Raw genomic sequence first — 144,179 nt, 5'->3', positions numbered from 1 at the left:
CTACTTATTAAACGGACCGTCGGAAACAATAACATCTAGTATACAACTCACTGATACTAATCAAAATAGCCAGACGTTTAAAAACATAAGAGACAAACAAAAATACAAATATGATATCTACATGAAACTAGCGTCTCTCTTCACCACTGAAAATGGTGAAGCATGGTTTATGTGTGAGCACAGCAGCTACAACCAACGACAATATTATCTCCCTCACGCACTGCTAATTATAAACTGCTTTTAAACAAAGATTATATGAAAATGAATCATTTTTATTGAGATTGCCGTGGTTGATACCGATGGAAGAGACACCAGTGCCGAATGCATTGATGGCCCCAGAGCGACACTTTACCACACGTGGTATTGTGCTAGTTGTAGTTTATCCATTTTGTTTACGTTATTTATTTCACAATCAATACATTGACGCCATTGTTGCAACGTTCTGTTTTAGATATTTATTCTTTAAAAAAAAAATAACAAAAAACTAATATTTTACTGCGACGCTAGCATACAGGGCTTATTGAACGTTTTCAATGAACGATTTAACTAGATCTATTTAGGAAACCCAATCGATCCCTTGACACAATCACCAACTCATTCATTGTTTGAAATATTAAACAAAATTTCATATTTAAAAGCCCTTCCTGTTCGTTTCAGGTTACAGAAATTGTATTATATTTTTTCATTCATTGAAGTCAATATATCAGTGACAAATGTAGTATAAATCTATGTCCATTGCTCATTTTTTAAAATCACGTGTTTTTTTTGTTTTTTTTTTCTCTCTCTCTCTCTTTCTAAATCTGATTGTTTTACGAACATGCAAACACTACAAACCGTGACAAGCTAGAAAAATTCACAAGAATTTGACACAATGATTTTCATTCCACTTTGTATTTGACCTTACATGGATATAAAAAACAAGAAGTCCATAATGGTACAATATATATCTATTGTCTATGTCACGAGGAAGCTGTTTAATAAAACATCGACCAAAGCTGCATTCAGAATATCTCTCGATGATTGGATCATGGTTATCGCAAATTTTTATCTTTTATGTTTTCCGTGATTCAGGCTTTATTTCATTTGAAAACACATGAATGTTAAGTTTTCATATCTTTTCAAAACGTTATCTTATTTTGACTGGATGAAATCCATAAGAGAACATATTTCAAAGATACTCAAAAATTGATTTCATATATGAAATATAGAATTTGATGGCAAATTTAGAAAAATATTGATGACATATTTGAAAGGTATACAGGAAATGATTACACAATTAGAATGAGGACAAGAATCGATTACGCTATGAAAACATGTACAATAATTGATCATACAATTTAAAGCTGTACATAAATTGATAACACATTGAAAAAGTATACAAAATTTATGACAAACATTAAAAGGGACTTCCGATAATTTGTTGACCGGTGCAATTGTAATGATTGATTGAAACTAATGACAGTATAAAATAGATTTAGTATTCTTTATATAGTTACATGTATTTGAAATGCATGTTTTTTTGGCAAGTGACACCTCAGATGGATCGTTCTTGATTAGCTTCCAAAACAACATTAATTTTCCTCTTTTGAAATAAACCGATTTTGCAGAATTGTCCGCTATGAACCTGATGACGATCAGCTTGGTATAGAGTGCCATAGTGCTAGAAGACTTTATGGACAAAGAAAAATATATGACTAGGCATTCAAGAATGTTTAAACTGATTGCCTGTTGAAAATAACTGTTTCCATATATCAGGGAAATTGTCGAATCACTTAAAAAGCCTCTGGCTAAAAGTTAGTGTTTACAAATTCTACTGGTTCATTTCTCCTACATATAAAGGTAGGCAATCATACCAATGTATTTCTATTAGCTTTTAAAGTCAATTTTCCTTTCAGTGTTACATAGAGGTGTTTTATGCTTTGCACTGTAAAAGCTAATAACACCATTAGGACGACCAAAGGTTAACGAAATCCGGGTATCTCAAAAGTCGGCTAAAAAGAAACCTCACATCAATTCTAATCACAAACCTTTACAACCAAGACTGATTAAGAGAATTCTAAACTGTTTTGCATGGAAAAAATATAATGAATTTAAAAAAAAAAAATTTTTTTGTAAAGTAGGTTTTTTTTTTAATAAAATGTTGTTATTACTTTATGCATTTGATATCGTTAGACTAACAAGTCTTTGAGTTTAACATCTTGATACGTCATACTTATAGAGAGCGAATGGAAATCATGATAAACCACATTAGTTTTTCTTTCAGTGCATGGGTAATCAGATCCAATTATATGTTTATCAAAACATTCGATATAGTGCATTAAGATTCTCCAAGTCCTATTCGTTTGAAGTCCTTCAACGATATGTTAAAAAGTTTGCTAGAGTCGTAGAAGCGTCATTCGTGACCACGGGGTACTAGTGTTATAGACTGAAGAGGCTGCAGAAGGGGAGCTGGTGGAAAGAGCATTATACCATCTAATTATAACTATTTTTCTCTATTTTCAATCAAAAGTTTCAAACAATGATATGGAGAGAATATAAGAAAATGATTTTCTATTGAAAGTTATAGAATTCATTTTAATCTGTTTTAATCAAGCATTTTCATTCAAGGTCCAGTGAGGGATCTCGCTCTTACAATTGTTTAAAGAGTTCAGTAGAAAACGCGCAATATCAAATTCTTCTCCTCCTGTCTTTATCCATCTCGCTTCGCGTCTTCAGTACTGGGAGGACTGTTCTCATCACATGACTCGGTATTCTGGCCCCTTCATATATCTGTCAAGATTATTGCAAACCTCCTTGTATAAACATCCGATGTAGGGTAAGGGTTCGTGTCATCTACATTCTCCCATATCTGACTGCGGCTTTCTTGTCCATTATTCCCAAAGTATTTCCATTCTTTATCTTTTCTTCCTCCAATATCTCCTGTCTATTGTCCAGCCCACATGTAGTCCTCATCTCCCAATACATTGCCCAGTTCCTCCTTCTTCATGACCAGGAGTACGTTCTCCCAAGTTGTTTGAAGCGTACATCTCTTCCTCATAAATATCCAATGTCCATTTCCGTCCAGACGCCGCTCCAACCAACTCTCGCCAAATAACAACCCACCTACCCTTCAGTCGCTTTTCCCCTCCCGTCCTGCTACCCTCAAAAGAAGTCGCTGCTGGCCACCTATTATCTGTAGTACCCATCCTCAACCTCAGTATATGTGCGATTCTCTCCTCGACTTGTCCAGTATAATCCCTCCCTCCCGCTCAGTCGGCCTTCATCACCCTTTGAAAGGGATTTCCGGCTGACCACCCAATGTCCGGAGTACCCCTTTCCCTCCCCTATATGTGTGGGGTCCTCCGCCTCACACCTCGCCGCGTCACTCGCTCAACTCCTCTAGAACACATCAGACCTGTTGCTGATGCTAATCTCTTTTCTTCTTGATACACTTTAAATGATAGACATAAATAAGACCTACCGACGTTAACTACTAATTAAATGTATATTAAGTATATCCTCTACACAGATCTACGTCACATCCCTTTGTAGGAGACAAAACACATGATAAGCATATTACAGGTTCAATGAAAAAAGAAACAAACCGCTTTTATATCAAATGATGATGTTGCCAGACGAAAGTTAGCATTTATGCGCCATTTTTTCCCCATTCTTATCATAAAAATGTCTTTGATCTTGTTCGTGCTTTCTTAACATTATCATTAAATACTGTTTTACTTAAAAACATCAGATTTGCTCTCGTCATTTGATCATTTTATTTCAAGGTATGTGATAACGTCTGTCTATGGTACACTAATTGTAAAAACAAAGTCACCTGCATTCAATTATATCTATTGTTAAATATTAAGTACTCACATAACTTATTGTTTAATTGCTATCCTTAAAAAGTTTATTTGACGAAAAGATAAGATTTGTAGACGTAAGAATTTATGTTTAAAATTTAAATATTCGAAAGAATTTATCAATATTGTTGTACAAATGAGCGGTTGAATACCAATGTACCATTTAGTTTTACGACAAATTCATTTTTATGTTCTGTATCATTCTTTAAAAAATTGTTTTCTCAAATGCAAATATAGCATTTTATTGAATCTATCCAGACATGTTAGCAAGAATAAACCAGACTTTTTACCAACGTTCGTCTGTACATGGTTGATTTAGTTTTGACCCTTCTCGACATTTTATTTTAGTTTTCGCAGGTCTTCTGGTTCAGTAAAAGCATGGGAAATCTGCCTACATTCATATATGAACAATATCAATATTCATTAAAATATATATCAAATACTTACCTATTCAAAATAGTGCAGAATTGATGATGTGTATAATGTTATGCCTGAAAACACAATCAAAAAATGTAATAATTACTTTGAAAAAAAGTATGAAAATAAATATTGCTGATGAAAATATAGAAAGGTATAGTTTGAATTTCTCTCAATTTAACCCAAGGAGCAGGTGCTCGTTTCACCTGTGACCTTCCTGAGCGTTATATGTGTTAGCTAGGGACGTTTACTTTCACCACCCCTGTTTTCAACAAAGCCGTTTTATAATACCAATCCACGTCTGTATTATGCAATATTGTTTAATGCAAGTATACTCGTGGCAAAGTGTCACCGATTTGAAGAATTTTAGTTACGTTCCCAAGGGTCTTAAGTTTATACTGCACTCTGTCAACGGTCCGGATATATTTCAAATAGAAACGTGGTATTTTTTACATACTGTTATGACCTTTTACTCTGCCTTTCTTCCTTCATTATGTGCTCTACTAGTTGTAAATTGAGTTGCCACTTAACACTGTGTACAATTTAAAGGGAAGTATAGTTGATAGTTGAACAATAAAAAAAGAACGGCGATGTACCCTCACTAGTCAGTTTAGTGTCTTTAAAAAGGCATCCGTCAAGCAGTCGGTATTGCTAGTTGGTACTTTCAATTAAAATTTTGTTTATAGATAGGACTTTGATAACCATTTATAGATTTCTGGAGATTGAATGTAAGTGTAGCTATCATTGTAATGCAAGGTAATAACAATAAGTAATATATCATCACAAGTTTAATATGTTATTTTCATTCATGAGTATGCACTTTGCTTGCCGAACACTTGAGATCGTTAAGTTAACTATACATGACATCTCGCTATATGCCTAGTATATATTACATGTCAAGGTTTTACATACAAACTTCATGTATGCTGATAATACTTTTCACTAATTCTCGCCTATGTCGTAATCGGTGCATTATGTCTTGTAATGTAAGTAAACAAAAGTGAAGACAGATCTGCTTTTGACGGCAATTTAAGTATGTCCAAGATCATATTGCGATATCTTAGGTAGTATATCAAATGGAGTTAAGACGAGAATATTTCGGATACAGCATTTTGTTGTCAGATGTTAAAAAATCAATTAGTTTTGTTAATTTGTTTATGTTTAGGTGAATTATTCTCTTAATATATAACTGTAATCAGCATTTTTATGAATTTCCACAGTTTTTAATTTCTCCTAAATATATACAGTTTTCAATGTCATCCTTTTGCCCTTCAGAAACTGTTTCATCGCAAAATGTCCAGTCATGATATGCGGTGATTCCATTTTCAACAAATGAATTAACATAATTAACGGAAGCTGCACTGAAAAATACTTGATCCATAACATTGCTTTTAAAAAATATTTCATATATTTCATATTTTCTAAGCAAAATTGACATATCAGTGTATTTGATGTAAAAAAAAGATTACACCAAAAAGGACAGTATGAACTTCTATATAATTACATTGCACAACGAACAAACTCTACTTCCTTTATCGTAAAGATACCATCCAGATATTTCAATTTTTATGATTATTGACTGATCTGAAAACATTGATCCATGCATGTTTTATTGTCTGTTTAATGTAAATGAAATAGTGACTAGATTCAATCAATCACGTGACAAATCAGTTACAGATCGTCATTATGTAATTAATTATTAATTACTGATTATAACAAAAATTATGGCATTCTGTGTTTCCGGTAACAAACTGTGACCATTCTACAATGATCCGACCACGTCTACCATTTGGCCTTCTTACTAATCCATAACGCCTTCCAAAAGGCTGTAGACTTTGAAATGACAATACTTACACAATGCTTTTAATTTGAAATCTTACAGACCGCTGTTTTTTCCTCGAATTTTAACCATATAATTAGGGTAGCAACTACTGTGAAGGTATTCTATGTTCATGTCGACAAGAAAATATATGTAAGAGAATATGATTGAGAAAAACCAAATAAAAGTCCTGATTCCGTAATAACACAACTGACATGTATCGGCCTAACCGTTCGCTTTGTAGCTTTGTTAAAATAATCCGATTGTGTAATATAAAACAACAACAACAACAACAACGTGGGGCTCACGATGGAATGATTCTTAGTTTTACAATTTGCTTACAGGTAAGAGGATGTGTTTACTAGCCTATTCGCCATTTTGACAGCACAAATCAGCTATATCACATTAAGTCTGTTTAAGTTTTTTGCTCTATGACGTCATAGTTTGTTTCTTGTATTGTGATATTTACATCTAAACACTTGGCGATTGAGTCAATGAAAATATTATAGTTACTTTCAAATTAAGAGTTGATTTTCATAATTGCTTATTTGTTTATGTGTTTATTTACTAATTATTATCTTTCATTTAAGTAACAAACATTGTTTTCGAAGTATTTAATTTATCTCTATTCACTTGCTGCTTTTTATTCTTCCTAGAATTCAAATAATTACGTTATCATTTTCATCGTCACTCTTTTCATTGACTTTCTCGCAGTGAACCTTTATCTCATTCCTTTGTTTCGGCTGCTAAGATCTCTGTTGACATCACATTTATACATATTTCGTTTTGTTCTCGTTTTATCAAAGACGATCAACGGCCTGCGATCCTTGTCACTAATTCAACTTCCCTGTCACTTGTATTAGACAAAATTCAACATCGATCCCAACGAGAGCCTCGCTTCCATCAACACCTGTCGTGAAACCAAATCTGATTAAGTCGATGTTTAAACATTCAGGACGAGAAAGTATCTAACATTAGTCGCAACGATCAACACGGCGGTTCAAGCAGCTTTGTTACAATATGGAACTCCTTGAGATTATACTTTCAACAAGCAGTGTTTTCTTTTGTTGTTCTGATCTCTCTTTTTTCAACAATACATGCTCCTATGATTAATATTACATTATGTTAAAGTCGTTTTTCATTTGTAAATGGCGCAGAAAAGTCGAGTGTTATCCCTGTGCTGTTGATTGTAAGTGTATTACTTGCACACTGTTGTACTATTTCTCTCTAACCCAATGTCTGAATGTGACATTTTGACAGGACATACAGACTTCGATTGATCAGAATATCAATTTGATTTCAATGCCAAGTGTAACTGGTAATAATCCCAAACCTAACCTTTAAACGGTCAAGACTGCTTAAACAATTGTTTGATAAATTTCCTTAAATTGATCCTGCCGTGCACAACTATTACAACACAAAGAAACAAATAGAACAAACATTTTTATTTCTATATTTCATTTTTTTGTTTGTTTTGCATTTGGGAAGACAATATCTAACAATGACTAGTACTAAATCATTGTTAAGAAAGTTTGCATAAGAAATGCAACAGAAATTTCAATTTTTTAATTTTCTAGCAATCGCCACTGTGTTTTACTTGTTCATAAATGTTCATAATTCCTACTCAAAGTTTGTTTCTATCGTGTTTTCTCATTAGAGTTAGCAATCAATCAGTCTTCTGAGGATGATTTATAATAGAATTTTAACATTCTTGAATATAGTTGTTAAATGATGATTTTAGAAATGTGTCTACATAAAAAAAGAACCTGTTTTTATCACCAGTAGGGCAAGTATCCGAAGATAATGTCATTTAATATATTACATAGTAGTATCAACCACCCACAGTGCATACTCACGATAATGATCCCTGTTTATTCATCGTTGACTCATACCGTTCATTAATGCAACATTTGCATTAAATCAAATACCAGCACTTTTTCAGATAATTCCATTAATTGTTTACTAAACAATTATCTCTTAATTAGTTACTTAATGTATACATTTTCATAAATAACATAGTTCTTTTGTGTGAGAAAATAATCAAATAATTAACTAAGTGATAAGCAAAAGGATTCGATCGATTGTCAGGCTAGATATATTTAGTTATCAGATGATTTAACAAAGGACATGTTAGAATGAAAGAATACTCGATTCATTGTGTCTGTCATTATGATTAATGTAAAACATTAATTTGTAGTAACTATCGTTGTAGCATAATACTACTCACTGACAGTAAATACTTTTATAATGTCCCTTGTTTATACATTGTGATGACACCTTTAAAGTATCAATATCGATATAATGTCATGTCTGTTTATAAGATGATGTCGCGTCTTAAGATAATATCTCGGTATAATGTCCGTTTTAACACTTGATGACGACTCTCAAGGAAAAGTCTTGGTATAATATCTCTTGTTTATACAATCTGATACTGTCATTAAAGTAAAAAAAATCGATAATTGTTTCATGTTTTATTCTGGATAACATTTCTTAAGGAAAACAAATCGAAATAAGCCTCATATTTTTGCAATCTGATCTTGCCATATAAAAACTTCAGAATAATCTTTTCTTTTAGCATTTCCTTAATGGTTTCCTTCAATGAATAGTCTGAATTTCTTTATAACGCCAAAATTTCAGAAAACAAATATAAAGAGAATTGTTACGGTAGCATATTGTAGCGGAACTGTCCTACATTACAAGCTTCTTTTCATTCTTAACCGTATGTGCATGTTGTGTTGACATTGGGCTGGTAAAACATCCTCATTTCCCTTATATCTAATTTCCGTCTTTAAAAGGTCATATTTCTTAGTTCTTTATTCAAATAAAAATTAACATTGCAAATCACGATTTTTCCAAATACATGAAGGTCACGTTTCTTAATTTATTTATGATCTTGAGTTTACGTAAATCTGATATGTTGCTTTTCCAGACGAGCAAGTGGAGTCGTCTCTATACTCGGTATTACCTGTATATCAATCTCTTGATCCTGGTGAAAAAGAGTAATAAAAGGGTAACCAGCTAAGGAAACACCAACTGACATATTTTTTTCACAAAATGTAAATGTAAGTCTAATTTTGAAATATATAACAAGCGTGATTTTTAACAAAGGAAAAATAAACATTTAAAATGGGTGTAACAGTGTGTGAAAAAAATCTTAAACAGATAGAAAAAAATATGGTGTCACTGCACATATCCAAAGTCAATATATCGAGGTGTCAATGTGTATAAACAAAGTCAATATATCGAGGTGTCACTGTGTATAAAAAGACAATATATCGAGGTGTCACTGTGTATAAACAAAGACAATATATCGGGATATCACTGTGTATAAAAAAGTCAATATATCGGGATGTCACTGTGTATGAAAACAGTCAATATATCGAGGGGCCACTGTGTGTCAACAAAGTCAACATATCAAGGTGTCACTGTGTATAAAAAAGACAATATATCGAGGTGTCACTGTGTATAAACAAAGACAATATATCGAGGGGCCACTGTGTGTCAACAAAGTCAACATATCGAGGTGTCACAGGTGTATCGAGGTGTCACTGTGTATAAACAAGTCAATGTATCTAGGTGTCACTGTGTATGAAAAAGACAATATATCGAGGTGTCACTGTGTATAAACAAAGACAATATATCGAGGGGCCACTGTGTATAAACAAAGTCAATGTATCGATGTGTCACTGTGTATGAAAACAGTCAATATATCGTGATGTCACTGTGTATAAACAAAGTCAATGTATCTAGGTGTCACTGTGTATAAAAAGTCAATATATCGAGGTGTCACTGTGTATAAACAAAGTCAATGTATCGATGTGTCACTGTGTATCAACAAAGTTAATATAGTGAGGTGTCACTGTGTATAAACAATGTCAATATATCGAGGTGTCACTGTGTATAAACAAAGACAATATATCGAGGGGCCACTGTGTACAAACAAAGTCAATGTATCGATGTGTCACTGTGTATGAAAACAGTCAATATATCGTGATGTCACTGTGTATAAACAAAGTCAATATATCGAGGTGTCACTATGTTTAAAAAAGTCAATGTATCGAGGTGTCACTGTGTATGAAAACAGTCAATATATCGGGATGTCACTGTGTATAAACAAAGTCAATATATCGAGGTGTCACTGTGTATAAAAAGTCAATATATCGAGGTGTCACTGTGTATAAACAAAGTCAATGTATCGATGTGTCACTGTGTATCAACAAAGTTAATATATTGAGGTATCACTGTGTATAAACAATGTCAATATATCGAGGTGTCACTGTGTATAAAAAAGTCAACATATCGATAATATATCAATGTGTTAAGAAATAAGCGTATTATATAAAGGTGTTTTACCAAGGACGTGTACATGTAAATAATTAATTTAACGAGACCTAACTTTGGTTCTGTTTATAAACAATTTGTAAAAAATACTTAATTTCTTTGTAAAGCATCAGCTTTAATCAAGGTGGTATGGATTTTGTAGGAATCGCAACCTTGCAATTCTGAAGCCATTACTTCATTTATTGTCGAACAGTCTCCATCTGGTGTTAAGTCATCCGTGCACGATTAACACACCTCCACCATACAACCTAGCCCGCCGGAGATGTGCTTGGAATTCATGCGCGTCTCAAGTTCTTCATAATACTTTTGTAACACGATCTACAGTCCCTTTTGTCGTGGATATAAGGGGCTTAGTCGGTATTGTCACGTCGCACTGTAGGCCCACTCGCTAAATTGCTTCCTTTTTTATTAAAGGTCGCCTACAATTCAAAAGGGTTGAAAAGATTTTTTGTGCTTTTATTATTGCTTGCGTTTCATACCTTTGAGTTCCCTTTCATGGTAATTAATAGATGTGACAATAGAGGACAACAGGGTTTACTGAAAACCAGTGTGACTTCCATTGTCCATTTAAACAGTATTACACCAATTATCCAGAAAGTTGTATTGAGTTTGTGATAGAGTTCAGCTTATGTCCACTTAAAAATGCCGAGATTCTGTTCCAATAAGATTTATGAGTGTCAGAAAGAACTTCAATCTTTTAAAAACTATGATCGCATACTGTGCGTAATACTATTGTGATAAAGAATTACACGGTGATTCGACACATTGGGTCTTTTGTCTCACTATTGACAAAAGATATTTATCAAGATGTTAAAAGTGGCCGGTTATTGATAAAAAGGGTGAAAAGGGAGAAAGACAAACAACCACGATAATGTTTTACTTGTTACGTTCATTGTTTAAATACAATTAACATATTACAGAGAACCTATTGTGAAATCGACACCATTGATTTACCTTGACAGCAGTTACCTATTGATAACATATTGTTTGTCTACAATACAGGGCATGTCACGAGAAACTAAAGGCCATGGGGCTGAATGACTACATATAACGGTGGGTTAAAGCAAGTCACGAACCTGTCACGGTTTATTTTCTTCTTAAAGACTTGACAAGTACCTAATTAAGATTAAACGAGCTTTAATATTCTTTTCATATTCTGATGAGATAACAGCATACAAAAAGAGTAAACAAAATAAGGAATACGTGAAATAAAAGCCAAATACAAAAGAGAAAACCATTTCAGTTTTTAACAAAAATATAACCACATTTTTATCGCAACACTGATTTATATCAATGTAGAATTTCCGACAGCCTCTACCAATTTATTCGATATGGGAGATGTATTATGTTGGTGCCATAATTTGTGACGCGTGTGTTTGCCCAAACTTTCACCACAAAATTCAAATGAACAACATGTTGGTTGAGCCATGGACATAGCTCGGCAAACAAACATATAGCCACGGATTCTTAATTGCTTCACGTGTTTTCTTAGGTTAGGTCAGTTTTTCAATTTGTTTAAAAATAACTTTCACCACATCTAATTTTGAAAAAAACTCTCGTAAGTAATGGAAAAACCGTCCCTAGAATGACCAAAGTCTGGAGAAAATAAAAGCTTGGTGATAAGAAAGAACCATTGCTGATAACGTCTCGCCGAGCTGTTTATTATATAACAGACTCGTCCTGATTGAAGATCGAAGTACATTATTCGTAATACTGCCTTCATGAATAGCGCAAATGAGGAGCCTTCTTTATCGCCGTACAAAATGATGATTATGACAAGACGCGACAAGACATTGGTCAATGTTTACATCTGTTCTGTTGCTGGAGTTAGTTGTATTACCCAATGTTTACTAGAATTATTTGTCCATACAATTTGGGATGCGACCTTGTTAAAAGGACAATTGACCATTGATCAAATGACATTCTCTGTAGGAAATTAATGACGTAACTTCAAGATCGACAATGATGCTTTCGTTAAAGGGTTGTGTTGAATATACATAAAATACAGCGGGTTGTTACAATTTGAAGATGCTCATCGTGAAATTACAGGATTGAATTTCAGTTCTTTCATCATCACATCATGTCAGCATCCAAACCCGAAGTCGACCCATCTTCAAATCCCACAGGAAAAGCATCATGTGGTGCTCCATCCCGTCCCCCACCCGCTCACCAAACCCAAATGGGAAGAAAAAAAAAGAAAACAAAAAAACAAAAAAAACAAACAAACAAAAACAAAAACAAAAACAACCCCCAAATCATGGAAGCACCAAACCCGATCCCTAACCGCCCACCAAACCCAAAGGGGCGGTACAATAGACTTGCATTATGGTAGTACCTAAAACCCGTCATCCTCTCGCCCTCAAAACACAAAAAGGAATTAGAGTAGCATAGCACCCCAACTCGACCCCAACACTGACTCGTCCTTCAAACCCACCCACCCCAAACCGACCCACCCGCCTACCAAATCTACAGATGTAACAAAGGAGACATACATCAACCGGTAAGGGGCACAAACGAGACACACAACATTACAGCACCCCATCCCGACCCTCATTGGTCATCGAAACCTTCAGCTGGAACAAACGAGACACACAACATTGCAGTACCCCGTCCCGACCCCCACTGGTACTCGAAACTGGCATTCCGTCTTCCGAACCCACAGGGTTACCGATGGGGATCATCATCGTTGTAGTACCCCTCTTTTGTGGACCCCCACCTCACCTCCTACCATTTAAGTCCACATAGGCACCATAGGAGACAATGTAAATCTTTCAAATAAGAATATCGTTTTATGACTTGTGTGAACATACTTCTCAATGACGTACAAAGATGTTTTCATATAATTTTAAAGTAAACATTTATGAATCATAACATTTAAATGATTTATTACTACTAGATATTTTATCTTTAGTTAAAGGTGCTTTTTTCTATTTTTGTTCAAATAAACACAAAGTTGATATTAAATACAGTACATTTCAATTAGATGGTTTATATCTATAGTAAACACACACTGACAATCAATAAACAGAACTCATATATCATTTCTTTATCACAATGCTTTAGACTTGTTCAACTATAGCTACGCAAATGCTCGCCCTCCAAACATTTCTGTTTGAAAATATTAATCTTTGTTCTGCCAATTAACTTTTCCAATTCATTTTTCAACTGCAGGATAACAGTTACATTTCACACAATAAAATAATTACACCATCAACAATTATGTGAATAAGATATGCCGGTTCTGATAATGAATTAGAAATGGCATTCAGACACAAGAATAGGACGCAATTAAGTGTTTTTTTTAGACCTATTGTAATATTATACAATAACTTCTATGGAAATATTGCTGAAAGGCTGCAAACCACCTACCTGGGGTTATATAGTACACTCCCTTGTCAAAACGGCTATAATGCATTTCTAGAATTTTGATATTTTCCAAATTGACTTCCGAAATAATGAGGATTCCGAAACGTCGTTTTAAGGCAATGGTTTCGTAAGGGGCATTATCCTCAATTTCCTTTGTTTTGAAATGTTCTGAACATCGGGACTCCAACGATGACTGAATGTCATTTGAAGACGGAAAAATCAGCACTGTCATATTTACAGAATACGACGATCCAAATCTTCACATAACACAGCGGACTTTGGGCTGTATGGTTTCCATAGTTAACGAAGACATAGACATATCAGAAGAACACAAATAAAACTGAACAGGTAGCCTTGTTGTCTAATTTACAGAATATAGCAAATCTACTCATATCTACAGAACAGACCGAAATTATCGGGTAATAATGCTTGTCATCTAGGAGAACACATTCAATTTTATAGAACATGCCGAACTTAATAGGTGGCCATGTTGTTCAACCCACTACAACACATTGTTCAAACGCGTAGCCGGGTAATTGGACTTTATATAACACACAGAACTAAACAAGTGGCCATGTTGTTCAACCCTCAGAACACATTGTTCTAACAGGTAACCGGGTTAGTGGGCTTTACAGAACACACCAAACTTAACGGGTGGCCATATTGTTCAATCCTCAGAACACATTGTTCTAACAGGTAGCCTGGCTATTAATCTTTACAGAACACACCAACCTTAACGGGTGGCCATGTTGTTCAACCCTCAGAACACATTGTTCTAACAGGTAGCCGGGCTATTGGGCTTTAAAGAACACACCTAGCTTAACGGGTGGCCATGTTGTTCAACCCTCAGAACACATTGTTCTAACAAGAAGCCGGGCTATTGGGCTTTAAAGAACACACCAAGCTTAACGGATGGCCATGTTGTTCAACCCCCAGAACACATTGTTCTAACAGGTAGCAGGGCTAGTGGGCTTTACAGAACACACCAAACTTAACGGGTGGCCATGTTGTTCAACCCTCAGAACACATTGTTCTAACAGGTAGCCGGGCTAGTGGGCTTTAAAGAACACACCAAACTTAACGGATGGCCATGTTGTTCAACCCTCAGAACACATTGTTCTGACAGGAAGCCGGGCTACTGGGCTTTAAAGAATACACCAAGCTTAACGGATGGCCATGTTGTTCAACCCTCAGAACACATTGTTCTAACAGGTAACCGGGCTATTGGTCTTTAAAGAACACACCAAACTTAACAAGTGGCCATGTTGTTCAACCCTCAGAACACATTGTTCTAACAGGTAGCCGGGCTATTGGTCTTTACAGAACACACCAAACTTAACGGGTGGCCATGTTGTTCAACCCTCAGAACACATTGTTCTAACAGGTAGCCGGGCTAGTGGGCTTTAAAGAACACACCAAACTTAACGGATGGCCATGTTGTTCAACCCTCAGAACACATTGTTCTAACAGGTAGCCGGGCTATTGGGCTTTAAAGAACACACCAAACTTAACGGATGGCCATGATGTTCAACCCTCAGAACACATTGTTCTAACAGGTAACCGGGCTAGTGGGCTTTACAGAACACACCAAACTTAACGGGTGGCCATGTTGTTCAACCCTCAGAACACATTGTTCTAACAGGTAGCCGGGCTATTGGGCTTTAAAGAACACACCAAACTTAACGGATGGCCATGATGTTCAACCCTCAGAACACATTGTTCTAACAGGTAACCGGGCTAGTGGGCTTTACAGAACACACCAAACGTAACGGGTGGCCATGTTGTTCAACCCTCAGAACACATTGTTCTAACAGGTAGCCGGGCTAGCCGGGCTATTGGGCTTTAAAGAACACACCAAGCTTAACGGATGGCCATGTTGTTCAACCCTCAGAACACATTGTTCTAACAGGTAACCGGGCTAGTGGGCTTTACAGAACACACCAATTGGGCTTTAAAGAACACACCAAGCTTAACGGATGGCCATGTTGTTCAACCCTCAGAACACATTGTTCTAACAGGTAGCCGGGCTATTGGTCTTTACAGAACACACCAAACTTAACGGGTGGCCATGTTGTTCAACCCTCAGAACACATTGTTCTAACAGGTAGCCGGGCTATTGGGCTTTAAAGAACACACCAAACTTAACGGAGTGGCCATGTTGTTCAACCCTCAGAACACATTGTTCTAACAGGTAGCCGGGCTATTGGGCTTTAAAGAACACACCAAGCTTAACGGATGGCCATGTTGTTCAACCCTCAGAACACATTGTTCTAACAGGTAACCGGGCTAGTGGGCTTTACAGAACACACCAAACTTAACGGGTGGCCATGTTGTTCAACCCTCAGAACACATTGTTCTAACAGGAAGCCGGGCTACTGGGCTTTAAAGAACACACCAAACTTAACGGATGGCCATGTTGTTCAACCCTCAGAACACATTGTTCTAACAGGTGACCGGGCTAGTGGGCTTTACAGAACACACCAAACTTAACATTGTTCTAACAGGTAGCCGGGCTAATGGGCTTTACAGAACACACCAAACTTAACGGGTGGTCATGTTGTTCAACCCTCAGAACACATTGTTCTAACAGGTAGCCGGGCTATTGGTCTTTACAGAACACACCAACCTTAACTGGTGGCCATGTTGTTCAACCCTCAGAACACATTGTTCTAACAGGTAGCCGGGCTATTGGGCTTTAAAGAACACACCAAGCTTAACGGATGGCCATGTTGTTCAACCCCTTAGAACACATTGTTCTAACAGGTAACCGGGCTAGTGGGCTTTACAGAACACACCAAACTTAACATTGTTCTAACAGGTAGCCGGGCTATTGGGCTTTAAAGAACACACCAAGCTTAACGGATGGCCATGTTGTTCAACCCTCAGAACACATTGTTCTAACAGGTGTAATGGGCTTTACAGAACACACCAAACTTAACCCGTGGCCATGTTGTTCAACCCTCAGAACACATTGTTCTAACAGGTAGCCGGGCTATCGGTCTTTACAGAACACACCAAACTTAACGGGTGGCCATGTTGTTCAACCCTCAGAACACATTGTTCTAACAGGTAGCCGGGCTATTGGTCTTTACAGAACACACCAAACTTAACGGGTGGCCATGTTGTTCAACCCTCAGAACACATTGTTCTAACAGGTAGCCGGGCTATTGGGCTTTAAAGAACACACCAAGCTTAACGGATGGCCATGTTGTTCAACCCTCAGAACACATTGTTCTGACAGGAAGCCGGGCTACTGGGCTTTAAAGAATACACCAAGCTTAACGGATGGCCATGTTGTTCAACCCTCAGAACACATTGTTCTAACAGGTAACCGGGCTAGTGGGCTTTACAGAACACACCAAACTTAACGGGTGGCCATGTTGTTCAACCCTCAGAACACATTGTTCTAACAGGTAGCCGGGCTAATGGGCTTTACAGAACACACCAAACTTAACGGATGGCCATGTTGTTCAACCCTCAGAACACATTGTTCTAACAGGTGACCGGGCTAGTGGGCTTTACAGAACACACCAAACTTAACATTGTTCTAACAGGTAGCCGGGCTAATGGGCTTTACAGAACACACCAAACTTAACGGGTGGTCATGTTGTTCAACCCTCAGAACACATTGTTCTAACAGGTAACCGGGTTAGTGGGCTTTACAGAACACACCAAACTTAACGGGTGGCCATGTTGTTCCTCAGAAAACATTGTTCTAACAGGTAGCCGGGCTATTGGGCTTTAAAGAACACACCAAACTTAACGGATGGCCATGATGTTCAACCCTCAGAACACATTGTTCTAACAGGTAACCGGGCTAGTGGGCTTTACAGAACACACCAAACTTAACGGGTGGCCATGTTGTTCAACCCTCAGAACACATTGTTCTAACAGGTAGCCGGGCTATTGGGCTTTAAAGAACACACCAAGCTTAACGGATGGCCATGTTGTTCAACCCTCAGAACACATTGTTCTAACAGGTAACCGGGCTATTGGGCTTTACAGAACACACCAAGCTTAACGGATGGCCATGTTGTTCAACCCCTTAGAACACATTGTTCTAACAGGTAACCGGGCTAGTGGGCTTTACAGAACACACCAAACTTAACGGGTGGCCATGTTGTTCAACCCTCAGAACACATTGTTCTAACAGGTAGCCGGGCTATTGGTCTTTGTTCTAACAGGTAGCCGGGCTATTGGGCTTTAAAGAACACACCAAGCTTAACGGATGGCCATGTTGTTCAACCCTCAGAACACATTGTTCTAACAGGTAACCGGGCTAGTGGGCTTTACAGAATACACCAAACTTAACATTGTTCTAACAGGTAGCCGGGCTATTGGGCTTTAAAGAACACACCAAGCTTAACGGGTGGCCATGTTGTTCAACCCTCAGAACACATTGTTCTAACAGGTAGCCGGGCTAATGGGCTTTACAGAACACACCAAACTTAACGGGTGGTCATGTTGTTCAACCCTCAGAACACATTGTTCTAACAGGTAACCGGGTTAGTGGGCTTTACGGAACACACCAAACTTAACGGGTGGTCATGTTGTTCAACCCTCAGAACACATTGTTCTAACAGGTAGCCGGGCTATTGGTCTTTACAGAACACACCAAACTTAACGGGTGGCCATGTTGTTCAACCCTCGGAACACATTGTTCTAACAGGTAGCCGGGCTATTGTTCTTTACAGAACACACCAAACTTAACGGGTGGCCATGTTGTTCAACCCTCAGAACACATTGTTCTAACAGGTAGCCGGGCTATTGGGCTTTACAGAACACACCAAACTTAACGGGTGGCCATGTTGTTCCTCAGAACACATTGTTCTAACAGGTAGCCGGGCTATTGTTCTTTACAGAACACACCAAACTTAACGGGTGGCCATGTTGTTCAACCCTCAGAACACATTGTTCTAACAGGTAGCCGGGCTCGTGGGCTTTAAAGAACACACCAAACTTAACGGAACCATGTTGTTCAACCCTCAGAACACATTGTTCTAACAGGTAACCGGGCTAGTGGGCTTTACAGAACACACCAAACTTAAGTGGCCATGTTGTTCAACCCTCAGAACACATTGTTCTAACAGGTCACCGGGCTTGTGTGCCTTTCAGTTGAGTACATACTTTAGATTGTTCTAACAGGTAGCCGGGCTATTGTTCTTTACAGAACACACCAAACTTAACGGGTGGCCATGTTGTTCAACCCTCAGAACACATTGTTCTAACAGGTAGCCGGGCTATTGGTCTTTACAGAACACACCAAACTTAACAAGTGGCCATGTTGTTCAACCCTCAGAACACATTGTTCTAACAGGTAGCCGGGCTATTGGTCTTTAAAGAACACACCAAACTTAACGGATGGCCATGTTGTTCAACCCTCAGAACACATTGTTCTAACAGGTAGCCGGGCTATTGGTCTTTACAGAACACACCAAACTTAACGGGTGGCCATGTTGTTCAACCCTCAGAACACATTGTTCTAACAGGTAGCCGGGCTATTGGTCTTTACAGAACACACCAAACTTAACGGGTGGCCATGTTGTTCAACCCTCAGAACACATTGTTCTAACAGGTAGCCGGGCTATTGGTCTTTACAGAACACACCAAACTTAACAAGTGGCCTTTAACTAATGACAGGCGGATTATCCTATGAGTATGTCTTTTTCAGTCCGTAAAAGTACATATGATCTACTTAATGAGTTATAGAAAATACAACACTCAGTCATTTATGTCGTTCTCGTATGTTCGGTCACGGCCGAGTGGATTTCTTTATAATTTAAGTTTTCTCGTGATGTATCCATGCTGAGATGTATTTGTTTAATAAACTTCTTAAAAGTTATTTTCTCAAGATTTCTAGGTGACGCTGAGTCACATCAGTAATTGGCTTTCAGTTCCGACTGGATGACTTTATATTATTGTTTAAAAAGACGCTAAGCAGTATAAGTTCTCACATAAAATATACACCATTTTCTTTAAGCTTTTGTATGAACTTAAAATGGGAATAGAAAATTGTCTTTGTTATTTTACAATCAGATAACATAGAATTCTTGTCTATATGTTTGATGGGTTTCAAATGAGCCTATTTGGGACCTTTTAACGCTTAGATACAATCCATCATATTCGCTTTAAAATGTCCATTTTCTCAAACACAAATATCTTTATTGATGTAGTTCCAATAATTACTGGCTTTTACGAATCTGGTAATAGTATATTTTTTTATTTAAACACTTTAGTAATAAAAGAGTTGATAGTTATTTTCGTGTTTTTTTCTATGACGTGATCTAGCTTGAATTCAAGATATTTAAAGAAAATTAACATGTTTTTCAATAACACCTTTGTTGGAGAAATAGGATACAACAAATTACATATCTTTTTAAACTCTTGTTTGTCACTATCATCACCACACATTAGAATTAATTTAACATTTATATCTTTATATATATTAGTGAATCAATACATTAACAAATTATACAAACTATTTACCTCATAACTTAACATGTCAATTAAATAGCCCTTTAGATTAATATCCGACAAACATCTATAACCATCTGAAAAGTACTGATTCTTAACAAGATATTCTACAAAATCTTGTTCCGTCTTTGAATATTTAAACAGCAATAAAACTTAATATCGTTCAGCGAGTTTGAAGTTTTTTTTATCTTAATTTTCCAATTTACATATCTGTAATGATTCGTCATTTTAATTATTTCCCCCTTAAAATGACGTAAAAGTCTTTTCATGTCATTGAGATTTAATATGGTTTCAGTGAAGAAGTAATGACATTAGTTAAGATGTAATTGATTCTTACAAAGAGCAATGTTGTTGCTTAAAACACGACATACAACAGACGTTGATTTATTTTTTCTATACGTTATTTAAATAGAAAGAACTCAGATAAAGTAAATATAGCGGGAAATTTGTTTCTTTTTTCTGACTTATAGAAATCAGTTTATTAGAGCCTTTGTGATCTTCGGAAGTCTCAGAGATGTCATTGTAGAATTAAAAAAATCGTTATCGTATCATTGGATTAACGGGACGTGCACGCAAAACCATGGAAACCGAATCATTTCTGATTCTCAAGGTCCCTCTACGACAAAGCATGCAAACTAGGTAATTGTTGATTATCTTGGAAACAGCGGTGATTCTCTTGAGCCCTCGTTGATAAAGTATGGAAACCAAACTAATGATTACTATCTGGGGCATTCTAAAGAAAAGTTTTAAAACCAATCCATTGACCGTTTTCTGCACCTCGACGACCGAGTTTGGAAATCAAACCATTGTGATTCTCCGGGGGCTCTAAGAAAAGACTGTAAACCATATTATAAATGTTTTCTGTCCTAAGAAAAAATATCTCAAAAAATTTAGATAACAAATCATTGGTGACTCTGTGGAACTCCCTAATGATGTAGAATTGAAACCATCCCATGGAGTCCCTCGGAGTCCACAGCGGGAAATATCTACCATCCAATATAAACATACAAAGCTTATTTATGGCTTTAATGGGTTGTCTTTATTTGTGCTGACTAAAACCTAAATACTGTAGTGTTAATATCACCTGTTGATATTGGAAAAAAATATCGTTACTTGCAAATACGGAACAGATTTATTCCTAACGTAAAAATTGTACTCATTTAGAAGTGACGACATGGTGAATTTATGACGTCATAATGACCTATGTGTCACCAATGGCGACAGAAAATCTACACACTCGAGTGCTCCCCCTCCGCTGACACTCGACTGTCGGTATTTTGCCCGTTTAGTGTGAATTATAACAGTAATTCATTGCCGGAGACTATAGGAACAATACCACGGCCTCCTTAAGCTGTTATTACTGGGCTGGCCCGAGTTTTGTTCCTATTAACTGCATCACAAGTGTTTTCTGTCGACTCAAACACAATTATTTATTGATTGTGTAATACATTAAACACTTATGTCCACACAGACATGTTTGCCTCTTTTCTTGTTCTGTCTTAATCGTTTTTATTGTGTTTTACTGCTTTTTTATTTGTCTTAAACAAACACAATGTCCTTCCGATCGGAACATCTCTTTCATTATCTTAGATTCAAGTATACTTCTCGAGGCTTCCGTTTATTTCATAAGCGTCATCTCTCTTCAACAGTTAACAAAGTGAATGTGCCATTTTTCATAAATTGTGTATGAAATATTGCACGATTATGTAAATGTGTTTAGACAGACATGGATAATAAGTCCAATAGGAAATAAAAATCCGTGTTGTCTTCCGGAATTCCCTGATTATTTTATCAATAATTTCCGTTGATCGAAGGAATTTCAATAATTCATCCATCGGTCACGTGATCTTTTAGTCCACTGTCTGTCTGACTTACCATGGCGACGGCATGTCGGGGTAGTGATGGAGACGGGTTACTGTGTAATTTTAAACCGTAATTTTTGTGGAGTGTTTATTTCTGTTGATATGGGGACATTCTTAATCCACGAATTTATATTTTCATGGGTCAATATATTGTTAAAATAAATATTCATTTTTGCAGGACTTGCAAGAGAATAAAAACGTTTATGATTTTTATTCATTCTCTAACTCGTTTGTCTTATTGATCTCTTTTCCAGTATTTATCAATAGGCTCCTTTTGTCACATCTCAGAATACAGCGGCTCGAGTTTCGAATTTTGACATTTTCGATTAATTTCACTGCATTGTGGTCATTTATTGTCCACGTCTTAAGTGTGAATCTTCTTCTTTCGAACTAAATCTCAGCATACAGAATGTATGTTTTTTTTCTTTTCTTTCATTACTTTTCTGATCCCTTTTCTTTGTCTAAGATTCCAGTCCAACAGATTGTCTGATTAGGCATTGTATCTGTCCAACAATATGACAGACAAGACGGGTAAACTGTTAAAGATTTTGTCAGGTTAACCGTTTTTATGAGATGAGTGTTGCTTCAACAGGGAAAGAAGATTCTGCATATGGGTACTAGAATATGGAAGGAAATTCTTATTCAGAAACGAAAGAGAAAATCTGCTGCCAGAACCAATTTTCCATACATTTGAAACTATGCCCTTAATCATTTGATCGCGATGAAATCAGAGTCATTTTGACACTTCTCTTTTCCTTCGCTTGTTCATGTTAAAAGCAAACATTTAGATGAATTTGTCCTGTTTCGTTTTCAGATGGTGTAAATCTTTTGTGTGTCATTTGCAATGAATATAAAAGTGACCTTCTGACATTCATACGAGCATGAACATAGAAATATGCAGTTCGATACATGCTCAATATTTGCCGTATAGAGATATAAATATTACATGAATACATGTTGCAAACCTGCCTTCGATGTTGTCCGTGCTACCACACCTACACAGCATCGGATTACCTGTAGATGACGTAATACATAGAAACTATCTCTGTGATGAGTCTCGATATCTTTGTTGTGATACAAAATAGAAACTGAAACAAAGTATATAAAAGAATACTGTATAAGGCGAGTATTAAGACCTTCGGTTCATCGGGAATAGGTCACAACCCCTTCTACTGGCTAATATACTGCGGTATATATTTTAAAGTATGAGTCATAGCCCCTCCTATTGACTACATCAAGGGGTATGATGTCTATAGAGTGGGGGTTACAACCCTTTGTACTCATTAGTCACTACATACTGCGGTATATATTCTAAAGTGTGAGTCAGAGCCCCTCCTATTGACTAACTCTCGGGGTATGATGTCTATAGAGTGGGGGTTACAACCCTTTGTACTCATTAGTCACTACATACTGCGGTATATATTCTAAAGTGTGAGTCAGAGCCCCTCCTATTGACTAACTCTCGGGGTATGATGTCTATAGAGTGGGGGTTACAACCCTTTGTACTCATTAGTCACTACATACTGCGGTATATATTCTAAAGTGTGAGTCAGAGCCCCTCCTATTGACTAACTCTCGGGGTATGATGTCTATAGAGTGGGGGTTACAACCCTTTGTACTCATTAGTCACTACATACTGTGGTATATATTCTAAAGTGTGAGTCAGAGCCCCTCCTATTGACTAACTCTCGGGGTATGATGTCTATAGGGTAGGGGTTACAACCCTTTGTACTCACTAGTCACTACATACTGTGGTATATATTCTAAAGTGTGAGTCAGAGCCCCTCCTATTGACTAACTCTCGGGGTATGATGTCTATAGGGTAGGGGTTACAACCCTTTGTACTCACTAGTCACTACATAATGTGGTATATATTCTAAAGTGTGAGTCAGAGCCCCTCCTATTGACTACATCAAGGGGTATGGTGTCTCTAGGGTGGGGGTTACAACCCTTTGTACTCACTAGTAACTGCATACTGCGGTATATATTCTAAAGTGTGGGCAACAATCCCTCCTATTGACTCCATCCCGGGGTATGATGTCAATGTTGTGAGTCACAAAACCTCCTTTTGACTCCTTCCCGAGGTATGATGTCGATCTTGTGAGACACAATCCCTCCTTTTGACTCCCTCCCGTGGTATGATGTCGATGTTGTGAGTCACAATACCTCCTATTGACTCCATCCCGGGGTATGATGTCGATGTTGTGAGTCACAAAACCTCCTATTGACTCTCTCCCGGGGTATGATGTCGATGTTGTGAGTCACAATACCTCCTTTTGACTCCATCCCGGGGTATGATGTCGATGTTGTGAGTCACAATCCCTCCTTGGGTGTGAGGTCGATGTTGTGAGTCACAATTCCTTCTTTTGACTACCTCCTGGGGTATGATGTCGATGTTGTGAGTCACAATCCCTCCTTGGGTGTGAGGTCGATGTTGTGAGTCAAAATTCCTTCTTTTGACTACCTCCTGGGGTATGATGTCGATGTTGTGAGTCTCAATGCCCTCTATTGACTCCATCCCGTGGTATGATGTCGATGTTGTGAGTCACAATCCCTCATATTGACTCTTTCCGAGGTATGATGTCGATGTTGTGAGTAACAATACCTCCTATTGTCTACATCACGAGGTATGATGTCGATCTTGTGAGTCACAATCACTCTTATTGACTTCCTCCCGGGGAATGATGTCGATGTTGTGAGTCACAATCCCTCCTATTGACTTCCTCTCGATGTCGATGTTGTGAGTCACAATCCCTCCTATTGACTCCCTCCCGGGGTATGACTCCCTCTCGGGGTATAGTGTCGATGATGGTGGTCACAGCCCCTTCTATTACCTATATTTCGTTATTTGTGACTTAGGATGCGATAAACAGATTAATAAATGGATAAATAAATAAAGATTATTGTCAATCTCATTCGATTGTTGAGAAGTAAAGACGCTTGGACAAAGGTTTCACAGTGTTAAGTTTTTTTTTTGTCTTCCAATTGAGAAAAAAGTTCGACCACACACTTATAATTTATCTCTAGCTGCATGCTTTGTACGATGTCACTTATGTGAGTTTTAGTTTATGTCAGCACAATATGTTTATTCAATACAGGTTTAGATACAATATCTTCATTAATTACATGTTTACATGTAATTGTTTACTCATATTACATGTGTAAAATACATTAAACCCATTGATACAAATCATTAATTCTTATCGAATAGGCATCTCTATATATCCGCTGGAAGATATTAACCAGAATATCACCGCTATAGTATAATCAATGACGGGAACAGATTTACTGTTGCTGCTGCTGCTGCTGAGAAAGGCTGATGAAGCGGCCTGTCGGAGATCCATCTGTGATCAGCTCGGTGTGAGGCTGTATCCAACTGGAAAGGAACCCGTGATAAGGACCGTGGTGTAAAAGTACGGATCATCGGATGCTAGGTCCCGCGAGACTCGTGAAGAGAGACAGCACAGTGATAGCCATGTATCAGAAGGGCTGGTTCTCCGTCTTAATTAAACACCGTACTCTTTTATAGAAACCACGAGTAAAACACGTGTTTACTGCATTCTCGTCTTATTTTATCGTTACAATTATTATAACCAGAATTTTTAAACATTTATTTCATTTCTAAGTCTTTATTTCCGAGATAATGCCAACAGTAGCTTTTATTTCAAAACTCATGTAATAACATGAAGCAATTTCATGACACAATTAACTTTACAATATATGAAATTATCGAATGACAAAATATTAGTATCTTCAGTGTAAAAATGATAACGCTTCTGCTTAACACATACTAGTTTTTTTTCCTTTTAAGATATTATTTATGATATTATATTAATACAAACAATCGATTACTTACTAATTTCTTAGTATTATATCCACGAATACAAACGTAACATAAGCATGAATTTTGAAAATTAAAATCTAGGATATTTTTTCGCAATAACATATTTCTAAATCCAAAATGGTTTCATAATCTGCAATCATTCGTTATGATAAATAGATGAAAACTGAAATGTATTTCTGAAATATTATCAAGGAAATGTTCAAATAAATAAATGTAAAGAGAGCAGTTATATATATAATATTAAGTGCTCTTAAAACAACTGTAAATCGTAAATTTCGTTTTATTTTGGTTAATTTTGGGTGTAAACTTTATCCACGAATACGTATAATAGTACAATTAAGTGAAGATAAATGATGTAAAAAAAAATGGAATGAAATTTAGTTAGTAAATACGTAAATTTCATCTGTAGTAATAAAATGAGACCCTTCCTTTCCCGAACACCTAAAAAGAGGTGATTTTTGCAGGAATCAATGAGCGAATCATTTCGATATAAACGTCAGATAACTGCATTTTTTAAAAGAAAGAATCTTATACAAAGAACACGTCTTAAATCTGAAACCTTCATAAAATGTATCTTTGAAACCTCAGTTCTATGTAAGACGGAATCCAGACATATACTTAACTATTCCGATGTCGAGAAGATTCGATCATAGGGATTTTCTATACACAAATAAACGACTCGATATTCCGTATATTTCGTGTAATCCGGACATATCCGGACAGCATTGATAGGATAAACGATAATCCGTTAGTGATCGGTGTGAATAATTAACAATAACATTAACTCTTTGTTACACTCAATATATTATTTTCCAACAAAACATACTGTTTTGATGAAGGAAGTTTAAACTGTCTAATTTAAGTGCAATTTTAATTTAGCATAAAAATGACAGAACAGACAAAAATGTCATATCGATGATTAGGTAGGTTATGAAATGAAACTCCCCTTCGTGTTTCATTATACTGTCTGTTCGACAATTCACTAATTCGTCATCTATTCTATGACCTATGATAAGAAATCATAAAAATTCGGCGTACATAGATAATCTTCTCTAATCACATGCTTTGCCATAAAGTGTCGGATAGGACAGGTTAATATAGGATATATCTTAGGACCACGAGGTGTCGGATAGGACAGGTCAATATAAGATATATCTTAGGACCACGAGGTGTCGGATAGCACAGGTCAATATAAGATATATCTTAGGACCACGAGGTGTCGGATAGCACAGGTCAATATAAGATATATCTTAGGACCACGAGGTGTCGGATAGGACAGGTCAATATAAGATATATCTTAGGACCACGAGGTGTCGGATAGCACAGGTCAATATAAGATATATCTTAGGACCACGAGGTATCGGATAGGACAGGTCAATATAAGATATATCTTAGGACCACGGGGTGTCGGATAGGACAGGTCAATATAAGATATATATATATATATATATATATAAGATATATCTTAGACCACGAGGTGTCGGATAGCACAGGTCAATGATATATCTTAGGACCACGAGGTGTCGGAAGGACAGGTATATATATATATATATATATATATATATACCGTAAGGTGTCGGATAGCACAGGTCAATATAAGATATATCTTAGGACCACGGGGTGTCCACGATATATCTTAGGTGTCGGATAGCACAGGTCAATATAAGATATATATAAGGACCACGGGGTGTCGGATAGGACAGGTCAATATAAGATATATCTTAGGACCACGAGGTGTCGGATAGCACAGGTCAATATAAGATATATATAAGGACCGTAAGGTGTCGAATAGCACAGGTCAATATAAGATATATATATATATATATAAGGACCACAAGGTGTCGAATAGCACAGGTCAATAAAAGATATATATATATATATAAGGACCACGAGGTGTCGGATAGGACAGACAGATATACGATAAAGCTTAGTCCAACAAGGTCCTGGAGGGGACAGGTAAATATAAGAAATATCTTAAGTTAGGGTCACAAGTTAACGGATAGGACAGCTAGATGTGAGCTTTCTGTACGCTACAAAGCTTAGGAAAATACAGATGAATATAAGAAATGTGTTAGGACAACAAGGTGCCAGTTAGGACGGATAGACTTCCGATAGATCTAAGGACCACGAGGTGTCGAATAGGACAGATCAATATAAGATATATATAAGGATCATAAGGTGTCGGATAGGACAGGTGAATTTAAGATATATCTAAAGTGTTGGAGAGGGCAGGAAAATATAAAAAATACCATAGGACCACAAGGTCTCTGAAAAGATAGATAAATAAAGAAATAGCTTAGCCCACAAGATAAATAAATATAAGAACTACATGTATGTTATATCAACAAAGTTGTGGATCGGACAGGTAAGTAAAAACTTTATTCCCGCTTAAGAAGGTGTCGAAGAGGACAGATAAGTACTAACTATATTTTAGGACGACAAGGTGTCAGATAGGACAATTTCTGTAGAGAATATTCGCGCTCTACAAGGCGTCGAGTAAGAAAGTCCACAAGGTGTTAAACTGAACAGGTAAATATGATGTATTTCAGAGTACACAGGATCCACTCTAGTTTGTTAAATGCTGGGATGTTTTTTTTTTCATTGATTTAGTTTTATCAGAAGATGATCAAACGGTTCCATAGTTGCTAATGGTTTATTGATGATTGTACTTCTACCGGGTCAAACATACTCCAATAAACATAGCCATACATTTCACGGAATTAAAAATTCATAAATCTTTACATTTTATCATCAGCCTAGCATTGTAATCCAAATCTTTATCTCTATTTCACGAGTCTTGTCTTTCTACACCGATAATGGAATATTAATTATTCATGAATCCTTTTCTATTTCTGTAGATGCATATGAAAGAGAGAATTCCAGAAATACATTACCTATTCTTCTCTTGAAAATATTACACAACAAGGAAACAGTGTTTTTTTTTTCATTTTTATTAAGATGATAACCATATATTTCCATTATCAAAATGAAAAGGGATGTAAAATCGCTTAAAAGTTAACTGAAAAGAAACATAGATACAAATTTTAACATATGCAAACTACATAGGAACATTTTAACAACATATAAAATTAGCATAGAGAAATACTTTTTCAGTCTTTGATGCTACCGGCATCTTCGAGTCTCTCCTTTACAACAGTGTGTCATCTGTCTGATGAAGTACTATTATCTTAAACAAAGGTCTCTATTTAACAAATACTCTCATACATAATTATTTGATTTGAAACAAAAATGTTTTTCTTCCGCCAAAATTCCAATCCTAAATATTCTGAAAAAATGCAACTTATATTTAAGTGTCTTTATATCTTACAACTATTGCATTTAAGTTTTTGTCTCTATTCTGAAACAATGTCCAGTACTTTTGTAGACTCTTCATGGTTTAAAACTAATTGATCACGTGTTATCAAAAATTGTAGATCTTAGTCTCAATATCATTTCTAGCAAGAACAAACCAACGTACAGTTAAACTTCCCTGCATCACGTGGGAAGTTAAAGATGCAAACCTGATTAGAAAATTATCCACTTGTAAATTTCATGATTTTTTTTTCGTGTATCAGTTGGTAAGTTTAAAAAAGTCATCTGGTCTTACATAGTTTTCTTTTCTATTATAAGGTTGATATGATATCTGCCTTGGTCACCTCCGTTTGAGTATCAAGAAAATGACATAGTCATTCAATGTCACATGATGTTACTTTTTTATCGATAAATCATCTAACAGAATAGACAATAATGAACAATAAATTGTGTTTATTTATCAGTGAAAATAATCTGAAAGATTAGATATAACATACATATTGTTTTGTAAGGCCTAGCATAAATCTCTAAACGTTGTTGATTTCCTAGGGGGCTTTTTTAAAACAAATACTGTTGACCCCTTTAGTGATCCATTTCAATAGCAATACAAAACGACAAAACGTGTGATTGTAATCTGTGACAGAAATTGATCCCTATTATTTTCCCAGCTGTCCTGCCAGTGAAATCAACAACATGTCGATTGCCGCCAGTCATTTCACCCCTAGACGTGTTTTCGGGAACACCTATATAATTTTTGGTCTGTTCTCTCAATGTAAATATCTGTATCATTTTCTCATATTACATGAAGATAATCGAATTAATTACATGGGGCGTTCAAAATCTATTGAAAATTAAAAACACAACTGATATTTCAAAAGCATTTCGTTTTTCATGACAGTAGGTAAATTTGCAAATTTTAAAAATATATATTACATATTTTGAAATGCTCAGATAAAACACCAACTCATTTTACTAAAAGATATTGGTAAACACAGACTACAACAAATTTCTTTACGGAAAGCCGTGTTTTGAAAAATAAAAAAAATTATTTCGCTTTGATAATGTGACGACCCCGATTATTAATTTTCAGAGAAAATATCAGAAGTTTTATTTCAAATCACTACAAGATTGTCTGCTAAAATAATTACATAAGATTGAAACATTCCATAATACACCGATGTGGGATTTTTAGTTGATCTGAATTGAATTTAGTTTATATCTTATAAGTTAGTACAGATTACGAAATTAATAATCTACTTTTCCCTCTGCACTATGTCTATAGAGCCATCAACAAATTCATTTTCATAGGCATGATGATCCTTCATCACGGAAGTTTTTCAGCAACTGGTATATTCAATTTTCTTTCATTTAGCATCTTGTTACACAAAAAACAGATGTTCGCAAATGATTCCTTTTTTTGTTAGATTTAAGACACGTGACATACCGACATAGAGCTCCTATACACAATGACACGACCTAGTGTATCATATTTCTGAATCAGAAAAAAAATCGAGGAAATATTTATCATCAACAGATAAAGACGGGTTGTATCAAATATTTGAGTCACGGCTGAAATTAACATGAACTTATGTACATACTTTTTAACTGTTTGCGGATAACGTATCAAAACCTACCTGTTAGCACTATTGAACACGATAAAATAATTCTATCATTTTTCCATCACATTTTGTCCTTAAATAAGTTTTTATGACACGAATATCATGAAAAATAAATAACATGACAAAATACAATTATGTTTTTCAAAAGAGATCATTAATCAATTCAATAGACTAAGTCTATTCATTTTCTGATCAAAGTAAATATTGATTTTCTAACATAATCAATATTAACTGATCGATATTGATGACTGAACACATATAATTGAATAAAGCAGTCTCTGTTTCTATTTTCATGTGCTGAGTTGTACGTTTTCTTGTATACGTGTTAAAAGAGTCTTGCTGGGTCTTTGAACACAAACGGGCACCGTACAGCAACCCATATTAGCACAGGACCCAATTTTAGCACCATACACAAATCCGGTTCAGGCTTTACTTACGGCAGTCCAGTCGTCCGTTTCCGATCGGAACATTGATGTTTTCCGACCATTTCCTCATATTCCAGCTGAGTGTGGTCCAGGACCGACATTTTTAAAATCAGAGTTTCATGACCACCAAATACAGGTTTCCACTGCACGTGTTTTTGCACGGTCGCGTGCAGAATTGTCCGAACCAACATCGACAGAGAGTATTACTGGTGATAACTTAGCTGAAAGGATCTAAGTTGATACCTCTGATTGTACCGTTCAGAAGGTCACGTGATTGTCCGTCAAACGTCCAGCGGTACGGGCCTGTATCACGTAGACCAGTATTAATTAAGCTTCCTCAGGTTTTCCGGGTGAAATTTACATCACAGCTGGGTGCCGATAGTGATCTTCTGGTTTCACTAATACATAAGCAACTGGTCTATGTACGTCCTGCGAGGGTAAGTAGCCCGGGGGACAACAGGGCACCAGATACTGTCCAGGGTGAGAATGTGCGGCCGGGGGTAGTCCACTCAAGGCTGATGCCGAGGAGTGAGAAGGAAGATAGGGCGAACCATACATACTGGGTAATTCTTGAGAACGAAGTGCACCTATTGAAGAACTGTCCAACTTTCCTGCACTATCAAGATGAGGATAAAATCCATGTGTTGACGAAGGTGGTAGAAATGCTCTCATTTTTTCACTTAAACTAAACGAAGCTGCGCTCCCCATCATTCCCTCTGCTTGGCTTGTCATGGGTCCGAAACCCGGAGGCATGGTCCCTAGAGACGGCCCAAAGCCTCCTAACATCGGAATTGGGAAAGCGTATTTGTCCTTTTTAAGAAGGGATTTTGGTTTCCTTCTGGGTCTATATTTGTATTCTGGATGTTCCTTCATATGAAGAGCCCGTAATCGTTTGGCTTCATCAATAAATGGCCGTTTGTCCTCCTCGGAGAGTAGTTTCCATTCCGCTCCTAACCGCTTACTGATTTCAGAGTTGTGCATTTTGGGATTTTCTTGTGCCATTTTTCGTCTTTGGCCTCTTGACCACACCATAAAAGCATTCATCGGTCTTTTCACGTGGTCATTGTTTAGATGTTTATTATTTTCCATGTTTATGTCAATACTTCCTCCTCCACCTGATGGCGACAGGTCTTGTGGGCTCATTTCACCACTAGTGCTCATTATGTCCGATGCTGTTTAACTCACCTTACGCCGATAAAAATATTTACCTGGATGCGGTTTTTCACCTGTAATCATCCACGTGTTGTTGGTAAATAATGCAGTTTACCACAGAATGTAAACATTCAACACCGACTTTTTCAAGGAGTCCAAGGAAAATGTCACACACAGCAAACGTTCAAACAAGTATTTCACAGTCTGTAATAATGACAGACATCAGTTGTATTCCGGTTTCAATATGAGAATCACCTGCTATAAACGACCTGATCCATACACAAGGACAAGCAAACTACTCGGATTTTTAACTTCAAAAGCTTAAATTACATTCTATCGACCTAAACTCACGCCCTACAGAATCTGTAGTGTAATGATGTCATAAGCAGCGTCAACCGCCAATCATTTCCAGAGACGCATGTAAGCTCCGCCCCCTCTTTTGTAAAAGCGGTTTTAATTGGTGAAGTATTGTAAACGGCGTGATATCTTAACAGCAGTAGGCGTTAAACTCTCTGCTATTGAACACGCCCTTTGGTGTCAGTAACACTTTGACTGGTTAGAAAAGACATAACGCTTTGTACAGCGCTGTTTCAACCCAATAAATGACTACTGACTCGGGTAAATGGACTGATATTTGTTTACGAGATACCGGCACACTATTGACAATCAGTTTGCGGTTTGCCGGCCACGTGCTACCGCCCTGACAGTAATCTCTGACTAAGGCTAATTTACAGACCATAAATTTATCTGAACATATTATTGTCTTAACACCATTTCTTTATCTTTTTGTTGGATTATCTATTTGATTCTGCTCCCTAAGATTCCGTCCAATTTGTTAAGAGACGGTAAACGTCTTCTTAGCAAATCATGGACTTTTCTTCACATTGTGAATTGTAAACGTAAGTAGATATTTTCTATCTTTTAAATGGTGAAAAATTTGTATAGACGGTTGACTGTTAATGCTGTGATTCCGGCGGATTGTGTAACAAAATTATCAATATTTGGATGACGCAATTGTATCCAGGATAATCATGTTGTCCGTAATATATATTCTTGTCTACTCAAAATGTAACTTTTAGATTATTTATTTGAAATGTAGGTTTATGATGTTCCTGAAAATGAAAGTCAATTGATTCATTTGGCTTCCTCCGTCAGGTCAAAACAGAATCTAAGATGCAAATATAACGTACATATATACGCAGTTCTTCTTGCTGTTGAAATCTACAGTCATGCTTGTATAAGCTAAATTCTCTGCTAATTTAAGGATTATAACTTAACTATTTAAATAAAATCTCATGTATACATTTTCATAAGAAGATAACACAAATTAAAATCTCAAAAGCGTTTTTGTAATGAAGCATTCAGTACTAGAATCAAAGCGTTATGATATCGATACATCTAATTTTGTTGTATTTTACTTGTCACCAACCATAATGAACTAATTAATTTGTTTTAATATCTAAATCTTATAAAAAGTGTGTGATTTGTTTTATTGCGTTAAGAGTTAATGACATCAGGGCTTGGACATACGTTATTTCAACTTAGACAAGCTCTTCATTGGACGAATGTCCAACACGATAGGACAGCGTTAATATATCCACTTAATATGTATTGACCTTTAATCGAAATATTTCAGAAAGGGAGCAGAAATTCAAGAAAGAAAGGAAGAAATAAACAAACAAACAAGACAGACAAAAAGATCGATTATATGTTTTGAGATAGTTTTCATGCTGGTATGAATGTTAAATACCGTATAGTTTCATCCAAGTGATCACAGTTCACATATATACTGACAATAAGTTACAGATAAATATCTTTAATCTTAAAGGCTTTTACTATCAAAATGTAATGATTTCGAAGAATGCACGAGTAAATTTAGACATATTAATTTACGAACTATATATAATAAAAAATACAACAGTGTGGCACAGTTGCTAATGAATTTGATTATATCTTTCATTTTTCACAAATCCGGGTCATATAAAAATCACACATAAAACTAAATTGAAATATAAATTCTTAAAAGCGAAAGTAAAAAACACAAAGAACCACTTGTTATTGATTAATAATACACTTATTAACACAGTTAGTGTCGATGACGTTCTCAATACGAGGACAATTATATCATATTGAAATACAAGCATTGATTCCATACATATGTGATGTACAATGAACGCGTGTGATTTCAGGAGAGGTTTTTGTCCTGAATATGTCGGAGACGAATATAACTATTTGTACTAATGTAATAACGAATCGGGTTTAAGGTTACGGCAGATCATCATATAGAATGATTGTGAAATGTGTAATACTGTAATTTGAAGTAAGCAGCAGTAACGACGACGACACCAACATCATACCACAGGCACAAACAATCTTTCCATTTTTCCATATTTTCGAGGTTTTGGTGAAAAGGTCACAAGGATGGCATATTTGAATAGTAGAAGGTTTGCCCGATAATGGTAAGTATCTTTGGTCGTGAGAAAAAGAGAACTGGATATTTAGTTTGAAACAATACTTATCTTTAGTGACTTGAGTACATTTATTCTGAGTTTCCATAATGTAATTGTATATTTCCATGTGAAAATGTTGTATTTGCATCCTTCGTTTTACAAAAATAGTCTAATGTGCGTTAAAAGGAGGTTCGAAAAATGTATAAAAGAATTAACAATTTTCTTTTCTTGCGGAACTTTTAAATACGAGGAATATTGAATGTCTCATCTCTGATGAATTCTTCAAACTTTGTATAGATCAGTAGTGATAAGAATAAAACTTTTTGTAGGAAACATTTTGAGGATTTTGAGTCTCCATGCTGACCCGTAGTATTTTGCGTGTATTTGTTAAAACTTTCTAGTTTGTAATTGCTATGGTGTTTTGTTAGTCCCGAAGTTTATCTTAACCTGCGTGCCACGCTTAATTAAACACTTATGTAACTCTTTTATTTTGTAACAGCATGTGAGGTATTGTATTTTGTAACTGTGTTGATTTTGCAGGTATTGTATTTTGTAACTGCTTCTTGAGGTATTGTATTTTGTAACTGCTTGTTGAGGTATTGTATTTTGTAACTGCTTGTTGAGGTATTGTATTTTGTAACTGCTTGTTGAGGTATTGTATTTTGTAACTGTTTGTTGAGGTATTGTATTTTGTAACTGCTTGTTGAGGTATTGTATTTTGTAACTGCTTGTTGAGGTATTGTATTTTGTAACTGCTTGTTGAGGTATTGTATTTTGTAACTGCTTGTTGAGGTATTGTATTTTGTAACTGCTTGTTGAGGTATTGATTTTGTAACTGTATTTGTATTTTGTAACTGCTTGTTGAGGTATTATATTTTGGACTGCTTGTTGAGGTATTGTATTTTGTAACTGCTTGTTGAGGTATTGTATTTTGTAACCGCTTGTTGAGGTATTGTATTTTGTAACTGTTTGTATTTTGAACTGCTATTGTATTTTTGTGTATTGTATTTTGTAACTGCTTGTTGAGGTATTGTATTTTGTAACTGCTTGTTGAGGTATTTTATTTTGTAACTTGTTCTTGACTCCATTGTATTTTGTAAATGCTTGTTGAGGTATTGTATTTTGTAACTGCTTGTTGAGGTATTGTATTTTGTAACTGCTTGTTGAGGTATTGTATTTTGTAACTGCTTGTTGAGGTATTGTATTTTGTAACTGCTTGTTGAGGTATTGTATTTTGTAACTGCTTGTTGAGGTATTGTATTTTGTAACTGCTTGTTGAGGTATTGTATTTTGTAACCGCTTGTTGAGGTATTGTATTTTGTAACTGCTTGTTGATGGTATTGTATTTTGTAACTGCTTGTTGAAACTGCTTGTTGAGGTATTGTATTTTGTAACTTGTTGAGGTATTGTATTTTGTATTTTTGTAACTGCTTGTTGATTATTGTATTTTGTAACTGCTTGTTGAGGTATTGTATTTTGTAACTGCTTGTTGAGGTATTGTATTTTGTAACTGCTTGTTGAGGTATTGTATTTTGTAACTGCTTGTTGAGGTATTGTATTTTGTAACTGCTTGTTGAGGTATTGTATTTTGTAACTGCTTGTTGAGGTATTGTATTTTGTAACTGCTTGTTGAGGTATTGTATTTTGTAACTGCTTGTTGAGGTATTGTATTTTGTATTTTGTATTGTATTTTGTAACTGCTTGTTGAGGTATTGTATTTTGTAACTGCTTGTTGACGGTATTGTATTTTGTAACTGTTTGTTGATGGTATTGTATTTTGTAACTGCTTGTTGAGGTATTGTATTTTGTAACTGCTTGTTGAGGTGTTGTATTTTGTAACAGGGTGTTGAGGTATTGTATTTTGTAACAGCATGTTGAGGTATTGTATTTTGTAACGGTATGTTGAGGTATTGTATTTTGTAACTGTATGTTGACGGTATTATATTTTGTAACTGCTTGTTGAGGTATTGTATTTTGTAACTGCTTGTTGACTGTATTGTATTTTGTAACTGCTTGTTGAGGTATTGTATTTTGTAACTGCTTGTTGAGGTATTGTATTTTGTAACTGCTTGTTGAGGTATTGTATTTTGTAACCGCTTGTAGAGTTATTGTATTTTGTAACTGTTTGTTGAGGTATTGTATTTTGTAACTGTATGTTGATGTATTGTATTTTGTAACAGCATGTTGAGGTATTGTATTTTGTAACTGCTTGTTGAGGTATTGTATTTTGTAACTGCTTGTTGAGGTATTGTATTTTGTAACTGCTTGTTAAGGTATTGTATTTTGGAACTGTTTGTTGAGGTATTGTATTTTGTAACTTCTTGTTGAAGTATTGTATTTTGTAACTGTATGTTGATGTATTGTATTTTGTAACAGCATGTTGAGGTATTGTATTTTGTAACTGCTTGTTGAGGTATTGTATTTTGGACTGCTTGTTAAGGTATTGTATTTTGTAACTGCTTGTTAAGGTATTGTATTTTGGAACTGTTTGTTGAGGTATTGTATTTTGTAACTGTATGTTGAGGTATTGTATTTTGTAACCGCATGTTGAGGTATTGTATTTTGTAACCGCTTGTCGAGATATTGTATTTTGTAACTGCTTGTTGAGGTATTGTATTTTGTAACGGTATGTTGAGGTATTGTATTTTGTAACTGTATGTTGACGGTATTATATTTTGTAACTGCTTGTTGAGGCATTGTATTTTGTAACTGCTTGTTGACTGTATTGTATTTTGTAACTGCTTGTTGAGGTATTGTATTTTGTAACTGTATGTTGAGGTATTGTATTTTGTAACCGCATGTTGAGGTATTGCATTTTGTAACCGCTTGTCGAGATATTGTATTTTGAGGTAATTTTGTAACTGCTTGTTGATGGTATTGTATTTTGTAACTGCTTGTTGAGGTATTGTATTTTGTAACTGCTTGTTGAGGTATTGTATTTTGTAACTGCTTGTTGAGGTATTGTATTTTGTAACTGTTTGTTGAGGTATTGTATTTTGTAAATGCTTGTTGAGGTATTGTATTTTGTAACTGCTTGTTGAGGTATTGTATTTTGTAACTGCTTGTTGAGGTATTGTATTTTGTAACTGCTTCTTGAGGTATTGTATTTTGTAACTGCTTGTTGAGGTATTGTATTTTGTAACTGCTTGTTGAGGTATTGTATTTTGTAACCTCTGGTTGAGGTATTGTATTTTGTAAATGCTTGTTGACGGTATTGTATTTTGTAACAGCATGCTGAGGTATTGTATTTTGTAACGGTATGTTGAGGTATTGTATTTTGTAACCGCATGTTGAGGTATTGTATTTTGTAACCGCTTGTCGAGATATTGTATTTTGTAACTGCTTGTTGAGGTATTGTATTTTGTAACTGCTTGTTGAGGTATTGTATTTTGTAACTGCTTGTTGAGGTATTGTATTTTGTAACTGCTTGTTGAGGTATTGTATTTTGTAACTGTATGTTGAGGTATTGTATTTTGTAACTGCTTGTTGAGGTATTGTATTTTGTAACTGCTTGTTGACTGTATTGTATTTTGTAAATGCTTGTTGAGGTATTGTATTTTGTAACTGTATGTTGAGGTATTGTATTTTGTAACTGTTTGTTGAGGTATTGTATTTTGTAACTGTAACTGCTTGTTGAGGTATTGTATTTTGTAACTGCTTGTTGAGGTATTGTATTTTGTAACTGCATGTTAAGGTATTGTATTTTGTAACTGCTTGTTGAGGTATTGTATTTTGTAACTGCTTCTTGAGGTATTGTATTTTGTAACTGCTTGTTGAGGTATTGTATTTTGTAACTGCTTGTTGAGGTATTGTATTTTGTAACTGCTTGTTGAGGTATTGTATTTTGTAACTGCTTGTTGAGGTATTGTATTTTGTAACTGCTTGTTGAGGTATTGTATTTTGTAACTGCTTGTTGATGGTATTGTATTTTGTAACTGCTTGTAGAGGTATTGTATTTTGTAACTGCTTGTTGAGGTATTGTATTTTGTAACTGTCTGCTGACGGTTGTATTTTGTAACTGCTTGTTGATGGTATTGTATTTTGTAACTGCTTGTTGATGGTATTGTATTTTGTAACTGCTTGTTGAGGTATTGTATTTTGTAACTGCTTGTTGAAGTATTGTATTTTGTAACAGCATGTTGAGGTATTGTATTTTGTAACTGCTTGTTGAAGTATTGTATTTTGTAACTGCTTGTTGAAGTATTGTATTTTGTAACTGCTTGTTGAGGTTTTGTATTTTGTAACTGCTTGTTGATGGTATTGTATTTTGTAACTGTTATAATATTCTATTATTGTTTACTGAAGCAGTGTTATCATTTCTTTCTTTCAGTCAACACTTTGTATTCGTAAACACTTTGTGACGATAATGTATCTTTTTGTGTTGTGTGTTGTCTTTTAGTGTTTTAAGAGATTTCGCCTTTTTGTGGTTAGAAAACAATTTGGTTTTGATAAAATATTTTTTCTTTGTGTGATAACAAAAGTTTTATTCTTGAGTGTTGACAAAGAGTGTTGTCTTTTTGTGATGTCAGACTTTGTCTGTGTGTTGACAGAATATTTTAATGTTTTAGCAGAATATTTTGTCTTTGCGTTGTGATGTTTACTTTCGTACCCCTGTCCGTAAAGCTTTAGTTACAATGTCTTTTTTTCATCACATCAAAGTCATCTACTTTCTTTCAAACAACTTGAAATGTTTTTGCAAAATTTTACATTACAATCTTATGTATTATTAAGAAAATGAAGTGTCTTATTATTTTTTCTTCCTATCAAATTGTCTACAGAAAATGCTATTCTCACGATACGCAAACATGCGTATTAACTTTACTACAGATTTCCCCATTGTCTGGTTCATTTTTGTATTGGTTATATATTTTATTGCTGCATCCGTAAATATTTCTTTTTTTTCTGATGAAGTACACTTTTAACACATTAGAACTGAACAAGAGATATAATTATCCTGTCTTGCTTTTATAAGCAACAAAAAAATACGGATGTGTCAGTAGAATTCAAACTCAAATTCCTTGAAATTTTGCCTAAATATAAAAAGAGAAAATTTTACTCAGAGACTACTGACAAAAGTACAAACAGACGAATACCAGCTGTTCCGGAAGGGTAAGCTTCTTCTTCTTCATCGGCGACATCCGGCATGTAAATGGTGATCAATCCAAATAAGTAATGTCACGTTCCCAATTAAAAACAAGGTATGTAAACAATAACGGAATCACCAGACATACTAACGAGCAGTAAACATGATCAACGTAATGTCGCACAAATAAATAGATCTTTTCTTCGACATCGACATCGAGTAAAATGTTATATTGGGAACACTCCCTTGAATATCAAATAATCATCAACACGAATATCAGGTTGGATCGTTGCTGTAAAGAAATGGAAAATTCACAATAGAAAAATGGAAACCATCACACTTGTTATACAGCTTGGTGTCCCTGTCGGGTTGTAAGATTTCAGGTGGATATATGCTATGCACATGACCGATAATTCTCTTGTTATTAAAACACAAGACGTCATCAATGTATCTTAAAGTTAAATTGAAAACTTGGTAAGGTCTTTGTGACCTGTTTTGACAAGTTCTATAATTTCAGCCTGGTATAAAAAGTAATACGGCGAGGCTGGGGTAAATAGTCTGTTGGAAGATCTTACCACCAAACTAGAGAAAGATATCTATGATGTCGTCATCCGTAGAATTTAAGGTATTTCCAAGATGAACGCTCAAGAATAGCTAACGATCATTCTTATATACTGCTGTTCAACTCTCTTTTATAGGCAAAGACCATTACGAAGGTGTTTCTTCGGTTGGATGGGGTATGGTACTGTACCGAGGAAAAAAAATCAAAGGTTGGTATAGAAGAAACATTCATAAAAGAGTGGTGTAAATTCTCGAATTGTATATAAACACAGATGTGGGATTAGTTTCTTTGTAATGAAATAAGTTGAGCATTGTTTGAAAAAGTACAGATCAATAAGATTGTACAAAGACACACAAGTGAATAGCACCTTTTCATAATCAAGAGATTAAGAGTAAATTGCAGTAAAGCCAAACAGCAAAGTAAAGTGCATCATACAGATTTTCGTCCTTCTAGGACTCGTAAGTGATGCCAAGGGCCTAAATATGATATGAATCTGAAATCATGATTCGAAATCGACAAGACGACACCAAAATTTGGAGGATGCCTTGATGTAGAGATACTGAACATTGAAAGCGTTCGGTAAGGATACGCGTCTGTTGCTCTATCGACAACAGGCATCAAACAAATACATGGGTAATTAAGACAAGTAACATTCTAAAATGAGAACCTAGATACAACAAGGAAAACATTATGCATACAATAACATGCATCTAATACATCTAAATTATTTAAACTTAATGAAAGCATGTTGGCGACCATACAATGTTCCAATATCATTATGATTCTCTGGAGAAATCTGGGGATTGATAGCGCTCTATTTAAACAAACTTATTACATCATTTGTAAATTCTGTGCAAAGTCATAATCATATATCATTTTGAATGTAGATTTGGGAAAATACAGAAATGCTATTACAGCTTATAATTCAAAATAAAAAAACCAACAGTTAGAACATGTTTGAAACTCTGGTAATTGTTCAAGACATCATACAACATATGTCCAAACAATTTCAACCAACATATCAATGAAACCAACATCGATAGCACTCTCACACGAGGATGTCCAATATGATTTATACACAACGAAGATGAGAGATAAACAGACTGAAGCAATACAACACCGTCAATTTCATGTTCAATAAAGAGAACTTCAGCGACAAACATGTTCCAATCTAAATAAAGAAAGAAAATAAGACAGAAAAAATAAACACATTTTGCTGTTGTGTTGATACATCTTCGAGTACATAAACTAAATTGTAAAATAAACTAATGGATTTGCACTGAATTAATAACCAGTAGTTGTTATTATTTCTGTGAAAGTTATTGTTTACAATCTCTTAGGGTGATAAAAATTCTGAAAAACAAAAGCTCGTAAAATAAACTTTATTATCGTATTTCGAAATTTTGTTTTCTCTCTTTATAATTAGTTCACTGCAGTCTTCGATTCCTCACGAGCTGAAATGTGTGAGAATTTGTAAAAAATAGCAACATCAGTCATCTCTATCTATCTTATGTAAACTGTGTCGTCAGAATAACAAATAATAAAATCCTTTGAATCATGCAGATAACGAGATGAAAGAACTTACAAACCCGACAATTTTTATCATTTCATAATAATCACCCCACGAATATTAATGCTACCTGATAGAATCTTGGTGTGATCGATATTTATTAGTGAATGGCAACGCGTGTAAAATATCTCTGCATACACTGCACATCTCCTATTTAAAATTTAACTCATATGGTGATATAAAAATTCATGCTATTTGTATCATTTGTGTCTATTTCCGTTTAAGATTTTATCATCGTGTTTTGAAGCGCAACATTTTGTTTTCTATTTATATTTTCAGTTAAATGGTTTCTGTATGAACTCATTGAAAATATAATATTCACAATATCGCAAAATGAACCAAAAATAAAAAACAAAAATGAAGACAGAAAAGAGTGGAAATAACCTCGGGAATAATGTGAATTTCGCGAAGGTGATTTGAATATTAATACATGTTTCAAATTAAAGATATGTAACATCAGAAGTCACTGATACTAATGACACATTTCATATACAAATTCATTGAAATGGAGACAACACCTATAATATAATTGTTCCCAATGTAAACAAACTGAATTCATAGTTTTCTGGTAAGACAAATCATCATCATAAACATGATATAAAGTTATTTTGTTAGCACGCCAGCTTGATCAGTGGACAACAACCCAAGGGAAATAATCCCGTCTGAAATTGATTTGTAGAGAAACATCTCTTTCTTAAATCTAAGCACACTTCGATTCAATACCTCACTATGTAACAACTATGCCACTTTTTAATTTACTTGAAACGTGACACAGTTCAGAATATACGTATGTACCTGGTGACCATATCATACAGTATTGAAATTTGATGAATCGTGTGGTAAGTACATCTCCCAATATCTTTAAAAATCTAATTTGATAAGTTTGAATTTTCCTCAGTGGCTTGATTGTTTATTACGAATCCAAGAAGGACGAAACAGCTGTAGGATGCAGTTTATTTCATGGTTTGACTGTGCTGTATCTATTTGTATTTTTAAATCAAATGATGCTATTCGTTTGTGTGTCTTATATAAAATATTCAACTATATAGCTATTTAGAATCACTGACAAATCCAAATAAAAGGACGAAACATATACAGTTATGATGCCGTCTCGTTAATTATCTTACTTTTTATCATATTCTGCTTCTGTGTCTTTTATGCATTTTTTGTTATATTCCATAAAAGTTATCATTGTTTGTAATTTTTCAACAACCAACAAGCGATGTCAGACTTCAATCTAGGAACTTGATGGTTAATTAAAAAGCCATCTATAATTGGTTTCCCTGTTTTTAGAAATCTATGATTAAACATAATATAAAAATTAATTGCATGGGGGGTTGGGGGGGGGGGAGTCTGTTAATAATACGAGCGACTTTTCACTGCAGTTTATAAGATTCAAAAACGGCCATCACACATCTATGATATCATTCAGTACTGAAATTTGGTTATTGCTTTTTTGGTTAACAGTATATTGAACTTTGCAGTATGGTTTTTGAAATGTTATCATTTTCATACCAGTTTCATTACTCACGGTCATCTGTTAGGTTTAAATAGTAAAGAGATATAGCTTCAAGACGGACGAAACAGTTGTATGATGAATTTATTTCATATACATCTAATTTTGAAGATATAGTGGCCCTATTTACTTGTGTATCAGTTATATAATGTCTGAGCCATATCCAGTACTGATTAAGTAAAGCGAAATTTAAAGTTTAAGTGATCATATATGTTTAAGGTAACTTTTTTCGTTTGTCTTCATAACAGAAGCGTTTACATCAAATGATTGATCCCACTTAGCAATATAACGAAACCTCAGATGACATTTAGTAAATTTCTGATAATAACAATTAAACACCTAAGCACTAAAGATTCATCTCGTCGCCGAAACTAGGGATGACCAACCATTTGTATTTTCAAGATTAAGCGTCAGCAATCATGTTTCAAGAAAAGCTTATATCGTGTTTATTTGATAGTCTTCTGATATTAGTACGATTTCTATTTCATTGGTGCAGAATATGTCATCAAACAATGAGAACAGCACATAAATACACCTGTATGCTGATGATAAGTTTTCGTGGGGAAAAAATCGAAGAATACTTTATTTTCATTTTCTCATGAAAAAATACGTTACTGTACCTGACTTTGTCAATATTTTATAACTTACCGACGGAACGTCATATCACAGTTCCTTAATCCAGAACATATCTAAAGATATCGCCATTTTGTAAGGACTATATATGATGTTGAAATAAGAACAAATGGACCAAAATATAACGGGACACTGCATCAACTCAACATCATCACAAATGCCAACATAAACAAAATAAGAGATAGGTGATAACAGATTCAGAAACACAAAAAAGAGCTAATAGAAACCTCCAGGAAACATGAACAAAGAAGGAATATAGTAAAACTTAAAAAAGGACTGCAAAAGAAACGAAGGGAATGAAGAGGAAAGAAGTGGATCAGGGAGAAATCAGCGGAATAAAATAAAATGGAACGAAGAAGCAAAAGTCAAGGGGATTAGAGAAGAAAAAGAAAATGAATTTAAGAAGAATCAAGTAAAAACACAGTACTCACCTCCCGGAAACAAAAATAAATAGCACTGAGGCAAGGGACTGAAGCAGGACAGCACAGCATTTACCGCGAATATTGGCGACTTAATAAATCAGAATGATTAGTGATCTTATTTGTAATTTAGTTTGATAAATGTTTTTATATTTGTATCTAAATGTAACTGTTACACGGTGATTGATTGTTTTCAGTTCTTTAATAATGATAAGTTGAAACAATGAGACTGGAGTAATGATCGCCCAATTTCCATGCACAAAGGCGTCGCGGCAATTTTACCTTAACATACCTGTAGCATTATTGATGTAATGCTTTTCATTATACATCACAGATAGGTATTTATTGTGAATAAAGAAGAGAAAAAACAAACAAGCGACAGATGCACCAGTCATATATATAATTTGTTTATTGTGCCTTTTTGTTATGATTTTGTTTTGATTCATCAGAATATATTCTGTAAGAAGTACATCGCATCGAAATGGAAAAATAAAACAGTGTTAATTCAGATTTATTTTCTATCTTTTATGTACAAATCACTCGAGGGCATACAATTTGTTAGATACTAGGAAAATGCAATATTGTCAAAAATTGAAACCTGAATTAGTGGTTGTTTTGTTTCCTCTTTCTTTTTGTACCTACACATAAGTTTAGGAAATGGGTTTCGTTCTGATAAATAATATTTCGTCACAATCGGTTTTTTGGTATAGGTACAACCACGGAAAACATTAACAACATACGAGGAAAATTTAAAGGAAAAAGAGCTATTTATTCAGGGTCTAGAGAAAAGACTTTGATAATTATGATATACATGCTCGCTACATGGATGTTTGTACCCGAAACATATTGGAAGCAGAAATATAAATGATGTCAGTGATAAAGCAAATAGTTGGAAGCTGTTATTCTGATCTACAGACCGTGTCAGAACATTTATTTTGCTTCCTCGTTTAACATTTCCGATTGGTGACAAGGACCTTTCTTCATTTCGTTTGTTAAAATTTTCGTATATAAAATTTCAAACAGAAATACATAAGTATGTTAAAATACACACTCGTAATGCAATCCAGAAAGAGTTGTTGCATTGTAGAAATACAATATGAAAATTTGCAAACCGAAATTACTCTTGGAATGTTTGTGTGACTTCAGAATGATGTGGCTTAGTTGAAATGAACAAAAATTCCGATCTTGGGAGGAATGGCCACTTAGGGGATATACAGAATGTCATGTTGTTCTCCCTCAGGACACTTCACTTGGTAGTTTTCACACACCATTTATAGCATCAGCTAAATTGCGAAAAGTTTTTATCATTTTTATATCCAGATTAAAAAAAGCTTTGTCACTTAAACGGTGTTTAAAAGTTTTTCAAAAAAAGCGACCATTAAAAACAATTAGCGCCAAAATCTCCAATCCGGTCACATTATCGGTCTTCATAATTGACTTGGTGAACTAATGGAAAAGGTTAAGCGAAACAATCAGAAGAATTATACGCTTTCTGTAAAGTTCTCTTCAAAATATTTGGCACAAAGCTACCATAAAACTTTCGTCTGAAATGAAAACTTGCGTTCAACTGACAGAAGAATTACATTAATTCTCGTTATTCTGTAACTATCCAATTATATAGCGAGAAACGGCAGGGCTATCAAAACTGAAGATTAGTAGAACGAGCGACATAGAAGAGAATTGGTAAATTTAATCACTGTAGGTTTGTTCTTTCTACGGGGAAACTTGAACAAAATTTTGTTTCGTCACAACATTTATTGCCCTGATTTATGAGTACTTAATGTCAAATTTAACTTAACTTAATGATCGAAACTAAATTCGTTGCACTAATGTTCCTGCAAATGAGGATAATATGATCAACAAAGAGACATATTCCAATAAACTTTTCAAAAAACTTTTTAACATAAGGTAAAAGTACATGGATGAATCAAGATGAAGTTATGCCAGTTTTAATGGAAATATATTATACATATTTTCCAAGATACATTGAATTTAAATACGTAAAAATCTTCGCATAATTCAGACAATGTCATGGACAAATTGATATATAAATACTGGAAAAGATTAATGTCTTTTTACATTATTTTATATCCAATATAACGTGTAAAGTTTGTATTTACATACTTGGTAAAATCGATGGTTTTCATTTCACTTAAAAATTCATATAAATTCTGACGTTGAATTAAGTTTCTAGTATTCAATTTTGTAGCTGATCTGCTTGACAGAAAGGACTAATTAAGAACAAATATATATTGAATAGAGATTATGAGATGTATTTTATGTCTTTTCATAACTATAGAAGGAACAAGTGTTTCAAAACTTGAATATCATTCAAATTGAGAGATTGTAAATAGTATCATATCCTTTTGCCGGAATATCGTTTATGTGAGCTGCGCGCTCCACTGTCACAAACACTTTGATCACCCTGATGCTTTCAGGTTGTTGCATGCATGCGTCCTCTAGAGTGCAGCTGGTGCAGCATCGCCATTACTTTCGCTTCCCCGAGTATTTACAGGTTAAAAATAGAACTATGTTATAAATAAATCCAAGCAATATCAATGAACTCAATGAAGCATTTTCAAAATGAGTCTTTTCATTGTAAATTTTATGGTTGAGGGATAAACAATTTCTAATATAAGCTGAATACACTTCATATGAATAACATTATTGATTTCGTTTGCTGCAAATTGGATACAGAATGTAATGGTCCTCAACAAGTATGTTCAAGAATTTGTTTTACCTATTCTGTTCTATACTGTCTCTACGAATTGAATACCAATTAATTGCATGGTAGGAACAAGATACACACACACACACACACACACACACACATACACACACCTATATATATATATGTATGTGTGTGTGTGTGTGTGTGTCAGTGGGTGCAGGTGGGGGCGTGCTTGGTGTGGGGTGGATGGGCTTGGTTTTGGCGTGTGTAAAGGTGTGTATGTATGTGTTTGGAAGGGGGAGCTGAAGGGGAAGAAATCCACCTCATCCATAGACTGCGGATGAGTTTGGACCTAAATTAATGGTATGCAAAGACATTGAGGTATATAATTGACATTCAACTTATCCATCTAAACCAACAACAATGTTTCATTAAGTGCACACTATTACACAGGTCGGTAAGATATATCATTATATAACATTACACGTTTGCAAATTGGTGGAGAACACTGCCAACACAACTCTCCGTACACCAATGACCTGTAGTCGGGTAAGGACTGACATATACAGATATATAGGTGTAAAGATAAGTTAAATTTTGCCTTAGTTTCATTCAGTTTATTTATTTTCATAGACTTCAGATTAATTTTCGTTGAATTCGTGTGTACTCTAATTACAAATTGAAATGTCCACAAAATTATTAACATATAATTGTTGATGTGGTTATAGCAGTTATTTATTTTAACAATACTAATGAAAGAAATCATGTACCATCGAACAAAAATACTTTTGGAAAACCACGAAATTTTAGCTGAAATATATCATTTTATAGTAGTTCACCTCTAATTTAGAATGGTATTTAAGACCGTTTCCCCGCAGTTTGTGAACACTGTATTTCAGTATTATTAATTTTAGTTATGTACATTGTTATTATATACATTACGTTAATATTTGACCTAATAAATTTCGTGTTAAAGCTGGTATGCGACAAACACGGACTACATCAACAGAATAACATATATGATAACTGCTACTTCTTTTGAGTCTGGCAAATGCCGAAAGATCTCAGCATAAAGTATATATTACAATATAAAAACTCTATAACGCAATGCTTTAACATACTTGTAACAGCTTGTACATTTGTTTTCGTAACAAAGGATACATCGTATGTTCTAACTTTATATGATAATTAACCTAATAAAGGAAAAGATAATCGAGCGAAAACCATGTAAACGCCACCTGTGTACTAATGAAAAGGTTTATGACAAAATCGCCTACCGAAGCGATTATACGACAATTTTTCATTCAAATTTAGTTTTTTTTTTACTATCAATGTTTTCCATATTAAAGAATGTTTTTACTTTAGTCACTTGCATGCATTTGTGAACCTTTTCCCTCTGTTATTTTCCCATGTTTCCAATTGTTTTCATTTTTTTCGTGATCTAAATTGTTGAAAACATTCCTACAACAACTATAGACTTATCATCAATAATTGAAACAAAATATAAATTATTACAATAACAACACATCAAAGGTTATTTGATTTTCATATTTAATAATCAGCATTACATTATAAAAGAAGCAACTCCGTTTATAACAAAGATACGATGGGTGTAACAAGTAAAACATTTTAATCAGTGAAAGCGAAAATGAGTAGATATGTACTTATTTTGCTTTTGATATTGATAAATTAAGCAAAGAAAATGCCAACATGATAACAAAATATCAAATATAACTCAAATTTATTGAAAGAAAATAAGTAAAATAGTTAAATGATACACGCAGACTCCTGAAAAGTACAAGGAGAATAAGACCAGGTGTTCCGGAAGAGTAAGCATCTTCGGCTAAATCGAAGATATCTACCATGTAAATATTGGTTAATCTAAGTAAGTAAATGTCTCACTTGAGTAAAGGGTCTACAACAACAGAACCACCAGGCATTGTGACCACCATAACACTTACCTATAATCTTCATCTACCTGATTTTCCCGAAATCCTGAGTTCTGAATTTATCTGTCAGTCGTCGACATCTTTCATTTAGAAAGATATTTTGCGAACAAACCCTTTAATATAGAATCAACTGCGACATGAGAAAGTCACCGGGAAGCATTTATGACAATATCAAAAAAAGGAATTCAAGTTAGGGAAATCGAATCATCACTCCTGTGCTATGCACATAGCTTGTGAGAAAGCTATCCTTGCTGGTTTCGTTGCAGGAAAATATTGAGGAAAGCGGCAGATGTAGAAGAATTGATGTTTTCCAACGAATTAATTAAAAAAAGAGTCCTTTACATCAATGTTGCGCCTCAACAAGAGTTGAAGTTTTGTTAAGGCCAAAATGTGATTGTAAATAAAAAAAATTAAAAGGAAAAATAATCAAAGAAAATTCCGATCCTTCTCCAGTGTCTCTTCAGAAATATGGTCTACATCTCGAGATACCCAATAATTAGCGAAACATGAGAATTTATTGTTTGTTTGTAATGTTTGTGATATCTCTCTCTATGAAACTGTTTTAATGTATAGGTCATGGTACCAACAAAGAATGGCTACAAAAAGTCTTTGCGTTTTCAAAGTCCTGAGAAACACATATAGCCACAGTCAGAGAATGTCGAACAACGCATCTTGGATCTTTACGCGAAACGCGTAAACGAACACTCTACCTAACGACCCCTGGATAAATAGGTAGAATTTGAATATATTATAGAACGTTCAAACTTTCTGGTACATAGAGGACATGCATCATTCTCGTGTTCTTAGTCTTCAGAGCAATGAACATTTAACTGATTCTTCCTTCGTTTTCTTGTGAACATAAAAATCTGTGAAACTGTTGTTTCGATTTGAAAAAGTAACTTCGCTTACGTGGTAACTTCGGCTGGTCAACATCGATATAATGGGAAGCATCGATGAAGAAAGAAATTATTAGCTATCCGGAACAGGTGCCCTCATAGAAAGTTTTCATTTTTTTCCTTTGTTCATGTATTTTCATATATTTTGCATTTAATTTGCATTACAATTTTTTGATATCTCTATATTTCTTGATATTTTTTAAGAACAAAGGGAATGGAGAAACAAATCGACAACATCGTTGACAGGAAGAGACGATAACGTTAGAAAGAGGATAAGATTGATATAATTTCACTGAAGGTTTTTGTCTCTTTTTCTTTCTGTGATGAAAAGAAGATAATGTATTCGTTGCAAAATATAGCAAGTCGTATACTTATACAAAACAAGAAAATACCGACATGTCAACACAATTCTGAAAAGGGAAACAAGAGAAGGTTTCCAATGCAGTGATCTTTTGATGTTGCTAAACTGTTAATTCAAAGAAATATGAACCATTGAAATACTAGGTTTAACGGATTTCTCAGCATTTGCAATAGACACATTTCAATAAATGACCACTTGATTAGTGAGAAAGAATATTGTTTATTGGGCTGGTGGAACATGTCCGAAGGGTCTCGATATTCAGCTTATAATTAACGATGATTCGTGTCAGTTTTATTGTGAGTATGCACTTGATTATTGATAGTGAAGAAAAAGAATCAGAGCGACTTTTAATACTCTGCTGGAGATTTTCCCTTGCGATATAGTTCTGAAGAACCATTTGACACTGTTCAATATTCCCATAACCACTTCTGTAAGAGCTAAGTGTTAATATACAGCACTACATTTAGTTCTCATTACACAGATTTCATATTTACCACGCTGATATATAACTGAGAAACGAGTTATATAACCTTATATCAATTGCACTATTGTCGGCACAGATAGAAGAAAATACGTACCTATTTGCTTGTACATATACACTCCAAATGTGTGTGTACAGCTGGCATCACGAAAACTTCTAAAATCACTGAACATTATATACAAACTTCGATATAACCGACGAAAGTGCACTTTAAAATTTGGTTTGTATGATTTTAATTTTTATGCGTTTACGAAATGCTTGAAGCAAAGAAAGTATAAGTCTTCATGAAAGCCTTGACACAGACTTGGAATGTTTTCCTGTAAGTTTTATTTTCATGTGTCTATTTTGTCACAATTTTTAATTTATATTTCAAAACAAAGTGCCTCAAAATGATTAAGTTTTTCAGAACAATATGAAGGTACTCTATATATGCTAGCGGTAATCATATTCAAGTACTTTCCGCACTAATAATATTTCATTAAAATATGACTGCAGTAATTTTAATATATGTATGTCATTAATAGAACAATAATTGTCATTGCATTAATTCATTATTGCATTTATTATATCAAATTTGATATTGATGACAGAATACAGCAATTTTCAGGAAAATACGTTTACTTCTGTGAAACTGATATGTCTTCTGTTCAGGCCTGCATTTCATAGTTATAAAACAGAGTTGATAGTTGATAAAACAGAGTGGCATGGCAGTGGTATTGGTTTAATTTTTTTTCATTTCATTTCTAAACAATAATGTAACAACGGGTCGAGCGTACTCATTTCAAAGGGTTATTATATTGTCCGTGTTCAGTAACATTATGATATTATTATCCCAGGGAGCAGAATAATTAATATCTGTAAAAGATATAATATCACACTGTTATTACGCGATGCCTATTTAACCCTTTGAAGAGACGCGAAGCATGTCCATATGTTTGTTTACCTCGACATTGTTTTGTTTATCTCTGTAACTTAACTGCTATGAATCCCTTTGTAAAACATCCCTCTATGGCAACTTTCATTTGCATGGCGACAATTTATTACGAGTTTGATGAAATCTCAACATCGGTAAATAATGAAGGCCTTTCAACCTTGGCCATAAAGATAACACAAGGATATTTATGGTATTCTTTTCATTAAGTTGTTCTGCTATTTATCGACTATAAATGGTATCGCAGCGAACACTGTCGTTGAAGCATACTCCTGATAATACAACCAAATGAATTCTGGCAGTTTTAGATATTAAAATCAGTTTCGGTCTCTTATACAGTTATCGTCACCAAGCTCTTTAATGTAGCTAATTTTGAAAGGGATAAATGTTAGTCTAAAATGTGAATTTTATTCTTTTTCCAACACCATTTTTGTATGAAAATGTAACTCATCGAAATTGAGTTAACAATTTATACACGACTTATCTTCATACCATTTATCAATTAACACATTTCAAAGTGTTTGTCAGATAAATATTGTGCGAAATTTTGATGTTTATTACTTTTTCAGTATTAAAATTTAGCAAAGTCTATTAAATCATTATCTAAATTATTTATTTCTGATTTAAATGTCCTCAAAATGTTTTATCTCAAAGCGATGATATATATTCGAGGAGATTTGATTTTCGATGAACAAAAACAGCTAATTTTAGATGCTGTTATTTATAAAAATTGGCAACTATGTAGCGTTTTTAATTTCAAGAAAATTCGTTATTGTGAAATCGAGGTTGCAAAATGATTATAACATTGTTATTGTTTTAAAGAGATCTGTTTTACCAAGCGATCCTTTGATGCTGCCCACATTATATGCGTCGTGAGTATAATGATTGCTTATACTTTGGTAAATGCTGTAGTTGTCACATTTTTTACTACACCTCAAACAGATTCGTAGTGGCTTAAGTGTAATTGTTTAAACAATTATTTTAATGGGGATGAAAGGCGGCATATTATGGAAGAACAATCAGATGTTTAAACAAGCAATCTGGTTAATGTTCATAATAATATTCAGACCTGTAAAATGTTCGCCGTTTAAACAAATTAATTTTACGTTGAGTTAGTTTTAATATAGTCTCCGGCACTTGCTTTTGTCAGTTGTTTGGTACATCGTTATATTCCTGTTATATAATAATAATATGATAAAAAAGTATCAATTGCAACTGTTTCTTCCTTTTGATTTCGATTTTACTTATTTGACTTTTTGATCTCCATATAGTAACCCTATAGACGTTAGTGATGAATCCTGGTAGGACGAGAACAACTATATGCTGTATGATATAAACACCTACTGCATCTCTATCTAATGTTGTCTTGGACAATGTTTTTCACTTCTGTGTTTTTTTGCAATTCTTTATATCGATGATGTTTACTAATATAAGTTTTCAACAACATTTGGTATTAAGAGAAGTTCTCTATTTTTTATTACAATCCCTTTAAAATTTATTTTACATAGCGAAGTGTTTATTCACTAGTTTACCCTCGACTTCCTACATATCAATCTACCTTTGAAAAATATTAGTTTAGTTATTTTACAAAGTTATAGTCAAATCAAATGTACGCAATGAACTCTTAAAATTATCTACATATGTTTAAAAACTGTCTTGTATGTAATTACTATTCCTTTTGATTTATATACATTTATTGATAATAAACAATCTTCATTATCATTTTGCCATCTGTTTATCGATAGAGTAATGTTGTACAGCAAGGCGTAATAATATAATCAGTATAATGAACAGAATGACCTTACATTGACCTTTATATTTGTTAAATGTTGGAGGGTTTTTGGTTTTCAATCCTTCATTCCTTCACCTTTACCTTCTAATAATCTCTGTGTATGAGACATCTCTCTCTCTCTCAGGCTCTATATGATTTTTAAAAACTGTACACACTTTTAACCTTCTAATTGATTAAACTACATATTACAAACTTTCTTCCAATAACATAATGGATTTTCTCGTGATTTATATACTGTCTGAACACATCGTTCAGAAACATTTTTGTGATATTGAAGTCTGCTGATGATGGTTTTCTTGAGGTCCATACGTCTGTCATGCAACCGTACGTTTTCTTGCGTGTGTTTTCAATACATTGTAATTAACACATATTTATTAAAGAAAATTATATCCAAAACTAAATCTCGAATCAGATTCAGTTGCTTTCCATTGTGCTCAACTGGTTCAGGATGAGCAAAGTAATCTACAAGCTTGATAAATTGTATTTAGTATTCCTAAATGAGTACTTATGTTTGCACGAAAGCACCTGAATAATCCCAGACATATAGCATGGTTATCAATGTTCAACTGAACAAAACCCCTTCTTCATGTCATAATTCGATGTATAGGTTATTTGGAAAGTGTCTTGCAGAGTCCATACAAATTGCGTTCTGCTCTCATGGCTGTGTGGATTTCAGCTTAATGATAGCGGATAATACGAAATAAAAAGAATGCATACGCGGTCTTTACATGGCTCAGGATGTGGTCTCTCTTCTCATTGCACACAACAATACCTTATTATGGGGTGTTTCAACCCCTTATCAATCGAAGCCTATTTAACCAAGCAATCTTGTAAAAATCCTTTCCATTTCTCGTGACGAAGCGTATTCATGGATACCCAAAGCTATTTTCTCTTATTCTGTTCATGCACGCTCATTTCTAAAGAATTTACACGATACAGGATGTCGGATCGTAAGCGGATTTTGTCCCTTTTCTGCAGTTTTAAGTTTTCGATAATACGAATTAAGATTTAATTAGGAATGCATTGCCTGTAATCTTTATTGGGTCCTCTTCTACGTCACCCCCCGTGGTTTTATTAAAGCTTGTTTGAATATCGATTTACTTTCTATGTATATACGATAGTAAGTACGATTTTTTTACAGCTGAATGATGCAGTTTATTTCAATGTTTATCTCTATTGTTCCTCATTCAAAATTTGTATTAATAGATACCATTTGCTGGTGTGTCTTTTGCACAATTTTTGTTATCCTTCACTTCAAGTATTCATTATTTCAAAAATAAGTATCTGATAAGCATATACAAATATATCTGATTATTTAATCTAAACATTTTAAACGTCTTAAGTGTGTTTTATAATTATTTGAAATTCATACCCAGTAAGGAAACATAAAGAAAATACCAATATGTCAGCCATTTGCTAAAATTCAATAAAACTACGAATAAAAATATGAACAAAAGAAAGATTTATATGGAGAATGCTGAAAAAGTAGAAGGCAAATAAGACCAGGTGTTTCGGATGAGGAAGCGTCTTCTGCTTCATTGACAACATCCGCCATGTGTTGACGTCGAAAATGGCTATGATTAAAATCCGCGTTAAATACATCAATTTGGTTTTGAAATTATAGTTTTATTTAACCCGCGAAGATTTGAACCATCGAAAATCGCAATCTCGGAAGTAGCCTCTATTTTTATTAACTGCATTAAGCTTTATTATGTTTTGTAACAATTTCGTCTTTAATAAAGTTATTTTCGTGAAGCGCAATTTTGAGAAATCTTCATGATATGCCGTTTGCACTTTTAGCCACTGTAGTTCAAAAAAGTTTACAGGCAGTAAGATTACACTTTTATATGGGTAATACTTCAGTCGTTTTGAAACATAATATGTAAGAACTTATTCTTTAGAATATATAATATTCTAATAATCTTGTCTCTGCCACAGTCGATAAATGCAAACATCTGCTTATTGAAAGCTTTTATATTTGGATATATGTGATATTGTGTGTATACAAAACATCGGATGTCAACTCATCCAGTATCAATAGGCAGGTTCTTACAACTTACCCACTTTATCAACAAGCTGCTGTACCTTCAGGAATGACGTATCAAAGGACTCGAGTAAAAAAACCATCATACTATTGATTTCTATTAAACATGTAAAATATGGACAGTTAAAAGGTTATCAAGTAGAAAGATCACTGAATTGATTTATAGACTGGCATACCTTAATTTGGAACTATTCGTCGTGATGTAATCAGTAGGAATGGCTGTGCACACCTTGTCATGACAGAATGAACTGGAACTAACCAAAGCATTGACTGGCTAAATAGGTCATGTTATAGCTAATGTTTAATATTTTTACTGTCAAAAATTCAAATTAAGTAAGATTAATTAAACCAAGGGTTAAATTAAACTCTATCGTGTAGTTTTTTTTAATCTTCTGGGATTTGTCATTGATGCTAATGGCCTAAGGAGTTAATGCCTTGGAGGCGACTGGGTAACAATCTGGAGTTGTTCCTTTTATGATAAAATACATTCAATAAATTTCGTTAGCAGTGGTAGCGAGCTCGCCTTCCAGGGGCTCAACGACCACAAAATGTTATTGGGTTAACGACGTATCACTTGGGTTTCCCGTGGTTATCTTGGTTTCCATCCTCATTAAGACCCCTCGAGCACTTCCATCCTGGCCAACAGGAGTGATTAACACATGTCTAACGAAAAAAAAGTGATTTGTTACAAGTTATGATTGCTTGTTTTCACAACTGTTGTGAAATATATCAAGTTTAAATTTAAATATTTCATTTTTCGTTTTTTTTTTCTTCTCAAATTGATAGACTGTTAACGCCATTATGTGCAACTCTTAAGAATATTTAATCGAATTGCCAAAATAAACTAATTCAGAGTTGTTTTATCAGAATGATTTAAATATACATACAGATGTATTGCTCGGAAAGAAATTTTTGAACGACCTCAAATACAAGAACCATTTCTATGCACAAAACATATTTCGGCGATCAAATATATAGTGCCATGATATCACTTACATAGGTCTGTTTCGCGGACAGGATATCGCAACCATCACGTAAAAGTTTGGCTGGTCATCACAATATATGCCCACGGAATAAGACGAGCTTAATTTTTGTTTCCACACAGTAACAAACAGTAACAAAATGCCATTTGATTGAGACCTTATTATATCGCCATCATCATAATCCCATGAATTGTGCGTCAAAATTGGTCACGTCATCGATTTAGGACAAGGTTACGCTGTATAAAATGACAACTCTTGTCCCTTGAATTGTGCGTCAAAATTGGTCACGTCATCGATTTAAGACAATATTACGCTATATAAAATGGCAACTCTATATCTTGCTAGCTGTCTGAACTATGGTAGAGTATAGTTTTAATCTTTTTCAATATATTTTTGCCTTTCTGCATCTTAACAATACTCTTCATTGAGAAACTGTTTTCCTGCCATTTTTCTATGGTGGGTGTTTATATCATGATTTACGAAAGTTTTGTGATCGTCATCATATTCTTATTTTGGAAGATATACGTTTTGACCTCCCTATTGTATGCTTGTCATTTATTGTTGTCATCAGCGTTGCCCTCATTTAACATATGACTCACTTTAATTGACCAAAACGACGCTTACCCTTCTAGAACGCTTGCTCCATTTATCTTATTTCTTTTTCAAGGGACTACGTGTTATTATTTATTTTTTATTTACGTTTTCCTCTTTTATTGTTTTCAGTTTCAATTAAGAGTTTTTCACATAAATATAAAAAAATATAGTGACACAGTTATATAAACGTTTTGTATGTAGAGATATGTAAATTGTTACATCTTATTCTATATTCTTAAATATACAACCTAACATTATATCATGTCGATCCTGAAACTGTCAGTACCAGTGAGACGCTTCATATATAATAGATAAAAAAGAAAAAGAAAAATTCACCGACGCAAGGTGAAGAAATACAAAAGCTGAGCCAGTGAAGTAATTTTTGCGATTCTATTAGTGTTGTACATTGCTAGTTTGTCGAATTATTTGAAAATGAGAATTTCAAGAGTCGACGCATTTTGCTTCTGCGGATTTAAGCTGTAATGACGAGATGATGTTATAGCAATTTTGATATATCAGATGTAAGTTTCATTTCAAACTCTTTATAGATGATAACAGAATCGATAGAAAACTGACCTTTTGGTGGTAATACAGTATAGTCCGTAACCTCCGAAGTTTATCCAGACAATATTCCGTTAAAAATCTTGTGACCAGCTTCCTATACTTATTATTCAATTATTTCAATTTTTGTATTAACAAAAACCGTGTTTGAGATAAAATAATATCAAAACCATTGTGAAATAAGAAAATTTGATTGATTAAACAGGAAAATGGAACATTGGTATTAGTTTAGGACTAAATCTTGTAAAAAAACCAGGCTATTATTTCGCATTTTAGCTGCAAAAGACTCAAAAGTACATTTTTTGTTGATTTTATAATAAACCAAATTTTAAAGTTTGAAATATCCTTCCAATACAAACCATTACGTGTTAAAGTGGGAACTTAGGATTTCACAGTTATCAATTCTGATACTATTATAGCTGTTCAGAACCAGGAATAACCAACGCATATAGTTTACATGAAGCTCGTTTTGGTGCATTTAACATTGAATTCAAATTTGATTTAAACCTGGTCCCTTAATTAGTTTTCTGATCTATAAAACGAAAAGAGCTTTAAAATAATAAAAAATAATCTTTATATGATCAGAGAAAGTTGTTTCTAAATTTATTATGAATGTATATTGATTCCTAAATGTAATTAAGATTTGCAAAAATAAAGCGTCGTTCCTGTAGTACATGTATAATTTAGATTTACAAGTTATGTGTTTAAAGCAGGAAACATAAAACCTAACCATTCTGTGCATTTTTTCCTTGTGTTTACTTCGGTTATGATGGATGTATTTATTGATGATGTGTCTACGTTGTCAGTTTCTGACTTTACGAGGCTAACTTAAACACAATTTTCTTGTTTTCCTGATTTATATGTCCAGTAATGACAAACCATTGGCAAATACATTGTAGAAAAACGTAACATTGTCAGAAATCTGTCGGGCTATTTTACAATATTCTTGACAAGTCCATTGTACTGGTGATCCCAAACACCGCAACAATCACTCTAACATGCAAATCAGGCGAACAATCAAGCTGTCTTTTGAAAAATCAAACAATATTCTAATCATGTCTGCCATAAAAAGGATCAATACTGCTAAGAAAACATCTTTCCGACTGTGATGACTTTCATTAAAACGACCGTTAAGCGCTTCAGAGAGCCAGATAGTTGACCTTTTCTTCCCGAAACTACATTAGGTGTGCTAAATATTGTCAGTTATGTTTGTAAAGGGAACATGATATCAATCGCTAAAGTTCATAATTATGTTTTATCATTGATTGTTGTAAGCGTGCCTAGACCAGTGTTGTGTTTCATCATTCCGATAGCCGACTTCTATATATCTCCATGGTTACCTCTCTAGACTTGCTCATGTCCATATTAATTAAATTCTATGTTTAAGTGTATGTGCCAAAGATATATCTGCGATATTTTAAAGCCTTTATTTAATATCAGTAACCTCGTTTAATCGTCCTTAGCGAAGCCAATATCCAAAATACAGAAATACTGTAAAAAATGAAGAAAAAAACAAAGAAAAAACAAAAAACAAAAACAAAAACAAAAACAAAACCCAAAAAATAAAAAAAAATAAAAAAAATACACTAAGAAATTCTACCTAATGGAGTTTCATTACTTAAGTAGTTACATAGATATGGTATATAGTCGTTCACTTTTTTCCCTCAGCGTTTCATTAAAATTAAATAAGTCCTTTAACTCGTTAAGCTAAATATGAAGTGGATGATGACATTACCTAGCTCTGATTATGCTAGTTTGTTGTGCTACGTGTACTGTAACGTGTTTTTTATGGGGTTCAGTACTATTTTTCGCTATTTACGTGGAGGAAAGAAAATTAAAAAAACGTAGACATATATATATGCTAGCGAAGTTCTTATATAATGCTTTTCGCGCAGACAGTCGTGTGCTGAAACATGACAGCGCTAATTATAGTTTCTGTATATTGTTAACATGGCAATTATTGTCGATGCGCGACTTCATCATTGAACAAGTTTAGTATGTTAATAGTACATTGAGACGAACAAATAAGCCGTTCTTCTGTGAAAATTACATACTGTTTCTTACAGGCTTTCGGTAAGACCACGAAGATTTGAAACAAAATAAATTTTACAATAAAATATAAAATTACCGGTTTGTATTTATGAAATAAATGTTAACGACATTCAGTATTTAAATAATAACGAACATTGTTTGCATTCCATGCTTTCATAAATTCACAGGAAGAGTTAAGAATACATAGATGTACTTTAATTATCATATTTGTTGAAAAATGCAAAATTTTAAAAATTATGAAGCTTGTGCACCACTTTATCTAGATTTTTCTATTTCTGTCCTATGTTTTAGAATTAAGGTCCTTAATATAAGAGCAGATCAATAATTTACCAACGTCAAACTCATTGATATGGCTCTTAATATTACTCACTATAATTACAGAGAAGTATTCATGATATTGGTGCTGAAAAGCATGATCTAGACCCATCGGAAAATGTTACTGTAGATTTATAAACGTTTGTGGGGCTTAATTTTCGTAGTTTTGCAAAATATCTCTATTTCAAGAACATTTTATTTCATAACTACATAAACGTCAGCATTGGACGCTCCCGCATTTGAGTCAATGGTAGAGCTACCCCAATTATCCCCTTTTCATCTCTAGGCGTAAAAAACAAACGAACGCACAAACACACACCAACATGTGAACATAGTCATAATCCAAATTCAAATTCATTAAATGTACGGCTAAATATGAAGAAAAGGAAGATTTACAAGGAGACTACTAAAAAGCAAAAGGAGAATAAACCAAATGTTCCAGAAGAGTAAGCGTCTTCTGCTTCATCGACAACACTCTTCTTACTAATCTTAGTCAAAACAAGAAAAGTATGCCACGTTCACAGATGAGAACAATGCATTCAACAATGGACCCAAAAACAAGATAGAGGGCATCAGTCACGAAGAAAAGATAAAAAAAGCCTATCCAAGCATAAAATAAGACGGCGTTGAAAACTTTCAAGATTACGCAATCACTAATAGCTGCTTTTCATTGTTTTCTACCATATTATACTGTTATCTGACAAGAATCGCTGACTTATCTGTCTTAAATACTAACCTAGAGAAATCCAGAAATGTACATGGGAATTATTGGATAGTTTGGCCAACTTATTCAGCCTCCGTACCATTTGTGTCCGAACAGAAAAAACGGTTCGGTGGATAGAAAGAGCGAGTCGGGTTGCTCAAAATTATGGAAATTATATTATATTTGTCATGATATCTGATTTCTTATATCAACACTGCAATGATGATATAAGTTTTTTTCATTGGAAATTTAATAAAGCCTCCTATATACTAAATAGGATTTAGATGACTGGTTTCAAGTTTTTTTTTTTTTGGAATAAATTCTCAATTTATCATGTTCATGTATCCCTGTTCAATATACAATAACACACTTTAACTTAAGCTCAATTAAATTCGTGGTCTATAGACTTGCCTTGTAAGCTGACAGTGAAGCGTCTGGTAGACTATAACTTAATGTTCGTTGGAAAATACATGGATTTATGAAGATAAATATCGATGATTATTAAGATGCGATATTGGATTGAATGGAAGACAAATTGATTGACCTTACCTTGTGTGGATGAATGAAGAATAGCTATTGTTATAATTGTTGTAAAGTGACATGTCAATAAGGGGGTTTTCTTTGTTTCTGCATCCTGATTTATTTCTACAACCCACGTAACGTCATTCTGTATTGAAAATGGCCGTTAACAAGTTGACCACACAACAGCCTCAGAGGATACCTGTACAGTATTGTATTCTTTGATAACGATGGCCTGTCAAGTTCATGAAGGACAGCAAAACATAATGATATGCATACCATGTAAATGTACTATGTGTGGCTTATGTATAGAACACAGGCATCATGAACACAGACTGGAGACACTGCTAACACAAGCCATTAAAACTTCTCCTGGAATTTGCGGAATCTGTTTCAAACCCGACTTCTACTAGCCTGGAAAAATATCTTCAGGGCATAGCGGAAATTCGCCAAGTTCATTTGAATCATACGACTTGACGAAACAAATCTTCTACACAGGCGAAACCAAATCAAACTAGTGGTGCACCAGAAACAGCCCAGACAAAACTGGACTAACACAACACAAGTGTGTTGAAAGAATTAGATCGTTACATGAGGTTACAGAAATTTAAAAAAATCATCTTGAAGTTTGTGAGCAGTGGTGGAAAATCAAATATCCCGTACTTCACTGGAAAACCCAAAAGTATCAAAACTCGTCTTAAATTCAGAGCACCTGGTAGATGAAAGTGATGTAGAGATATTGATTTGTGAACTTGTATAACAAGACTTTAACGATCTAGGTACAATTCAACCAGTCGGCACAGTTTCTGAAGCTCGAGAATCCAAGGTCTGTACTCTTGATATCTTTTGGGATGGACCTGAAGGAAGTATTGCCACCCCGAAATTCTCAGCTGATCAAGCCGATGATTCTACACAATTAAAATTGCCACAGAACCAAAAAGGGCTCAAGTGTGAGGTAAAATAAACATAACAACGTTCTTTCGAAATTCTTCTACTGTAGTGTCGATAAAGCTATTAGGTGATAGTAACTGTGGAAGTAAACAAAACGAAACTTATTGCATTCAGCGTTTGAATTCAAATGGTCACGTAATCAAAATTGTTGCATAAAACGATGTTTTACGCGATGTTTTGTACATATCAGGCAATAAACGTCTCTTAATGCCATCCCCTACACAGATGTGTATCAACTATATGCTGAGAACGGAAGAAAACAAAGTCTTGCACCTCTACATGGATCAAAACAAATCCATTAAAACCTTGCTATTTGTGCTAGGTAGCTAATGGATACATTTTAGTCATGCTTACCGACATCCCGGTCTGTAGAACCCAACTCTACATCAGTGTTTATAAGACACAGCAGCAATGGGAAAGAACTAGTCAAGGTTACCAAGTTAAACAGAAAACATCTACATTACCGACATGGTGTTAAACCACCAAAATTTCATACTAATCAGTGAACACCACTCAAAATCAGTCCAGCTGTTAGACCCTATGTGTAACCTACTGAAGGTTTTCATTACTGAACCTCAGTTCACACCATGCTCTCTGGCAGATGGAGATCAGCGGACAGAAAAGTACAAGTTTACAAACTCACATGTGATTTCATCACTGATCCGAGCACCACGAGATCACAGGTCGATATTCCAATTGACGAGACAATCATCTCAACAACATCATCTTGGAAGTAGATGGCAGTTATATGGCACAATACATTCCATTTTGTTACATACCGGATGTAATATTTACTTGCATATTTTCGGTACTTTCTACTTGGAGACGAAATGTCATAATGAATCGATGATACCCTGCCGCTAGAAAACAACGCTCTTCCTCTAAAAAATGAATTATTTCCTGTCTTAGTCCGAAAATAAATTCCGGTCTTACGTTTTAGTTAAATGCACAGTAATATAAAGTAACCGTATGAATAGTATCAGAAACTGTATTTATGAATTTGGAAATAGTCTTAATTGCCTTGATGAAATGGAGATCAGACACGTCTTTTCATTCAGACGTAAGATTGATATGGAATCATAAACTCATTTTATGCTCCGGAATAAAAATGATGGGTAAACAGAACGCATGAGTGTGTTCGTCTCTTATTTCAAGTAAGTTTGATGTGACAAAAAGATGGAAATGTCAACAATATTAAAGTGTTGAAAGTAATGACTGAATATGTAGGAGAGAACTATGCATGATAATGCGCTTACGATAGTTTGTATTGTATTAAACGGATGGTATGTTTTATCTTGATACAGATGTTGTGATATGTATGATAAGAAGATGTTGTGTTACGTATGGTAAGAAGGATGTTTTGATACGTATGGTGAGAAGGATGTTGTATTATGTATGGTAAGAAGGAAGTTGTGTTACATATGGTGAGAGGGACGTTATGATATGGTAAGAGGGATGTTGTGATATGATGAGAAGGATGTTGTGATATGGTGAGAAGGATATTGTGATATGTATGGTAAGAAGGATGTTGTGATATGATGAGAAGGATGTTGTGATATGTATGGTAAGAAGGATGTTGTGATACGTATGGTAAGAAGGATGTTGTGATACGTATGGTGAGAAGGATGTTGTGATATGTATTATAAGAAGGATGTTGTGATATGATGAGAAGGATGTTGTGATATGGTGAGAAGGATGTTGTGATACGTTCTATAATAAGGATGTTGTGATACGTATGGTATGAAGGATGTTGTGATATGTATTATAAGAAGGATGTTGTGTTACGTATGGTAAGAAGGATGTTGTGATACGTTCTATGATAAGGATGTTGTGATACGTATGGTGAGAAGGATGTTGTGATACGTATGGTGAGAAGGATGTTGTGATACCTATGGTATGAAGGATGTTGTGATATGTATTATAAGAAGGATGTTGTGTTACGTATGGTGAGAAGGATGTTGTGATACGTTCTATAATAAGGATGTTGTGATACGTATGGTAAGAAGGATGTTGTGATATGTATTATAAGAAGAATGTTGTGTTACGTATGGTGAGAAGGATGTTGTGATACGTATGGTAAGAAGGATGTTGTGATATGTATGGTAAGAAGGATGTTGTGATACGTATGTTAAGAAGGATGTTGTGATATGTATTATAAGAAGGATGTTGTGTTACGTATGGTAAGAAGGATGTTGTGATACGTTCTATAATAAGGATGTTGTGATACGTATGGTGAGAAGGATGTTGTGATATGTATGGTAAGAATGATGTTGTGTTACGTATGTTAAGAAGAATGTTGTGATACGTATGGTGTGAAGGATGTTGTGATACGTATGGTGAGAAGGATGTTGTGATATGTATGGTAGGAATGATGTTGTGATACGTATGATAGGAAGGATGTTTTGATACGTTCTATAATAAGGATGTTGTGATACGTATGGTGAGAAGGATGTTGTGATATGTATGGTAGGAAGGATGTTTTGATACGTTCTACAATAAGGATGTTGTGATACGTATGGTGAGAAGGATGTTATGATATGTATGGTGAGAAGGATGTTGTGATATGTATGGTAAGAAGGCTGTTGTGATACCTATGGTAGGAAGGATGTTGTGATACGTATGGTGAAAAGGATGCTGTGATACGTATGGTGAGAAGGATGTTGTGATACGCTTGGTGAAAAGGATGCTGTGATACGTATGGTGAGAAGGATGTTGTGATACGCATGGTGAGAAGGATATTGTGACATATATCGTATTTTAAAGATGGTATTAATAGTACCTGACATGTTTTTGCACACTGCTTATGTATTATCGTAAGAATGCAGTTACCCCTGACTATAACACAAATATAATCGATCGTCATGGCCACCACAATTAGCGGGGTAAAAATGTATATAGGAGTATGTGCTAGAACCAAATATTTTGAGGTACATGTCTCTTGCAAGCGGAGCAAATATCAATTAAAGAATATATTATATTAAGAGAGAGAGGTGTTTTACCAAGAATTTAATATCTTTTGTAAGAATCATTTCATTGATAGACATGTATTATGATTTCTTTTACATAGTTTATCACTGAAGTTTTATTTAGTTATAGGTAATTAGTTGGTTTGATCTATTTTAACTTTAATTCAGTAATTGCAATTTATCCGGGGTGTTTTCATGCTTATCAAAATTCAACACCATCCCAAGTTACAATTCATTGACCAAATATTTTTCACCACCAAGGCAAGATCGCTGATTTGTTTATACATTAATAACTTCCTCAAACGGCCATAATGCTGAATGACAGGGAATTCAATATTTCAAGAATTGAATTGGAGTTGCCTCCCCTATATCATAAGACGTGTTGCTAAGATCTGGGATCCCTTGAATATAGTACAAATATTTATGAAGAAACAGAATTAAAAACAATATGTTCAGTTTTCCGGTGTCGGGAGTCAAAACGCTTGTCACCATAATATGTATCGTTGTGTATCGTTGGTCGGGGAGTCCGGACATTCGGTGACATACGTGTTACATGTGTTCTACTACTAGCGAGAGTACTTCTCTCAGTTTTTGAAGGTCACAGACGGACAGAGAGCCCGACATCTAAGTAACTCATACATTTCCTTCACGAGAAATGTTCTATTTTTCCAATGAGTGGCTTACAATCGAGATTGGAAAAGTATTGAAAAAGTAATCACCTGATGAATTCGAAAATATGTGTAGTAATGGCTAGTAAACATTTCCATGTCCGGTTAAACCTTATATATTTCTTCAACATAATAAGCTATCTCTTCTTTGTCGGCTTCGATAAATGTACACTGTACAAGTAAGAAATGGATAGCATGGACTTCAAATAACGTTCAATTCTCAGATTATTTCATATATTGAGCAAACTCACAAAATCACGAGGAAATTTGGTCATATTCTAGCTGCTGAATTACCTCCCTTGCTCTACTGAATTGTTCATTACTTCCAAATTTAGGGGGAAACGGATAAGGGCCTAGCGTGTTATTTTGATTCGTTTATTTATTCTTAGTGAATAAATTACTGAGAATCATTGTTTTCTGGACAAGTTAATCCATCGACCGGCAAAATTGTTGTAAGGCACAGGGCATTTCATCAAAAACAAAAATTAGGATTTCACTAACACTGAAAGTCGATCTGATCGAATCAGAATGTTGATAATTATAATCATTGTGTTTACATTAATCCGCATTTGTAGATATATACATATATATATTATCCAAGCGACATCATGAACAAAGTTCATAGGTCATAAGTCATCTTTCTTGATGAGGTCGTGATCCGTTAAGGAAATAAAAAAAGTTATTTTTCTTGGGATATTAGACCCTGAAAGTAAGGAATCTGATTCATAGGTTCCTGTACTTCTAGCTATATGTATTCAGGTCAGATTTGCTGTTAGATTTTGTGTTTCTATTCTTCATATTTCCTACAAACGTTTTGTGCCTTCTCATTGATGTCTTTTTTCTTTCTTCTTCTTTCATGATTTCGTCTCACTACTTGATACGGGAAAAGGACGAATTTATATATTTTTCTGCTGTTTGCATGGCCTGCTGGCCATGGTCTGTTGCCTTCTGGCGCTGTGTTTTGCGTAGTTAACAGTTGAATATGACGACGTCCTAATTGATCCTGGAGGTAGTAGGTAGCGGGTGGTATTTCCATTGAATTCGAGGTTAATTTTAATCCTTAAATTCATATGTCCAAGAAATGATAAATCCATAAAGTTGATTTCATGAGTAAAGGAACTTTCTACAACTCTTTCCTCTATAAAATATTTGTCAATCATTGTCTTTGGTGTTGGTTTTATACAAATGTACAGAAACATGCCAATAATTCCAGCTTTGTTTTGACGAAGTCATCTTCAACGCATTTATATAAATAACTTTCAGGTTGGGGATGAAATGTACGATGGGTTTAATAACATCTTTATTCTCGCGTTGGTGGGGTTATAGTGCGGCATCATTTCTACAGAATCTGTAAGCGACCGGATGACCCGATGATTGTCCCACCCCTGTTGGTAACAGATCCCTAGAAGTGTGTGAACTATCCAGTAGCAGTGGACTCCTTGTTCATGGTCGTAGTGTTTAGAAGCCCCATATCGCGTATTCTCAAGTCATCAAGCTCATGATAGCACAGCAAATGCGGGATAACTACTGCCGGAATTGAACTCTATACTCGTGGTGAAGGCGGGGGTAGACAGAATAAGATATTTTGATTGGTAAACGCCAAACAAGAATGAAAGCAATCTTTGAATCTTTGGTAAAACGTGGTATCCTGTTCACAAGTGTTCATAAAAATAGTATCCTTACTGAGGATATTCAGTATAATGTATTGATTAAGACCATTAAGTGACTGAGATCAGATACTGGACAATGTATTGGTGATATTCATATATGTTAAGCTATTGAGTGTAATGATTTTTGAATACTGGGTTCATCACCTCATCAGACACATGACATACCGGACATTGTTGATCTTGCTTCATAATGTTGACTACAGTACATTTAATAAAACCTTACCGATATTTAACATATTCACACTAAAACTCTTTTCTGAAAACATATCTTTCGCTGGTATTCATTTTCAGATACAGTATCCTATCGTTATCGTTAAGTTTAAAAGCAAATATTTTTTTAAATGTTATGTTTGCTACTTTCATATATGATATATTTACCCCACTTCGCACGCCAAGAATGGCATTTTTTCTTTTAAAGAGAATTTGTCGTTTACTATATTTTCATTTTGCAACGTAATAATATTCTCGTCGATGGCGCGGAAATCGCATACCCGACTTGAACACATAGTCTTATTTGTCATGTGATTTTGTTATGAATCTATGCGTCCTCCATTGCTAATATCATGCCCTACTTTTAACGAGTATATGTTTGGATCGTAATTCCATTAACGTGTCGATTTTTTTCCTTTTTTTTAACCAGCAAACCAACAATGTTGATACTCGGGCTCATAAATCACCAGATCAGATCAATTATTGCGTTTGTTTTGTTATGCTTCTGTACTTCAAGAGTTCTTTGCGATTTTATCAAAGCAATTAAAAAGGATAGCATATTTGTGCGTATGAAACCCATAAAAATAGAAAATACCAACAAATAATCGTTATCTGAACCACAAATGGAATAAATGAGGGCGAAACCTAAACGAAGTATGTTCTGCAATTTTAGTGGTGTTTTCCAAGCTGAAGGGGTTATAGAAAACATATAGTCATACTAGTTGTATTCTGCAATATTTGATGTCCATTTAAGGATTTCCCCCCTTGACTGTTACTGTCGACTACACGTTTTCCTCTTGATATATTAGTTATCGGTGGTATTCATCTATAAATGCATTTCTTTTGATTATAACCAAAACATTCCTAAAGTATGTTTTTTAAACCTTATGACAGATGCTGGATGTCTTTATACGATATAACCAAAACATTGACTATTTAAACCCGTCTTTATACGATATTCTAGTTCTCCGTATTAATGTTTGTTAATACATATACCACTTGACGAAAGAAATGTACATTAAAATGAATAATATAGGTACTGGTTCCTCTTGATTAAGTAATATTTTGTGATTAGGAGTCTTAATTTGCCAAGGCACATTAATAACGTCTTGTTTTAAATAACAAGAAACGTATTGCAAATGTCCATCCTATATACCCAGCAGAATTTCGACGATACGACAGATTATCCATGTTGCCTATTCCAATATTTTGCTATAATGAAACCAACAGGGACAGTTTTCCAATAAGCTGTATAATTATTGTGATTATTTCTTTTGAACGATTTCTGATGAACAATTATTCTGATTTATACACTTTTTGGTAGATTATCAGGTAATAGTTTGTTAATGTCACACGTAAAAGTGATGGAAGAGGTAAAGATTTTCTGTATTGCGAAATTAGGATTTTCTGTCTTAGTACCTGTAGATTTAGACCAATGATTTACGCCGTGTTTAATTCATACTGTTCCTATTATAGCATCACAACTGATTTCTGACTGACATAGTCAATTAAAACGATATCGGGAATATTAAACTGGTGACATAAAAATAGGCGAAGTTACTTGGTAAAAGGCTGATCATGTGATAGATAAAGGCTGCACATCTCGTTGTTGTTGTTCAGGTATTCACTCGAGTTAGTTCATTTTTAAATGTTGACATTTAAAATAACAAAGTACAGTGAATGAAATTCCAAATACTACAATCAACAATTTTGTGTGACCTATTTCTACATGATCAAAAAAACTATTCCAAGAATGAACAGGTGTGGTCTAGTACCCGCATGTGATCTTTATTACATTTATCATTTTGGGTGTCATTATATGACCTGAGGGCAAATACTACTAATTAATATGCAAAACTAAACTAGACATACAAAAACACAGTGGTTAATTACAAGTTCCAACAAGCAACATATAGGTGTGTTATTTTCAAAGCAATACATTTATCGAAATCAATGTAAAATCAAATTATTAGAAAAAAAATCGTGAGCTACTTATTGTACATGTAAGTTACACGAACGCACGATTCTTTTTTCTGGTCAACGTTAACAATATCAGCAGACGTTTTAAATGATGATATACCAAGAGAGGTACAAGCATAGTTTATATAAAAATGTATGATTAATGGATGACTTTGGAGATAAATCACATCCACATACTGTAGAAGCATATCATATAACTCATTAACGTAAATATCTGCAAGACAGAGGAAGAAGGGAAGTAACTCCAGTTGTCAATATATGTCTAGAAGTTATCACGAGGCCATCCCAAGTATTTAAAGATTAGCATTAATTAACTCATAATGCAAATATTTCCAAAAAGTGAACATATTCTTACAAGGCATCAGAAGATTGATGTTATTGTAGTTTTGTTTATTAAAATGTATCAAAAATTTATTGTTAATATTGATTTGAAATTGATAAAAGTTTCTTCCCCATAAATCTTTAATATAATATCTACTACCATGATATCGTATCAGATTGAAGGTTTTACTTTGGCACTATCCTATCTAAAAGATTCGACAAAACCTATCCGAAAAGTAAATAGCACTTTTGAATACATATTAAGAATTAGAAATAGTATAGTCAAATTATGGACTTGATTGCAGCGTAAAACTGTTTCATCCTTCTGAGACTCGTCAGTGATGCATATGATCTAAATTGTTGAAGTCAAGGAGGTGATCGAATAAACTCAAAATTGGTCTAAATTGAAGTCGAAAACTAGTTAGGAAGTGCTTATCTTCTGCTCGATTTGCCTATTGCCCCCCTCCAAAAAAAAGTGCTTACATGAAAAAACTTTTTACGTGTTTATATCGAAATTTACATGGCGATTTGTTTTCAAGCTTTACGTTTTTTTCTTTTTCCCATTTGATAATTGTCAAGGGAATTCCTTAATAATTCCTTCAGCGTTGAGTTTATACAAATGTACTTCGTGCCGATAATGAGTGTAACTGACTTTATTGAGTCCGTTTCGATGCATTTGCTTACAACTTTCATATTTATGATGATATTTGATCTACGAAGATCTAAGAAGCGTTTCTATTCTCTCTACAGCAGGATTATAATGTGACATCGTTTCTACATAATCTGTAAACGACCTGATGGCGCTGCGAATGTCTCCAACAGTTTGGTAACATATCCCCAGAAGTGTGTGATTTATCCAATAGCGATGCCCTCCTTGTTCAGGGTCGTAGTTGGCCGCCCGCAGGTTTAGAAGCTCTTTATCCCGTCCCCTCAAGTCACCAAGTTCATGGTAGCAGAGGAAAGACAGAAATGCGGCGTATGGCAAAGGAGGAATAAGTACGCCCGGGTTATGCATTTTAACCTCGAGTTGAAGGTGGGGTATGCAAAATAGGATATTGTGCTCGGTAAAAACCAAACAAGAGTAAAACCATTCTTTGAACCTTTGATAGCACGTGTTTTTCTGTCCACTGTACATTTGGTATAGCAGAGGTGCACCATTTCTTGATTTGTATGTCCTTGAGTGTAATGCCTCTGAACTGTCGGTGTCGGCGTTTGCCAAACAAATGAAGAGTTTATTTGTCAACCTCATATATGTACACATCTGGAGTGTTTTGTTGTAGTTTCCGGTGAGAAAGTGGCAAGTGGCAAGCATCATTACTCCTGGGCTGGTACACATTGATGCATGCGATGTCATTAAGTGTCTACATTTCTTCATGGCAACATACTTGGATTTATTGCTTTCAGTGACATTATACTGACCAAACAGTTGATGCGCTCTACCACAAAGTATTGCAGTCACTATACTGTAAGCAATCAAATCCTCGGAATCCGATTGAGAAACATGAAGGCATTTTAGTGAATGAGAAAATTTTCCTATGATATCGATACGAGGTAATTGGAACAAACATTCTCGAAATAGATCAATATCCGTGCGATATTGCATAAGTTCTCTAGACGTCGGATTTTGCCGTTCTAGGAGCATTCGACCAACGCCATTGTCTTTCGAATCTAAGCATAAACACATCCAATTGAGGTCATGCAGATCTATAAGAAAATGCAGCAGTTTTTTACGGTTTTCTCCATGAATTTTCCTCAAGAATAAGTTGTTGTTTCGGATGAAATAATTAGGACAGTATCCCGCTCTGACCCATGCAATCAAAATAGATAGACAAAACCGAAAACATACAAAGGTATTTTGGTCTACCCATAGCGAAGCCGGAGAGTTTTCGACTGCATGAAAAATAACTGTTTTAAGGAAATACGAACAAAGGATATCATCGTCTCCAATGATGTGCTTAAGTGTATCTTTTATTAGGGTCAAGAAATATTTAAGTAATCCATATACCCTGAATTGAGAATGACTGAGGGAATGAATTAAGATTTGTTCTGCACAGACAAACGATATTCTCCATTGCAGTAGGGTGTCTGTAGAACACTTATCACCAACAGGGACGACCTGACACCCATCCTTAAGGATTCTGTTAATCAAAGTCTGAGTCGGCCATCCATGAAGACGAACTCTATGTATCCATTCAGCAGCTACATTTGGCCAGCATACACAGGGAAATGCAACTGCAAAATCTAGACTCTTTACATAATTCTGGTACGAAATACTGGCACATGGTCCATTAGAAACATAGCCTATGCCAATTTTTCTCTTAAATAGGTCTACTCTGCCTTGTCTATAGATATCACTAGAAACAAACAATGAGTCTCCGACAGGAACAATGGCATTTTGAAAGATGGAGGTACATCCCTCGCCAACCGCAAGTTGTGCTATTTCAAGGGTAACATACCCAGGCCGGCAATGAGCGTCACTCATATACAGAATGGTTTTCTTCAATTCATCCTTAGGGATGAAGTGTGTTCGATCAGGATATGTCACAATAATGGATTTCATAATATACATTACATCCTCATCTGAAGTTTTCAATCTGAAACCTTCGCCAACACTCCCGCCACTAAACCACTCCAATAACTTGTCGTCTGCATTGCTTATCTTATCACTGACGTGCATCACCTTTCTTCTGTTATTGACCATTTCCTCTGAACCGTGACAATCATCAAGTATCTGTACTAACAAAGGTGATATGCTGTCGTTGTCGATTTTGTACCGTGGATGTTGCAACAACTGTAAGGAAACATTGAATTCAAAGTAAATAAATAATGATGGTAGTTTGTTTTTCGTAGCCACTCTGTGAAGTAAGATCTTAAATGTATATTAGTTTTGCTATGTTATCATTCACCAAATTGACCCCGGAGAGACGAATTTGGAACCTATACATATCAGCCTTATTTTTCTGGCCTATAAAGAAGGCGACAAACAGTTCCTAATGTGAATTAATCAAATGGTGAAGAATAAAGGGAGGGAATTCGGGAAAAAAATGGAAAAGACTATATCATTAATAGGGGTTGTTTACAATTCATCATAATATTGCTTATCATGCAGGTAAAAAAAATCATGTTTTTTTTGGGTTTTTTTCTCCGTTTTCAGAATCATTCTTATCTTGTGTGGTAAGAAACAAAAAGAGAAACGAAACCGCAAAAACCACTAAAGTTCACTGAAAGAGTAGAAAATTATCTTTGCAAAAACACCACCTTAGAAAACATGGCAAAGTGATTGCCAACAACGCCAACCGTCTAAAGATGACTGATATTTATATGGAGATGCAAACAAGCATTTTGAGATCCTCATCGAGTGATCACGTGATCTTGTCGTGTGTATTTTCTCAAATTAGACACACACATCGATACGTCAATATTTTCAAGACATTTGGTAATGAGCTCAAATACAAGAGATGACACGTATTGACTTTCTACCTGCCTTAGTACAACTTTAATACAAATACAAATTTCTTGTTTAGTTCATCCTGTGCTTTAAAAAAAAAATTAATTAGCCAGTAACTCAAATGTACTTTAAATCTATTTGGGTACGATTTTATTTCTTATTATCATTATTTTTTTGACATTAGGGATTTCTAACCGTTTATTGTATTTGCCTAGGTTTATAGAGTTTTGTGAATTTTTCAGTTTTGTTTCATTTCAAGAAGAGTGTTTAAAGGGGCATTTTGTAGGTTAAGATATGTTTTAGGTACCGTCTGAAGTTAACAATCCATTCTGTAAAAATGTTCAGTGATTCAGGTGTCCAAGGCTAATATACTTATACAATTTTCAGGTTATTATTTGTTTCCATTTTCAACGACGTTGAATTTCAACATGTAACACCATAAATCGATCGCTGAATTAACTTTAAGATTGTAGACTTACCTGGGTTAAAAACTCGGTAGTTAAAGGACACGGTTCTTCATGTTTAATGTGCTCGAAAGTCAACTTGCTGTTTTTGTGAAAGTTTGCAAGTGGAATAGCCATCGTTATAACGTCGTCAATTCATGCACAGGATTCATAGGTTCCGCTGTGACACACGTCTTACAATCAAAAGTCAGAGACAATTGTTTCAAAAGTCAGCCGCTAATATATTCACTAGAAACAGGACTGGTCGCCTTATCAGTCCTCCTGCTACCTACATGCCCCGCCTTTTGATGTCTCGTTTTGATGACGGAAGGGTCCGTCTCGACTGAACTTCTCAGACGAGAGTTTTAATCTTAATGACTCTTCTGCTTGTTTATCTGGAGACACTGATATATTTACAGTTCAGCTGGTTTTGTTGATTAAATTTGGTGCCTCTTTTTTGACATAAGTTCAATCTAAATGACCATTTGTTTAGTATCTGTCTTCATAATGTTCATATACTTACATTTTTGCTCATTTGATCACACCAGAGTGACGAGAAACACCTATCGTATGCTATCCTACAATTACAATGCGTGCACACGTTCGATTGTGTAATATCGTGTATATAAGAAGAATTTCCAGTGGTGTGGCAACCTACCCTAGTGATATGTCCAACATTCCGCGACAATTTCTCCATTTAGCTCAACTGACACATGTTTATGCAAGGTATTTCCAGAATACATAAAGGCATATAGAGCGGAACGAAACCAGTAGGACGTGTAACATGAGTATACCCGATTTTTAATGTACGTACAATTATGTACATATGCCAGCGGATCTGAATCACCATCGGTAAAAGTCGGCTAACTCGGCCGATTCCGGTACCCGTTATCAATTACAGAATCAACCGAGATGGGGCAAATGCAACAGCGAATTACATTTGACGAAACAAGACGCAATTGGTACGCTGACACATGAACATGCCATCATATTATCGGCATTAATCATTGAAGAAAAATTGATAGAATACATTTTAAAGCATATTTGTAAAATGGTTATGGGGTGTCAAATAAAGCGGTAATGGATTTTAAAAAGATGATTTAAAATCCATTGGGAGAAATGGTCAAATGTAGTAGTTTGTTTATATCATACAGATACGCACACGTGTTGTCAATGAACTTACCTTGCTTTCTAATGCGTTTGCGTGATATTGACATACATTTTGAACCTGCATTACTTCCACTTTAAAACAAAATTAAATGATGTCTCTTAAATAGGTTTAAAGGAAATTAGTTCATAGATGAATTACTTCGTACACAATTGCCAGCAGGAAGGGATAGAAAACTGATACATTTATAATGACAAAGAGTAGTCTCACAAGGAATTGTGGATATTCGTGTGATAATTTTTGAACAACGAATAGCAATGTTCAGGACGGTGACAGTCACGGGGAGTCAAAACGATAAAGACAAGAAGTAAGTAAACTTAAGCAAAAAAGTATGTCATGCTTTTGTTCACAATCTGACAACACATTCAGAAGGGATACCAATTGTACAGGTTTATACCTCAACTATATGATACTTAGAGTAAATTGGAGAGAGAGAGAGAGAGAGAGAGAGAGAGAGAGAGAGAGAGAGAGAGAGAGAGAGAGAGACAAAAGGAATAGGAAGCCTCGATTTTTTAAAATATGATCAACATGTTAAACTTTTACTACTGGTTGGAGATCCCTGAATCCTGCAGAAGTCTACTCGTACATGTAGTGGAATACAACATTTATGAGTCTAAAGAGTTTGTTTGTCCCCATAACAGAAAATTAGGAGATATTACTTCTGATGATGAAATGATACTTTGTGTATATACTTATGCCCCTGTGATGATATACAAATATTGATCGACATGTATTTGTTCAAAATGAAGTTGTTTATAACGAAAAAATAATCTAGTTAACCTGTTGTTCAGATATCAAGAGTTGCCGATATTTCCATTTCAAACTTCGTTTTTCATTCTACATGGTAATTGAATATGATTGAACGACAGGCTATGCCTAGAACAGTTTGTACTTGGTAATGGAATTTGATGGTAGAATAAGCTAGGCATGGAACGGTTTGTACTTTTTGTAAAATAAATCAACATTTAAAAGCACAGATAAATGATGACTAACACGTAAGTCTTGTAACTGTGATACTAATTATATCATGTTGCATGTTAGTAATATATGGAAGAAGGGAGGGAACTCTAGCTTCTGTCATTCAACAAAATATCTCAATATATCTTCTCCAGAATCTCCAGATTGACATTGCATTATAATTATTTTTGATTGACAATTAACACAAACGGTGTCATTTGAGGATGAGCCGTCATGTGCAAGATAAATGAAAATACACATAATTAGCATTATTGATATCAATAAATGCCAAAGGTATGAGGCTTATACAGAACGCATATTTTACAGATGGTTCCATCTTGATATATAGTATTGTCATGTTTTCCACAAATTTCCACTTTGTCTAAAACAATTAGAATCTTAATAGACAGGTTGTTGTTTAGATGCAGTGAAGTAAAATAATAAATCACCCGTATTATTCAGCTGATTCCTTCTTCTGCCACTCGTCAGTGTTGATTCTCAATTGTTGAGTCCTAAGAAGTGTTTGAAGAAATTTAAAATCATATAAATTAATTTGGAAAACCAATTAAGGGTGAACATTTGAAATTAATGCATTTCCTCAATTTCAATATTTAACAATTTCAAAAGAACGTCGAATACATTCGTATTCTTGAATCAAAACACGGCATGCACCGTAGATATATATATATTAACACTCACGCGCACTTTATTTTACATCTATTGCGAAATAAGCGATCAGCCTATATTAATCACTCTTGTTGTCCCGGATGGAAGCGTGCGAGAGGTTTTACTGTAGGAGAAAACCGGAGTACGCGGGGAAAAGCAAGGTGCTTTACCAATGCGCTACCCGCCCATTCAGTGCATCTGAAGTGCCATCCGATGATTTTGATTGCAATTTATTCACGTAAATATAATAAAAAATGACCTTGTTATCGACTTGTTAACAGATTTGTGATTACTGAACTGGAGTACGCCGAGTACATTGTTTTTTATTTTTCACTCCTTTTGCCTATCGTTCAATATATAACATTTGGTATGTTATCGGTTAGATACTTGTATACTTACGAATAGTAATCTATTGTATCCTTTTGCACTCTGGTTTCTTTCATATAATACACCCAGTTTTGAATAAAACTATTGCAAAATAACACATTATATCAGGAACAATGATAAAGAAATAAAATGTCAATTGTTAAATGAACATTTTTTTCAAAGATTTTTTATTTAATATAATACATATACAAAACAAATTCAAAGCCCTTACGCCTTCGCACCTCCTCCTCCTCCTCCTCCTCCTCCTCCTCCTCCTCCTCCTCCTCACAGTCATCATCAGATAGTTAGATACATTCTATTCTGATAATGACCGCACATACTTCTCTGCAACCACCACCACCACCACCACCATTAAACACACCCCACAACCACCCCACACACACACACACACACACACACACACACACACACACACACACACACACACACACACACACACACACACACACACACACACACACACACACACACACACACACACACACACACACACACACACACACACACACACACACACACACACACACACACACACACACACACACACACACACACACACACACACACCACCACCACACACCACACCACACCATTACACACACACACACACACACACACACACATACACACACCACCACACCTCTCTCACACACACACACACACCACTCACACACACACACACACACACACACACCACCACCACCACCACCACATGCCACCACCACACACACACACACACACACACACACACACACACACACACACACACACACACCCTCTCACACTCTCTCACACTCTCTCATCACACACACACACACACCATCACCACCACCATTACATACACACACACACACTACCACCACCACCACCACCACCACCACCTCAAATACACATACACAGCAGCACCACAACGGCCACCAGATCGGGAAAAGCAAAGAGACATGGAAAAGGGGTAGGAAGTTAAGAAAGAGTGGGAATGAGAAATAACACGTGAAGGAAGAGCACTAATTCTAAAAAATAAATAAACACCAACAACCAGCACATGATGAACTGCTCTGTACTGGAACCAGTGAAGGTTTTTGTACGAGGGCTGATTGATAAGTTTTGCTCTTGATATTGAAAAAATTAAGCATGCATGTTTTTCCAACTGCACTATTCCCCGTACCCGAAGACACATTTGGTCATTTGGTCAGGAGTAAACAAGACAAGTGACTTTTGCGAAATGGACAATATGAGGATGATATTATCTATACTGTTGACTACAATGAAATGTATTTAAATGAAAGTTGCTATTCACTTACATCACCTGAAAAGCGATAGGCAATGCATTGTTGCCAGGTCAAAGGTTAAGTAAATGTGAAGAAGTTTCGAGCGATAACACTTAAACCGTTTAAGATATCTTAATGAGACTTGGCGTATACCTTTATCACCTAACGCCGACGTGTAGTATATTGGTATTAGGGCTATTTAGCCATTACTTCAAGGTCAAAAGTCAGAATATTTTTAAGGCATGACCCAACTTTAAACCCTGTTGATCTCCAGATGAAGAGTTCTTGTGCTTTACGTAGGTATTTCAGTAACAATGTAACTATAACAGCAACAAACACATCTTACAATATTGTTAATAGTAACACAATTATATCAATGACTGAGAAGAAGAATTGTCCTATTGAATGCTCATCCTGCTAAAATAGCAACAAATCTATGAATTTGCTTGAAAGTGGGAACTTAGGTTTTTGTTTAATTAAATACATTTCTAGTTTTCAATATCAAATAAATCGAAAGAACAAGAGAACGCCGTGTACATTTTCATTCTTTCATTAAAATGTAGTATTAACGAGATACTATATTTAGGTACCACTGATGAACAATTTGATGATTGTATTTGTAATGCGTTCACGTAGTCGTATTTGAACTTGATATAATATTCGTTTAAAAGATTCGTGATTTTATGGACTTGCACATGCGAAATACCCTACACTGGGAGCAATCACTAAACTGTTCACATGTGTTTCGATAGGGCGTTTAAATCATTAAAATTGAGATACCAGAAGTCAATCATGTCTTAATGAAATATGAAAGTGAATGAAAAACTATCCCAAATAACAAATACGAATAGTTGTTGAATAAAACACCACTGATTGAATTTCGAACGTTTCTCGTTTTGTGCAATATTTAATGTGAAGGCTGGAAGTAAGGACAATTGTCCATATACACTATTATCCTGATGATTCCTGGATAGAATAATTTCTTCATTGTTACAACATATGAGAAATGATGTCCTCATTAATTATTACAAGGGAGACGAAGTCATCCCCATATCACTTTGATAACATTCCTGATGCTGTTCGATCTATGAAGAACTTAGTAAACTTTCTATTCTTTGTATTGCGGGATTATATTCTGGCATGTGTTCTACAGAATCTACAAACGACCTGATAGCCCCTTGATTGTCCCCAACAGTTTGATAACAGATTCCTAGCAGTGTGTGAACTATCCAGTAGCGATGCCCTCCTTGTTCACGATCGCAAATTGCAGTTAGTAAATTCATTAGTTCAATTTCACGTCTCTTCTTGTCACCGAGCTCATGGTAGCACAAGAAGGACAGGAAGGCTGCATAGGGAAGAGGTGGAATAAACAGGCCTGGACGATGCATCTTAAGCTCCAAATGAAGATGAGGCAGGCAGAGCGATTTATCATATTCCTTAAACACCAAAACAGAATAAAAACATTCTTTAAATCGTTGGTGAAATGTGCTAACCTGTCCACTATACCTTTTGTATAGCAGGGGTATATCATGTGCTGCTTTGCTTGTCTCTGATTCTGATTCCGCAGTTCTGTCTGTGGTAGCCATTGACTTACTAATGTAAATTTTACTCGACTGTCTCATATATGTACACATCTGAAGTGCTGTTCTGTAGTTTCCCATGAGGTAGTGGAAGGTTGCTAACGTCAGAACTCCTGGACTGGTACACATCGACGCCTTCGGTGTCAGTAAGTGTCTACATTTCTTCATAGCAACGTACTTGTGTTTATTTCTGATAGTGGCATTATATCGATCATACTGGGCATGCGCAATACAACATAGTATTGATGTCATTGCAAAGTAAGAGATGAATTCATCGGCATCTGTTTGAGAAACATAGAAGCGTTGCAATGTAGAGAACAGTTTTTCTTCACCGTATGTCAAGGGCAATTCGAACACACATTCTCGAAATAAGTCTATATCCCTGATGTAATCTGAGCGTAGACTAGAAATCGGACTTAGGCGTCCTTGAAGCATTCGTCCAATGTAAGGATCGAGTTTTGATTCCACACATAAACACATCCAATTCAGGCCATAAAGATCGACTAGAAAATGTAGCAGTTTTTGACGGCTTTCTCCGTGAATTTTTCTCAAAAACAAGTTGTTGTTTCGGATGAAATAATTAGGACAGTATCCCGCTCTGACCCATGCAATCAAGATAGACAGACAGAACCGAAAACATACAAAGGTATTTTGGTCTACCCATAACGAAGGTGACGAATTTTCGACTGCATAAAATATCACTGTTTTAAAGAAATACGAACAAAGGATATCGGCGTCCCCAACTATGTGTTCAAGTGAATCCTTGATCCGGCTAAGGAAATATTTCAGCAATCCATATACTCTGAACTGTGGATGAGTGAGAGAATGAACCAAGATTTGTTCAGCACTGGTAAACGAAATCCTCCATTGTAGTAGTGTGTCAGTGGAACACTTATCACCGACAGGAACAACATGGCACCCATCCTTAACAATTTGGTCAATCCTGGCCATCCATGGAAACGAGTTCGGCGTATCCATTCATTCGCCGCATTTGGCCAACAGACACACGGAAATGCATTTGAAACATCCAAGCTCTTGGCATAACTCAAGGAAACTACAGTAGCGCATGGCCCATTAGAAACATAGCTGAGGCCTATAACTCTGCTTAATGCCTCTGCTTTCCTCTGTCTATAAATATCACTCGATAAAAACATCGAATTTCCGACAGATACAATGGCGTCTTGAAATATAGAAGTGTATCCTACTTCATCTGCTATTCGTTCTATTTCAAGGGTAACATATCCAGGTCGACAACCCGCTTCTCTCATCAACAGAATAGTTTTCGAAACGTCGTCCTGAGGGATAAGGTGTATTTGATCCAGGTATGTGACCATAGCGGTTTTCATAATATGCATCGCGTCTGAATCAGAGGTATTGAATCTGAATCCATCTCCGACACTTCCACAACTAAACCATTTCAGTAATTTGTCATTTGCATTGCAGATGTAATCACCGAGGCATATCACCTTCCTTCTGTTGTTGACTATTTCTTCGTTACCGTGACAATCATCAAGGATTTGTGCTAATTGTAGTGAAATGTTCTTGTGGTCTACGTTGTACCTTTTGTCTTGCAGCAACTGTAACGAAGTTATCAAATCTTTTCACATTGTGAAGGTTACCGTTATACTTACAAAAATAAACATTTTATCTTAACCAGTTAAGAGACGTTAAGGTGTTTTTAATAGCAATGCAAACTTAGAAATAAAAAAGTGTGATAATATTAGATGATGAACATATTCAATAGGTAGAGAAAATAACTGCGTTCACCCCATTTTCTGTGGTAGGGAAAGAGTGGAAGCCTAAAGTAAACAAAGCATGGATTTTGTTCCGTGATCTGTTCCGTGATAGGGACAGAGTGGGAACCTGAGGTAAATAAATCCCTGATTCTGTTCTATTTTAGGGACAGAGCTGGAACTTGAAGTTATTTGGTCGCACGGATTGAAACCTTATGTTAGCCAATACCAGATTGTTTTCTGTGAGAGGAACAAAGTTTGAACCGTAGGTAAACAAATTTCTCTAAAGGGCTAAATTGGAAAACCAAAAGCAAACTGCTGCTTCTAATTTATACCCTACTGGACAGAAATATCCACACCTCCGGTGAGGGTAAGATATCTCTATTTTAACCTCAACAAGACAGCCTGCACACAGAAGTGACTTTGCGGGTTCGTGCAATTGTTACTGATATCGTTCTTATGACATGTCGGGGTCAATCCCGGTTTCAAGTGCAAAAGACTATACTGATGGTTATAATGTCACAGGTATATGTATTTGCTTATTTATCTTAAGGGGAAACGGGATAGAAAAGGGATCATCCCCGGCCTTGAGGGTAGGACAGACAAAAATACTACCCTTGGAGGGGATTCCTGACAGTTAAACCCTTGGCAAAGTCTCAGAATAGACAGTCAAAAATCTCCTCGGGTAGAGGTTTCTATGCCCATTCCTCAAGCTAGGAAACGACCACATTAGTGTACATGGTCAGGATAGAGCTGGAACCTAAGGTAAACAAATTCTGGTTTCGATTTCGGTGGAAGTCATAAGGGGTATCTACAATCAACAAACACGAGATTCCGTCCGTTGGTAAGAACAAAAATGTTCTGTCAATGGAAACCTGGAAAGGATTCCGTTTAGTGGTATTAACAGTGTGAGCAATTGAGACAAACAAACCCAGTAGTCATATCTCTGAGACATAAAAGAAGACATGTATAATGTATTCTTGAAATAATGGCCAGAATTTAAAAAAAAAAAAAAAAAAAAAACACGGAATGTCAATAGTGTGGGGGACTGGGAAGATAAGGAAACATATTTGATATGCTATTCGTATGGTAAAAAGAAGTCTTTCGCTTATTTTATCTATGCCTGGTGATAAATAAAATATCATCTCCGAGTTTCTTAATGAGACAGAAAATCGAGCTCTCTCCGAAAACCCGACTTCCCGTTAAATCAAAGTGTCACATGATCATATGGCAGACAAACACATAATGTTTTCACACATGTTATGTATTACTTACCCGAGTTAAAACATAGTTAGTTAACGGGCAACGTTCTCCATATTTGATGTGTTCAAAGTTCAACTTGCTGGTCTCATATAATGTGTCGGGGCTACCTGCCTTTGCCATCATCAACTCAAACACAACATCAACAGTTGCACAACTCTATCTATACTGAAGTCCATTCAACACCCAAATAATGTATTCTCCCATGTGTAACAGACTCCAATGTTGTACGTCGTATAGTTTGTCACTCTATAGCGTTATCAGAAACAAGTAAATCCACCATTCTATCTACTGCAGTCAGTACTGATTATGCTCATGATTTCTAATATCAAGATTCAAAGATGGGAGATTATCTGTAAACGGTTCTCCTTCTGATTCTAATGTTTGTGTACGGAAGTATTCGCTATGACTGACTTTACAGTGCGTTAAGTTAGACGGAAGTTTCTGTCTCTACAGTCCACCTGCTAGTGTATCGTTATAGACAGAATATTTGTAGTCCAGCTCGCGTTGTCAGAAAAAGAGGCCCATCTCTTCATAACACATGCACGAGTTACCAGCGATAAAAATCCATGATTGCCAGTCTTTCACGCTTATATGTTATCATCTGTCTCTTAGCAATTTCCATTGATATGACAACAAAGCAAAATAATCCTCCTAACATTTCATAAGCTGTCCTTCTCACTCGACTGACACAGAAACACGAATTCAGAAACTCGGGATATGTGTGAGGTAAGTAGAGCGAAACGAAACCAGTAACATGAGAAATAAGAGCACTCTTTAACTATATTCACGGTGAAGTTGTTACGTCCAACACTGGTATTCAATTATCAAATTTCTTATACAGTGCTCTTAAATTAGTAAAAGAATAGACATAAAAAACACTAAAACGAATGTACTTTTCTTTCTGATATAGTTTGTAATTTAGTGAGATAAGTAAGCATTAAGATAATCGAATTGTTTCCACATATTTCATTATTCAATGTCTCTGGGACAATATTAAATATGAAACAGCAAATTCCTTTCTAAAATACGTTATTTCTATACGTAGATACAGTCGTTACCCATTTGCACTTGAATAAGTAAAATGTGTTAAGGAAGACCACAGCAAAATGATTAATCTGTATACTTTATAGTTTATGACTGCTCTCACTTTGTGGTTGCATATACATTGATGCTATGTATTCAAATTATGAGTTATTTCCTATTGTTTGGGCACCCACCTAATAAATGGCTGAAGCATAATATCCTACAGGGGCCGGAAGTAGACATGTTGCACTTCAGCAGTAGACAATATGTTTTTTCCTTTATTACGTTTCTGTAATATGTGACAACACCATCTATATAAAGAGGGAGAAGGAGATGGTGTGTGTGTTATCTTTGCCTATTGTTCTCGCTCAGTAATTTTTCTGTGAATATCGACATCTAACTCACTGGTCGGATGGCGCAGTGTTGATACATTCGCCTCTCGCATAGTCGACCATAGATTCCCCAATCGAACTTTAAAAGGAAACGGACAATAATTTTCCTTGGGTTTTCCAGTTTCCTCAAACAGTCAATCCTCACGTGTGGTTCAATTAGGGCCTATTACAGAGACAAATATAAGCTGTTGATTATGACAAGAAAATTGCAAAGCTAAAATACCATTGAAAATACTAGTTTAGGGGAGATACACTTGATTAAATTTTTATATCACAATTACAGCTCTACCCAAAACGCCCAATAAGATTAGCTCCATCTTATTTGAGTTCCTATGAAACAGTAAAGTAAATAAGATTAAGAGAGAAACTGTTGTTCAAGATTTCATAAATAGGGGATTGAAATATATTGATATAAGTCCTTTTGCAAATGAGTTAAAACTAAGTGGGGTTAGAAGACTATTTCATATACCAGGCAAGTGTTTTTTAGTTTTAAATAGTACAGTAAACACTGATGTGTTGCTATTTTACCATAGGAATTAAACTCATAGTTTTTTGAAAGACGTGTTTTAGCTAGGCATAAATTACAGATTATAGAAACCACTATTGATAAAGAAAAATCAGTATTACAAACACCTAATTGATTCAGTAGGAGTATTACTCTATTAGACAAACCAGTCAATCAGTGGTATAGAAAAGAAGTAACAACTGTAGTGAAATTGTTAGAGTCTGATAACGTTGTATCGTTTTTATGTTTTGAAGATTTTGTAAAAGCATATAACAACTAATTTCCATAAAAATATCAAGGGTTAGTGTCTTCTGTTAAGAAATTGATTTCCGATCGTTACTATTAGAGAATACTGTGGTGTAGCCCATAATACCTTTCTATATTCAGACATTTTTGAGAAATCAGAAAAGGTTTTTAACTTTAAAAAATACAAAAATGTAACTCGGGCAACGCAAACTGGTAGAGAAAAATTGGGGGAGCTATCTGTATTAACCAACAAAGCCTGTGAAGCTAACTATAAATTGTCATTTAAAGTAACAAATATACTAACATTTAATGGCTGTGATACAGTATTACTCATAACATTCTAAATACCAACTCCAGGCTGTTTAAAGCAAAGTTAGTTATCAGTCCTGTATACAACCTATGTTACTCTGAAACACTTACAGATGCATTGGATAGACCGTGTTCTTTCAGCAATCTGTTCTGTTTGGAATTACTAACTATAATATCCTTAGTCTTCGAGTCAATAATGAAATAATTTTGATCATTAAACACTACATTTACAAAACAGGACATTTACACAGTTTCATTATCATCAATATGTTTGTTAAAACTATAGAAAGTAATTATTCTGTAAAAAAATATATTTCAAACAGCAAAAGCAGCACGTTAATAGCAAAATTTACGAATGATGGGAAAAATGTGAAAATCCTATCAAAACTAAAATCAAATTCTGACTTTATGCAGACAATCATATTTCTAATACTAATGGTTGTTTCTATTGTAGCTGTATTCATTGTTTTCTCGCTAATGTGTATCTAACACATCAATTTGTAGGACTGTTCAGCCCTTGTTAAAATAATTGATACCATACATGACTCGAGGCTCGGAATGCTTTTTTGATTTCTCATTTATGTACGGCAGAGGTAATATATTCTTATTCGCATATAACATTTATCTAAGGTCAGATTTGGTGACCAGGCCCCAGTTGTTCAAAGACTGGTTAGAGATAACCATTGGTTTGTGGATTTTTTAATTGTGAGAAAACAAAATTGCTTGCACTCTTAAAATATTCACTGCTATGAATTAATTGAGAAAGGTCAAATTTACGTTTTATGTGTTATGTCTGCTTTTTAAGACTCTGTTTGTTCAGTGGGAACAATTCGAGTTTTCACTAACCACTGGTTAACATGAACTAATCTTTAAGCAACCGGAGTCAAAAAGTCAGTGTAGTCATGGCTTTGCTTTTCTGTTAGTGTTTAGTGTTATAAAGAGATGGTCGATGCACTGTTAACAAACAAAACCTTGTAATAGTTTTGTACGAATTTTCGTGACACGGAATAAACTGCATTAGTCTGATAAGCAGTGTAAAGTATAATAAGACATTCCATGTATACCCATTTGTCTAGTTTAGAAGGGAAAGACAATTAGAATCCCAACATGCGTAAGTATCTTTTTTATTTTTTTTAAATATCGTTTAATTATGAGGACTTTTCCCCCCTTTTTGTGGTCAGTAATATTTGTTTTTGTCTTATATTCACGTAAGAGATCAGGACACAGATACATATATATACGTTTGTTGTTAGGAAAAAGATATCGATGTTTTTAAATCTGAGGTCAGGATAAAGATATTTCTATCATGTAACTGGCACTGTCATTGTCGGAATACACCTGTCAGATATAATTTTGCTGTATTCGGCAATGACGGAAAACAGCTGTATTTTAGCATGTGTGGTAATTTGACAGATTTATTTTTTCTGAATTCACTTAAATATTACGTATAGAAATATGTATATTCCTGTTGAAATAAGAGATTTTCCTTGTTGTAATTAATTAGTTTATTTACGAAAATTAATAAAATCGCTGTCATATCTGTTCAAACTTTCAAACTACATTTCAGGGCGGAGCAATTATTTTGGCGAATGTCTTCAGTCAAAAATCAGCGTTAATGATAGAAAAAAGGATTAAACAACTAAACTGCTGACGTTTTCAATCAATGCTGCAGGGAAAACGTTATACATGGTCAGTGTCTTAAAATATAAGTTGTATTTTGGCGAGTGAGGAGGAAGACAAAAGTGATACTCTCCACTTATGTCTTTCTCCACCCTCTCCTCTCCAAAATACAGCTTATATTTTGAGACACTGACCATGTATTCTAAACACACACACACCCACACACACACACACACACACACACACACATATATATATATATATATATATATATTCTTGGTCAGGATTAAGATATCAATATCTAAGTCTGTGGTGAGAATTTCCATTTGTTCCATAAAAGTTCCTTATCATTTCTATGACATTCTATTTTCGTAAACAGGGTAGAAAGCAATTACTGTTAATATGTATCGACTAAGATCGGATTTCACGATCTTTCAATATGCCCTTTTAGGATCCCATTCCCACCATAATGCGCTCATGATTGCGTACTTAAAATTAATTCCCTTTCAGCGTCAGAGTTTGGCTTCCATGTTATAGACTACGTCATATTTGCTGGAATGATATCATTTTCCATAGGGATAGGTGAGTTGCGATAGCCTCGTTCTCGAAAAGATTATTATCTATGGATATCAAGCATTCTTTTAATGAAACCATGTTTGCATTTTTTCCTTTTTTATCGTAAGTGATATTTCACTTTCCTAGTATGTTGAGATCATTTGTCCGATCAGTATTCAATGGTTTTGGGAATAAGTTTGATGACGTGTTTTATGGAATCAATGTGTACAGTCAATATGTGTTGTTGAATCCCATAAGAAAAAATATCTAAAATCTTATGTTGTCTATGGTCAGGATACGGTTATATATATAGTATGCAAGATAAGATATATTTTTGTTTTTTTGTTTTTTATTAAATTCTGAATTGTTGACGTGTTGCTATTTTCTTGTTGTTTTTTAATTGAATTTGAATTTGGAATATTATATTGTTGACATATTGTCATTTTCTTGTTTTTAATTAACATTTGAAGTTTGATATTACTCACATGTTTCTATTTTCTTTGTTGTCTTTGAATGCTTTAACATTAAGTAAGTGAAGACAACACATGAATAAAATTATTGATCAAATTCCAATAAAGTAAGATCGGCACATTTATACACATTGATTAAACATGTAAACACTGTTATTTATGTATTACATTCCCACCATAAAACCTTGTATATTTCAAAAATGTATAACTTCTTTATCGTTGCATGCCTTTATATGCTAGGAATTGTACATTTATATACTACTGTAGGTGTGTATTCCGCCTGTTCCGGTGGAGGACAAAAGACAACCCTGGAGTATCTGGTTGGGAATCGACGGCTGAAGATGTTACCGGTCGCGTTCTCACTCGTAGTATCCTTTGAGTCCTCTATTCTGGTTCTGGGTTTCCCCGCAGAAATTTATATTTATGGCGGTGATCTTATTTGGGCCAGTGTGGGGTTGATGATAACCATGCTGTTTGCCACACGAGTAGCAGTTCCATTATTTCATCCTCTCAAGCTCACGAGTGTATTTGAGGTAATGTAACCAAGAATAAATAAACAGTAAATAGTGTATTAATAATTTAATAAACAAATTATTTTATCCGTTCCAAATGAAAAAACATCCACGAATATTGACGACCAAAAAATGTACCCCTAAGTTGGCTAGTTCTAGATATTATATATCAAATTAGGCTTCGGACAATACATGGAAATAATCTGTTATATCTAACTTTAAACTCACTTAACAAGACAAAACGACATGCGTTGGCAGTGACCATAATTGAAGCTATTCCGCCTCTTTAACAATATATCGATTCTCTTACACCTTGACAAAAAGTCGTTTATTCACATTGCAGGTAATAGCCAAATCCATAATAGGAATTCTGACGACAGAAATGATATATCTTTTGTTAACTCCGATCAGCAGTTTTTTGAAAAAAATGACGTCGTGTCATGTTGGTTACTTGAGCATTGTTGACTGCTTTGTTATCTCCCTTTGATATGAAACATACCAAACGACTTTTCGTATTATCTCATGAGAAATTCTTATTAATTAAAACTTTAGAACGCGATTCAATTTTCATTTGTACCGTGATTCATGAGTAATGTTCAAATTATAATCCTCGAGAATTTGTTAATAGGTTTATACGGAAGAAAATATTGGTGACTTCTACAATATATGCCCTTTAGTGATATTGACAAAAGCAATAAAAAAATATGTATAGCTACTCTTCTGAATCTACAACGCGTTGACCCCCTAGCATCATCTCCGTGTATTTGGGAGTCAACAGAACAATGTACCACTTATCTATCTTTTATTCAATATGTATTTGGAAAATAAACAGATTAATAATCTAAAGCGAATTTGAAATAATATGCACGTGCACGGTGGTTTTTTTTTATGATTTATTTCATCTTCGTGGTAGTCATGTGAAATAATTAATTTTGACATTTCACTCGCATAAAATCTAGACCACAAGCTATCATAGTATATCTGTTTATGTTTCAGTATTTCGAACTGCGATATAAAAGCAAAACACCACGCACACTAGGTACTGTTATTGGAATGTTGTATTACGTGAGTAAAATTCATATTTCTAGTACTTCCTTAAACTCTTCAATGTTTTTTTGTAACACTGTGCATATTTTTATATCGAATACGTTCACAAGAAGATACTTTCCAGCATTTTTTTTATTATTTCATTTATGTTTGAAAAACCATTTCGTGACTTTGCATGCTTTGGTATTGTCTTCATTGTTTACTGATATCGTGGATTATTGACCAAGAAAGACTTCATATGTACTTTGTGTAAAGGTGTCGTGTCATTGTGTTCATTACAGGGATGTACTGTCTATAAGTTTTCTTACTATTGATGTAAGGCAGGTAATCAATAGGATTATTGCTACTTCAGCACAGATCACATGGTATCAGAACTACTTATGAAATATTCATAAGATAACGCTAATATGTATGTTAATGGCCGTAACAAATATGAAACAACTGGTCTAAATACAACTTTAATAGATTAGATGACCTGATAAGACAGGGACATTGTGCAAGTTTTATTGACTGAAATATACGCTATTTAGGTTCCAAGCCAAGCCTTCTTTAACAAACCTTTAGTAAATATTTGATATATATATTAAATATTATTAAGTAATTGAAGATGAGTTAAGCTTGATCCAAACCAATATTACTAGAATGTACTATTTTTCACTATCATGGATATTTACAATATTTCTGTATGTATGTTGCACGACGCTTTTTGGTAGCTGAATAAATGCTGTAACTAATATACTGATAACCTCAGCTCTTATTTACGTGAGCCGAGGACGGAGAGATAGTACGATGATTGTGTACATTTTCCTATTATATTAATTAAAATGAATTGAAATTATAGTCTATAAATAGAAACAGGCTAAAACGCAGCTGTTTTTATTTCTTTTACATTTTTATTATTTTTTTTACAGAAATAAAATATAAATATCTATTTCCGGCTAGTTTGTAATAATAATAAACATAGCACAATGATACTATGACAAAGCACCACACTGCGTATATCATAATGAATTATCCACGTTAATACTCATTTCATATGATATTATACACATTTATACTGCATATAGTGATAATATATGATAAGGTATAACACACTGATGTAGGATTAGAGATAATTATATATTGTAGAAAATAAAAGAATATAATCTACTAATATACACAAGGTAATACAAATATGACATGACGATGCATCACCTCAAATTATAATATTTTATAATTTAGTATCAAGAACCGTAATAAAACTATATAAATAAAAATAATATATCGTCTTTTTGTACCTGAGGTACTCCAGGCTATGTTACGATTCATCTTAAGTAATGGCACGGTTCAAAATAGACACATGTCCAAGACGTACTTCTAAACTTATATGTAGATTATATCTAATGGTGTCATCAGTTATTACAAATATATTCTACATGTGTGTCTAATATTTTAGTATCTTTCACGAGTACGCATCATGAGTCAAGGATACAAAAAAAATTACATTGATTAGAATATGTAAATCCAAAATTAGTTTTCAATGTAAATTCAATGTTATTTATTCATGTCACTAAAAGTCTAAATTTGCGTATAACGTTCAAAGAACGTTTAATACGTGACAAGTTACTACGCAGCTGAAAGTATGGTTATCGCTTTTAATGACAATAATCCCTTTGAAATGTTTAACGTGTTAGCTCCACATTCGTTTACCATGCAACTGAAGGTCGTGTCATATGTAACCAAACCCTTCAGTTGTCAGGTTTTGTGTCTTTTTGTAATGGGCTTAATTATTTATCAATTTAATCGGATAATTTGTGTTCTCGATTTTCATTGGCGTAAGATTGCAAAAGATCTTTTTCATATCAATGAGTATCAAAGCAATAAATCGAAATTACGGTATTTATTAAACTATGAGGCTAGTACATCTTACCATCTAGATTTTAACAATTCATTCGATCTTATTGGATTTTCCACAGTCGCCTCCTTGGCTTCAGAATTGATCCCCTCAGCATCACGGACGCGTCCTAGAAGTATGAAACACGAGTATGATGCAGTTAAATTGATAGTTTAGTTCTACTCTGCCTGATTCTAAATTTGTATTAAGTGGTGCTAGTTAAGTGTGTGTCCTTTATATAACAATAACCCTTGAATATGCCTCTACCTATCGGGTCCGCAGTCATAGACCGCAGAGGATATCATGCTGTTAAATTGAGTCTGACGTTGATATGATATTTTCATATATTTAACAATTACAGGCAACATTGCTGTGTATGAGGGCTGATTGATAAGTTATGAGCTTCACATTTAAGGATTTGACTTTTGGTGGACATATTGCATTATTTTTCAATATAATCCCATTCACTATCTATAGACTTTTCAAGCGATGTTTAAGGACCTCAATACCACTTTTAGAGAAGTATTTTTCTTGGCCGTTTTGAAAGGCATCCACTGCATGAATGACGGTATCACCTGACCGATTGTTTGTACTAGGAATGGCATTTCTTTTCAATTTTGGAAATAGATGAAAGTCTGTTGGAGCAAGATCAGGCGAAAAAGGCGGATGCTCAATCAAATCAATTCAAAACCACAATCGTTAAAGGCCGTAATGAGAATGATAGACATGTGAACAGGCGCATTGTCCTGGTTGAACAACACACCTTTATTGAGTTTTCCGCGGCACTTGAGTTAAATGTTTTCTCTTAACTATAATAATGATATAATAGTTAATAGTTGATGCAAAATACGTGGCGTTGGTTGTTTGTCCCTTCTGAAGATAATCTTCCATCAGAATACTGTCAATATACCTGAAAAATGAGGTCATAACCTTCAAGGATGGGGGTCTAGGCTCTACTTACCACTCTCGATTTCCGCCACCTAACTTCTCACTGTAGCATATGAAGGGGCATCATTCCTTAGTGTAGCTACCGTATCAGAATGGATATTCTTAGGTGCTAGACCTTTTATGCAAATATTGAATCACTGCGGTTCCAGTGATTGTTTTTCCATTTCGCAAAAGCCACTTGCCTTGTTTAATTTAGAGTGCTACCTTGTCGCCATAAACTAGTCATATGACACCAGTCTTCGGGTACACAGACTTGGATAGTCGGGGAAAAGTAGAGCTGAAGAAAGGACATCCCTGCTTCATCAATCAGCCCTCGTATCATTAAGGATCACGTTATCACCCTGGGATGCATCAGTACAAAGTATGGCTTGAGCTTTCTGTAAAATATTGATAGTCCTGTATTCGTACCTTCACTAATTACCTATCATAATCAGACGAGAGATTGAGGGAAAGCTCATTAACTCCATAAGATTTCCACAAACACCAGCCAATGAATTTAATTCTTTCTTCGAATCTTGGAATAATGTACCCAGGTAAACAAAAAAGTTATAAATAGCTGAATAATGTTCAACACGTATGTAGATATTCTTGCATTTAAGTACTATGTTTGAGGAACATATGAAACAGACATTTAATCAAAATTACACCTCTGTGATATTTAGAACAAATACTTTTACGGATAATCTTGAATAACTTCGCCTGCTTTTGTTGTAGATATTTTACATGGGGATTGTTCTTTATGGCCCAGCTATAGCTTTAGAAGCAGGTCAGTTCATTAGAAATGAAAATAACAGAAAAAGTGTGTCACATACTTTATACGTACTAAAATGAATAATCAGAAACAAAATTTCCCTTCTTAACATTTTGACCAACAAGGGATCCTTTCCACTAGGTTGTATAATAACGGTTATGCTTAAATGTCTTCATTGTAATTTTTGTTCAATTTATTCATACCTAGATTGTATAGTATCATCATTGTCGTTGATAAAGAAGAAGAACGCAGTTACCCTTCTGGACTACATGGTCTTTTTCTTTTTGCATTAATCAAAAGTCACTGTTGGATTTTCCTTTTGCTCATATTTTGCCACCAATCTATCAATTTTAAGATCGATTTAAGATTGGTTTTAGTTGTTGTTATATTATTTCCTTTTTGATATAAGGTTTTACATAATAATGACATTTATTTGTATTCAGTGACAGATTTTCCATTCTGGGCTTCTGTATTCACCGTAGCAGGGACAGCCATCATTTACACCTCTATAGTAAGTTTGTTGTCATTATAAAATAGTCATCACATAAAATTTCAATCAGCGTATTAAATCGTTAACGTTTAAATTAATAACTCATAATACATACCCATGTATGACTTGGCTAGGATGTCAACTTACGTAAGTCAATTGTGTATAACCAGCTCAGTGACTGTCAACAGAACACTTTGGATAAGTTAAGTAATTTGAAATTGCATTCCCTTGTAGAAATTGCATTCCCTTGTAACATGATGAAAATAGTTGAAAATTTTCCTTAAAAGCGTTGAACTGTTTTGGGCGGTATCCTTGAGCACTGAATGTCAGCAGAAAAAATAAACAAATTCAATATGAACCACAAACGTCTATTACATGGTATACACCAGGACAGGGCGTATCAAAGGCGGTTGTTTCGACAGACGTACTACAATATCTCAATATTTCTCCGTAAGATGATATCTCAAGACGGTTGTTTGGACAGACGTACTCCGATGTCTCAATATGTCTCTAACGTGGATTACTCAAGGCGGTCGTGTGGACAGACGTACTCCAATGTCTCAATATATCTCTGACGTGGATGACTCAAGGCGGTCGTGTGGACAGACGTACTCCAATGTCTCAATATATCTCTGACGTGGATGACTCAAGGCGGTCGTGTGGACAGACGTACTCCAATGTCTCAATATATCTCTGACGTGGATGACTCAAGGCGGTCGTGTGGACAGACGTATTCCAATGTCTCAATATATCTCTGTATGTGGAAGATTTAAGGCGGTTCGTGTGGACAGACGTTCACCAATGTCTCAATATATCTCTGACGTGGATGACTCAAGGCGGTCGTGTGGACTGATTTACTACAACGTCTCAATATATACGTTTGTACGGAGGAAAATTAAGGCGGTTTTTGTTGAACAGATTTATCATTTTGTTCTGTTTTATTTCTGTACAGGGCGGCCTGAAAGCGGTCGTGTGGACAGATGTTTTACAATGCCTCATTATGACAATTGGGATGATTGTTGTAATCGTCAAGGTATCTATTGTGACTGATACAGAGTTGATATGTGGTGTATACATATATAAAACAGAGTAAACAGACATCAGAAATATCAACTAGCTTTTGATAAAAATGAACAATCTTATATCGATACCGTATGGATGTTCTTCCAAAATGTTGTGATCGCAATTTCCGAGCTAAAGCTTCATATAGCTGATATACGTGATCAAACTATGCGCACATTGTTTTCCAATATGGCGGGCAGCAAGGAATAACAACAATAGACATGAAAATACATATACAAATAATTTGTACTATTTTCCTCTATGTAGAGCCAGTTTAGGTTTGGTACTATGTTATATTTCTGCCATTCACTTTAAAAGAAGACCCCGAACAATTTCCATCTCAAGTACAATACAGAATGCATAAAGAGAGCAAAGAAGTAACCAAACCAAAATGTACCATATTATTGTCTTTGTGTGATATGAAGCTGGACGTGTGTGATAATCGTTAGTTAGCATGTTGGTTCTTTTGTTGTATACCTTGTTCTCATTTGACAACATGACATTACTTACTAGGATTGACCAAGATTTAACTATGCTGTTGCCTTGGTTAAGCAGAAGACGCTTACTCTTCCGGCACGCTTTATTTCATTCTCCCTGTATTTTTCATGTGTCGCCTTGTAATCTTTTTCTGTTGTTTTTATTTTATTCCTAGTTTTATTGCATTCGTGCTTGGAATATGATTCTGTTCATATGTTGGTATTTTCTGTTTGTTTTCTTACAAGTGCTTCATTTTGTTAAAGGGCACCATGGATGTAGGAGACTTCGGAAAGGTCTTACAAATCAATTACGATAACCTCCGAATCAATTTCTTTAAGTAAGTATGTAACGGCAAAAAGTACTTTATGAATATAAAGACATTTTAAACTAAAACAATAAACACGGTACACTCATCATTGCTCGGAAAGCTACACAAGCGAAAACTACATCATTAGGGATCAAAATATTGGCTGAAGTGTCGACCCAAACAAATCATGTAAAGATGTCAAATCGATGTACAATTACGATATGATTTTAAACAAAACCTGAGATATTGTTTTAAGTAGACAAGTATAATTCAAACTGGTGTCACAAGAATTGAAACATAGTATTTAAATAGGTTTTTAGAGAAAATATATCGGAATCCGAAAGGAAATTGTTCACAACTTTTCGGTGTACATTTATCAGAAAAAAGACTGACAAGAAATATATGTTCTGGGGTGCATCGTGCATACAAATATAATAAAATCGATTGATATCAGCCAAGTAGTGTGGCCATACGGTACAATCCTATACTGACCTAGATAAATAGATAATTGATGAGTCATGACAATACAAGATGGAAGTGTATGTGATATAATTTCTACTTTTTGTGAATTTTAGTTTTGATCCTGACCCGACGGTCCGTCACACATTTTGGCCTCTCTTTGTGGGATCAATCATTGGGTATATGGGAGTGGCCTTCAATCAGGCAACGGTGCAGCGCATCAGTTCTGTCAACACATTTTCTGAAGCGAAAAAGTAAGAACTTTTCTCGAGCCTAATAATGAACAGATAGAGTCGTGGACATACAACTTATTATCTATCTGTCATTAGTTTTTTGCATTTGGTTTAAATTGGCAAATTCGACCTGTGCCCTAGGATACATATAAAACGTACATCATCGGGTACATGTAGAATATACATCCTAGGTTACTTATAGAATGTACATCCTCGGGTACATATAAAATGAACATCCTCACGTACATATAAAATGTACATCCCCAGGTACATATAAAATGTACATCCTCGGGTACATATAAAATACACATCCTCAGGTACATATAAAATACACATCCTCAGGTACATATAAAATATACATCCTCAGGTACATATAAAATATACATCCTCAGGTACATATAAAATATACATCCTCAGGTACATATAAAATACACATCCTCAGGTACATATAAAATATACATCCTCAGGTACATATAAAATATACATCCTCAGGTACATATAAAATATACATCCTCAGGTGCATATAAAATGTACATCCCCAGGTACATATAAAATATACATCCTCAGGTACATATAAAATATACATCCTCAGGTGCATATAAAATGTACATCCCCAGGTACATATAAAATATACATCCTCAGGTACATATAAAATGTACATCCTCGGGTACATATAAAATATACATCCTCAGGTACATATAAAATATACATCCTCAGGTACATATAAAATATACATCCTCAGGTGCATATAAAATGTAAATCCTCAGGTACAAATGTTATGTAACATGTGGCCAATCTGGAATTGATATCTCATTTAAAACACGTCTTGCCAACTATCTTTTTCCTTCATAATTATAAGGAGTTGATATAATTAGAGTACACAATTATTTATCTACACAGAAAACTGTAATCAGAGTTCATATTGATTTATCTATTTAACAGGATGATATAATCAGAGGACACAATGATGTATCTATATAACAGGATGATATAATCAGAGGACACAATGATGTATTTATATAACAGGATGATATAATCAGAGGACACAATGATGTATCTATTTAACAGGATGATATAATCAGAGGACACAATGATGTATTTATATAACAGCAAGATTTAATCAGAGGACTCAAAATGTATTTATATAAGAACATGCCATAATCAGATATAGAATATACATCCTCGGGAACATATAGAATGTACATCCTTGGGTACATATAGAATGTACACATCCGCAGGTACATTTAAAATACACATCCTCGGGTACATATAAAATGTACATCCTCGGATACATATAGAATATACATTCTCGGGAACATATAGAATGTACATCCTCGGGTACATATAGAATGTACATCCCCGGGTACATATAAAATACACATCCTCAGGTACATATGAAATGTAAATCCTCAGGTACAGAATGATGTATCTATATAACAGGATGATATAATCAGAGGACACAATGATGTATCTATTTAACAGGATGATATAATCAGAGAACACAATGCTGTATCTATATAACAGGATGATATAATCAGAGAACACAGTAATGTATCTATATAACAGCATGATATAATCAGATGACACAGTGTTTTTCCTATGCCACAGGATGTCTTCATGAGATGACACATTGACTCAATATCCCCGTCCAGATTCATATAACAGTGTGATAAATGTTGATTGAAAATTCATTAGATTTGCAAATTGGCGATCTAAAGATAAACATCAGACAGCATGAATAGATAAGAAGTTATATATACATTTTCAGTCTTTATTGCATAGGGCAAGTACATCCATTTTAAAGATATATCATGTATATATATTTCATAAAGATTTCTTTTATATTCTATTGTTCATCATACGTACATGTTCTAAATCTTGTTGCTATCCAATCTGTTATCTCTGTGACTCTCCTGAATGAAATTCATGTCGCCTTCGAATAAATGCACGTTTATCATAGAGCTTTTGTGTATTTATAGGACGGCTACAGGCTATGTCTCTATCTTTAGCTGTATGTAAGATAGATGACTTCGACCAAGTTGTCACGATTGACAAATGTTGAAAAAAAGTAATCAGATGATTTTTTCTTTCTCTGTGGTACTGAAATAGTTTTATATATCTATAATTATGTTAGAATTAATATCTTCGCTTATTTAACGGAAGGTTTTATCTTTGTTATGAATGCAACTGGGATTTTTTACCTTTTCCAGAATTTTATGGTTATCTGGACCAGTATTCCTCATATTTGGTATTATCGTAAACATTGAGGGACTTGTGATGTTTGCGTACTTCAACATAGTAGGATGTGATCCTGTAGAGGCTGGAATTATCAGGAATGCCAACCAGGTAAATTTCTTTCTTCTATAATTGATAAGATACAAAAAATAAAATAAATATAGGTTTTGGTGGAGTGCATTGCTTTAGATTCGAAACTACCTATTACCTTAGACTATAGTTAGAATATTGTACAAAAGACACACAAGTGATGACACCATTTCATAATTTAGACTGAGATAAAGTCAAACAAAGAATTAAACTACAGCTGTAAGCTGTTTTGTCCTTCTAGGATTCGTCAGTGATGCTAAGGGCCGAATATTTGAAGCCTAGGAGGCAACCAAATCCAAAGAAATCAAAAGTCAAAATCAAGATGCGTGTATGAGGGTGTTCTCTGAATAGTTAAATTACATTTGGTGATAGAGATTGTGTATAAGCTACAATAAAAAAAATCAATAGAATGCCAACATAATCATAATTCAAACATAAAAATTATAAAACTATGGCAAAAGAAAGATTTACACGGAGACTCCTGAAAAAGTTATAGGAGAATGAGTCCAGGTGTTTCGGAAGAATAAGCGTCTTCTGTTTCACCCGCCATGTAAACCTTGGTCAATTCCAGTTAAGTGATGTCACGTTCGCAAATGAGAACAAGGTATACAACAACGAAACGAACAGGCAAACTAACGAGTATCAAGTATGTCCAACTTCATGTCACACAAAGAAATTACGACCATAAAATGTAACGGTAGATCATTTCAAAGTTTTGATTTAGTTTTGTCTTATATCAGTTACTACCATATATGGTGGTGAGATTATTCCATGGAGTTCCTGGACTCGCTGGACTGTTTCTTGCTTCTTTGTTCAGTGCCTCTTTAAGGTAAAATTGCTTCATCAAAGTATTGAATAGCGTACATCAAAACCTATTATTTTCCGTAAATCTTATTCAGAATTATTACTGAAAGATATTTTAAAACTTTTGAGAATGTTAAGAATCAATACAAACAAATAGAAGTCTTATAATTAAAACCTGTTTTTATGTATCTTATTTCGCCTCTTACAGTACCATTTCATCAGGACTAAGTTGTTTGAGCGCTCAGACAGTTGAAGATTTCATCAAACCCCGGTATAAGCATTTGTCCGACGGGAAAGCCACAGCCATCGCAAAGCTATCAGGTATGGAGTTTCCTAATTCTATGTGTTTTCTTGGACATTGTCTTTATCAAGTACATCATTTTGACGAAGTTGTTGTTTGATTTTTATATAAAATTGATGTCGTTCAGTAACGAAATAATCATACATTTTAGTTATAATCTATGGAGGGCTTTCTATAACAATCACGGCGTTGACAGCCAGTGTATCGGGATCACTAAGTCAGGTGAGTGCGTAGTTATATATTGAATGATAACTTACCAATGTCTACAGTCATCTTTATTATCAGAATATAGAGCAAGGTCTAACAAGTGTACTTATACGTAAAATAGACATGTGTATAAATGTCCTACCCCTATCTCCATTAACAGATGTCTTCACGGCATACATTATATCAATTACTGCATTTGCGCTAAACACGAAGTTACGCCTTTAACTAATGTCATCTTGATATTTGTGCGTGAGAATTGCTGTCTGTTTCTTGATACCACATAACCATGTTTTCTCATCAAGTATTTCACATTTACTATTGAAATAAGCACAATGAAAAAGTCATACAACTTGAATTATGATATCTAATTGTAATTCATCACATACATTTCACAAATCATATGGAGCTGTCGGTGACTGAAATTAGTGTCACGTTCTCAAAGTGAGAGCAAAGCTAAAGTTTCACCCATTAATCGTACAGTTTAACATGGAAAGACATGGACATTCAAACGGTATATATTCCTTTCATATGCTTTGAAATCATTATTCAATTCTTTGTGGCATTTGTTTATATACTTTGGGGAAACAATTGATTAGCTGATTACGATATCAACGTCCAAGATGTAAGATATAATAGCTTCAACTATTTTACAGTACTTGCAATACAAGTTTTAAGCTTATATCGATCACTCTTGTTGGCTTGCTCGAAAGTGCGCAAGTCTTAATATAGGAGGAAACCGGAGTACCTGTGGATAACCCACGTGGTCGGGTAGGTGACACCATACCTTTTCACGTCAGTACCCGGGGATAACCTACGTGGTCGGGTAGGTGACACCATACCTTTTCACGTCTTCTAGGTGGAAAGCGGATGTATTACAACACTTCGCCAACCGACCAATCAAAGATCAATTCATTTTCCTTTTTAAATATCTATTGGACATTTATAAAACTGATAATTCTTATTGTACATGCTGCCATTCATATTCCAACGAAATAACAATCCAAGGATATATTTCCTTTTTCCTCAGATAAGCGGTTCATTCCTCACCTGTTTTGCCGGGCCACTTTCTGGCATGTTTCTCTTGAGTATATTTTGCCCGTGGGCTACTAAAAAGGTAGGATTAAAATCATTTTCGGCACAATACATAAATATTGGCAATGTTATCTTAAGCTGATTTCAGTTTAATCAATTCAATTGGTAAATGTATTCACTGTCAACTACTATGAACTTTTTATTTTTTATTTCTCTTTGACCAATTGTCCTCGGTAACCTCCTAAATTTGCGCGATTTACCAAATGTAGAACCTTTGCAACGGCATGATGTAGTTTACTTCATGATTTGGTTCTACTGTATCTATTCTATGGGTTTTATCTAATTGCATGTGTTTAAAACAATGGCTCTAACATAAATCTTGTTGTTTGAATTTGTTTTCCTTTGTGCAGTCCATTGAGGTTAATAATACGATAAGCCTTGTTGATAGAATTTAAGCTATTTAAGCATTCCATGCCCGTCATTATGCCGATCAAAAGTGACAACGGTTCACGTGTATGTACACAGGTTATAATATTAAATTCAATATCCTATATTGAAATCCCAAAGAATTATTTATTTGACTGGTTTAGGTCTTTCTAAATCAACAAGCAATATACAATGATGTCAACCAAAGAAAGTATTATTCAGCGATCCCTAAACAATTACAAAAATATTAGACCAGTGATTTCGGAGTAGAAATCATCTCTTACTTCATCGACGACACCTGCCATACTTGGTCAATCCTAGTACCACAACCAGACAGAACCTGGTTTGTCTCACTTCTGCTCTTGAAACTGAAATGCTTGGTCACAATAATTACAGAAGTCTGGAATGACCAGCTTTCAACCTATATTGAAGAGACGAAATTCTGCTTTAATAAGGATCATTCTTGCCATTATAAATTCCTTTTACGACATTGTGTACATGAAGAACTATTTCTGTACAAGTCTTTCAACAACTACACAATTCTATTGAGAGCTATTTCTTTGTTTTAGTTATATCTTACCATGTACAAATTCCGTCATTTATAGAACATGTGATTTTATTATCATGTAAAGTTATCAACGTGTAAATTCTCTCTCTGTTAAAGGGATTCCTTATCGGAGGAATACTATCGATGATGTTTGTTTTGTGGATATCTCTCGGATTAAACTTCTTCACGTCTGCACCAAGCCAGCCCTGGCTGCCTCCAAACCCTACAGATAAATGTCTGGATGAGTCAATATTATACACAAACACTACAAGCTTTGGAAATTGGTCTACCAATAGCAACGATACGATATTTTCTTCCAGTAATTTATCTGTGAGGATTGCTGTTTACAACCAGGAAATGGAGGTTTTCACAGCATATGAGCCGTAAATTTATTTTATCATTTATTCACAAAAAGCTATGAACTTTTCTGATTTCATTATAAGAGAAAGCATACATTTGTAACATTCTCACTAGTGACTATTAATTTTAATCTAAGTTTGTATGTGAAGCAGTCACAAACACTAAAATGATTCATTATAAATGCTTTGATAGTCTTATGCTGAAGTTGTGATGTATACACTTTTATTGTTTCTTAATGGGACGTGAATTAGTACTTTTTCGCTTTCACAACCATATGAGTTTTCCTCAGAAGACGCTTGCTCTTATGGAACATATGGTCTTATTCTCAATGTACGTTATCAGGCGTCTCCATGTAAATCGTCCTTTTGTCCATATTGTTTTAGTTGTATTGAATTTGAGTTTGGATTATGTTGACGTGTTGGTATCGTCTTTTTGTTATTTATAGAATTGGACTTTTTATTATAATTCTGTTGACATGTTGGTGTTTTCTTGCTGTTTCTGTTTCACGTAATAAGGCAAGGCCTGGACAAGCTGTATTCGGTCTCGTTCCGATGGTTTGGTACTATTGGGTGTGTGATGGCTATCGCCCTCGGTGCTTTTGTAAGCTATATCACAGGTACGTCCTGGGGTTGTGATTATGATTAGTATTTTTATATCAATCTAATAATAAAGAAACGCAAGATAGCACCATGAATATCTTTATGAACCTTAACCAGTGCATGTTGTTTTTGCGCAATTTCGTATAAATCGACAGAACATTGGTTCTCAGAAACACGAAAATTGGTGAAATGGTTGATTAAGCCCTACGAAATTATCATTTTACCACATTCAACGAATTTAGTGGGATTTACTGAGATAAGATGTTCTTTCCGTCGTTAACTAGGACTTTGCGATAACCCCTCCTACTTTTTTCTTAACAACTAACACGAAATTTCCGTATATATATATATTGATTATATCTGATTATAATCTGAATTCTGAGGTTTTGCACCTTCGTTTAGCTTTTGGATCTGATTATATTCATTCGAAAATGCGTTTTTGATTGTAGACTTTCCCTGACGACTCCTCGTACGCTTTCAATACAACATTTAACGACATTTCACTGATATAATCCTCATTCACTCAAGTTACGCCCACTCATTCCAACCGTGCATAACTGTCTTTGTGTGATGATTTCAGTATGACCTTTCGCACAGAACTACCCTCATAAGGTTTTACATGGGTATTAATTAGTTCATTTGTACAATTAATCATAAAGTTATGTCCCTTCTGCAAAAATTGGTATGCTTATTTTAATATCAATAAATCAGTAATTCAGTCGTTTTTACACCTGTCACAGCTGCCATTGTATCTATATTGTAAAACAATAATGAGTATGATATGCTTGGCAAAACAGAACCTTCATGAAAGTTGGTGACGGACGCGTAGGTAGCAGGTAGCATTTTTCCTGAAATTATTGGTCATGTTTGAGATAGTCAGGTATAGCAGTTATAGAAAATGCATCATTACATGTATATATATTTATTAACTACACAACAACTTCCTTAATAAAAGAGAGATAATATTTGTGTAAATATAAAAATCCTCTGATTTCTGACATGTGATTGTCATGGTTACCAACTGAAAAAAATGCTAAAAATACAAAAACACTACTAATTCAAACCTAACACTACACCTTTTTAGAAGACATTTATTTCTGAGCACATGGCTTAAAAATCAACAATACTTGGCAGTATTGACAGTTTACAAACTACTTACGTTCCAGCAAATTCCAACTCGGAAATCCTTCGCAACATGACCACATATAACCACTATGAATGTTTTTATTGAGTACATAGTGAGTGTACTGCTGCCATAACTAGAACGTCGGCCTCAGTAATCGTAGATGAATATCTCAGATGTCTGATGCTTCCTACCCTTGACAGTTTGTGCTTCTCAGTAAGCTGAGAAATTGATCGGACGTAAGTGTGTCCTTAGGCATGCCGCAGGCCTCCCGATAGTTGTTCATTGAGGTAGACACCAGCTTCTTCAATAATAAACCTTGTCAATATACACTGGATGTCCACGGTTGTTCAATGCGATCAACATACAAATTTTACGGATCGTGTTTTCAAATTTGCACGCAGTGGTTTGGAAAAAAATCATTGACCTACTTCCTCCGTTACGAAAACATCAATTGACCATTCATAGCTGTTAAACTACGGTTTTATACAGATATCTTTAGCGATGACTAATTACATCTGGAGGTTTAAGACATGTATGTTTCACGGTGATCTGTTTACAACTAGATATATAGGACTTTAGAGGTTTTTTGGTGTTGGAAGTTAACATTTGTGCATACCTGTACTCTACAAGTAGAACACAGCACATTGCATCGGGTTAATCAGATGAAATAGACCAGGCAATTATTCTGTCTCTGATTTTCCTGTCAATGCATCGCTTAAGCAGCCTTTCAATGACAGTTCGTATTCTACAAGTTGGATATTACCTATTAAACATCATGTTGATAATGACGTTGGTCAAGGATAAAATCAAACATCACCGAAACATGATTTCAGGACATCCATCGGCAGAGGAGGTAGACGTGAGATACATATTGCCTCTTGGTGATCAAGTCTTTCCGTATCTGCCAAAGAAGGCTCGTCAATATCTGGAGTTTGGAGTAGATTTTGGAAAGGTATTTTCAAAATAATGTATAATATCATTTAATTAGTTCATGAAGACGTACGATCCTGTTCTTTGGTATGTATAACTGCTGAACTCACAATACTTTAAATCAGTCTTAGATTAATTATTGGTGTAGACTTCTTTAAGAACGAAATTATTCAGTTGTTCAGATGTTTTGATGTCATAAATAGTAAAAAGAAGTGTAAGTTTTTTTTCTATAAAATATGCAAATACACTGATAATCAAAACAAAATGGCAACAAAATTATATTTATATTTCAACTAACTCATTCCAGAGAAAACGCTGGCTAGAACAATTGGAAGATACGAAACAATCTGAATTGGCTGAGAATCTGAACGTCGAAGTGGAGATGTTCTAGACGGGAGATCAATTCAAACGATGGCCATGATAATGTCAATGAACAATTACATCGCAAAGATTTAGAATAGGTAATATGTACTTAATATACAAATACATTAGTATATATCACGCATATGAATGCATACAAAAGCAACCAGCATTACATATATGATTATACAAAACATAAGAATTGAAGAGGGCAGTAAAGGATTCTGGGTAAGCATTTCTTTTTCCTAATATCTGTATTTGGGTTTGTCCTTCCGTTTTAAAATCTTGAAGAATGACAAGACTGATGCATACAGTTGATGCCATTGTGTCGCATATATTGATTTTTGTAATATATTAACAAATAAATTCGTTTGCAAAATGTGTCGTTTGTTTGTGTCGTCCATCACTTTTGGCTTCAACAAAACCATTGCTCAACAATGCCGAAACTCTGGTAAAGTAAGTCTCAAAAGTCTTGGTGGACTACACTTATATTTTTGGAAATGTTAAGTTGATGACTCGCTTTCGGTAGGGGGCGCTGTTTCAGAAATTTGTATATGTATTGATTCCTTTAGCACGTTACCCCTTTTGAGACATTCGTATTATTTCTTCATATTTGACTCAACGAATTATTTTGACAAGGCACTCAAAATATCTAATATATACACAAAAGGAGGAGGAGAACCAACTATTGACGTTTGAGAACCGGGGTTCTATTTTTCTTTCAAACTATGTTAATTGATTTCAATAGAATAATCAGAATGGTTGTCTTGTATTGCTATAATGAGACGGAATTCATCAAAATGATTTTATTAATAGAATTTATCAATGCAATAATACATGTAAATGTTATTATAAATGTTATATGTATATATATATATTTCGTTTAATAAAGACTCCACAAATACAGTTTGGTGAGTCATTTCGACAGACATGGATGTCGCACGAAGGAAAATAATGACACTGTATTCGATTGAATGGTGATATGGTTGACAAGAAATATTACAAATTGGAATTTTTTTTATCTCGGTAAACAATAGAAATATCGCTGTAAAAAAATTACCCGGATAAAAGAAGAATACTAACATTTTATTGTTGTATTGAATGGCCTCAGTCAGAACTACAACTCTTGGTATAAAACTGTCATACAATCGTTAATTACGAGCTGTTTTAACCGGACTGACGCAGTAACATGAAATAAAACAGTCAATTTTACTAATTTTCGAACCACATATGTATCCTAACGCCTAGTGCCTAGTAGGTGTCCCAAGAACAATAACATTTGCGACAAAGTAAGGTCTGAACAGTGTGAAGAGTTCTGGGTCAGTTATTGTTCGATGTATTTCAAAATTAATAAAACAAACGATGCAAAGGGTTATGTTTTATCTAGAACATTTAGGCATGCAACTGGTAGCCGAATATCAACTAGAAGCAAGTACGTTCGCTATAGATTCAGAATATACGCAGTAAGCACTGCTCATTTCCGACGAAGCTAGTCATTGTACCAATCAATATATGGAATACTTTAATATTAAAAGTCCGATATATCTAACCAATTTGATTAAGCATATCGTGAAATATTAACACTCCCGGATTCGTCGCCCGGACGGAGACACAGTTTCAAGTTATTCGTAAGTTCTTTCTCGTTTATTGTGAAGTAAGTGTACTGTTTTCATATCAAGAAATTATTCAAAACTCATATGCGCTCTTATTTTAGCATGCGAAGCTCTGGCTTTGTCGTGACAAATACCGGGGTAAGAAATTCCCTATGTTGGAATTTCCCGACTCTCAATTAGATCGAAATGACGACATTTGTTTCATTAAAGCGATTTCATTGGTTGGTATACTAAGATGATGGATAATTGTCCTACGTCATTTTAAAAGTAATATGCGATTGGCTGAGAAAAAGAAAAGTTATAACGCGAAACCAGGGGAACCCCTGCAAGGCGTAATCTCGGTATACAGTCACGGACTATCTCCTGACTTCACGATAACCTTTTTTGACGTTTGCTTTTAAATTAGAAATTAATTGTACATTTTTATGAATACTTCAACTATAATTCGCCGAAAGTAATAGAGTTAATTTTTCAGCGATAGCGAACAACGGACGGAAAACTCAACAAACTCGGGCTTGCATGCACAAGAAACTGTTCACTCGCCAAGAACAGTAACTCTGTATATATCTCAAAGGACAAGTATTTCCCGCTATGTTATGTTTAATATCACTGCTTACGAAATCCGAGAGAAAATGAAGCGAAATTGCCGAAGTATTGTCACTCCGAATACGGTTCTACTGAAAGTAGAATATTTGAGTTAAGGTGTTTTACTTGTAGCCACGCAGAAAGTACTCCGTTTTACGGTCGTATGTAAAAGTAGAGATAACCAGGTAACATCTATTGATTTTATAAAAAAAAAAAAACCTTCGCGAAAATACCACGCGTGCAATTATGGACACATCTCCGTGTTGTATTGCCCATGCTCGATTAACAGACAAGCTTAAAGAGTTAGTCAAACATCCATGAATAATTTGATTAAGACGGTACATAATTTACCGTCTGTACGGCGTGATTCCTCGTTTCCTCGTTGGAAAACGGTATTAATAAGCTTGTCTCTAATAGTCTGTATTGGGGCTGCACTTTTCATTTATATTTACTGTAAGCGTGTAAAGAGGGGAAGCACTGGTTAGCCATGTTAAGGTATGGTAAAAGAGACGGAAGTACTGCACCTAGTTACGAGATCTTGAACAATGGACACACAACACAACACACGGATCCACCTGTCATTCCGAGCTCACCCACCGTCAACACAAGAAAGGTGGCGGCACCGGAACATGCTACGCCATTGTTCCCTACTGCATTTCAAATGACTGCTGAGGAGACTTCTTCGGTCAGTGACTTCACTACTTGGAAAATTCTTGACCATAGCTTATGAAACTGCCAGATGGTCCACTAAAATTAATCACTTGACCATTGCTTATTAAACCTGGTAATATAAAATCGACCTGGGAGAGAGAGTTAAGAGAGGGGGCGGGGGCGGGGATAGGGGGGGAGTATAGATAGTGGATAGAGAGTCCAACAACAGAGTATTGACTATCGGTGCCTCACCCGCTCTCTCTCACATTCCATACTTGTTGTGAAGAATACTGATGCCTAGACTTGATAAAACAACTGAATTTAGGTTAGGCTTTCATCGCCTTTACTTTATGTAACCCGACTGAGTTGCTGTGTTACACATTATGCGAGATTACCCCTGAGATGTACGCGAACATGCTATGAATATGTACATCATACAGATTCTGATAAATGCACAATTGATTTCATGTCCATGAATCCTAATGATATACATAACATCAGGGCCGTCTTTTCCTCAATAATAAATATATGTTGCCGAATCATCTTAAATCAAACAAGATTCAGCATGGGTAAGTTGCATTTTGAACGCTGATTGTTTTGACATGTTGTCATTTTCTTGTTTTTTTCGCATATACATAGTTTGTTTTGTAGATGATATTACGAAGACTAAAAGAAGAGTCTTATTATTATCTTTTCTGGGATGCATTTCGCTTTGTATAAATGTTTTTGTTGTCCAGAAACATTAATGAGAAAGGTGTTTTAGTTACTTTAGAAGTAATTGAACCTCCAACAAATCGCCAATGTATTTAATTTGAATTTGTAAATAAGGGAGTGTGTGCTATTAAGGTCAGCAATATTTTACAACAGAAATCCATTCTTTCAAAGCAGAAATACTTTTGTAATGTCTTACAGTTACCCCAGGTCCATTGCATCCAAACCTTTCCATTACAATCAAACGCTACAACACCTGAATGTAGATGACCTAAGAGTTGTTCCTCCGTCAGCTTGTTCTTGTTCTACTTGTACCTACGGTTCAACAGGCCTCATTGTGACTGGTGATTTAAGAATCGATCAAGATATTAATCTAAGAGTTTTTTTATTAAGGGTCCTAAATATTGCGAAACACTGTCCGTTAATTGGAATATAAATTTCAAAATATTTATGGATTCCGTTGTAAATTATGCAAGAGAATGGTCAAAACGAGAACATGGTGTATTGGATTCAGTTTCTGAGTGTGTTTGGTCCATAATCTTACACTATTTGCAGCTTGATATATAAAATGACCTGTCTGCTTTCTTCAATAGTAACGCTAAATCCACAATATTTACTTGCCATGTGGTGTCTTAATGTGCCTTCAGATAAGGCGTCCAAAAACTTCTTGTCCGCAAAGAATATTACAATGATTTTGATTATCTATTAATTATCAGGATACAGACCTCCGACCTTTTACATTGGATTCTTAAACTTCACAACAACATTATATAGGCAACGTTTTACGGCTGGTTTCCCTTGTTATTTAACCCAAAATATATCAAAACTACAAACTATCATTCTTAGATCTATCTTATCTACCTTACAGTCTTTTTCTCATATGGTTTTCTAAAGAAGTGAATCTTAATTAACCCCTTATCTTTCAACATACTTTGGTATACCTATGGAATTATAACTGTGCCCCTGCAGATCTGTTCGCTGACTTGTGTTTGTTTTCATACGAAACTGAATTCATCAAAAAGCTTAAAGAAACGGGAGATCTTGTCTTTAATTAATAAGAAATGTATTGAACTATTCATCGTAAATACCTATCAAAATTAGAAATTAAAGACACTAAAGACTCTTCTATATTAGCATCTCTTCTCGATCTTTTCCTACAATGGAACAAGAATGGACAGCTTTCCACCAAGCTGTATGATAAGTGTTATGATTTTCTTTAATGTAAATTTTTCTTCATATCTGGATAACAACCCTCCTGCATTCCCGACCTATGGTGTCGCAGTTGATCTGATATTCAAGGGTTAGTTTTAACTATCACGATTTTCGTTCATGAAGTCGTCAACTGGTGAAAAAAATTATAATAAAGGGGTTCAAAACATGCAAGTTGATGAAAATTATGGGGAACTCTGAAGTTTTACTGTCAGCATAGTAATCTCATTGAGAAATATTCTATTTCTTTGTGTGACATGAAATTGGACATGTTTGATGCTTGTTAGTTTGCATGTTGCTTGCGTTGTTGTATACCTTGTTTTTATTTTAAAACGGGACAGAACTTACCTGGATTGATCAAGATTCACATAGCGAATGTTGTCGATGATTTTACCGTAGAATTGAGTTTTGATTATGATTATGTTGACATGTTGGTATTTTCCTGTTGTGTTTTCAGTGATCTTTAGGCAGACATAAACCAATTTTAACGTTTGCTTTATTTTCAATCCTGAGAGTTCAGGAGTTAGTATGACACAAAGAGACCAGACAACGGTTTGATAACGGTGAAAAAATTAAGGGAATTTGAGGTGGTTTGGGACCTAAAGATCAATTCGTGCTTTTACAGACATTGCGTCAACCTCCGAAATGCCCTTAGTATCAGGGTAACCACTCATAGAATTAGCACGTGTCTTTGTAATGCTGGTAAAACAGCTGTACAAGTTCCCTTGTCTGACCGATATGTTTTCTGTTAAACCCACTGTACATGGACTCTTTATGAAAAAGAAATATTCCTCCGACGAGTTCAAAGTCTGTCTCTAATTCGCTGGGGGTTAGCGAGGGGTTTCATGCATGTAATATTATTGAATTGGCCGATATACCGGGTGTTCAAAAATCGTAAGGGGAGGTATTAACGTTGTTTTCCAGTATTCCAGAAGGGGATTTAAATTCAATCGAGCATGTGTAAGACATGCCGCAGACCGCTCTCTTTACAAAAAAATTGTAGCCATAGACATTCCATTAGCTGGGAACAGCCTTGGTACATGTAGCCGATTGAGTTGAAAGCTATCAATCAAAAATCAGATACGCGATCTCATTTGGGGCATGTCAGATATTGTGCTGGAGTGATTGCTGGTTTAGTATTAATTTGGACCAATTTAACTTTTTTTTTTTGAGATTACTGATTCTTAGATGACCCTCATTTTCTGACTGATTGTAATTACGTAATAAGTTTCATTAGCAAGGTGTAAGTAGTATATAGACATGTTAATGCATAATTTATAGGTATATAAGTATTTAACCTTTATCATGTAGATAATCCTCAGATTATTTCGACACTTAGATGTCATTTTAAAATAGGTATGTCGCCTCTGTTGCAGCATCGGATTTCGGTTTTCACGTAGCTGACTATGTTGTTTTTGCTGGGATGATCACTCTCTCAATTGGGATAGGTATGTCATCTTACCCTTACTCTAACCACGTTCTAATTGTTGAAACATTATTAACATGTCTTTTGTTAGGGAAACTTTCTAAAACCGAGTTATTTCAGAAATGCATTGAATGGTTAACATGATTATACACCGTTGCTTAATTTATCGCGCTCTCTTCCGGAACACCTGGTCTTATTCTCCTTGTACCTTTTCAGGAGTCTCCGTGTAAATCTTTGTCTTTTTTCATATTATGCCCTAGTTTTATGGAATTTGACTTTGGATTAAGATTATGTTGCCATGTTGGTATTCTCTTGATGTTCTTTTTCCAGACTTGAGAAATTTTAACAAAACATCGCGAAAAAAAACATGAAAAAATTATCGTCACATTTTGATCTTCTGTTTTTTTAACGTTCATAAACGACCCATTTGCACTTAAATGTTATTGGGGAACATGAAGTGCACTGTATATGAGTCTTTAAGGCCATGAAACTGATTTGGAAGTCGAAACTCTTTAATGACAACTTATTCTAAGTGATCATTTCAAATGGAATTTATTATATTAATAAATTGAGATTCAATTCCAATAAATCAGGTATGCTTTGAATCTGTATGGATACCGGAAAAATGAACTACCATAATGTGGCATTATCTCAACCATAGTACAACGGGAGGGTCATTGACCTTTTACATGGAATATTCAATCTCATACGAAATCATTAATCCATGTTGATATGCTTAACCATTGTTAATTGAGTGTCAAATCCACATTAACTCTTATTTAACATTTTAACCAGCTGTAACACTATTTAATAAGTCGTTCTTACCATGTCTCTATAAATATCATCGCATCTGCTGTAAGTATGCTAGGCTAGTCGGAAGGCAGTATGCTAATGATTTCTACTAGGTGTGTATTCGGCTTGTTCCGGTGGAGGACAGAAGACAACTTTGGAATATCTGGTTGGGAATCGACGACTGAAGATGTTGCCGGTTGCAATCTCGTTTGTTGTTTCGTTTGAGTCTTCCATTCTTGTTCTTGGCTACCCAGCCGAAATCTATATCTACGGCGATCAACTTCTCTGGACAAGTGTTGCTTTTATGTTTACGACCCTGACAGCAATACGAGTGGTTGTGCCCTTATTTCATCCGCTCAAACTAACAAGCGTGTTCGAGGTATTCCACTTCATTTGAATTCTTAAGAAAAAAATATCATAAAAAACATTGCATTGTATTACCGATTTTTTCGGAGTACAAAATATATATTATCATTAAATAAGTAGTTGATAGTAGAATGTCGATGGACGAATGGTGTACTGACAACACTCAAGTTTTTCACTCAGAGGTTCGGGGTTCGATATTCCGGACCAATAAGGGTGAGTGACATAACCTTAAAGCTTATGTTGCGATAGATAGTATTTATCTTTTGTGTTTATTAGATTTTATAATGAACCATGGTTTATATTTTGACTTTTACAGTATTTCGAGCTCCGATACAACAGCAAAGCACCCCGGTCTTTGGCAACAGTAATAGGAATCTTTCATTATGTAGGTATATACTAGTGTTGTGATTACTGTCTGTTATAACTCTTCTAGGAACAATCGGTTAAAAATTTTTGTTATTACCCGTAGTCATATTTACACAAATGAAATGTTACCATTTTTAAACATAGCAAACAATAATAATCATACACTATTCATAAGACAAATTCGAAGTACATATTCTGAATGACATCTATTTAGAAAAAATATTGCATAACTGATCTCAATTAATCTGTTAAAGTATTTATCTGTTTAATATCTATCTAATTATCTATCTATCTAATTAGCGTGGCAAGTGTATCCAATGCTGCTTACCAATAATTTTGTCTTTTTACAAACGGATTTTGTGATACTTTGATCGGCCATTCTTTTTGTTATAGTTATTTTACATTGGTATCGTTCTGTATGGACCGGCCTTAGTACTAGCAGCAGGTGAGAATTTACAAAAGATGGAAGGAAAAAGAAAGATAATGAAAATAACAACTAATTTTTCCTATCATTGTTATACCTTTAACATGTAATCATTTCATTTTTCGCTCGATTTTGAAAATCACCTGAAAGCATTGAAAATATTTACGAGTATGAATGCAATTATGATGATAATATGAAATACTTAAATATCGAAAGAAAGGTTTGAATCAAAACTCATATTTAAAATAATTATCTTTCACTAAATGGATTCTAAATCATCAATATTGATGTGTAATACTATCTATCTTTCATCAATTATAATGGTACATATTGAGCAGAATATATTCCACTTTCGATACGAAAAAAAGAAAGAGCTAACAGTGTTCATAGAGGTATGCGTCCGTCCATCATGCCAGAGGGAGGAGATTGGGGTGGGGTTGGTGGTTTGGAGAAGAGTGTGGTTCTTCAGCTTAAGGTTCTAGTGAAGTTATTGACGTATATATGTTAATGCCACAATGAGTTTCACGGTATGATTGCAGGATAGGTAATGTATTATATGTTTAAGTGTTTACCGTATATACATAACCAAAGCATATATAACAACATTCATTAGAGTCGACACAGTTGCCTGATTTTATATTTCAACATCTAGTGACGGACTTCCCGTTCTGGGCTTCCGTATTTTCTGTAGCGGGAGCATCAATTATCTACACGTCAATCGTAAGTATAACATCAGATCATCATAACTGTTTTGCTCTTTGTTTTTATCTTATGCCCCAGAATCAGGACGGCAGACAGGTTGAGGCCCTGGGTTCAATCTCCTGACAAATACTGTTAATTGTTTTAATTATTTTATAGACATTTAGCAGAACACGTAGGATCGTCTATTCCTTGTGTTTCACTTAGCGCCATTTTATATTGTTTGTCATGGTTGATTAAGAAGATCTGATCTATGTCTCTTGTCTTGTGATATATCTAAGAATCATGTTTTGATTTACATCTTTAAATCACAGTATATTTCACAAAGGTATAGACTATAAATGGTCGTTTATAGACATATAGCTTAATGTCTAAATGATTTGTATACATGTGTATCTCAAGACAAACTGAATGTGGTCATGTCCATATATATGTATATCTAATATATACTACTCACAATTTGATAGGGATTTTCTTTTAAAATAAAATAATACGTATTCCTTATATTTGTTGGTTTATATCTGTACCGAGGTCTATGTGTATCGGGTATTTATGTGGTCAGTCACCCGTAACGCTTACACTTCACGTGTACACGCACGAGCCTCCTACGTGCAGATTGTCATCAATACGTTTCTGGCAGAATATCTCGCTTTTCGCTTTACATTTTGAATTTCAATGGTTTCAAAATGCCCCGACAGCAGGCTAGAAGACGTCTAAGCACTTCAGATATGGACAGGGACATTGGTATGATCCAGTCTGGTAGGTCAAAAAGGGAGTGGCCAATGACCTTGTTGTGTCCCAGAGTGTTGTGTCCCGTATGTGGAATCGTTACCAAAATTATGGAACTGTCTCCAGAAGACATGGTGGGGGTCGGGAACGACTTACCTCGCAGCGTCAAGACCGCTATCTTGTTATTGCAGTTCGACGTCAAAGGTTCATCAACGCTACGTCACTACGTAATGACTTCCAGAATGCCACCGGAACTCGTATCTCCACACAAACTGTGAGAAATAGACTTCATGATGCTGGTTTAAGGTCGCGCAGACCTGCTGTGAGAATTCCTTTGACGTTACGACATGTTCAAGCTAGACTTGCTTGGGTTCGTGATCATGTGAATTGGAACCCACATGACTGGTCCCCGCGTACTTTTTACAGACGAGTCTAGATTTCGCTTAGATTTCACTGACCGACATGCCAGGGTGTGTCGACTACCAAATGAGAGGTTCCATGCCGCTAACGTTTCCCAGCATGACCGATACGGTGATGGATCTGTTATGGTTTGGGGTGGCATTAGCATGCAAGGCAAGACCGATCTTCATGTGTTCCTTAATGGCAGTTTGACTGCACAGAGGTACTGTGACGAAGTCCTGGACGTGTACGTCAGGCTTTATGCTGGTGCTATAGGTCCGGAATTCATTCTTATGGACGATAATGCGTGACCACACAGAGCTCGTGCGACTGAACAATATCTGTAAAGGGAAACAGTTGAAAGGATAAAACTGGCCAGCCCGATCTCCAGATCTCAATCCTATAGAACACATGTTGGACATGCTTCAGAACGCTGTTTCGGCGAGAAACATCCAACCTAGAACGCTTCAGGAACTTCAAGCAGCTCTCGTCGCTGAATGGACAAGTATTCCCCAAAACCGGATACGAGACTTGATCAGAAACATGCGCCGCCGCTGCCAGAGCGTAATTGATGCTCAAGGACGTTATACTCGATACTAACACTGTATTTTTCGCTGAACGGCACTGTTTCTTAGGACTTAATTGTTCGCCCCTTTTGTCGTAATTTGCGATTTTCGGGGTATCTGTGTACAATGAGTATTGAAGCAAATTTATACTGTTATTCTTCGCTTGGTGTTGTTAAATCTTCATCTTATAATGCCGAAATATGTATAAATTCAACTGTAGAATATATTCATAAAATAGATACCGTTACACATTTAATAAAAAAGTGATCCCTATCAAATTGTGAGTAGCTGTACAGGACGGCCTCAAAGCAGTCGATTGCAATGTCTGATATTCATATATCTGCACCCGGCTTATTCCAACTAATCGTTCGTTTGAAAAGATGTGTAACATTTTTTATTCTATGTCTGTTCAGGATGGAATAGAATAGTGGTGTGGACAGATGCACTACATTGTCGTATCTATTTGTACAAGGCGCATTCAAGTCGGTCGTTTTGACAGATGTATTGCAATGTCTCATTATGTATTGTCAGAGGGGGACTAAAGGGTCATGTTCGCAAACACACAGCAATGTTATTGTCAACGAAGCCATTTTGGCGGATATATTACGATTGTTATGATGTAAACTCTGTACAGGGAGGACTAAAGGCGGTCGTATGGACAGACGTATTACAATGCCTCATTATGATCTTAGGTATGATTGCTGTTATCATAAAAGTAAGTTTACCCTTTTATGTATGTTAAATTCCATATCAAACCTTTAATGGCATAAGCTGTGATATCTTGTTAAATTTAAGAAATTTAGTAAACAGGTATGTAAATAAAGAAGGGAAAAATAATCAATCAATTACGTCATAAAGTGATAAATATGGCGAAATATTTAATGTTTATCATGAATAGTTGATCGCTTATATTATTCATATATCGAGTACTAATATATTGAATGCATTTTCGCTGCTACTGTAATAACAAGATATGTTATTGTTAAGGTTACTACATATTTCATTAATAAAAATGTATCTTTCCTCTTTAAAAGGGTACCATGGATGTTGGAAACGTCGGGAAAGTCTTCCAGATCAATTACGAAAATCTCAGACTCAATTATTTCAAGTGAGAATCAGCAAGAACATGTAATGCGTGATATTAGTACACGTCACTTTAAGACACGTGCATTCGTACTCACAGAAAAAAACTCCTCCTGACAAAAGTAAACATAACATAGATAAAGGGTTTTCCTAAGACAGGTTTGCAAATCGAAGGATCCAACTCTACTGAGCTCAACAAAGTCAATTTAAAATGGCTACTTAATCATGTTCATCGTTTTATCGTTCACGAATCTAAAAGTAACGTATATGGGTTAATGTTCTCAATTAGTCTCTCATTAGATTATCGGCGTTGTTTACAGCCTGGTTGCCTGTCATGACATTGATACAGACAATATTTTTATTAGTATTCTGATATATTTAAAACAATTCATTTTCAAAACCATTTGCACTTTTAGTATAATCTTTTCCAGAGCACCCCATGTCCTTTATCAAAACAAAATACATATTAACGGAGTTTGAATGGATTAAAAACGATGAAAAGTATTCACATTCTATAAAAAAATCTTTTTTTCTCTCTTCTATTGGAAACGTTTTGTAATGTCGACATAGTTAACATCACTACGTCATATTTACGCAGAAATATTAACATAACAAATCAGAAGAATAGACACCTTTCATCCGTCCTAAGGAACGCCTATTTTTATATCAAGTATATTTTGCCGTAAAATATCGATAGTGTGGTGCTCAGGCAAAAATTAGCGACCAGGTGTTACTGTAGTCTCACGTGACCGTCACATGATTTACTGGGTACGTGCGGACTGTTTCGAACATTTAGGTCGAAGCTTAGGACTTTGTGTATAGTGTTAAAGCTATAGACACAGCATCCTAACAACATGAATCATCGAATTGAAAACAGTTTCTGAAATATATATTTCATTTAGTTTTAAAATAAAAAAAATTAATAAAGTACATAACAATGTCTTGAAATAATAAGGTCTTAATTCCAGCTTTGATCCTGATCCGACGGTTCGGCAGACGTTCTGGTCACTATTTTTTGGATCTTACATTAGCTCGCTTGGCATGTTGTTTAATCAAGCAACAGTTCAAAGAATTAGTTCCGTCAAAACATTACAAGAAGGCAAGAGGTAAGCATGTATCTAAAGGATTAGTTCTGTAAAACATAACGAGAAGGCAAGAGGTGAAAATGTTATGTTCACGTATGTCAATTCAAGAAGTAAGATGTGAGAATAATGTTGTTTGTACGGCTTCGTTACAGAGGTTGTATTAGGTTTGGCCTCCTCGACGGATCAAACCGTTGATAGTTTACCGAATGTTTGAAGCAAATATTTCTTTTCCGAACACGAGAGGATTTTATATTCAAGTTATATATTCTGCGTTGATATTTTGCTGGCTTTATACTATCCTCAAGAGTTGCAGGCAATAATAGTGCTAGGAAATGTTTTAACACTTTTTTGCCTATCAAATGATTCCCTCCCTATACCTTGGTCATGTCGCATGATATTTTGTAATCTTTATCAGCAGATCTATATATCAGTTCTTCTGTGCAACCATTGAGAGCAAACTCGTTTTGAGGCCTCAAAAATAATATGGTGCCTGACTATTTCGGTCGTATTTAAACACAAGTACCGATAAAATGAAACAATTACGCTGGTAAAATACTTCAAGTATTAGTCATATTGCAAACAGAAACATTAATATTTCTACTCCATCGGACAGAGATATCCACACTTCCACACAGGGTAAGATAGCTCTAACTCGCCGGGATAAGACAGTCTGCAGGTACAGAATATAAACACGAGCTAAAATGGAAGTTGTAAATTTGAGCTGTGATATACATGACTAATAAATATGGATAGTTTTTAATAAGTTTAGTATCACTGTAAGTCAGTATTTATGTCAATGAGTTATCAACACGATTGTCTGTACAGTGTATAACGTAGATTACAAACCGATCAAAATAAAAATAAAACTCTATTATTTTCGTATTTGACAGCATATATTTAAATTATCTAATAATTCATATATAACAAGCATGCTGAAGATAGGGGTAGAAAAGGGATCATTCCCTAGTTTGAGGGTAGGCAGAGAAAGCATGACCAATGGAAGAGATTCCTGACCGTCTAAACCTCGGTAAAGCTAAAGGTTAGACAGTCGTGAATCTCCTCCTCGGTAAAGTCCCTGGTTAGACAGTCGTGAATCTCCTCCTCGGTAAAGTCCCTGGTTAGACAGTCGTGAATCTCCTCCTCGGTAAAGTCCACTTGTTAGACAGTCGTTAATGAATCTCCTCCTCGGTAAAGTCCCTGGTTAGACAGTCGTGAATCTCCTCCTCGGTAAAGTTCCTGGTTAGACAGTCGTGAATCTCCTCCTCGGTATAGTTCCTGGTTAGACAGTCGTGAATCTCCTCCTCGGTAAAGTCCCTGGTTAGACAGTCGTGAATCTCCTCCTCGGTAACGTGAATCTCCTCCTCGGTAAAGTCCCTGGTTAGACAGTCGTGAATCTCCTCCTCGGTAAAGTCCCTGGTTAGACAGTCGTGAATCTCCTCCTCGACATAGTCCCTGGTTAGACAGTCGTGAATCTCCTCCTCGGTAAAGTCCCTGGTTAGACAGTCGTGAATCTCCTCCTCGGTAAAGTCCCTGGTTAGACAGTCGTGAATCTCCTCCTCGGTAAAGTTCCTGGTTAGACAGTCGTGAATCTCCTCCTCGGTAAAGTACCTGGTTAGACAGTCGTGAATCTCCTCCTCGGTATAGTTCCTGGTTAGACAGTCGTGAATCTCCTCCTCGGTAAAGTCCCTGGTTAGACAGTCGTGAATCTCCTCCTCGGTAAAGTCCCTGGTTAGACAGTCGTGAATCTCCTCCTCGGTAAAGTCCCTGGTTAGACAGTCGTGAATCTCCTCCTCGGTAAAGTCCCTGGTTAGACAGTCGTGAATCTCCTCCTCGGTAAAGTCCCTGGTTAGACAGTCGTGAATCTCCTCCTCGGTAAAGTCCCTGGTTAGACAGTCGTGAATCTCCTCCTCGGTAAAGTCCCTGGTTAGACAGTCGTGAATCTCCTCCTCGGTAAAGTCCCTGGTTAGACAGTCGTGAATCTCCTCCTCGGTAAAGTCCCTGGTTAGACAGTCGTGAATCTCCTCCTCAGTAAAGTTCCTGGTTAGACAGTCGTGAATCTCCTCGGTAAAGTTCCTGGTTAGACAGTCGTGAATCTCCTCCTCGGTAAAGTACCTGGTTAGACAGTCGTGAATCTCCTCCTCAGTAAAGTTCCTGGTTAGACAGTCGTGAATCTCCTCCTAGTTCCTGGTAGACAGTCGTGAATCTCCTCCTCGGTAAAGTCCCTGGTTAGACAGTCGTGAATCTCCTCCGCGGTAAAGTCACTGGTTAGACAGTCGTGAATCTCCTCCTCGGTAAAGTCCACTGGTTAGACAGTCGTGAATCTTCCTCGGCAAAGCCCTGGTTAGACAGTCGTGAATCTCCTCCTCGGTAAAGTCCCTGGTTAGACAGTCGTGAATCTCCTCCTCGGTAAAGTCCCTGGTTAGACAGTCGTGAATCTCCTCCTCGGTAAAGTCCCTGGTTAGACAGTCGTGAATCTCCTCCTCGGTAAAGTCCCTGGTTAGACAGTCGTGAATCTCCTCCTCGGTAAAGTCCCTGGTTAGACAGTCGTGAATCTCCTCCTCGGTAAAGTCCCTGGTTAGACAGTCGTGAATCTCCTCCTCGGTAAAGTCCCTGGTTAGACAGTCGTAAATCTCCTCCTCGGTAAAGTCCCTGGTTAGACAGTCGTGAATCTCCTCCTCGGTAAAGTCCCTGGTTAGACAGTCGTGAATCTCCTCCTCGGTAAAGTCCCTGGTTAGACAGTCGTGAATCTCCTCCTCGGTAAAGTCCCTGGTTAGACAGTCGTGAATCTCCTCCTCGGTAAAGTCCCTGGTTAGACAGTCGTGAATCTCCTCCTCGGTAAAGTCCCTGGTTAGACAGTCGTGAATCTCCTCCTCGGTAAAGTCCCTGGTTAGACAGTCGTGAATCTCCTCCTCGGTAAAGTTCCTGGTTAGACAGTCGTGAATCTCCTCCTCGGTAAAGTCCCTGGTTAGACAGTCGTGAATCTCCTCCTCGACATAGTCCCTGGTTAGACAGCCGTGAATCTCCTCCTCGGTAAAGTCCCTGGTTAGACAGTCGTGAATCTCTTCCTCGGCAAAGTCTCGAGTTAGATAGTAGTGAATCTCTTCCTCGGTAAAACCACTTGTTAGACAGTCGTGAATATCTTCCTCGGCAAAGCCTCGGGTTAGACAGCCGTGAATCTCCTCCTCGGTAAAGTCCCTGGTTAGGCAGTCGTGAATCTCCTAAACGGTAAAGCCTATGGTTATACAGTCGTGAATCTCTTCCTCGGCAAAGCCTCGGGTTAGACAGCCGTGAATCTCCTCCTCGGTAAAGTCCCTGGTTAGACAGTCGTGAATCTCCTCCTCGGTAAAGTCCCTGGTTAGACAGTCGTGAATCTCCTCCTCGACATAGTCCCTGGTTAGACAGGAATCTCCTAAACGGTAAAGCCTATGGTTATACAGTCGTGAATCTCTTCCTCGGTAAAGTCCCTGGTTAGACAGTCGTGAATCTCCTCCTCAGTAAAGTTCCTGGTTAGACAGTCGTGAATCTCCTCCTCGGTAAAGTCCCTGGTTAGGCAGTCGTGAATCTCCTAAACGGTAAAGCCTATGGTTATACAGTCGTGAATCTCTTCCTCGGCAAAGCCTCGGGTTAGACAGCCGTGAATCTCCTCCTCGGTAAAGTCCCTGGTTAGACAGTCGTGAATCTCCTCCTCGGGAAAGCCTATGGTTAGACAGTCGTGAATCTCCTCCTCGGTAAAGTCCCTGGTTAGACAGTCGTAAATATCCTCCTCAGTAAAGCCAGTGATTAGACAGATGTGAATCATCCCTTCGGTAAAGCCTCTGGTTAGACAGTCGTGAACCCGCCCCTCGAATAGAGATTTCCCTGTCCTACCGTCCAGCACAGAACAGAAGGTTAATTATAAAGAACGTAAAGTCCAGCACGAGAACATTAGAAGATGTAAGACCACTATAGCAGAAAAAAACCTGATAGACGTTACAACATAATTAAATACATTTTCCTAGTCATTGTAAAACATTTGCTGTTACATTTCATTGTCCATGATTAATGTTGTTCTTGTGATACAATCAGTTAATTGAATGAAATCATAGATGCATTTATTCATTAATCTATAATTTATTTATCTTATCATTTTGCTTTGTTTTCAGAATTATGTGGTTTGCTGCTCCAGCCTTTTTTGCTATTGCACTTTTAGTGAATTTCGAAAGTCTAGTGATGTTTGCTTACTTCAATGTTGTCGGCTGCGATCCTCTCACGTCGGGCCGGATTAAGAATGCTAACCAGGTAGACATCTTTTACAATCCAGCTTCTTGATTATGGCAATACAGAAACTATAAAATAGATTGACGTTCTTATATCATATTTAAGAAAGTAGTCATCTAACAATTGGAATAAGATATTTAAATAATTTTTACCTCAGTTGTTACCATATATGGTGGTGAGGATATTTCACGGCCTTTCGGGACTCTCGGGACTTTTCCTTGCTTCTTTGTTTAGTGCCTCCTTGAGGTAGGTTGTTTAATATGATGAATGTGACGCAAAGAATACTTTGAAGAACAAACAGAGCAAGACTGCTTGGGATGCGTTTTTAATTGAAAATATTTTATAACAATAAGTTCATATCATTTCCAACCTTTATTAGAGACTGATTATCTCCATTAATGAAACATACTTTGTAATGTGTAATGTCATACATGTTAGACATAGCATAACAAACAATGTTTTTTCACAATGATTTTGAAGAGCATATCTAAAGTTGGCATATTATAATTAATTTTTTGAAGGATTCAATATTAGCGAATTAGATACGTGCTGTGATATATAAATCTTAATCCACAATACCTTTATTATGACGAAATAAATTTAATTTCCTTAACGAAAGTTTCAAATATTATCCTGTTTTTAGCACAATTTCATCTGGATTGAGTTGTCTTAGTGCTCAAACAGTTCAAGATTTTATTAAACCTCGGTACCAGGACCTGTCTGATAGAAAAGCCACAGCCATTGCCAAAATCTCAGGTACGATTAATATCTTTTAAGAGGGCTGTTCGTTTTTTAACACCCTTTAACATCCGGATATTGTGTCTCTAAGTTTGCAGATCAAAGAACATTCTCCTTCTTTTTTTAAACTATTTTTTGTTTGTTTGAAGTGTACGACCACTCCAAGCATCATCACGTTACCATCTTATTTCATTATACTGTAAATAGTAGTCCCTGTTTACATTGTTTTATTCATATCCCCCCTCCCCATCATGACAGATCGATGGATCTAATAGCACTATGTAGGAGGATATGATTTCATCATTACAAATTATTTCGTATTGTTAATAATATTGCTGCCATGAATTAAATATTGCCAGGCTTTTGAACGATATATCTGATGTTTAATGTATTTTGGTGTGTTTCAGTTCTGTTCTACGGGGGAGTATCTATCATGATCACTGCGTTAATTGCCACCGTCTCTGGATCTTTAAATCAGGTAATGAATTAATATAGTAGTGAATGGGAACAAGAACAAGACGATACTTTCTGAGCTGTTGCCTTATTCACCGGTTTTTGTTTACTGAGTGCACTGCTGCATCTATAGCAAGGGTTATATCTGAAACGCGGTCCCCCAGAAAAAGACATGTTGGCTAGTTCTTCGTCTTGGCTAAAATCACAGATAAAAGAGTACAACAGGACCCGTTTTTCAGCTTGTCAGTGTACCTATATCATGTAGATTTAATGTCTGTATGCCAAGAGTGGTCACGTATCAAAACAAAACACTCTTAATTACGAGTGTAAATAATCACCCAATCTGTACCTGATCTATAGGCGTCTATCCTAGAGACATATGGATTGATACTTACCTACCTGTAGTCTTATGTATTTACAGCACAAATAAACCCCATCTCACACTTCTTCTTAAGTAATATCTAAATTTATATCAACCATGATAGAATCGCACACGTGCGCAAACATGTGCACACGTGGCACACAGTGTAACGTTATGCGATTACACAAGAGTATTTTACGCTCTGTCGACATGAGTGACTCACCAAAGTCTCTCGATGACTTACTGCAACACATTTCTTGTTAGTATTATTATATAATATAAAATCATTGATATCCGTGGGGACATTTTTGTCTAACTCCATAAATTAATATGTTCACGAAATAATGAACTGATAAAAATTAGATTATAGTACTAGCAGATCTCTAAAGATAGATTTAACTACGAAATGATGCACTAACGAAAACAATTATTTTCGAAAACCACGAAATTGAAGCCCCTCGAAAATATGTTATTTGTCGTTTCCACGATCATGCAGAATCCGTATTCGGTACTATACGAAAATGAACACTATTTTCCAGATAGCTTCTTCAGTACTGACTTGTTTCGGAGGACCGCTTTCTGGCATGTTTCTATTTTCCATATTTTGCCCTTGGTCCACAAAAAAGGTAAGTATGATAATTCATTTATTGTTTAAAAAGTAATCGCGGTACGGTCATGATTTTTACGTTTCTTTTGGCTAATGCCTTATTTCCTTTCAAACATAAGAACATTAGGAGACCAGCTTGAGATGTTTTGTTTTTGGGACTGTGTAGAGAAATGTAGCTGTTTTTGTTTTATTTCATTTCATTTCGTTTTTTTAAGTATCTGGTGTGTTACAGGGCGTCCTTACAGGTGGGGTAATCTCAATGATATTTGTGTTCTGGATATCTCTGGGACAAAACCTCTTCACGTCTGCACCAAGCGAGCCTTGGCTTCCATCGAATCCAAGACATCAATGTAGTATAGATTTGACTTTTCCTGCTAATGCAACTATATCAGATAGTTCAACGTTTAATCATAACATCACGATTTCTCTCAGCGACACAGCGTCACGAATAGCAGCATACGAGGATGAAATGGATATGTTTAGAAGTTTTAATCCGTAAGTGCAAAGGTAGAAGCAACATACACAATCCAAGCTTAAATCCGGAAGTGCAATGGTAAGAGCAATATACACAATCCACGCTTAAATCCGGAAGTGCAATCGTAAGAGCAATATACACAATCCACGCTTAAATCCGGAAGTGCAATGGTAAGAGCAATATACACAATCCACGCTTAAATCCGGAAGTGCAATGGTAAGAGCAATATACACAATTCACTCTTAAATCCGGAAGTGCAATGGTAAGAGCAATATACACAATCCATGCTTAAATCCGGAAGTGCGATGGAGGTAGCAATATACACAATCATTTTGTTACAATATGTATATTCGAAAGGTACTGATACAACATAAAATTAGGTTTTATTGTGGTATTTCATTTTTCTTACAGAATTATTGTATTTGATAAAAGATAATTCGCATTGAATCATTATAGTCTTTTATTTCAAATTGATAAATTTACTCCTTTCGTGAAATCAACAAATATATTTACATGTGATTCACAGATTCTGTAATTTCTTAAGATGACATTTGTGATGTCTTGTACCAATTACCTTTTCTAGTCAAGGCATAGACAAGTTATATTCGGTGTCCTTTCGTTGGTTCGGAGCCATAGGGATATTATTGACAATTGGTCTGGGATCTATCGTGAGCTTGCTGACAGGTGATTATTTAGAAGTGTCCGATTTGGAAAAAAAAGGCAATTTGATGCCTAGCTTCTATTGACAAATTAATAAGGTGAAAAGTCGACCTGGCACAACTTCGATCTAGAAGGACAACTGTAAATTTGACTTGTTGCACAAGATATATTGGTTCTGCGTTGAAGAATAAAAACTAGCTCCTAAATTAAGGTAAATCAATTAACTGAGAATGTGTTTATGAGATTTACAATGAATTATTTTCAAATACCGCTTATATAGATTGTACACTTTTGACGGCGACTTGCCTGCTTATGCTGAAGCAGCGAATGAAGAAAAAAAGAGTCAGTATTAAGTAAAATCAAAACCCGCCTTCAACATATCTCACAAGAAAAGAAAAACAAATAAACAAAAAAACAAAAAAAAAAAAAAAACAAAAAAACAAAAAAAAAAAAACAAAAACAAAAACAAAAACCAGAAAAAAATTCTGATAACTGTCTGCTTTCTGTTTTCTAGATCACCCATCCGCAGTTGAAGTAGACGTGAGATATATATTACCTCTTGGTGACCAACTGTTTCCATATCTTCCCAAAAAGGCACGCAGATATTTAAACTTTGGTGTCGATTTCGGAAAGGTATGATGCATGTTACAGATTTTAAAATCACACGTGAATGGCCTTGAACTGGATATTATTATTCATACAACAAATTAACAATGGGCGCAACAATGACATGACTCTAGTGGATTTGGAGGTTTTCCTGTTTAGAATGGTAACAAGTGTCTCATTGTCTACATTGAACACAATCTTTTTACGCCTGAACTCCAATCTCCAGGTTGGTACGGCTAACAAAATGGGAACTAGCTCTATGAATATTAGGTCTTTCATAATTGGCATTTTTTGCCAGGTACACGGCCATTTAAAAACTGACCATCTGAACCCAAATAGCTCCCCACAACCCAAGTCACCACTACCTGCACTGTCTGTAAATAAGCCCAAAGTATCACTGGGGCACCAGTTGGCTTCTGAGATGTAACACACCCCATTGAAATGTTTCAGAAAAATCGGCCACATTTCCAAGTCCTCTTTGATTCCTGATGTTATCCTTACTAAGCGGAAAGGTTTGCTAATTCCCATCATGGCATCAAACATCCTTCGGAAGAATGCTCGAGCCACTGTAATAACACTGGCATAGAACGATAAAGTACCTGTTAACGGCTGAAGCATTCCTTAGTAAAACCAAGTTTATATCAGCTATAAGTGCTAACTGTTTTTCATAAGGAATTCTTACAACCATTTTCTCAGTGTCAATTTCTAACCCTCAAGAAAATAATTACTGTTTTTGGGCCTTCGGTTTTTTCCCCTGCTATAGGAATGCCCAGCTCTTCACAAACCTCCCCAAAAAATCCTCATCAAACGTGCACATGTCCCACTACCACCTTTTCCAGCAAATAGAAAGTCATCTAGATAATGGTCCACCGTTTTTTTCCTTAGACTGAACCATCACAACCGATTTAATAAACGTTGAAAACTTTTCGAAAAATGCTACATGATATTGAACACCCCATAGGTAAACATTTGTCAATGTAGAATTCCCCCTTAAACTTCTGAGGGGTGTATTGAAATCAATGGGAAGGCAGATTTAATATCCATTTTCCCAAGTAGAGCCCATTTTCCTAGTTTTGAGGGCTTCATTTGGATCGATAAAACTATTGATGCTTCCTTCAAGTGGATAAGACAAATTAGTCATTAGTCTCCATGTACCATTTGTCTTCGGAACCAACCCGATGGGGTTACATGAAGAGTAGAGATTGGCAAGGTATTAAAAGGGCCTGATATTCTACCCAACTTCCTTAATTGTCTTGTCCCTTGTCTCAGCTTCATGAGACACTGTAGATTTTAAATTCTTTGCAAAGGTTGAAACTCTTGGTCCTTGATAGTGAATCCTAAATCCGTTGGAAAAACCTAACATTAATTCTCTACCCATATCTGCCCTAGGATAGCTAGAGGTCCACCTACTCAGTGAATGTATGCTAATTGGAGACTTTCCCAGAGCTCATATTTTGTTGAACATTGTTTTTTGGCTGGGCAAGTGACTGGTTTGAGAGTTTCCGGTTTTGTTTCGAAAGGATGAAGAATTCCTATTGTTCTGAAAACATCTGGTCTAGGGGTTGGTACCGTTACACCATAGACACCGATGTGAATAGGTACATACTACTCTGGTACAATTACCCTTATAGTTGAAGTCAAAACACTTTTGTGACCCATTCCCATTGTTAGCATTAACATTTTGCCTATCGCGAGATGATTGGGGGGTCATGTAGAGTAAAAACAATTCATTATCCAGCTTTCCCCATGAACTTTCTGGGTTACGAGCCTTTCTCAGCCGAAACTATTCATTATATACAGTTTTGACCCCCAGACCTCTGGGCACCTAATCGTACAGTGCGCATATACTTTAGAATGCCATGCAACTAATGGGGATGCACTGATGTGTATATACTAGTGAAAATGAGAAATGCGTCAGTCCAATGGGATATGTCAGTAATCTTTTTAGACGTTACCTTGAGCCTAACCACCAGTTCCTCATCCATCAAGGAGATTTTATGAGTGTTAACCCTATCATCCCCAGATGTATTGTCCAGAAGACAAGTCAGGTTCACATATTCCCCATTCGTGATTTTTTGATCGAATGACTTGGGGAGCATGTACCGCCAAATCATCAACTACACTGACAATTGGTGGAGGATTTAACGTACCTCCAGTAGATGCCTCTGACGCCGCCTCAGCAACCCCTGGATCTGTGACTTGTTCCTCCTCAGATTGCACTAGGACTGGGTCTGTTGCTAAAACTGTCTCTTTACGAGCCTTCTTAGCAAACCTAGTAGTCGCTTTCCCTCGCCGCCTTGTTTTTCTTACAGTGTACATAGCTCAAAGAGTGCTAGAACTAGAAAAACATGCATGAATAACCGAGCCAACAAATGTTACAAATGTTATAACAATGACTTCGACTTTTTTTTAAACTGCGTATGTGACAACGCAAGGCTGTCCTTAATTCCTCTTGATCCAGCACTCCTCCCCTCCAAAAGCACGAAATGGAATGAGAGCGGAAGGGCTAAACCACGTGGTCATACTAAACGTGGGATGGAAAGTATTCGGAATTTATCAGGGTCTTGAGAATAACTCACATAAATCGATCATACTATTAAAACATGACACACTATTAAGAATTAAGTCTAAATTTCATTGAAGTATACGTGTACGTGTATTTTTTTAATCTGAGCTTTGTTTTTTTTCTATGGGGGTGGCTACTGTAAATAACGTCGAACTGATTTCCCGACGGGCACTAGTGCCCAAGCTTACATGTTCCACCGAAGGGCACCGTGCAACGACCATGCCTAATATATTGTGGCAATATTTCAACACCATAGATGCTAATATGTGACTGTAATTTACAAATATAATGTCAAGATGAGATAACCATGCTAGCCAATTCACAATCGAATATATTTTTATGTCTCTCAATACCAAATATTTGTGTTTCCTTTAATAATTGCAATTGTGTTTTATAACATAATTTGTATGAAATGACATTATGAAAAGTAATCTTTCAGCCTCAGCATTAAACCTTAATATACCTTTTAATGTTCAGCCTATCACCTGCCGAACAATTAAGCAATGCTACACTGCCCTAGTCATGATTTTTTTTATATTAATCACTATGATCATTTCTGTATCCTTATTTCTAGAAAACTATAGCAAATACCTCTGTACACAACGAAAAAGTATATTGAAATATTCAGAGTTAAAAGAAACAGTGTGTAGATATATGATATTTGTAGATGATGGGCCAAGTCGACAGTGATATATAAATGAGATTTTCTGAAAAGTTTGAATAAGATAGTTAAAGGTGTCATTGAAAAAATGAAAATTTCACATTACCACTGGTATTTTATTTAATAATACACATATCAAGTAATATCTCTTATAATTTTCTAATTGCTTTCATTGTCAATCACCAGAGGCTTACTATAGATGTTCATTTTCTAATTCCAGCGAAGAAGATGGCTGGAACAACAGACAGCAGGGACGATAAATACACAAGAATTCTGCGGAGAGATTAAAGTTGAATTGGAAGAGGTCAAGGCCAACGATGAGCTGTCAGTGTTATCAACAGGCGGTGTCAATGCCTTTACTGAGAAGATTGAACGTACCAGCGACACCTCAATCATGTGAAAAATATTTACATTCATACTGTTCCGGTTTAATATGTTATGACGACAACCAGAACGAATGCGAGGAGGAGGATATAATGTATATTTCGAATGTTAACTCAAGACATGTCAAAATATATCAAACATAGAAAACATCGCTTTATCAGAAACCCTTGGTGTATCAATATCTCCTTCTTAGTGAATTGGTCATTTTCAGAAGATGCGTCAACAACCGGAAGTCAGATCATGTATAATATCATATCTGGTCAGATCTGTTTTTTGTTTCCCACATATACCTTCAAATATCCCGTGTAGTTAGATATTTGCATGCGTATGCCACTCCGTCAGATTAATTGTGTACATGTACTCTAAGGCATGGTGAAATGTTTTAACAACGCTTGAAACTACTCAAAGGTATAGATAGTTACACGTACAACAATGAACGGGTTGTTATCATTGATTGGTTATCTTGATACAAGTGTAAGATTATCCCAGTACAGGTGTAGTGAAGAGATCTGTGCGATAGCACGGACAGGACTGTGTGGAGCCTTATTATGTCTGTAACGTTAGCAGGAAGTTACATAAAGATTGAGACTTCCATGTTAAATGTAAGACATCAGCTTGTCAAACAGTAGACCGCATATCGGGAAATGTTTTCGGTGTGAAAGCTTTGCTAAAAAAACCCCAAAATTGTACTTTTGCAATTTTTGCTTGCTGTATTTCATGCGTTTTCATGTTCTCAGAAATTTGGAAGGCCTCATTTGAGGACTTAGAATACTTTATAATGGACATCAGTGTAGATTTTAACATCGACAGGCGATCTACCTGTCCAATTCAATAAGGGAAAAGATTTATATGGCAACTAGTATTTAAGTAGTATAGAGGTGCTCACGACTAAACGTGTTCAGGTGCCTGTCAGCTTTATACGTATTACGAATGCGTTTACAGTAAAAGGAAAACATGCGGTTTATAAAGGGTCGTTAAATTCATAAAAACATTTTCCGTATTATGGTTTTAGTAAGGATGGCTGTTTACATTGACTCCCCGTCTTTAGATACTTGGTTGTTTTTATGTTTGGCCTGTAGTTGTAACATTAGTAGTATAACATTATTGACTTCTTATTCAGTTTTATAATCTGACAAACTTAAGGCTAATGGTTCCTATAGACACCAGCAAGCTGACTATAGAGATGGTGGCAAGACAATTAGCCTGATGTAGTTAAACAGGCTATAAATCACTAACATCTATCAGTCTTGTGTTTGAGTTTATCGCGAGATAAATGGCAAATCTAAATAAAAATACGTTGTCGAAAAGTCGAAGTTTGAACACATCAAATATGGAGAGCCATATCCCTTAACACCTATCCTTTAGATCTCGTAATCCTATAACGTTAAAAACATAGTTGCCATTTGTTTATAACGGCAGTGATCAAGTGGTGTAAACATTTTCTTAATGTCTGTTGCATGTAAACATTATGTGTATGTCTGCTATATATAAACATTATGTATATGTCTGCTATATATAAACAATATGTAGGTGTTTAATGTATGTATGCTGTATGTAAACATGTATATGTCTGCTGTATATAAACATTTTCTATATTTCTGCTGTATGTAAACACTTTCTAGATGTCTGCTGTATGTAAACATTATGTGTATGTATGCTGTATGTAACATTATGTGTATGTCTGCTGTATGTAAACATTATGTATGTCTGCTGTATGTAAACATTATGTATATGTCTGCTGTATGTAAACATGTGTATGTCTGCTGTATGTAAACATTATGTGTATGTATGCTGTATGTAAACATTATGTATATGTCTGCTGTATGTAAACATTATGTGTATGTATGCTGCATGAAAACATTATGTATATGTCTGCTGTATGTAAACATTATGTATATGTCTGCTGTATGTAAACATGTGTATGTCTGCTGTATGTAAACATTATGTGTATGTATGCTGCATGAAAACATTATGTATATGTCTGCTGTATGTAAACATTTTGTGTATGTATGCTGTATGTAAACATTATGTATATGTCTGCTGTATGTAAACATTATGTATATGTCTGCTGTATGTAAACATTTTGAGTATATCTGCTGTATGTAAACATTATGTATATGTCTGCTGTATATAAACATTTTGTGTATGTCTGCTGTATGTAAACATTATGTGTATGTCTGCTGTATGTAAACATGTGTATGTCTGCTGTATGTAAACATTATGTATATGTCTGCTGTATGTAAACATTATGTATATGTCTGCTGTATGTAAACATGTGTATGTCTGTTGTATATAAACATTTTCTAAATGTCTACTATGTAAACATTATGTGTATGTCTGATGTATGTAAACATTTTCTAAATGTCTGCGGTATGTAAACATTATGTGTATGTCTGTTGTTTGTAAACATTATGTATATGTCTGCTGTATGTAAACATTATGTATATGTCTGTTGTATGTAAACATTGTGTATGTCTGCTGTATGTAAACATTATGTGTATGTATGCTGCATGAAAACATTATGTATATGTCTGCTGTATGTAAACATTATGTATGTGTCTGCTGTATGTAAACATTATGTATATGTCTGCTGTATGTAAACATTACGTATATGTCTGCTGTATGTAAACATGTGTATGTCTGCTGTATGTAAACATTATGTGTATGTATGCTGCATGAAAACATTATGTATATGTCTGCTGTATGTAAACATTATGTATATGTCTGCTGTATATAAACATTTTGTGTATGTCTGCTGTATGTAAACATTATGTATATGTCTGCTGTATGTAAACATGTGTATGTCTGCTGTATGTAAACATGTGTATGTCTGTTGTATATAAACATTTTCTAAATGTCTACTATGTAAACATTATGTGTATGTCTGATGTATGTAAACATTTTCTATATATATGTGTATGTCTGTTGTTTGTAAACATTATGTATATGTCTGCTGTATGTAAACATTATGTATATGTCTGTTGTATGTAAACATTGTGTATGTCTGCTGTATGTAAACATTATGTATATGTCTGCTGTATGTAAACATTTGTAAACATTATATATATTGTAACGCGGGACTAGCCTCAGTTCGGCACTCACGGGAAAAAACCACAAGAGATAGTGCAATACTGATATATACAAGTTTATTTACACTAAATACACTAAATATAGACAATAACACACTCGCATTTACCCTCTCTATCTTCCACGCCTCTAAATGTTATACTACAGTCTCTTCACACACTATGAGTCTTCACATATCTCCGAGGAAATACAGTCACCCAGTGGTCTTTACAGGTTCCAACTCGTCGTTCACCAGCTCGAGACGGTGCACAAAATGTAAACAAAATTTAGCCCACAGCTAACACAATAAATACAACAGCATATGCCTATCAACATCACTGGTGCCTCTCAGACCAGGATCTCCAACATCAACACTGCCTGCATAGCCCGCCTGACGTCTTGTCTGAACGTCCTGGTAGCTGACCACCGTGTTCCTGGTAGTTGCTGTTGCAACACTGGCCGGCCCCGTTGCATACTAGTCTGTTGCATACCAGTCTGTTGCAGGCTTTGGGTAACCTAACTTAGTTGTCTGCCCGTCGTGTGAAGCTATAATAAACATGACAAAATATCATAAACACTCACGCACATCCATACTTTAATCCAACTAAGACATTCCTTACTAACTATATAATTTACCATCCATTCTACTTCCCTTTATAAATTCAAACCTAATTGTACATATACCCCTACAAACATATTAAATTCTAGGATGCGTGACCATTTTCTTATAATAATAATGCCAAAACGCACGTATCACCGCAACCATATATGCTACTTGGTGGCTTCCGTACTTTTTACACCTGCGCGCACTCAACCCTTGCACAGGCAAATACAACTACTCGAACAAAATAATGTTATTAAGCGAAATATACGCTTAAAGGCAACTAAATTACTTGTACATATCAACACATTACTATAATACCACATAGATCCTAATTACCTAATACTGTTAATTATGACATTTAAAATCAACACACCTGTATACTATAACAGCAAATAGTTACGCTCGAGTGGACACGCATCGATAGATAGATTGGTTGACCGACAAAAGGGACAATTAAAATATGGCACGAAATAGCCAAATAAAACAACAATTTCTGAAAGATAGAAAGAATACTTACCCCAGTCAGATATCCGGGCGTCATCACACACGAATTACAGCTGGGAAACTAATTATAAACAGCTCTGCCAAACAATGGCCACTCCTCTCACCTGTCCAGCCCATGCACTACCCGTCCTTCTTCACACGTACACACACACGCACACGTGACCAATTCACTCACCATTCACAATAACAAAAAGATGTGCCTGCGTTCGTGACATATATGTCTGCTGTATGTAAATATTATGTAAAAGTTTGCTGTATGTTAACATTATATATATATATGTCTGCTGTAAGTAAACATGATTTGTATGTCGACTTTAAAAAGTAGTAGTCAGGTGACGCTGTGTGCGACCATTATGTTTAAGTCTGTTTTTAAGGCAGTGGTCAGGTGGTGCTGGTGAAAACATTATTAATGTCTAGTTTGAGAGGCAGTGTTCCAATGGTTCTGTATGTTAACATATATATGTCTAAGAGGCAGTGGTCAGATGGTGCTGTGTGTAAAAAATATTTATGTCTGTTCTACGAGGCAGTTGTCAGATGGTGCTGTGTATAAACATTATAAATGCCTGTTTTAAGAGGCAGTTGTCAGATGGTATTGTGTGTAAACATTATGAATGCCTGTTTTAAGAGGCAGTTGTCAGATGGTATTGTGTGTAAATATTATGAATGGCTGTTTTAAGAGGCAGTTGTCAGATGGTGCTGTGTGTAAACATTATCAATGCCTGTTTTAAGAGGCAGTTGTCAGATGGTGCTGTGTGTAAACATTATCAATGCCTGTTTTAAGAGGCAGTTGTCAGCTGATGCTATGTGTAAACATTATCAATGCCTGTTTTAAGATGCAGTTGTCAGATGGTATTGTGTGTAAACATTATCAATGCCTGTTTAAGAGGCAGTTCTCAGATGGTATTGTGTGTAAACATTATCAATGCCTGTTTTAAGAGGCAATTGTCTGTTTTAAGAGGCAGTTGTCAGATGGTGCTGTGTGTAAACATTATTTATGTTTGTTCTGAGAGGTAGTTGTCAGCTGCCTCTTTATACGATAGTGGTTGATATACGCTTTTTGTGAACTTTATGTTCTTTTCTGCCCTTACGTGTAATACGATGTGTGTAAGTGTGTAAACATGATGTGTCAGTGTGTGCTGAGGGTAATAATATGTGACGCGGTGTGTAAACATGATGTGTCAGTGTGTGCTGAGGATAATAATATGTGACGCGGTGTGTAAACATGATGTGTCGGTGTGTGCTGAGGGTAATAATATGTGACGCGGTGTGTAAACATGATGTGTCAGTCTGTGCTGAGGGTAATAATATGTGACGCGGTGTGTAAACATGATGTGTCAGTGTGTGCTGAGGGTAATAATATGTGACGCGGTGTGTAAACATGATGTGTCAGTGTGTGCTGAGGGTAATAATATGTGACGCGGTGTGTAAACATGATGTGTCAGTGTGTGCTGAGGATAATAATATGTGACGCGGTGTGTAAACATGATGTGTCAGTCTGTGCTGAGGGTAATAATATGTGACGCGGTGTGTAAACATGATGTGTCAGTGTGTGCTGAGGGTAATAATATGTGACGCGGTGTGTAAACATGATGTGTCAGTCTGCCCTGAGGGTAGTAATATGTGACGCGGTGTGTAAACATGATGTGTCAGTGTATGCTGAGGGTAATAATATGTGACGCGGTGTGTAAACATGATGTGTCAGTCTGTGCTGAGGGTAGTAATATGTGACACGATGTGTAAAAAATAGGTGTCAGTCTCAGTCTGCCCTGAGGGTAGTAATATGTGACGCGGTGTGTAAACATGATGTGTCAGTCTGCCATGAGGGTAGTAATATGCGACGCGGTGTGTAAACATGATGTGTCAGTTTGCCCTGAGGGTAGTAATATGCGACGCTGTGTGTTAACATTAGGTGTCAGTCTGCCCTGAGGGTAGTAATATGTGACGCGGTGTGTAAACATGATGTGTCAGTCTGCCCTGAGGGTAGTAATATGTGACGCGGTGTGTAAACATTATATATCAGTCTGCCCTGAAGGACATCCTGAATGGTAGTGATTTTGTATCCTTGTGTTTAAAATTGATAGGTACGTTTTTATCTGCATGTCCTGAAGTGAAGAAGTCATGTGGAGACTTCAGTTATCATTATTTTTTTATTTGACAAATTGTTATAGCAAAATGTCTTATATTTTAGTACAATTGGTCGCAACTGGTTGGAAATATACATGTTATCCGCGAACTTATTTACTTATTATGTTTGAACTATATATGCCTTTAAAGACTTTTCGGATTAAACTTTAAACTTGATCACTTTATTTCAGTTGAAGCCAGAGGAAGTTTTCAACAACACAGGGATGGTTTCATGCCATAGTGATTACATTATAATATATATGTTATTTTATTATTTTCGTGATGGAAGTGCTAGGGTGTTTTCAGAATTTAGATAACGCCATAATGTATATTCTGAAACCAGTCATGGTGCCTTATCCTGATATAACACCCTTGATAGAAAACCATTTTGTATATGAGGGATGCTGACTGCAGATCTAGGTATGCTTTCCTTCAAATAACACAATTGGCGAAGGGAGAGGAACATATTACCACTTTCCATGATGCCATTGTTCTTGTCGGTGACTCATTGTCTGTATCAAGTGATATTTAAAGACAAGAGAAAATAGAAGCAATGGAAATAGACTGGAGTTTAAGTTATATATTTATCTCGTCATATGACAAGAGTGTAGATAATTCATTCGCATTTCTCTTTGTGTGATGGCAAAAATGAATGGATATATATCGAACTTGTCTTCATAGGTGGCCACCCAGCCAATGTCAGACTAAATTAAGAATGGATGTCATTTTGTTCCAGTTGGCGATAAGTATTCTACGGGCAAATTACTGCAATGGAGGATTTCATTTGTCTGACATTTGTTCTAAATTCAAAGTAGATGGATTACTGAAATATTTCCTCATCCAGACCAAAGATTCGTTTGCTCATATCATAAGGGGGAGTGATGCATTTTAAGTTTTTTTTTAACAGCGGTATTTCATGGAGTCGTAAACTCGTTACCTGTCCTTAAAACACTTAGTTTTCATGCAGTCGAAAACTCGACGCCTGCGCTATGGGTAGAAAAAACTAATTGTTGTCTATTTTGATTACATGAGTCAGATTATTTCAATGAGAAAAAAACATTTTAAAAAGATCCATAGGTAAAATTTCTGCATGACCTTGTTGATCTCAATAACCTGCATTAGGTGTGTATATTTGAAGCATTGTGATTCGTAGTTTATCGACATATCTACAGGACCCGGAGACTATGTTGTGTGGTACACATTTATATGTTGGACACATGGAAAAAAGACCTACAAGAAGACAAAGAACTTTCAATCATTCTTTCTTACACATATGATAGAATATAACAAACGAAAACGGCAGCGATACGTAATTATATATATATAGTAGATGTATACGATAACAATGGAAATATACATATCGTTTGGAAGTAGGTCAATATATATATATATATATAAGAAAAGAATACGACGTCCTTCGCCTTCGACGTCAATAATGATGTGGAGACCCGTGGCCGAGGGAACCAGGTCTTTATATATGAAGTACTACGGTGGCGGGAAATACACGTGAAATGTCCACGCAGTGTAGTCGCCTGTTTATTGGTCACTTGTCCAAAGATCAGTCATTATATAACAGATACTGGTGAACCCACAGACATTTAAGAAAAAGAGCATAGACAAGGACATATCACACAGTGCATGGCGTCATACAGATACATGTACCGGTATGTCTCGTAACACAATAGCACCGGGCTACATTTGTATCAGAAAACGTTTCTTACATAGCATTAAGCACGCACAAGACCGATTATCAGACAACACTCAGAATGTATTAAGGATGAAGACCTATTTCGAGAGTGGTCATGAATGGAACAACAGTGTGTCCCACATAGGAACGCTTCTGTGGTACTCAAACAAATTCGATTGAATTCACCGCCTACTATGCATTGTTATCAACATTAAACCCATTAGCACATCGATTGTTTGATCAGTTTAATGCCTTTGAAAACGTAAGTTTAAAAAAATTTGAATCCTATTGACACCGAAGACGATAAAATTATTTCGATCTTTGTTTTCGAAATAAAATGTCAATTTAGATCCAGTGAACAGTTACGATATATCTAAGATCCATTCCGACACAACAACTCGAATTGCTCTGAGCTGAAGAAAACCGACAAACAGTCCGAGGACAAGCAACCGATCGCTGGCGATACAGTGTTTTAAATGGACTCCGAACAGTTGAAAGTTTTAAAATGCACATTACTTTTACTGGAATGACATGCACAATGATCCCATTTGGAAATATTTTATTCTCTGATTTGAAGTCGGACGTGACTGGTGGTCGATGGCTTGTCCGTGATCCGTTTGTTATTTACATTATACTCCATTGGGAACGTGAACAAGACTTGCATGGCGGATATTGTTAGTGAAGCAGAAGACGCTTAACCTCCATAAGCATCTGGTCTTATTCTCTTTCTTTCAGGAATCACCCTGTAAATATTTTTCTTTTTCATATTTTGTATCGAGTTTTAATTAATTTGTGTTTGATAGAAGATTATGTTGTCATGTCGTTATTTTTTTAATATTTTACCATGATTCTTCATTCTTCTGTGTTCTTTGATCTTTCATTATGTATCCATTTTCATTGTCCTTGTCATAGTTGTACACATGTTATTGATGTTGTTATGAAGTGAGCAGTGTAGGTTTTTTTTAACTATTGGTGCCACTTCCTAATTAAGACCAGTTTTACAAAGTCCAAAAGTACAGCTTCAGCAATAGGACAATTCAGTTATCCATATTTACATGTGTCAAACAGGCAATTTAGATATATAATCACCAAGTGCACCAAGTTGTAAAACCAAGATAATTATGAAATGTTTGTCGAAATATGGGCAAAGCTCAATGTGCAAACCCTCTATTCATTTTTTTCCGTCATTAAGACAATTTGTGTCCATTCCTCATGGTGGCCTTAACAAGGAGGTTTCACTGTATACTAATGTACGTAATACTTAATATAATATTAGTGGATCAAAGGTTGTACGAAATGTTAACACAAGTGAGCAACACTTTCTAATACGAAGTAAGAATTAGATACAGTAGAGTAATATAACAATGTTCTGTCTTAGGACTCCTTATTGTGCTAAGGCCGAAGCATTTAATCCTAAGAGATAACTGAGGTCATGTAAATGTAACGTTTTTATGTAAAATAACATGATATTATTTCAGCGTGGATGGTATCATGTTTGGAAATAATGATTGACAATGACTACATCCTTACTGAGGAGTGAATAGGAGTGATGCATTGAGAAGTTTTCTCTTCTTTGACTCGGTCTTCTCTACTTTGATGGTGCATTTCATCAGGGCGGGACATCTGCAAATAATAAGGGAAAATGTCAAGATGATGAAGTTGTTATTCGGTTTGTAAATCAAAATTATCATGTTAAATCTGTGCATAGTATAAATTCTGCTGAGGTACAACCATACCGCAAATTTATACGAGGATCTTTTCTAGCAGCACCATTTTACACAGTACAAAATCATCGTTGTTGTGAATAATGTTGATAATTCTCAACATATTCGCCTGAGATAAATACATGGTTTCGTTCGTTTTAAGTCTGATTTACAATAAATCATAATGCCTTACGCTGGCCTTTTTAGTTTCGTCTTCTTGCGACCGAACTTGCCATTTCGGATGAGGTTTGATTCTATTTTCTTTGATCGTTGACATTTGGGTAACAGATAAGAAGACATGTGTTTCCTAGTCTCATCTGTACTTCAACTATATTAATTGTTTTGCTCCATTTCATAGTTATGACATATCTATTATAAGCACATGTTTAAGTGACCTAACTTATTTTGTGGAGACAATTCGTCACTTCAGTTAGATATGCTGCCAATTGTGTGCATATCACAAGTTCTTACATGTGATGACTTAGCAAAATAATGACATGTCACAATCAAGGCCGTATAATTCACATGTGCTGACTCTAACATGAACTAAAGGTGAACATTGTCCTCTCAATATTTGCAAATGATGGAGAGATGAGGTAAACCCGTTTGTCGCAAGGGTATTAACAAGCAGTTCATCTCATCACCATATGATACCACAGGTAAGTGTTATATAAAAACATAAAGGTATTCATGTTATGTTGTATATGGTTATCAAGGTCTAAGTACGTTAATTTTTACATGTTTGGGACACATAAAGGTAGATTTGTATTTACTAAACAGCCGGAAGGAATAAGCCACAGAAAAAATCTATAGACTCAAGAATTTGTGTACATGGTCAGTTTGTGTAGGTGACCTAGGGAAAATAGCTTTAGAAGACATAATGTTAATATTAACTCCAAAACGTGACTGTTAATTTCATCAATATTTCAAAATAAGCAGCTTATTTGAGCAATGCAGATTTTAAATACAAAGATGTACGTCACTACAGTGTATATATTAAGTATACAAAGGATATATGCACCCTTTTTCATTCTTTACTTAAACTGAATTTTCTAAGGTGTCCCAAAAAAATTGGTATTTCTTGTTCACCATAATTACCAACATTACAGTCTGAGATTGGACTTACAATTTTCAAGTTACAGCAAATAATGCCTACAGGAACTCAATATGACAAACGAAGCTGTGTCAGAGAAAAATAATAAAAAGAAATTCCGTTTTAGTTTGTGGCATTTAATTTTCTGGAAGCATGGTGTTGGTACACATGTCTGTGTTATTTGAATCCAAAGGCATGTGTCATAGATCCCTAACACTATATGTTGGATATGTATTACATGGATGGGAGTCTGTATACGCGACATCCCTGACAAGATACATTTACTTTTTTTCTGATAAGCTTTTCAACTGTCAAATCTACCTGATTAGAACTTAAGGCACATCAGATGTGTGTGCTTTCCCTCTGAATTAACCTCTTGTTCACATGTTTTTGCAGGGTATTCAATATAATCTAAATAATTTGCAAATGTTGTAAAAGATATAGGTTCAAATTCAGAAAAACATATGGTGAATTAACAAGATGCACATTATTGTATGGAAAGGAAAAAAAGTTCATCAGAACGAGCATGGAGGGTACATAATAGAGGGGATGGCGATATGAACGCAATGTGATAAGAGATGTACAATATAACAAGAACATAAATATACAACTTGTTGGTTTTATTTGCCAATTTATTTAGAAAATGATAGCTGAAATTGCCGGGACAATTAATGAATGAATACGATTCCGTTCAAATTGTATTAAAAAATGAGGAGCCATATGAGCAATCAAGCTGTGACTTTAAACCTGAGCATCACATGGTCGAAAGACATTCATTAGGGAAAACAACAATTTTGTCATTGAACATGTAGAATCTTCGAAAGAGTTTGATAGATGCTTTGAAGAAAAAAATGTGTTTTTGAAACATCTAAGTCAATATGTGCCTGTTCAAAAGTTAACTTTGTGCTTCTACTGTATTTAGTTGATGTCAATATGATGAATCATAGGATCACCTTCTATGTTATCATTAAAAAAAGTGTGGGTATAATCAACAAAAGTGAAATTATTGAAAACTGGAAGAAACAGCTGAAACAAAAACTTCTATATTTTTGTTTGTTTTTTCTGAGTTGTCTCCCCTGACATATGTATAATATATAAAAATAATATTCAATAAGGCTTGTATTTACACGAAGAACACCTTTTTTCAATAGATCAGAACTCGAAAAATGTGTATAAAATAACTTTCCTGTCAATGTTTCACGATCTGAATTAAACACCCTCTTTACCTTTTTGTCATAAATTTCAATGTTTGGTTGCCATAGGAACTTAAAGATACTTTGATATTTAAATGTTATTTATTCTTTATTCAGGTAGTTGAATAACATGTTAATTACAAACATGTCAAACAAAACTTTTGTATATTAGGCATATTGGTATAGGTATATTGGTAATTGTTCACATCTATACGGAGGTCACATTACTTCGCTATCTGCATAGAGTGGATCTGTTAACGATTGATGTTGTAAATTATATGGAATATATGGAATTCTAGGGAGTTCAAGTAAAGAAGTTCTACTGGCATTTTCAACTAAGGATCGTTGTCGATAACTAACGCAGTTTGTTATTGTGTTCTGGTATTACAGTTCTTCCTTCATAAAGGTTACTGGTATGAATTGGCATTGAATGGGTGCAGTTAAGTCGTCGGTTAATAGGTAGTGGGAAAAAGTATGCTTCCCACCAAATTTGAACGTGACCATCTGACCATTACAATATATTCACTACACCAAATATTAATAGACGAATTTGCATATCAAGACTAATCTGGACCATGTTTGACAATATGTCACTATATTGTATCAAAACCATTAAAATAACCAAACAATCGAGGTGGAATCTACAAAATATCTTGAGTGTATGAATTGCAAATGAATGATAACAGTCTATGAAATATCAGGTACAATTGCGTTTTAAATTTAAAGAAATGATAACACAATAAAACGTTCGGGTATGCAAATCACTACTACCTGAGTTCAGATTCACTGGGAAATAAAATAAATACAGGCAGCAAAATGATGATGATGATGATGATGATGATGATGATGATGATGATGATGATGAAAATGATGATGATGATGATGATGATGATGATGAATTGCGAGATTGTGAGATTGTGAGTTTATATAAATTACTGCTATTTTGATGTTTTGTATATAAACAATTGAGAGAGGAAGAAAAAAATAGACAGCACCGTATCATAATCGTTTGGATATGAAAATTACTAATTCTAAATATTAAGCCATTGAGGTATAGATTATAACCAAACATCATATGAAAACATCGAGGTATTTAAAATATCCCTAAACCGTATTGAAGCCATTGAGGAGTAACAAAGAAGCTATCGTATCAATATCATCGTGAAAAATGCATACTGCCATACTACTTATATGTACACCGTTTGAAACCATTGAGGTATACAAACTAATCCTGCACTATATCAAAACCATTCAGGTATGAAATTTACTCACGCACCATTTAAAACAATGGAGGTTACAAAACATTCAAAATAAGACAGAATAAGTACTTTAACTCAACAAAACAAAAACAAAAAATAATCCGATGTATAGGATTATAGGATTGTTCCTGTACCGGAAATCTTAAACACAAGGTAATAAAAAAATCCCGATGTAATTTAATATTTGTATATCCACTATCATAAAATTACCCGGATCCACTTTCCCGACTCATGCAATTATTATGGAAAATGGTAGAATGTTTTTAAAGATTATTGTTTACCAATTAATCCTGTTGTTTGACAGCTCTTTAAGGGTGTGATATCTATATTGATCACACAGAGGAATATTATGCTGTGATTCTAGGAAAATACTTCATTGCATGAACCATTAGGAAATTGCATTCATAAAACGAGTCGAGCAAACAAACTGAACCATTCACTGTATTAAGACTGGGGATGTTTTAATAATCTCTACTTCATTTTATCAAGACATATCAAAATTATGAAATGTATTCATTCACCATGTAAAACAATTGTAGTGTTAAAACACATGGCAAAACCAGAGGAAAAACATGATCTCCAAGGTGTTGCTCCTAAGTTCTTTAAACAGATCAAAGAAACATACTCTGTAGACTGCGAGACAGTAGTATGACGTCCCACCGAACCATTCTTTTTGACATAGATATAAATCTACTTCGCACCATATCAGAAACATCTTGCATAATGTTTCACAATACTTTGGAAGTTATATAGCAGATTAAGTCAAAAATAAGAAGAATTTAGTAATAACAAAAGAATCCAAGGGGCTCATAAAACTAAGTCATCGTGACCTGCTTGTTGACCTTCATATATGCGACCTTACTAACAGGACAGCTTACAAGTATTATCTTAACATGTTCTAACTATGCACAATTGTAAGTCACATTTTACGACTGGAAAGT

At 35.3% G+C, this 144,179-nt stretch overlaps 7 protein-coding genes and 1 pseudogene across 7 annotated transcripts; 4 read left to right on the top strand and 4 right to left on the bottom strand.

Moving 5' to 3' along the window:
- Nucleotides 1–31,678: 31,678 nt before the first annotated feature.
- LOC132565407 (transcription factor Sox-14-like) lies at nt 31,679–32,557 on the bottom strand. Its single transcript, XM_060230051.1, is given in 1 exon segment — nt 31,679–32,557. A coding segment is annotated over 1 exon segment (879 nt).
- Nucleotides 32,558–71,036: 38,479 nt separating this feature from the next.
- LOC132565580 (uncharacterized) lies at nt 71,037–74,353 on the bottom strand. Its single transcript, XM_060230228.1, has 2 exons — nt 74,252–74,353; nt 71,037–73,115 (listed from the first exon to the last, which is right to left on the bottom strand). Exons 1-2 carry the CDS (start codon nt 74,351–74,353, stop codon nt 71,037–71,039), a joined length of 2,181 nt encoding a protein of 726 aa, XP_060086211.1.
- A 5,393-nt stretch (nt 74,354–79,746) lies between these two features.
- Nucleotides 79,747–83,357, bottom strand: LOC132565568 (uncharacterized; annotated as a pseudogene).
- Nucleotides 83,358–86,819: 3,462 nt separating this feature from the next.
- Nucleotides 86,820–99,898, top strand: LOC132565558 (sodium-dependent multivitamin transporter-like). The gene is made up of 11 exons (XM_060230208.1): nt 86,820–86,823; nt 87,843–87,914; nt 88,625–88,890; nt 89,866–89,934; nt 93,452–93,503; nt 93,932–93,999; nt 94,931–95,011; nt 95,763–95,854; nt 96,400–96,537; nt 98,727–98,862; nt 99,854–99,898. Exons 1-11 carry the CDS (start codon nt 86,820–86,822, stop codon nt 99,896–99,898), a joined length of 1,023 nt encoding a protein of 340 aa, XP_060086191.1.
- A 2,404-nt stretch (nt 99,899–102,302) lies between these two features.
- Nucleotides 102,303–105,564, top strand: LOC132565546 (uncharacterized). Its single transcript, XM_060230197.1, has 4 exons — nt 102,303–102,541; nt 103,034–103,134; nt 105,077–105,195; nt 105,481–105,564. Exons 1-4 carry the CDS (start codon nt 102,303–102,305, stop codon nt 105,562–105,564), a joined length of 543 nt encoding a protein of 180 aa, XP_060086180.1.
- Nucleotides 105,565–108,947: 3,383 nt separating this feature from the next.
- On the top strand, nt 108,948–117,181 carry LOC132565535 (sodium-dependent multivitamin transporter-like). Its single transcript, XM_060230187.1, has 8 exons — nt 108,948–108,951; nt 111,679–111,750; nt 112,634–112,899; nt 113,203–113,271; nt 113,646–113,697; nt 114,329–114,396; nt 116,704–116,784; nt 117,104–117,181. The coding sequence occupies exons 1-8, from the start codon at nt 108,948–108,950 to the stop codon at nt 117,179–117,181; spliced, it is 690 nt and encodes a 229-aa protein (XP_060086170.1).
- A 2,214-nt stretch (nt 117,182–119,395) lies between these two features.
- Nucleotides 119,396–122,036, bottom strand: LOC132565524 (RNA-binding motif protein, X-linked-like-3). Its single transcript, XM_060230177.1, has 3 exons — nt 121,809–122,036; nt 120,509–121,627; nt 119,396–120,235 (listed from the first exon to the last, which is right to left on the bottom strand). Exons 1-3 carry the CDS (start codon nt 122,034–122,036, stop codon nt 119,396–119,398), a joined length of 2,187 nt encoding a protein of 728 aa, XP_060086160.1.
- Nucleotides 122,037–124,912: 2,876 nt separating this feature from the next.
- On the top strand, nt 124,913–130,021 carry LOC132565515 (sodium-dependent multivitamin transporter-like). The gene is made up of 4 exons (XM_060230168.1): nt 124,913–125,148; nt 125,712–125,812; nt 126,303–126,421; nt 129,842–130,021. Exons 1-4 carry the CDS (start codon nt 124,913–124,915, stop codon nt 130,019–130,021), a joined length of 636 nt encoding a protein of 211 aa, XP_060086151.1.
- The last annotated feature ends 14,158 nt before the right edge of the window (nt 130,022–144,179 follow it).

The sequence above is a fragment of the Ylistrum balloti genome, unplaced genomic scaffold (assembly GCF_031769215.1).
Source record: "Ylistrum balloti isolate Yb309-2 unplaced genomic scaffold, AGI_CSIRO_Ybal_v1 Utg369576, whole genome shotgun sequence".
Lineage (NCBI taxonomy): Eukaryota > Metazoa > Mollusca > Bivalvia > Pectinida > Pectinidae > Ylistrum > Ylistrum balloti.
The sequence above is the reverse complement of the archived record's forward strand: the minus strand, read 5'-3'. Positions and strand labels throughout refer to the sequence as shown.

Excerpts from the sequence above, each read along its gene's own strand:
- LOC132565558 (XM_060230208.1), top strand. Across the intron at positions 87,915-88,624 it reads ATCATTTTCCATAGGGATAG|GTGTGTATTCCGCCTGTTCC; the intron begins GTGAGTTGCGAT and ends ATACTACTGTAG. Across the intron at positions 89,935-93,451 it reads TTATTGGAATGTTGTATTAC|ATATTTTACATGGGGATTGT; the intron begins GTGAGTAAAATT and ends CTTTTGTTGTAG.
- LOC132565515 (XM_060230168.1), top strand. The coding sequence starts at position 124,913 with ATGATATTTGTGTTCTGGATATCTCTGGGACAAAACCTCTTCACGTCT. Across the intron at positions 125,149-125,711 it reads ATGTTTAGAAGTTTTAATCC|TCAAGGCATAGACAAGTTAT; the intron begins GTAAGTGCAAAG and ends TACCTTTTCTAG. Across the intron at positions 126,422-129,841 it reads TTGGTGTCGATTTCGGAAAG|CGAAGAAGATGGCTGGAACA; the intron begins GTATGATGCATG and ends TTCTAATTCCAG.
- LOC132565524 (XM_060230177.1), bottom strand. The coding sequence starts at position 122,036 with ATGATTCACATCTGTCTAATCACTGGCTTTACTGAGGAGGATATTTAC. Across the intron at positions 121,628-121,808 it reads GTATAACCATAGGCTTTACC|GGACTATGTCGAGGAGGAGA; the intron begins GTTTAGGAGATT and ends CTGTCTAACCAG. Across the intron at positions 120,236-120,508 it reads CGAGGAGGAGATTCACGACT|GGACTTTACCGAGGAGGAGA; the intron begins GTCTAACCAGTG and ends CTGTCTAACCAG.
- LOC132565546 (XM_060230197.1), top strand. The coding sequence starts at position 102,303 with ATGATGTTTGTTTTGTGGATATCTCTCGGATTAAACTTCTTCACGTCT. Across the intron at positions 102,542-103,033 it reads GTTTTCACAGCATATGAGCC|GCAAGGCCTGGACAAGCTGT; the intron begins GTAAATTTATTT and ends TCACGTAATAAG. Across the intron at positions 103,135-105,076 it reads TTTTGTAAGCTATATCACAG|GACATCCATCGGCAGAGGAG; the intron begins GTACGTCCTGGG and ends ACATGATTTCAG.
- LOC132565580 (XM_060230228.1), bottom strand. The coding sequence starts at position 74,353 with ATGGCTATTCCACTTGCAAACTTTCACAAAAACAGCAAGTTGACTTTC. Across the intron at positions 73,116-74,251 it reads CTACCGAGTTTTTAACCCAG|TTGTTGCAACATCCACGGTA; the intron begins GTAAGTCTACAA and ends GTTTCCTTACAG.
- LOC132565535 (XM_060230187.1), top strand. Across the intron at positions 112,900-113,202 it reads AACTAACAAGCGTGTTCGAG|TATTTCGAGCTCCGATACAA; the intron begins GTATTCCACTTC and ends TGACTTTTACAG. Across the intron at positions 116,785-117,103 it reads TGATTGCTGTTATCATAAAA|GGTACCATGGATGTTGGAAA; the intron begins GTAAGTTTACCC and ends CCTCTTTAAAAG.